The following is a 144,179-nucleotide window of genomic DNA, read 5'->3' as shown; positions in this document are numbered from 1 at the left end:
ACAATTTGTGTACAAGTATGAACACATCAAACAAGAAAAGGTATCTCTTGTCGGAGTAAAAATGAATAATTGTCATCTCTGGATCAACCAGAGACAGCCATGGCCGAAAAGCATGTTGGGTAAATGCATCATGTGAATAATAAATCTTTATTGTCCCATATTCAGGGAAATTATTCTTTGGTGACACCGTAAGTTGACCATCATTAAAACATAAAACACAAGGAATAAGAAAACAATATAAAAAGATATAAAATAAAAAATAAAAAATAAAATAAAAACCAGGCCAAAAGAAAATATGCTTGTTAGTCCCCGACCGGTGTACACCGGAGGGGACTATAGGTTTGCACGCCGTCCCTTCGTCCGTCAGTCCGTCAGTCCGTCAGTCCGTCAGTCCGTCACGCAAAGAACAGTTTTCCGGACTTTTTTTCTAAACGCTTAATGCTGATGATTTCAAACTTGGCACATGGTTTCCTCATGATAAGTTACAGGTCAAGTTCGAACTTCACGACGTTTCGATCATTTTTAACAAAGTTATGGCACTTTGAACTTTGGTAATTCTGATAATTTTGATGATCCTTAACTCAGTGCCATTTTAAGTTTTAATTTCCTTTAAAAACCAATTTCTCTGCAATAATTGGACCGATTGAGATTTTCACCATATGATGGACTCGGTCTGTAGAATATTTTAATGGTAATTATGACGTCACAGGTCACGTGGTTCGGCCGCCATATTGTTTTTCGTGAAAAAACGAAAACCCCTTTTTCTCTGCAACAGCTGAACAGATCGAGGCCAAACTTTGCAGGCAGGATCGCATACCCATGAAGAACAAAAAAGGCAGCGAGCATGACGTCATGCGTCACATGGTTTCAGAGTTATGACGTTTTAAAGCATGAACCTTTAAAACCGAGCTCCTCCCTCATTGTTGATCCAATCGAGGGGAAACTTCACAGATCTGTTCAGCACTAAAATGTCCTTTTGGAATTTTCGATGGGGCATGTAGTTTGGCAGATATCGTTAATTAAACGAAAATGTTTAAAAAATGGGTATCTCTTGTTTATTCTCGAGTTCTCTTCAAGCCGCACTGCGCGCCCACAGCCTCGTCTCGCGAACGTCAACAGCGCGACACAGCGCGCGCTTTCCGGAGGGGCGGAGCCAAGCCGAGTAACATATGTATACACATCGATCATTGATCGTGAACCGAAAAATATAATAAATTACTGATGGTTTCAGAGTTATGACGTTTTTAAGCATGAACCTTTAAAACCGAGCCCCTCCCTCATTTTTTATCCAATCGAGGGGAAACTTCACAGATCTGTTCAGCATGTCAGTCTACTAAAATGTCCTTTTGGAATTTGCGATAGGGCACGTGGTTTGGCAGATATCGTTAATTAAACGAAAATGTAAAAAAAATGGATATCTCTTGAATCGCTAGTACCTCAGACCGTGAGTTGGTAATAATTTATATAATTCACACAGTGCAATACGTGCAGGCCGCTGCACGGAGCGACCTTGCGGGCTTATCAACGAGGCGAGGCATGACACACGTGTCTCAGCATACCTCAGATCAAGTTTGAAAACCAGCATCAACCATGCATAAATTTGCATATTCGATCATTTTTGACAAAGTTATGGCACTTTGAACTTTGGTAGGGGACATGTATTGCAGTGCAATACTCAGAATGCTTGTTTGTATAGAGTTGGCTGAGAGCCATTTCACAGTTTCTGGGCAGAACTGCTTCTCTGTGCTGAGCTGGCAAAAACATGTTTTATCTGTGGTTTGACCTTGTGCAAATGTGAAGCCAAGGGTCCGTTACATCAGCTTTTGTTCTTATCTCATGCTCCAGCGTGACTTCTGCTTTCCTTTTGTGGTGAAAACAATTTAAATATATATATATTTGATGCAGTTTGAATAGAATTCAGAGATCTGCTTGCCTGAGGACAAACGTTTATCTGCATACGTATGAAATAAAGAATCCTTTATCTATCAAGTGTTGTCTGTCATATTTTGATAAAGGTGGACAGACTCCCACATCTCACTCACCTTGCAAAAATCTTCTCTGAATAGAAGATGTCATGCACCAAACCGAAACAGCAACAAATACAGACCCAACAATTGCAAAGAAGACAAAATAAAAATACAAGATGAAATACCATCAGATATATAGTAACAACTGGGAGAAAGACAAAAGTGCAGGGAAATATAAATAAAGATTTTGACAGATTGGAGATAGACAAAGAAGGATCACTGGAATGGCTAAGAAGAGGTCAGCTCTACTGAGACGGAGAATACATCATAATAAACGCCCACAACCAAGGACACTACATCAATGGCTTTAAGAAGATGGCGGGACTGAGTCAATCAGACAAGTGTAGGTTTTGCAAGCTAGAAACTTAAAGCATGAGCCACCTCCTAATGCGATGTAAAAAAAAAACAACTCATGTCAGAACAGCTGTACACACAAAGGCACAACAAGGTATGAAGAGTCATCTACTGACACCATGTGCAGAAATTTCAATATCCCAGTTTAACAAAACTCATGGAAACCTGAAGCAAATACAATCACTGAAAACTAGGGTGTCATGCTCATGTACGACCTGATGATCTCATCCATCGTGAACACAGAAAAAAAGCACTGTGACTGGAAATAGTACTCAGGTACAAAACGGAAAATAAGGCATTGCTGATTGAGATATCAGTACCCAGAAATTTTGGTCTAAATAACTCAGAAATCAAGAAAAAGACCAAATCTCAAGAATGAAGTGAAGAGGTCCTGTAAGTTGAGGAGCGCCGGAATTGTTCCAGTGATAATTGGAGCAACAGGAATGATAAACAAGAACCTCACAAACCATCCCGGGGAATATTACCACAAACGAACTACAGTTGGAGGCTTACTCTGAGAACACCAAAACTTCACAACTTAGCCCGTGAAACGCGATTCTTCACCGAAGTGAGAGCGGATACTTCCAGTCCAAGGAGGACTCTGTTCTGCCTTCTGAAACCCGAATTATGGAGATAACAACCAATGACACACACACACACACACACACACACACACACACACACACACACACACACACACACACACACACACTTCTCCTTTGATTTTAACAATAGATGCAAAAATCTAGCATACTTTCCCTTGTGGTCCCGGAATCAAACAAACAATATATTTATAACAGCCCTGTAAGCTCTTGTAACCCTGGCTCCCAAAATAATTAAGAGTAAGTGTCATAATTTTAAAGTTATCCTGTTAGTGGGGCGGCTTAGCCCAAATATTCAAAAGAATTGTGCATTTTGTGATACAAGCACCAAATTTGGCACAAATGTACATTAATATGTTGCGAACATTTTCAGATATTGGGCCACTTGAAATTCCGTAATTTTTTTTTTCAAATTTTTTCAAATTTCGTAATTTCAAATTTTTCGGGTGACACCGTCACAATTTCGGTCTTCGAGGCCGGCCGATAGGCAAAGTGTGACCGGAAGGGACGAGGTTCTCCTGACCACGTGGCCCTCGATCTGGGAAGCGAGAGGCGTTCCATTAGTGGACGCGCCCCTCACGCCCGACTTTTGGGCGGCCCCGGCAGGCCGTTTGTTTTGACGTTCCGTGACAGGCCCCGCACCCCCACCTCCGGGCCGACCGGAAGCTTGTGCTGAGTACATCATACCTGAACAACTCAGTGAGGCAGAACACAGCAGTGCACACCAGGGTGACCCCTTCAGTGCATAAACCAATTAACCTGTCCACTGCAGGGCATATAGAAATGAAGTTATTTTCTGCATATAATAATAATATAAGTTCAGTTCTATATAACAATTTCTGTTATCACCACTACCACTACAACTACCACTACTACAAGCTTTGTCTGGAATTTTGTGGACTAACAGACAAACAGACATACAGACAAGCTGGGATCAAAACATTACCTCCTTCCACCATTGAGTGTAGAGGTAAACATCATGGAAATTATATCATGCCCTAGATTTAATTCATGCTTACCCGTGTATTTGCTTCACTGGTTCACAAGGTCTTTTGCATACATGTAATTCAGACTCTCGTCTTCATTGCTGACCACACAATGTTCGCAACATATTAATGTACATTTGTGCCAAATTTGGTGCTTGTATCACAAAATGCACAATTCTTTTGAATATTTGGGCTAAGCCGCCCCACTATATCGGCCGGCCTCGAAGACCGAAATTGTGACGGTGTCACCCGAAAAATTTGAAATTACGAAATTTGAAAAAATTTGAAAAAAAAAATTACGGAATTTCAAGTGGCCCAATATCTGAAAATGTTCGCAACATATTAATGTACATTTGTGCCAAATTTGGTGCTTGTATCACAAAATGCACAACAGGTTTGCTATGCTGCTACACTATGTACATTCACAATTCCCAGATATGTCCTTCCTATCGGTGGGCAGAAGCACCTAATCCAGATACACAGTCCATTAACGTATCCTATTCCCCATGGGGAGTACTTGACAATGAGCTATATTTAATTTTTTTCCATTGAGCGGTTTCGGAGATATAGAGGTGCAACGCCTTTCCAAGATGGCGTCCGTACCACGTGACGTATGGCGTCATAATTATCACTAAAAATATGCATGAGTAGACGCATACTGGCTCTCTGTCATGTGACCAGATCCTCAGCTCTGATTGGTGGACATTTGTGGGGGACATGCATACATACATACATACACAGGACTGACACACCAAACGCTGTTCCAGATGGCATCGCCCCATGGGCTATGCCGTAAAATTATGGCTGCTGAACCACGTGACCGACGTGACCGACGACGGCTTCATTTTTTTTTTCCTCGACCAATTTATCCCGAGATCACGCTCAAGAAATTTCATACTGATGGAATTAGGCGGTCTACTTGTCGATTTATGACGTCATATTGAAGGCACCTGTAACATCGTCATTAGAGGCATCTATGAGTCCTTTACAATAAGCCACCTTTCAATGTTTTCCATGGGGCAGTTTCAGAGACATAGAGGTGCAATCTTTTTCGTTTTTTCCAAGAGGGTGCCCCACCACGTGACTTATGATGTCATAATTGTCATTATATAAATATACAGGAGACTCTCCTATGGTGAAAATTCGGTGCGAATCGGACGAACGATTGCAGAGAAAACGAATTTTAAATCGGATAAACCTGTAAAACGGCGATGGAAAGGACATACATACATACATACGGACAGACAAATGCTGTTCCTGCCGGTATTGCTCTAGAAATAATGCAGTAATCAAACCTGCAGCATCAGGTGGGCAGCGCCTCTGTGTTGTCCTTCCAGCATGGCTTTTCCCCCACAAGAGACCTTCCGCTATCTCTTCATCACACACTTCATGAGCCTCTGTCGGGCACACAGCTCACATCAGTCTCTGTTTAGTCATTACAAGTCAAAAAACTACCACTAATAACCAATACAACTACTATTATTTCAACGGGGCCCTATAACTCCTACCTTATTGTGGAATATGGCAGGAACGTGTTTTGGCCCAAGTCTTTCACGAACAGGCTGGCCAGGCCCTGCAGTTCGACTGGATGCGATTTTGGGGAGGAATTTGCAATTTGTTCAGGGTGCCGGTGATAACTCGCCGACTCTTCGTCGAAAAAAACCGTGGGTAGGTCTTTCAGGTCGACCAGCTTATGTTAGTCGATGGGATACCCGGCTTAACGTCCACCCGAGGGACGGAGCACCGTTCGATGCAACGCCTTGCCTGCGAATCAACAATCGGACAGTTTATAGTCAGGTAAGGAATCGAACCTGGACTAGAGAGTTCTCAGGTAAGTGTGCCACCTCCACACAATCCGGTCCTTCATTCTAAAGAAAGATGATAATTATTTCCTTAAAAAAAAAAACAATTTAACTTTCAAAACAAATTAATAAAAAAAATATAAAAATTCACATCGTTAACTTTCATTCATTTTCTAGCCTTTAAATCCAAGATGGGCAGGAAAGCTCAGACCTCATACTCACTTTCGAGTTACCTATGATTAATTTACTATGGAATGTGACTACAAACTGCCGTCCTGGCGCTTCATAAGCAGGGGCATGCATTATAGGATTGTCATCTTTCTTTAACAGCGACAAATATTCCCACCTTCTTGTGGGGTTGCCCAGGGGCAAGTTTTTAGCCCAAGTCTTTCACGAACGGCTGGCCAAGCCTGACGTTCAATTCAGTAGTTAGGGCAGGAATTTGTAATAATTGTTCATGGTACCGGCGATAACTCGTCTCCTCTTTGCGAAGAACACCGTCGGGTATGTAACGTCCACCAACTAATGCTGGCAGATGGGACGTCAATTTAGCGTCCATCGGAGGGACAGTACACACCTTGATGGATCACCCTGCCTGTGAAACACCAGGGTGGCAGTTAATGGCTGGGTCGGGATTCGAACCTAGGCTAGACAGCTTAGTGGCGAGAGTGCGTACCTCTAGGCCATCCGGCCAGCCCCGATTGCATTATAGGACACAACGAGGATATTAAGCAGACTGTGCCATCTACTAGCACTGACTAGTGGTTGTAAAAGTTGATATTGCATCACGGGATAAGAGTAGGCCATGGTGTGCCGGTGCTTTGCCATTATTCCATTTCCCTGCATCCTCTTTCTGGAGAAGTGCTCAGTCATCACCGCAACACCTTCACCTGAGGCCAAGTGTCCTCTTTCTGAAGAAGTGCTCAGTCATCATTGCAACACCTTCACCTGAGGCCAAGTGCCCTCTCTGGAAGAGTGCTGTCATCACCGCAACACCTTCACCCGAGGCCAACTGTCCTCTCTGGAAGAGTGCTGTCATCACCGCAACACCTTCACCCGAGGCCAACTGTCCTCTTTTGGGGGAAGTGCTCAGTCATGACCGCAACACCTTCACCTGAGGGAAAGTGTCCTTTTTTCTGGAGAAGTGCTCAGTCACCACCGCAACACCTTCACCTGAGGCCAAGTGTACTCTTTATGAAGATGTGCTCAGTCATCAGCACAACACCTTCACCTGGGGCCAAGTGTTCTCTTTCTGGAGATCTGCTCAGTCATTACCGCAACAACTTCACCTGAGGCCAAGTGTCCTCTTTTTGGAGAAGTACTCATTCATCACCGATTTGTGAACAAACAATCATCACACACAGATCACACACAGCCATGTAGTGCATCCATACACACCTGCACCTTTATAACCCAAACACCCTCACAGTCAGCACCTCACACGAACATGTCGGTGGTACTCACACACACCATGGTGATAAATCACACGCCTGGGCTATAACCCACACACACTTGTATAGAAACGTACCCGGGCATGAGGGCTGCAGACAGGTGTCCGTTTCCTCCCTAACTCCGAGGCACGACCGCCCTCCCTGATGCGGGCCAAGGCAACGGCGAATCCGACGTCGAATGCCTGGGCCACAGGTGGCCGAGCAATGGGTCCAGGGCGCCCAAGGAGACCATACTCCATGCACTGCTGGGCATGTGCGGAGTCAGTACATTTAATGACCCATCTAGCACCCTAACCTCTAATTTACTGCTTTGCTGGTTTCTAACTACCATAGTTGTGTTAGCTCCTTTATCTCTATATGAGGATGTATGTCTGCCTGACACTTCAGGTCAATCAATGACAAATAGCAGTGTTGGTACCAATTAAACAATCAAATATACGACTAAATAGGCTGGATTAAGGGCCTATTTGCCATGTCCTTCCCGGCCACATTAATGATGCATCGTGTAGGCCTCGGGATTTACTCTCTAATGAGCCTAATAAATGAGAGAGATGGGACACATGTTTGGGGTCATTTGTTTCTCGGTGCAATAATTGTCGGCTTTCCACAGGTAATTCCAAAAACATGGTATCCATGGTGCCCACAATGCCTCATTGAGATGCTGATGAGTGAACAGAAAGACTGCCCCACTGTGTGTACGTGGAGGAAGTGAACTGGAAGTAGACAAAGTGGGTGCAAGAGAGATCTGTCCAGGAAATGAACAACAACTGTGGGGAAATACCGCAACCCGCCATCTTAAACCTTCAATGTCAGGAGATATTCGCAGCGTCAGTGTCGTGGACTATGACGCCATAAAAAAGGGGTGATAGCACTCCTTGGGATGAGCTATGGAAATATAAGTCCGTTTTTTAACATTAAAGTATCAACGTTATTGGAATGATATGTGTTTTCCCCCCACAATGAGGCTGAAGCACAAGGTCTGTGGTTTTCACATCACAGACAGATCGGTGGTCTCTCTGTCATTTCCCTCCTCTTCTCTGGTCGAGTTCTCCCCAGCTCCCCCAGGAGGTACATGTTCTTCCAGTAACCCCTTCCTGGTTAAACCCCTAAAATACAGGTTGAATTTTCTTCTTTACCCCTCTTTGTGGAACTGCCTGTCAGAGACATGATACTGCCTTCCAGAGATGGTTCAATCCCCACACTTCCCTCGAGGACTTCAAGCAGGCGGTATACCCCCAGGGGTGCAGATATTTTATCCTGTCATCCCCCATCCGAACCCATAATCATTTCTACCCACATTAACCCTACTTCATTGAAACTCCTTACTCGCAGGTTACTATCGGGGATGCCTCTTCGTGGTGGTTGTACCCCCAATGCAAGCCGGGGGCCAAATCTTCCTCATTCTTCCCTGCTGCCCGGGCAGCTCGGTCACGGTTGGAGTGCCGATCGGTCCCCATGGACCGGCCCTTTCCATCTTGTGTCTCTCTGTCTCTCTGTCTCTCTGTCTCTCTCTCACACTGTCTCTGTCTCTGTCTCTGTCTCTCTCTCTGTCGCTCTCTTACTCTGTTGTGGCGCCGACTTTGTGAAGGCGGGGGTACATCAAACTACACCATCCTAGATGTGGGGGGATTTATAGGTCTCTCCTGGGACCAGCTGCCTTCGTGCCGTGGGCTTGGTAAAGAGAACTGTCCGGGGCTATAAAACAACAACTCACAGGTTACTGTGTTCGCTCCCCTCCTTTGTTATTCATTCATTCCTTTGCTTATCGTGTCTATCGAATGCCCATCGTCTGTCCTATGCCTTTTTACCCTCTGCCACCTTGCTGTTCTACTGGCCTAAACTTTTACAGAAAAAAAATAAATCATTAAGGCATTGGGGCTTCTTCATCCAAACCGGTTCATTTGCAGTTACATGTTAAGATTTTACCCTTAAATATGCATCAAACCGAAGCATTGAGACGTTACCGCGTTTCCTTGTTTAACATGTGTGGGTAATGGCCACTGCCTCCATGTTTGGGAACTTTGTTACAGCTGAACGTTTTTTTTACCGAGTTATGAAATCAGCCAAAATATATATGGGTTGTTAATAAGTGATGAGATTAGCCAATCAGTGGAAGGGTGACGAGATTAGCCAATTAACCAATTATAGAGTCTCTCATACCATAACCCATGGGCATGGACTCAATTTCCTCTTGCAAAGTTAAGTTTTACTGGTTCAATTATTGTATTTCTTTATTATGTGTCAAATGTCAGAGTTCACTGCTGCCCCAAGAGGGTGCACTGCTGCTCCCCGAGAGGGTTAAACTCTAACCTCCTCCCCCCGCCCCCCGAGAGGGTTCACCACCGCCCCAGGGACTGCCCACTGCTGACCCCTGAGATGGTCTACTGCTTACCCACCGACAGTCCACTGTTGCCCCCAAGAGAGTTCACTGCTGACCCTAAGAGAGCCCACTGCTGATGTCAAGAGTCTACCTCTGCCTTCGAGATAGTCCATTCCTGTCCCCACGGGAGTCCAATCAAGAGAGTTCAGTACTGACCCCAACAGTCCATTTCTGCCCTTGAGATAGCCCACTGCTGCCCTCAAGAGAGTCCACTGCTGCCCTCAAGCGAGTCCACTGCTGCCCTCAAGAGAGTCCACTGCTGCCCTCAAGAGAGTCCACTGCTGCCCTCAAGCAAGTCCACTGCTGCCCTCAAGAGAGTCCACTGCTGCCCTCAAGCGAGTCCACTGCTGCCCTCAAGAGAGTCCACTGCTGCCCTCAAGCGAGTCCACTGCTGCCCTCAAGCGAGTCCACTGCTGCCCTCAAGCGAGTCCACTGCTGCCCTCAAGTGAGTCCACTGCTGCCCTCAAGCGAGTCCACTGCTGCCCTCAAGCGAGTCCACTGCTGCCCTCAAGCGAGTCCACTGCTGCCCTCAAGCGAGTCCACTGCTGCCCTCAAACGAGTCTACTAGTGCCCCCAGGGGAGTCCAATTGAGAGAGTTCACTACTGACCCCAACAGTCTAATTTCTGCCTTCCAGAGTGTCTACTGCTACCCCAAGATGAGTGCACTACTGCCCTCAAGAGTGTCCACTTCTGACGCCAAGAAGCCACTTCTGCCTTTGAGAGAATCCACCTCTGCCCCTGGGGGAGTCTACTGATGTCCTCGAGAGTCCACTGCAGACCCTAAGATAGCCCACTGCTGACACCAGGGGAGTTCACTGCTGCCCTCGAGAGAGTCCACTACTGACCGACCTAAGAGTCAACTTTTGCCTTTGAGAGAGCCCACTGCTGATGCCAAGAGTCCACTTCTGCCTTTGAGAGGTTCCACTTTTGCCCATGGGGGAGTCTACTGATGTCCTCGAGAGTCCACTGCAGACCCTAAGATAGCCCACTGCTGACACCAGGGGAGTTCACTGCTGCCCTCGAGAGAGTCCACTACTGACCGACCTAAGAGTCAACTTTTGCCTTTGAGAGAGCCCACTGCTGATGCCAAGAGTCCACTTCTGCCTTTGAGAGAGTCCACTTTTGCCCATGGGGTAGTCTACTGATGTCCTCGAGAGTCCACTGCAGACCCTAAGATAGCCCACTGCTGACACCAGGGGAGTTCACTGCTGCCCTCGAGAGAGTCCACTACTGACCGACCTAAGAGTCAACTTTTGCCTTTGAGAGAGCCCACTGCTGATGCCAAGAGTCCACTTCTGCCTTTGAGAGAGTCCACTTTTGCCCATGGGGTAGTCTACTGATGTCCTCGAGAGAGTCCACTGCAGACCCTAAGATAGCCCACTGCTGACACCAGGGGAGTTCACTGCTGCCTTCGAGAGAGTCCATTGATGTCCTCGAGAGAGTCATAATGGCCCTTTATCACTATGCTTGCTATTGTAACATTTTCTCCCTCTCTGGGTAGTAAATCAGTGTAATCAAAATTATTGATCATGGAGGAACTGATTTAGGTATCCTTCAATGTTGTTGTTGTTGTTATTGTTGTATAGCCCCAGGCAGTTCTCTCGAACAAGCCCGCAACATGGAGACGGCCGATCAATCTCATAGAAGCGACCCAAAGATCTCCCACATACAGGATGGTGTACCCGGCCTTCACAAAGTCAGGGCCACGACAGAGTTAGAGAGGGAGAGAAAGGGAGAGACAAGAGGGAAAGGGAGAGACAAGAGGGAAAGGGCCGGTCCATGGGGACCGACCGGCCCTTTGACCTTGACTGTGCTGCCCTGACGAATCCGGGCAGCAGGGAGGAATGTGGGAAGATTTGGCCCCTGACTTGCGTTGGGGGAACAACCACCGCGAAGAGGCATCCCCGATAGTTGTCCTTCGATGTAAATTGTGTTGCTGTAAATACAGGTTCACCAGGTTATCCTTCCCCATAAATCCCCACCTGCTTCCTCCTGCATCTTCTCCTCTAACCCATGAGAAGCCCACAACTCCCCTGTGCACGTCTCCATCTCCACGGCCTGCACCCCCATCCCCACAACATGAGCACACATCCTCACGATCCACATCCATTTTTCACTCCAGTACCCATTCCCAAACCACCCTCCCTGCATGTCCAGCCATGCACCACCCAACCCTTTCCATCTGGTCATTCACATTAGCGGCTTATGCTCCAATCTCTTGGATCTCTCCCTATTGCTTTCTGCCTCATATCCATATGTTGTCCTTCTAACTGAAAGCTTTATCTTTAACAGGATGCCCCAGACTCATTCATTACCCTCCTTGGTTACATTTTGGACCCTTTTTTTTTTTTAACACTCAGTGTTCGTACTGGTGGCAGTGTTGAAGTCTACATCAGAAGACCCTTCGCCCGAATCTCTGCCCACCCTGTCCCACTCAAATCCACCTGTAAGACTTCTGGATCCAGTTATCTCAACATAGGTGGTCTACCCTTCGGGGCATAACAAGGGTTGGCACTACTCGAGGCCCAGGTCCTCACGGTGTTCGCACTGTTGCAGTTCTGCTCTTGAAGCACATCCTGGAGATATTACCTACCGAAAACTCCGAAGGTAAAGGTGTGCAGTGCTTACCAAGCAATACTGAACTTAAAAGCCTGCACCTCCTGTCTTATTAATCTGCTTGTAACAACGATAATATTCCATGATCTGATCGTACTTTGTGAGGTTGATTTGAGTATTTTTTTTTTTTGGGGGGGGGGTTTGGAGCCATAGATAAACTTCGAGATTTGTGCTAGAAAGCAAACCGCTTTCTCCAAGGCCAGAGATAATGCACCTGGATAAATACACTAGTCATCTGCTCCTGTTTTTTGCCCTTTTCTGCATAATTTTCCAAGGTCCACCTGTCTGCATCATGGAATTTTTTTTTACCATTGTTACCTCTATTCATAACAATGTTGACAAAACTGACCATCTTAACTATAGACCAGTTTAAACTTGTTTAAACAAGACAAAATACGTTCCAGGTGAGCTAACAATATCATTCTGGTACTTTGCAAGCCCGGAGTTCCATCAATCAGTGCGACTCTTATTAGGGGAATGTTAAGCCTGCTGTTCTGTCTGCTTGCTTGTGCAAATCACAGATGATGTCAAAAAGGGGAGTCCATCTTGTACCAAAACCTTGTCCAAGCTCCAATAGTATTGTCCTTATTTGAGGTCAGTCTCACTCTGCAATGGAATGGGTTGAAGTGGTCATGGGTTAAAGACTCGGCTCTGGAAATGTTTGTGACCATTCTCTGGTGGGTTGAGGGAGGGAGAAGGTGAGGGTTACATAAATAACAACCAGATAATAAAAGTATTTACTGTGTAGAGGTGCCTACACTGAATCTGGTGGATTTAAAAGAATGAAACATTTCCCAGCAGAAAGTCAAGGCATGAAACTTGCACCATTCCCATCACAGACCGCATGGCAGCATGGCTCGTGGCCTCGTTATACCAACATCTATGGCTATAGATCAGGTTAGTCAGACTGTCACTGCTGCCCGTCTCCCTCATGACCTGCACGTGTATTCGTTAAACACTCCACCTGTCTGCCTTTCCAATGATATGACCTTGCCTCTCCCTTGTTTTGTACATTTTCCTCTCATTTGTCATCACTTTCCTCCATGGATCTCAATTATCTAAAAAAAATTATATAAATGGTCGAGGATCATGGAAGAGTGAGGGAGGGAGGGTAAAAATCAAGCGAAATTATAGTGGAGCAAGGCATCCCAGGTCTCTCAGGGACAGTTGGGCACAATAACCGAAGGAATGAGCCAACAGGAAGAGAGAGGGAGAGGGCGAGAGGGAGAGGGCGAGAGAGAGAGGGCGAGAGAGAGAGAGGGCGAGAGAGAGAAAGAGAGAGAGGGCGAGAGGGCGAGAGAGAGAGAGAAAAAAAAACGGGGGACAGAGAGGGAGAGAGAGAAGCACAGTAACCTGTACGTAAGAGGTGTGCAGTAGGTAGGCTTCATGGGGTAGAAAAGATTAGGGGTAGAGATTGGGAAGTCACATGAAATGGTGGTGCACCGCTTGCTCCAATCCCTGGAGGGAAAAGTGGGATTGAACATCCTCAGGAAGATGGTTCCACAAACTAGAGAAAAAGAGAATAGATGGGTGGAGTAGGTCTGGATTTGGGGAGTTGTTGTTGTTGTTGTTGTTGTTGTTGTTGTTGTTGTATAGGCCTGGACAGACCTCTCAAACAAGCCCGCAGCACAGAAACAGCCGATCGTTCTCGCAGGTAGGGGCGACCCATAGATGCCCGACATCCAGGATGGTGCACCCTATCATTGATAGTTTGGATATTGGTGCTGACAAGAACATGATAGTCAGATAATGGAGCACTTGATAGACAGATCACAGAAACAAGACAGTCAGATATCGGAAACATGACAGTCCGAGATCGGAAACATGATAGTCAGATATAAGAGCACATGATAGTCAGATATAAGAGCACATGATAGTCAGATATAAGAGCACATGATAGTCAGATATAAGAGCACACGATAGTCAGATAACGGAGCACATGATAGTTAGATATCAGAACACATGATAGTCAGATATCAGAACACATGATAGTTAGATATCAGAACACATGATAGTCAGATATCAGAGAACATGATAGTCAGATAACGGAGCACAAAATAATCAGATATTGAAAACATGATAGTCAGATATTGGAAACAGGAAATAAGATAATGGAGCACATTATAGTCAGATATCAGAGCACATTATAGTCAGATATCAGAGCGCATGATAGTCCGATATCGAAAAAATGATAGTCTGATAACGGAGTACACGAGAGCCAGATATCGGAGCACATGATAGTCAGATTCAGAGAACATGATAGTCCGATAATGGAGTACACGATAGCGAGATATCGGAGCACATGATAGTCAGATATCAGAGAACATGACAGTCCGATATCGGAAACATGAGAGTCCGATAACGGAGTACACGATAGCCAGATAACGGGGCACACGATAGTCAGATATGGGAAACATGATAGTCAGATATTGCAAACAAAACGAGAACGCGACTCAGTAGAGCGCATACTCCCGCCGTGGGTTTAGTTGGAATAATACGTTTTGTTTAACATCCCCTCTCCCCAAAACAATAAATGAAAAAGAAAGTAGGCCCTAACTGTCAGGGAATTTATTTTGATATATCTCGGAATTAGAGGAGAAAAACATCATTTAAGAATAAGAATAAAAGCTTTAATGCAGTAAAACAGAAAAAATCTTTCCCAAAAAAATTCCCCAAAAAAATTCCTGGATCCGGAATAATATCCTGAGCTTCACCGAAAACTAATCAATTATTCCTTATCCCAAGGGCAATCATCCCACCAACTTTCATCCAAATCCGTACAGAACTTTTCCAGATATCTTGGACACGAACACACGAACATACGAACACACACACACACACAGACGGACACGATCGAATGCATTACTCCCTGGTGGGAGTAATAAACCTGAAAATCGCAGAGCCAGAACCAGAATTATTTATTTGGTCTGGGAAGCCCGTGTGAGGTTTCTTCTTCTTCAACCTCTCACAACCTTGGGTGAATATGCGATTTAAAAAAAAAAAGTTGGAATTTTGCCAAATCTGTTTTATTCCTTTGTTAATATACCTCAGCCATTGACAAATCTGGAATTACAATTTCATTTGAGGTTCAAATTAACCCGGGAGATTGTGTCAAACGATACCTGCAAGTCTGTACATGTGATAAATAATAATTAATCGTCCACAGTCGAAGACTCTTCTTCTTCACACAATAACAACTTCCAGCTTCCAGGCCGTACATAGAATCATCTTCAAATTTTGCAAACTTGTTACTCTTCATTACTTATACTACAGTATTAAGTTTCACGTCGATCAATGAAGTGGTTCAAGAGATATAAATGTTTTTATTATTTGCGTTTAATTAACGATATCTGCAAAACCACGTGCCCTATCGCAAATTCCAAAAGGACATTTTAGTAGATTGATATGCTGAACACATGTGGAGTTTCCCCTCGATTGGATCACAAATGAGGGAGGAGCTAGGTTTTAAAGTTTTGTGCTTAAAAACGTAATAACTCTGAAACCATGTGATGCATGACGTCATGCTCGCTGACTTTTTTGTTCGTCATGGGTATGCGATTCTGCCTGAAAAGGTTGGCCGCGATCTGTTCAGGCGTTTTGGAGAAAATTGGATTTTAGTGTTTTTCACTCAAAACAATATGGCAGCCGAAGCACGTAACATGTGACGTCATGAAGACCATTAAAATATTCTACACATCGAGTCCCTCCTATGGTGAAAATTTGCTCTCAATCGGTCTAATTATTGCAGAGAAAATGGTTTTTAAAGGAAAACAGAAAAAAGATTCCCCAAAAAATTCCCCAAAAAAATTCCTGGATCCGGAATAATATCCTGAGCTTCACTAAAAACTAATCAATTCTTCCTTATCCAAAGTGCAATCGTCCCACCAACTTTCATCCAAATCCGTTCAGAACTTTTCCAGATATCTTGTATATACACACACACACACACACACACACACACACACACACGGACGGGCACGAGCGAATGCATTACTCCCTGGCGGGAGTTATTATTGGAAACATTACTCCAAGATATTGGAAACAAAATCAGTTAACGGAAACATGATAGTCAGATAACGGAGCACACGACAGTCAGATATCAGAAACATGATTGTCCGATAACGGAGCACATGATAGTCAGATATTGGAGTAGATGAAAGTCCGACAACGGAGCACATGATCGTCAGATATCAGAGCACATGATCGTCAGATAATGAAGCACATGATAGCCAGATAATGGAGCACATGGTAGTCAGATAATGGAGCACATGGTAGTCAGATATCAGAGCACATGATCGTCAGATAATTAAGCACATGATAGTCAGATAATGGAGCACATGATAGTCAGATAATGGAGCACATGGTAGTCAGATATCAGAGCACATGATAGCCAGATAATTAAGCACATGATAGTCAGATAATGGAGCACATGGTAGTCAGATATCAGAGCACATGATCGTCAGATAATTAAGCACATGATAGTCAGATAATGGAGCACATGATAGTCAGATAATTAAGCACATGCTAGTTAGATAATGGAGCACATGATTGTCAGATAATGGAGCACATGATAGTCAGATATCAGAGCACATGATAGTGAGATAATTAAGCACATGAAAGTCAGATAATGGAGCACATGATAGTCAGATAATTTAGCACATGCTAGTCAGATAATGGAGCACATGATAGTCAGATAATTAAGCACATGATAGTCAGATAATGGAGCACATGATAGTCAGATAACGACGCACACGATTGTCAGATAACGAAGCACACGATTGTCAGATATAAGAGAACATTGTAGCGGCTACCGCTGGGTATACACAATCGCCTTGCACCTACCGAGGACGCGGAGCGATCACCATGCCGGGCTCGTCCAGGATGCCCGGGCATGCCCGCTCTCGACTTGCCAGGCCGCGTCCAGGACGCCCGGGCACGCCCCCGCTCGCCTTTCCTGGGCAAACGCTCCGGGATAATGTGTATATATATTGCTGCCCGATAAACGGGCTTTTCAGAGTACCCGAGTTGATTTGACACAATAAAGAAACTCGGGCGAATTCCAGCTTTTTGTCGCGTCCATTCTTTCGATTTACGTTGGAGCATAGCTCCTACATTGGTGACCCGACATGGACACGGCAGTTGCGCTCAAACTGCCTACTTTCTGGGAGGCTCACACGGCGGTTTGGTTCACCCAGGCGGACTCCCTGTTCGACTTGCGAGGCATCACGGCCGATGACACCCGCTTCCACCATGTGGTAGCAGCACTCGGCTCAGCCACCGCGGCCCGCGCCCTGAGCCTCCTCGAGAGCCCGCCAGCCGCTGACAAATACGACGCGATTAAAAAGCTCCTCCTCGACGCTTTCGCCCTCTCATCAGCAGAATGCGCACGGCGCCTGCTCGACCTGCCCGAGCTCGGCGACACGCGCCCGTCCGAGCGAATGGACTACATGCTTTCGCTGCTCGGCGAGCACTCTCCGGCATTCCTGTTCCGGGAGCTGTTCCTCCGTCAGCTGCCTAGCCCGGTACGTCTCGCCCTGGCAAGCACGACGATCACGGATCCCCGCACCCTCGCCAGGGAAGTCGACAAGATCTCGGGGCAGGCCAACGCATTGGAGCAGCGACCTGGAGCCCACCGCCGTCCGAAGCAACGCCCATGGCGCCCGAGCACCCGGCACGGTCGACGACTGAACTGCCGACGCAATTGGCGGCCGCTACGTCGCGCCGACCACCTCCAGCACGACGACCGGAGCCTCCACCTGACCAGGCGTGGTGTTATTATCATGCCAGGTTCGGACAGAAGGCCCGGAGCCGGACATGCTGAACCCCGTGCACCTTCGGCAAGCCGGGAAACGGCCGGGCCGGCGTTCATTACCAGTAATGAGCGCCGGCCACACGGGCAACTTACTTTTCATCATGGACAAAGTGTCCGGACGGCGCTTCCTGTGTGACACCGGCGCCCAACTGAGCGTCATACCCGCCTCCGATCAGGACAGGCAGTCCGCGGTTTGTGGCCCCTCCTTGGTTGCGGCCAATGGATCGGCCATCCGCACCTTCGGCCTGCGCAACGTCACCCTCTGCTTTGGCGGCCAACGCTTTAATTGGACTTTTGTAACCGCAAGCGTGCCCATGGCTCTGCTAGGCGCCGACTTCCTCTGCGCACACGGACTGCTGGTGGACGTCCAATGGCGTTGCATCATCAACGCCGAGACCTTCAGCTCCCTGGCATGCACATTGAGCAGCTCCGCTCCGACCGAGCTGGCATGCGCCCTCCCGGCGACGAACGAGTTTGCTCGCCTGCTCACGGAGTTCCCGGCCCTCACGCGACCGACGTTTTCGGCCGTCGCAGTACGACATGGGATCGAGCACCACATACCAACCACGGGCCCGCCGGTCTACGCCAGAGCCCACCGCCTCGACCCAGCCAAGCTCGCCATGGCCAAAGCCGAGTTCGACGCTTTGGAACACCTCGGCATCGTGCGGCGCTCCGATAGCACGTGGGCTTCGCCAATATACATCGTCCCAAAACCAGGGGGCGGCTGGCGCCCATGTGGCGACTACCGCCGCCTTAACGACGCTACCACCCCCGACAGGTATCCGATCCCGCACATCCAAGACTTCTCCGCCCATTTGGCAGGACGGGTCATTTTTTCAAAGATCGATTTAATACGGGGATATCACCAGGTACCTGTCAGGGCGGCCGACGTCCCAAAAACGGCCGTCATCACGCCGTTCGGCTTATTCGAATTTCTGCGAATGCCGTTTGGCCTCAAGAACGTGGCTCAGGCTTTCCAGCGCTTGATGGACGGCGTGCTGCGCGACCTGCCATTCCTTTTCGTTTACCTGGACGACATCCTCGTCGCCAGCGCGTCCCGGGCCGAGCACCTCCTCCACCTCCGAACACTGTTCGGGCGCCTCAGCGAGCACGGCCGCATCGTCAACCCGGGCAAATGCCACTTCGGCACGACGGCCATTGATTTTTTGGGCCACCACATCACCAAGAACGGGGCCGTGCCGCTGCCAACCAAGGTCGAGGCCATCACCACGTTTCCGCGTCCCCGCTCCATAAAGGCCCTGCAGGAATTCCTGGGAATGGTGAATTTCTATCACCGCTTCGTGCCCTGCGCTGCTCAACTCATGCGGCCCCTCTACGAAGCCCTCAGGGACAAGCCGGCCAAGCACGACGTCGTCTGGTCCGCAGCAATGGAGGCGGCCTTTAAAAGCTCAAAGCGGGCCCTCGCCGACGCAACACTGCTCGTTCACCCGGTGCTCAATGCTCCCATCGCCCTCACCACGGATGCCTCCGACTACGCGGTGGGCGCCGTACATGAGCAATGGGTGAACGGGGTTTGGCAGCCACTCGCTTTTTTCAGCCGGCAACTCCGGCCGAACGAGCTCAAATATAGCACGTTTGACCGTGAGCTCCTCGGTCTACACCTGGCCGTTCGCCATTTCCGCCACCTCCTGGAGGGCCGACCCTTCACGGCGTTCGTCGACCACAAGCCGTTGATTTACGCAATGGCCAAGGTCATGGAGCCGTGGTCGGCCCGCCAACAGCGCCACCTCTCCGCCGTGTCGGAGTTTACCACGGACATCCGGCACGTCGCCGGCAAAGACAACGCCGTGGCCGACTGTCTTTCTCGGGCCAGCGCGAACACGGTCCACCTCGGCGTGGTCTTCGCGCTTATGGCGGTGGACCAAACCACCGACACCACGGTGCAAGCCCTCCGGGCGGCGGACACGGGCCTCCGCCTGGCCGACATCCCCTTCGTGGACACTGTCCTGCTCTGCGACGTCTCCCAAGGCCAGCCTCGCCCCATCGTGCCCGTTACCTGGCAACGCCGCATCTTCGCCTCCCTCCACGGCCTTTCCCACCCGGGCCGGAAAGCGTCCCAGAAGCTGGTGTCGGCGCGATTCGTCTGGCACGGCCTTCGACGGGACGTCCGCGATTGGACCAGCACCTGCACAGCCTGCCAACAGGCCAAGGTCCACCGACACACCCAGGCCCCGCTGGCACCTTTCACCGTGCCCGAACGACGTTTCGACCACGTCAATGTGGACCTGGTGGGCCCCCTCCCCCCATCACGGGGTTTCACACACCTGCTCACCATGGTGGACAGGACCACCAGGTAGCCGGAGGCCGTTCCCCTCGTCTCCACCACCACCGCCGACGTGGCGCAGGCTTTCATCGCCACCTGGGTCGCCCGCTTCGGCGCACCGGCGGACATCTCGTCGGACCGCGGACCGCAGTTCACCTCCGAGCTGTGGGGCGGGGTCGCCCGCAACCTGGGGTTCAAGCTCCACCATACTATGGCCTACCACCCCCAAGCCAACGGGTTGTGCGAGCGATTCCACCACTCCATGAAGGCCGCGCTCATGGCCGGCCTTCAGGACGGCGGTTGGGCCGACCGGCTGCCGTGGGTCCTTTTGGGCCTCCGCACGGCCCCCAAGGAGGACCTCCGGGCGTCCACCGCCGAGCTTGTCTACGGCCAGGCGCTACGCGTCCCGGGCGAATTCGTGCCCGACGCTACCAGTCCCTGGTCCGCAGCTCACCAGCGCTCGGACCTCCAGAAGACCGCCCGACGGTTTGCCCCCGTGCCAACGTCCCACCACGGTGACCCCCAGTCCTACGTCCCCCCCCCCCCAGCGCTTCACACAGCGGAGTACGTTTTTGTGCGTCATGACGCACATCGGGGGCCACTCCGGCCGCCGTACGACGGGCCCTTCCGGGTCCTGCGACGGGACGACAAGTCGTTCGTCATCGACATCGGCGGCAGGTCGGACCGGATTGCGGTGGACCGCCACAAGCCGGCGCACGTGGACATCGACCAACCGCCACGGTTGGCCCTTCCGCCGCGGCGAGGCCGCCCCCCGTCCACGGTGCCCCCCACTCGACTGCCCACCAACACACCGGACCCCCCCCCCCATGACCCGCCAGGGGTTGCTTCGGCCGGGTCATCAGGACCCCCCTTAAATTGACCCTGCCGGTGCAAGTCGATTCTGGGGGGACGTGTGTAGTGGATACCGCTGGGTATACACAATCGCCTTGCACCTACCGAGGACGCGGAGCGATCACTATGCTGGGCTCGTCCAGGACGCCCGGGCATGCCCGCTCTCGACTTGCCAGGCCTCGTCCGGGACGCCCGGGCACGCCCCCTCTCGCCTTTCCCGGGCAAACGCTCCGGGATAATGTGTATATATATTGCTGCCCGATAAACGGGCTTTTCAGAGTACCCGAATTGATTTGACACAATAAAGAAACTCGGACGAATTCCAGCTTTTTGTCCCGTCCATTCTTTGGATTTACGTTGGAGCATAGCTCCTACAACATGATAGTTAGATATCGTAGTCCATGATAGTCAGATGTCAGAGCACATGATAGTTAGATATCGTAGTCCATGATAGTCAGATGTCAGAGCGCATGACAATCAGATATCATAGTCTATTATAGTCAGATGTCAGAGCACATGATAGTCAGATATCGTAGTCCATGATAGTCAGATGTGAGAGCACATGATTGTCAGATATCGTAGTCCATGATAGTCAGATGTCAGAGTACATGATAGTCAGATATCGTAGTCCATGATAGTCAGATGTCAGAGCACATGATTGTCAGATATCGTAGTCCATGATAGTCAGATGTCAGAGCACATGATAGTCAGATATCGTAGTCCATGATAGTCAGAAGTCAGAGCGCATGATAATCAGATATCATAGTCCATGATAGTCAGATGTCAGAGCACATGATAGTCAGATATCGTAGTCCATGATAGTCAGATATAAGAGCACATGATAGTCAGATATCCTAGTCCATGATAGTCAGATGTCAGAGCACATGATAGTCAGATATCGTAGTCCATGATAGTCAGATATCAGAGCACATGATAGTCAGATATCGTAGTCCATGATAGTCCGATGTCAGAGCACATAATAGTTAGATACTGCGGTACTTAATTCGTGAGGGAGATGGCTTGATTTTGGGATGAGTAGCAACATGATGTTCACTGTCCACAAGAGGGGCTGTTGGACAATCGCAGATGGATGTGCTGCTCAAATGCTAACAAAGTACACCTGTACACGCATCCAATAATTTTGCTTGGACCACGTAGTGAGAGGTCGGCCCTGTTTGAGGACAGTGACACATTCGATTCGGTCATTGTGTAAAATATTGATGATGTTTTCATTTCAGAACTTCATTTCGGTCTAAGAGGTTAAACTGCTTTAAGCCTGGTGTTGGCTTAGCGGTTAGGGCGCAGGCTTGGGATCCTAGGATCCCGAGTTTGAATTTTTTTTTTTTTTCTATACAGAGTCGAGGCTCGTGAAAGAGCTAACATTTATCAAACAAACAAATCAAACAAACAAGCAAACAAATTATATAAAAAGGGGAGCGGTCGACAAGATGGGGAGAGAAGGGGAGGAAGCACACAAACACAACATTTGAGAGCAGGGACATCGCGAGATGTGTGGGAGGGAGAGGGCCTGGGGGGAGGGGCGGGGGGCAGGATTGGTATAAAACGCAAGGACGCCGAGGACTTCCAGGAACGAAGTCGGCACCTCAAAAAGTGGATTTTGGGGTGAAATTAGCGGGGGTAGAAAAGTCAAGGTTTTGGATTGGGGAAGATAAGAGATGGTGGTGAACAGCCGTTTTAAAGACCTGGAGGGATGAATGGGATTGAAGAGAGTGAGGGAGTTTGTTCCAGAGGTGGGAGAAAAGAGGAATGAAGGAGTGAAGGTGAGCAGAGAGTCTTGATTTTGGCAGTTTAACCATAAGAGGGTTGCAGGCAGATCTTGTGCGACCTGTAGGAATATTTGGGGGACAGAGCCCAGAGAGAGCTGGGGGAGCAAGGCCGGAGAGGAGTCGGTAGAAGACGGAAAGACCACCAACCTGCCGGCGGTGAGTAAGTGAAAGGCCCTCGGAGATAGCGTCATCGCGGGAGATTCCAATGATTCTGAATGCTTTGGTTTCAACAGCGTGAAGACGATCCCGGTCGATCGATCGATCGCTGAATTAACGCCAGGGGGATTGAGTCAGCCTGTCATCCTTCCGAGGTCGGCAAATTGAGTACCAGCTTGCTGGAATGAATGATCCCGGTGTGTACCCCGATTTAGAATAGGTACATTGCGCATCATAAGAGGCGACTAAGGGTTGGCGTCAGGAAGGGCAGCCGGCCACAAAACATTGCCTCAAAGAGGGAACCATGATTGTCATGGGGCCCACATGTCATGTCATGGGCTAACCTAGTGGGGAAAAATGGCCTTAAAACGATCATTCATTCATTCATGTTAAACTGCTTTGCATCATTTGACCTGCCCACAATCCGTGGTGCACAAGAGCACTCTGGGCAGCAGGCAGGTGCACGTTTGGGCAAGCCAGGTGGAGCTCGAGGGAGCAAGGAGTGGAATGAGGAAGCATTCCATGGATTTGTTTTTAATCAACATCAGATTCTTGAGCTTTCGGTGTTTGAGAAAATCGAAGCCAGGTGAGGGAGATGGGTAGGTGGACGTCGTCGAGGAAGGGGTGGGGGACTCTACATTGAAATTTCAACATTGACATTGCTTTTCACATCACTCCCTTGTATCTGCACCACAAAACAGAGAATGGAACTTGGCGTTTGTAACTATGCTATTGGCTAAGGCATAATTGATTACACAGTTATGCTCAAGGAAATACAAGAGAAGGCAGTTTGGCCAATCAAGATTGTGCGAATCCACACTTATACCTCTTGTAACACTACCTCTCAGAACGCTGTTTCGCATGGCACTCCATAAAATTGGGGGAAAAAAATCCATAAAAAATCCATCAGAAACGTACATCGTACATCTCCATTTTATCATGACCTCTTTTGCGCTATTTTCGCATAACACTCACTCCTGTGGCACACATCCTGAGCATTATAAGAGGTATGCCTGGACATTTAAGGTCATCAAATAACATCCACATGCAGTTTTATAATTGTGTGAGTAATCCATCAATCTGTAAGCAAATGATTTGTCTGGAGAGGCAGCAAAACAATGGCTTACTATTGTCAACAGAGATACTGTGTATCTTTAACACCCATGACATAACTGTAGACGGGACAGCCAGCTTTACATTCCCACGTGAAGGATGGCATACTAGCAGATTCAGGACATTTTGTCAGCAACTTTAAGTGCCAAGACGACAGTTATTTGTTTACTTTAACTCCAAAAGAGAATAAATCCATGAGTAGACATCTTAGAGGTGAGCACACTACTATCCGAGCTGTCCTGCCATCCCTTAGCCAACAGCACCTGTGGGCCTTCCACAGAGCTCTCCCATCCCAGTACGAACCGGTTAAACTCGAATAGGATTCATAGGTTAACTTCCGAATCGGTGAGCAATCAGTCAGCAAACCACGCAGCCAGGCAGACAAGCAAGAGGAAGAAGAATCGGAAGAAAGCTGACCAGGGCAAGGTGATGCTGTGCAGGTCTGCGTGTCGCTCCATTGGCCCGTGCACTCCGCTCCACCGTGGACAGGTGAAACACAGTCCCGACTGTGCTGTCTGCTCCCAGATCCACAGGTCACGGAACATCGAGTCCAGGCACCCCACGCTGCCCAATGGCCATCCACTGCGACAGACGACACGCGTCCTTTATGGAGTCGTCATCACATGCAGCACTACCATGCTCGCATAGCGTAAAGTGAGGTTAAGCAATTGGTTCACTCCGTCTGTCTGATTTTCTCACAGACGTCATTCTATGATCGAGGAACGACTGAATTTTAATTGAATGTTGTATTTAGAACACTCAAAAACATGAATAGGAACACGGACCTGCAGTGCAGCAGCACAGTGTGGCCACAATGTCCTGTCACCACTTGGAAAAATTGTGACATTGCATTTGTGTGCAGATCAGTGTTAATCCATTTCCTTTTTTTCAGATTGAGTGAATGTAACCATGGGTGATACAAGCAATATTCACCATTAAACAACAACAATTACAGCATTAAACAACAATCCACCATTAAACAACAACAATTACACAATTAAACAACAATTACAGCTTTAAACAACAACAATTACAGCATTAAACAACAATTACAGCATTAAACAACAACAATTACAGCATTAAACAACAACAATTACAGCAATAAACAACAACAATTACAGCATTAAATAACAATTACACCATTTCTGTAATGACAATGATGGAGCACAAACAGCTCCCCTGGACATTTAAGGCTCGTGTCATGTAAGTAAGTACTGTACAATGTGTAATAGCCGGCGAAGCCGGTGTTGTCAATGAACGCGTACATATTATGTTGAAAAACCAGATTATGCTGGATCCCTTGGCTTGAGAATTTCGAAGCTTTGACGCACCAAATCGCTCAATGGAGGCCGCCATCTTGCGGATGCGGAAGTATGCATAACAAATTTGAAAAAGTTCCATAGGAGTTTGTTTCACCGTCTTTGTTTGATTCACAATCTTATGCACCTCTAATTTGTAATTAAAATACTTTAAGACCAACCTCGGCCCGCACGGGCCTGGTTATCTTCAACGAAAATCGTCACCAAACACCGGAACCAATGAGATTCGAGCATTTGAAAAAAATACTTTAAAAAAGCTTATTACGTGTTTCGGAGGCTGAAAACGGTGTCAAATATTCTAAAATTGACGAAGAATTATTCTTTAGAAATCTCGCGGCCGTAGGGGATATTTTCTCACGGCCGGAAATATCCGAGGTTGAGACGGAATTCACCGAATTAATCAAGAAGTACATTTTATCAATTTTAATCTCATCCAGAATGCAAATGGTGTCATTTTAGGTCTGAATTTGCGAAATTTTGTGAGCTGACCAATCAGCGATCAGCTTAGGTCAGCCAATCAGCGCCATCGACACGGTTTGATTAACGACAGTCACACATTGCCGTTGAAACGGTGCTATCGTCTGATCTGTCGGCACTGATCTTACTGCAAGCTAACTTCTTCTGGTGGAGGAAGCCGCAGTGCTGGGAGAGAACCAGTCCTGACAGCGACTGAAGGTAGAAGACTACACACATACTGTGAAAACGTATATTAAGCCCAGTTAAAATTTCTTAAAATAGGCCCAAAGCTAGCACATCGTATAGTTACTTCCTTAAGCTTCTTGTGACATTTATTGTATGTAGGTATTGGGGAGGACTGTCTGCTCTTCTCTTTTACCAAGTCTTACCAGGTACGGTACCTACTACACCCACCTACTACCAACTACCTAACCCACTGCTGCCATCGTGATGGGTAAAATAGTGGCAAGAGGCTTTGGCTTCGCTGGCTCATTGCGGCTTTGCAGTTGGGTACTATTAGCCGGCGAAGCCGGTGTTGTCAATAAACGCGTACGTATTATGTCGAAAACCAGATTATGCTTTGGCTTGAGAATTCCGAAGCTCAATGGAAGCCGCCATCTTGCGGATGCGGAAGTATGCATAACAAATTGAAAAACGTTCAATAGGAGTTTCTTTCACCCGTCTTTGTTTGATTCACAATCTTATGCACCTCTAATTTATTATTAAAATACTTTAAGACCAACCTCGGCCCGCACGGGCGTGGTTATCTTAAACGAAAAGCGTCACCAAACACCGGAACCAATGAGATTCGAGCATTTGAAAAAATATTTCTAAAACCAAATCACGCAATGGAGGCCGCCATCGACCGGATGCGGAAGTTTGCATAAAACAATTGCGAAAAAGTTCAATAGGAGTTTGTTTCACCCGTCTTTCTTTGATTCACAATCTAATGCACCTCTAATTTGTAATTAAAATACGTTAAGACCAACCTCGTTATCTTCAACGAAAATCGTCACCAAACACCGGAACCAATGAGATTCGAGCATTTGAAAAATATTTTTTTAAAGCTTATTACGCATTTCGGAGGGTGAAAATGGCGTCAAATATTCTAAAATTGACGATGAATTATTTTTTAGAAATCTCGCGGCCGTCGGGGATAGTTTTTCACGGCCGGAAATATCCGAAGTTGAGACGGAATTCACCGAATTAATCATGAAGTAAATTTTATCAATTTTAATCTCATCCAGAATGCAAATAGTACCTACTACACCTACGACACCTACTACACCTACTACACCTACAACACCTACTACACCGACAGTTACTACACCTACCTACTACCAACTACCTAACCTACTGATGTCATAGTGATGGGTAAAATAGTGGCAAGAGGCTTTGGCTTCGCCGGCTCATTGCGGCTTTGCAGTCGGGTACTAGTAGCCGGCGAAGCCGGTGTTGTGAATGAACGCGTACGTATTATGTTGAAAAGCCAGATTTTGCTGGATCCTTTGAGATTTCCAAGCTTTGACGCACCAAATCACTCAATGGAGGCCGCCATCTTGCGGATGCGGAAGTATGCATAAAAATTTGAGAAAAGGTTCAATAGGAGTTTGTTTCACCCGTCTTTGTTTGATTCACAATCTAATGCACCTCTAATTTGTAATTAAAATACTTTAAGACCAACTTCGTTCCCCAAGCCCGCACGGGCCCTGGCTATCTTCAACGAAAATCGTCACCAAACACCGGAACCAATGAGATTCGAGGATTTGAAAAAATATTTCAAAAAAGCTTACTACGTGTTTCGGAGGGTGAAAACGGCGTCAAATATTCTAAAATTGACGAAGAATTATTTTTTAGAAATCTCGCGGCCATAGGGGATAGTTTTTCACGGCCAGAAATATCCGAAGTTGAGACGGAATTCACCGAATTAATCAAGAAGGAAATTTTATAAATTTAAATCTCATCCAAAATGCAAATGGTGTCATTTTGAACGAGGTACGGTACCTACTACACCTACCTACTACCAACTACCTAACCTACTGATGCCATTGTGATGGGTAAAATAGTGGCAAGAGGCTTTGGCTTCGCCGGCTCATTGCGGCTTTGCAGCGGGTACTAGTATAGTTGGAGTACTGCAAATGTATGAGGGATAACTTATGGAAACCTTCAGTATTGTTAGCTATTTAGTGTTGTGCCGATATCGGCCATTTTACAATAATCTGTACCGACAGATTACAATCAGTGTACAGTTCCAATGACCCATTAAAGTTGTACTGTACTCAATACATCCCCTACACCTTGAGTAGCTTCCACCCTTGTTTAGAGCGAATTTCAATAAACAAATTGAAGAAAACAACGTTACACTTTTTGCTTTAGAAACAGCTGCAACTACAAAGTAAAACGCGACACCTTCCACTGCAGCATGTGAAACATGCTGGCTCTTCCAGACTTCCTGGCAGAGTACGTCTTGACGTCATACATTCCAGGCGTGCATCGACGTATCTGTTAAATGAATTGTTTTTCACATTTCAAAGGTGAACTCAGTATTCTGGCGCATTACCCTGTGGTATGAGCCCTGTGGTATTTACCCTGTGGTATTCTTACCCTGTGGTACAAGGAAAATGAGGGACATTTTGCATGCAGTTTGTAAAAGTTCCGCTTCATTCGTTATTTACACCATATGATGTGACGTTTTCTCGCGCACTCTCACGTGATTTCACCTCTTTATGGCTTCCAGTTCCCTCTTGGTTTCCCTTTGGGTATTTTTTTAATTATTTCATTGTGTCGGTATTTTCCTTCATCTGTTGTTTCATTCATTTTGCCGTATTTGCCGCCATGGTGCAACCTCCTTCACGTTCCCCATCTCTCTCCTCGCTCTCTTTAACTCTTCCCGAAAAAGGTGCCATTTCCCTACCCATCGCTTCGCCCATCTCACGTTCATTTCCCCGCTCATCGCGTCAATTCTAGTGCCCATCACTTGCATTTCGCCGCTGATTCCGTCTTCAACTCCATTCGTGATTTGAACGGTACCATAGAGATCCTCATATCGAGTGGTGCTGGTACTTTACCCTGTGGTACAAACACGTTACCCTGTGGTACCAACACGTTACCCTGTGGTACAACTACAAGTTCCATGGATGCCGAATTTTCCTTATTTTGATTCTTCTCACTCTCACCTTGTGAAATCACCAGGTGAGCACCTCCACTTGTGAGCTTATAAAACCATTTATAACACTGAGTGAACAGGTGATCGATTAATTTAATTAATTAATAATTGTTCAGCAAGGAATCCCTTTGTAACCCGGAGGGGGGAATTCCGTGTCCCTGTTCTTGTATTTTCATATTTTGTGTTAAACTTGATTTTCACACGATTAGACAAGCAGGAAAGGCCTCATTTTATATCCTTCAATAACTTATTGAATGAGCACCTGTCTTTCTTTCTTTTTTGTCGTTCTTTCTTTCCTTTCTTCCTTCCCTCCCTCCTTCCTTCCCACCCTCCTTCCTTCCCTCCCTCCTTCCTTCCCTCCTTCCCTTCCCTCCTTCCTTCCCTCCTTTCCTCCCTCCTTCCTTCCCTCCTTCCCTCGCTCCTTCCCCCCTTCCATGTGAATGCTGCTTCATAGGAATGAACATTACCTCACACGGTACCTCATTGTTCGGAAAATATTTACCCCATCTCAACCAATCAAATTAGCTGCGTGGGCTGAGGGTGGTCGTGCTCAGAAACGGACAACACAACACAACAACAACAGGCATGTTTAGCCCATTTTCCCTGCTAGAGTGGGGGTTAGCCTTGCGGGCCCCATGACAATCTTCTCCATTTTGCCCTATTTTCTGCATCTCCCCTTATTAAGATCTCCCCTTTGCCCATCCCCTGCATCCCCCTTTAGTACATGGTGTTATGTAGAATTATTATATGTAAGTGCAAAATTTGCTACACGAGTGGAACCAATGTTTTTTTGCATCTATATACCCTTGGCAACAAGACCTGAGTTGGTTCCATTTTTTTCAATGGCGTCTTCGGCGGCCATTTTTAAATTCAAAATGGCCGCCGTTTTTTGCAATTTTGTATGTATTCTAATTTCTACAGTCTTAAACTACACATAGATAACTATAATTACAATAATGAAAGAAATAGGAACATTTGCTTTATTCTTTTTTATCTTACAGGTATTCATAGACAAGTTGGATTTCAGCTTCACCGCCGCATCATGTCATCGTTTGAAGAGCCGCCTTCTAAGAAGCAATGCACAAGTTACGAACTTTGTGTATTCTGCCAAGAGAGAACTCCTGAACCTTTGGTTGACGTTGCTCATGCCAATTTCAAATGTGCAATTTCAAATTTCCAGGGAGCAGCCACCACCAAAACACAATCACGCAATGAAAAGATAAATGGAACATGTGCACTTATTGGACAGCACATCATCCAGGAGTTCAAATCTGATCGACAGGTGCAATATCAGCCAAAGTCCTCAACTTCAACCTTCAGGTTCACAACTGAAACGCCATTAGGGGTTGGACTTTCACTCCATAGCCATCATGCACACCGCAGTCACAGAGACATAGACATGTTGTACCAGAGTGGCGTTGGTGTTTCATATCAACGTGTAAAGGAGATCACTTCAAAGATTGCCACCACAGTCCAAGAGAATATGAATGAATTCAATGGCGTTTACGTGCCTCCAGGACTGTTGAAAAATCTGCCAATCAGATGCTCAGCTGACAATATAGATGCCAAGGTAGACACAGTTGATGGACGGAACACATTCCATGGGACTGCTCTTGCTGTCTATCAACGAGTTCCACCAGATGTATCAGAATACGAGACTGTAGCTGAACCACTGAAGCTGCATGACAACACCTCAACAAAACTTGAGAACATCCTGCCAACTGTGACTGAAATGTCTGACTGTACAATTACTGGTAACCCCAAGCCAAGTATAAGTCCACGCTATGAAAACTTTAAACTTGGTCAGTATCAAGATAAAGTTGTTAATGCAACACAGCAAGATTTTGCATGGCTACTTTCACGGTATTCACAGAGGCACCATGAAGAGACATCAGACGGTATACCAGTTTGGTCAGCATACAATTCTCGTATGTGCACTCCAGAAGAGAACAAGACACCCAACCTTGATCAAGATCACACAATGCCTATCATTAAGGCACCAGCTCATGAGTGGACAACACTGGTGAAAGTTCTTGAGAAGCTTTCGTACCTCAATAGTGTTGTGTGTCCAGAAAACACTGGAACGATCTTAGTTACATTTGACATGGATCTTCACAAGAGGGCCCTAAAGTTAGAATATCTTCATGACCAATATGCTGGGAAATGGATGGTATGCCCTGGTGGTTTCCACACTGTCTTGTGTGCACTAAGGTGCCTTGGGAGGACTGTTGAGCACAGCGGGCTTGATGAAGCTTGGAGCAAGGATCTGTACAGCACTGTGACAGTAAATCAGATACTCAATGGGAATCACCACAATCGTGCTGTTCAAGCTCATGAGCTCACATTAGAGGTATTCTTTGATCTCTGGCTTGCAGAATTTCTGAAAGAGAAGCCTGCAGTTGTAGAAGCTCTATCTGCCTGTATGGATAACTTGATAGAAGCAAACAAGAAAGAGGTAGGCATTCAGGAAGCCCATCACCAACTTCTAATGGAGATTGAACATCTAAACTTGGAAAAGCAGCTGAGTGATTTTGACAGGAGCCGCAGTAAATTCCCAATGTATCAATGGGCACTAATGTACATGAGGCAAGTGTTGGCGCTGATTAACTTCACACGTTCACTGAAGCAGCCAGATTTCTTCCTGTACTTGGCGTCTCTAGAAAATTTGTGCATATACTTCTTCAGCTACAACCGACTAGATTATGCTCAAAACAAGTTGTTAGCCAAAGATATTTCTCAAAAAACGTCTGTTAACTGGATATAAGTGTTCTGGTGGATTTTCTGTACAAGAAATGACAAAAATGCCAGAAAAAATGGTTAATCAAAGTGTTTTATGTGAAAAGATACACACAAAATTGCAAAAAATGGCGGCCATTTTGAAAGTCCAAATGGCCGCCAAAGACGCCATTGAAAAAAATGGAACCAACTCAGGTCTTGTTGCCTAGGGTATAAGGATTCCAAAAAACATTGGTTCCACTAGTGTAGCAAATTTTGCACTACAATGACACAACACCATGTACTACTTGCCCGCATTTCTTCTTCCACCATCTTTAGCCAAGTCTTTCTCGGTCTTCCCCGTCCTCTACTTCCTTCTACATTCATTTCAATCACTCTTCTCAACCAGTCACTTTCACCCTTCCTCAACACATGACCAAACCATCTCAACCTGTTTCTCTTCACAGCATCAATCACAGGCTCTATTCCCATCATCTTTCGCAATTCATCATTTGTCTTCCTCTCTCTCAACGATACTCCGCACATCCATTGAACGATTTACATTTCTACCCTTTCCAGCCTCCGTTGCTGCTCTACGTTCATTACCCATGTCTCACTCCCATAAATCATAACACTTCTCACACATGCAGCATACACCTTTCCCTTCAGCTTCAACGACACTCCCCTCCTCGTCAGCACGCCACTCACTTTCTGTAACTTCTTCCATGCATGTCTCATTGTCTCACTCTGGCAACCGTTGCCGATTCTGATCCACCTTCTCCATTCAGCATGTCTCCGAGGTAGCAAAATGTTTTCACACCTTCCAGCTGCACGCCGTCTCCAAGATCCAACTCAACATTTCCTCCATCTGCAGCTCCCTCTGTGCACACCTTACATTTGAATGTAGCTGCCACACTGGTTAATGACCCTCTCAGACCACTACATTTTTGATGAACCCACTCAGCGCACATTGTACACTGAATGGAGTTCACTCCGACACCCTTCCTGCACACAGCACAGGGCCACTTCCCAGTTCTTTCCACCTCACCACATGCTTTACCACTTGCCATCACCTTCGTCTTTCCGATATTCACCTTCAGACCTTTTGTCTCCATACATTCCTTCCACTTGTTCATCTTCTCCTTCAGTCCATCCATACTCTCCGCAATCAACACCAGATCATCTGCATACAACAACTCCCACGGTAAACCCTCCTTTACGTTCTGAGCCAGCACCTCCATCACAGCTACAAATAGTAGTGGACTTGGTACCGACCCCTGATGCACTCCCACCTTCACCTCAAACTCACCACTGTTCCCGTCCTTCGTCCTTACAGCTGTGCGCGCTCTTTTGTACATTGCCATCACTACTCTGATCAACCATTCCTCCACTTCTAACTTCCTCAATGCCCATGTCAATACTTCGTGTGGAACCCTATCGAATGCTTTCTCCAGATCAACAAACCCAAGAAACAACTTCCTCTTCTTCCTCATAAACAACTTCAGAAACGGACAGCGAGAGTTCCAAAAAGCCTTCACATGTCCTTATTATCAACACTGCATAGAGGAAGGTGTTCTATAACCCTATAGTTTACTGGATGATATTGGTGAGTAATGGGGTGAGGAACAGTGTTACATAAGGAATGGAGAGTGAGTTGGGGAGAAATCCGTATTGTGAGACAACACTTACACCAAAGACATTTTGATATTCAATCTGATGTGATAAATCGTGCTGTTGTGTTTCCTTTTCATCATATCAAATGTCATGGAAGGTTTCCATTTTCAAACAAGGACCTTCACTGTGAATCACACCAGGTAATCCAAGGTAAGGTGGCTGGGACATCATACCTGGGCAGAGAGCTATATTGCAGGCTTTGGTTTGAGTACCAGGACCCTCACACGGGACACCTTCAGGCTCAGGTAGGTTACAGAGCCGACGGCGCTTTCGGACTCCACGACCACAGGTGAGCGAGCACAGGCTCCACTGGGTCCACATCTCCCATGTCCCGTGTGCTTGGCAAGAGGAATGGTGATCACAGCTCCCACTCACACATTAATAAACTGCTGGTGCATTGTAAGTAAATACAGATGTTGCATTTACAGCAAGTTAATCTAACGAGATGAGATTAATCAAATGGGATAAATTAGGCTAATGAGATACGAACACACCGAGCGAATTGAATGTGGATACAAAGTAAACTGGGATGTAAATGACATGAATGATTCCATTTTCAAGCATGCAAATAGCACATTCCATCACACCTGTGATGCTTACCTGGACAGACGTGTGACAACACGCAAGGATGCCGCTCTCGGATCGCACCGACGCATGGTGGACCCTGGAGACCAGGTGAGCAGGCTCGGATTCGAACCTGAGAACCCTGCCCACAGGTAACGGAGCACACGCTCCACTCTGACCACTGCTCCCCAACCTCCTCTCCTGCATGCACATCAAGGTAATACCACTCAGTTTTGAGAAAAGCACAAGGAGAGATGATGATGAGGTTGGTGAGGAAGATTATGTAAACATTGCTCCACCTCTTAATGGCCTACAAACATCCAGCACAACTTTCATAAACCATTTGTACCTGTTCATATCTACCGAGGTGACAAAAATAATTTGTGGATAAACGATATCTGTTAAGCTTTGTTGATAGCATATTGTGGTGAGCATCATCATGTGTAGTGGTGGAGGAGGCCTGGTGCTTGGTTTTCTACATCTCTCATTGGTGAGCATCGTCATGTGTGGTGTTGGAGGAGGCCTGGTGCTTGGTTTTCTACATGTCAGTGGTGAGAGTCATCATGTGTGGTGGTGGAGGAGGCCTGGTGCTTGGTTTTATAGATCTCTCTCAATGGTGCGAATGATCATGCGTGGTGGTGGAGGAGGCCTGGTGCTTGGTTTTCTACATCTCTGAGTGGTGAGCATCCTCATGTGTAGTGGTGGAGGAGTCCTGGTGCTTGGTTTTCTGCTTCTCTCAGTGGTGAGCATCATCATGTGTGGTGGTGGAGGAGGCCTGGTGCTTGGTTTTCTGCTTCTCTCAGTGGTGAGCATCATCATGTGTGGTGGTAGAGGAGGCCTGGTGCTTGGTTTTCTGCTTCTATCAGTGGTGAGCATCATCATGTGTAGTGGTGGAGGAGGCCTGGTACTTGGTTTTCTGGATCTCCAGTGGTAAGAATAATCATGTGTGGTGGAGGAAGAGGCCTGGTGCTTGGTTTTCTACATGTCAGTGGTAAGAATCATCATGTGTGGTGGAGAAAGAGGCCTGTTGCTTAGTTTTCTACATGTCAGTGGTAAGAATAATCATGTGTGGTGGAGGAAGAGGCCTGGTGCTTGGTTTTCTCCATGTCAGTGGTGAGCATACTCATGTGTGGTGGTGGAGGAGGCCTGGTGCTTGGTTTTCTACATCTCTCAGTGGTGAGCATCCTCATGTGTAGTGGTGGAGGAGGCCTGGTGGTTGGTTTTCTACATCTCTCAGTGGTGAGCATCATCATGTGTGGTGGTGGAGGAGGCCTGGTGCTTGATTTTCTGCTTCTCTCAGAGGTGAGCATCATCATGTGTGGTGGTGGAGGAGGCATGGTGCTTGGTTTTCTGGATCTCTCAGTGGTGAGCATCATCATGTGTGGTGGTGGAGGAGGCCTGGTGCTTGGTTTTCTACATGTCAGTGGTGAGAGTCATCATGTGTGGTGGAGGAAGAGGCCTGGTGCTTGGTTTTCTCCATGTCAGTGGTGAGAGTCATCATGTGTGGTGGTGGAGGAGGCCTGGTGCTTGGTTTTCTACATCTCTCAGTGGTGAGCATCCTCATGTGTAGTGGTGGAGGAGGCCTGGTGGTTGGTTTTCTACATCTCTCAGTGTTGAGCATCATCATGTGTGGTGGTGGAGGAGGCCTGGTGCTTGGTTTTCTACATGTCAGTGGTGAGAGTCATCATGTGTGGTGGTGGAGGAGGCCTGGTGCTTGGTTTTCTACATCTCTCAGGGGTGAGCATCCTCATGTGTAGTGGTGGAGGAGGTCTGGTGGTTGGTTTTCTACATCTCTCAGTGGTGAGCATCATCATGTGTGGTGGTGGAGGAGGCCTGGTGCTTGATTTTCTGCTTCTCTCAGAGGTGAGCATCATCATGTGTGGTGGTGGAGGAGGCATGGTGCTTGGTTTTCTGGATCTCTCAATGGTGAGCATCATCATGTGTGGTGGTGGAGGAGGCCTGGTGCTTGATTTTCTGCATCTCTCAGTGGTGAGCATCATCATGTGTGGTGGTGGAGGAGGCCTGGTGCTTGGTTTTATAGATCTCTCTCAGTGCTGAGCATCATCATGTGTGGTGGTGGAGGAGGCCTGGTGCTTGGTTTTATAGATCTCTCTCAGTGCTGAGCATCATCATGTGTGGTGGTGGAGGAGGCCTGGTGCTTGGTTTTCTGCATATCTCAGTGCTGAGCATCATCATGTGTGGTGGAGGAAGAGGCCTGGTGCTTGGTTTTCTGCATCTCTCAGTGGTGAGCATCATCATGTGTGGTGGAGGAAGAGGCCTGGTGCTTGGTTTTCTGCATATCTCAGTGCTGAGCATCATCATGTGTGATGGTGGAAGAGGCCTGGTGCTTGGTTTTCTGCATCTCTCAGTGGTGAGCATCATCATGTGTGGTGGTGGAGGAGGCCTGGTGCTTGGTTTTCTGCATCTCTCAGTGGTGAGCATCATCATGTGTAGTGGTGGAGGAGGCCTGGTGCTTGGTTTTCTGCATCTCTCAGTCGTGCGCATCCTCATGTGTGATTGTGGAGGAGGCCTGGTGCTTGATTTTCTACATCTCAATGGTGCCATTGCAGCTTCACGGAAGAAAAGGCATGAAACATCAGAACCCATCGTGAACTGTTGGCAGCCATTACCATGAAAAACGACAATTTTAGAAATTTGACCTCAAGATGGCCTTTGACCTTTGACCTCAAAATCAATAGGCTTCTTCCTTATGACCAACTTTACCATTTGGTGAAGTTTTGTGAAGATCGGCTTAGACCTGTGACCTGTAGGCGATGGACAGACAGACTGACAGACAGACAGAATAACGCACAAGTCCAACTAATATACTTGAAAAAAATTCGATTTTGCAAGTAACAACAAACACGTTGTGCGGAGTACGACACTTGTGACCTCCCTAAAACAAATATGACCTTAAAATAATTGGTGGTTGAATTCAGTGGCCTCATATGCAAATTCTCTTCAACTTTCAAGTCAATGAGATGAAAATTGAGGATTTTAGAAATTTGACAAAATTATTGACCTTTGCCATTTTCACGTCAAAATCAGCTCTCCCATTTTGTGACGTTTTGTGAAGATCGGTTTAAAATTGTGACCTGTGGGCAGGCGATTGACATACAGACAAACAGCAAACAAACAGACAAAGTTCCCTCACATCCATCGTCCTCTTCTTCCTTTTATATTTTGTAATTTTTGCCTTTACGTCCTGTGAAAGTTCATTGACTTTTTCACCTTTTAGAAACCCCCCTTCCCACGCCTCCTCCCCCCAAGCCCTCTCCCTCCCACAGATCTCCCGATGTCCCTGCTCTCAAATGTTGTACTCGTGTGCTTGCCCTTCTCTCCCCATCTTGTCTCCCACTCCCTTTATTATGTCTTATGTGTCCGTTTGTTTTTAGCCGCGTCGCAGACGCTGCTCATAGAGTGCCCTCTGCTGTTGTTGTTGTTGTTCTTCTTCTTGTTCTTCTTCTTCTTCTTGATGTTCTTGCAGAGAAGACAAAACCTCAAAGCTCCACCCATTCTGGGAACCATAGCTCCACCCATTTTGGGAGGGGCTTCATATAAACAAATATCCACCATTTTATTAACTCGCATAGCTTTGAGGCCTGTTTTGTAGGCCCGTGGTGTCTTCCTCCCTCACACAGTTTTATTTCAAATCAAATTCGATATATCATTTCATTTTTCACAGTCGCTAACATAGTTTTAGACTCGGTTGAAAAAAAACGGGAAGAAAATCCGATGAAAGTTGCCCTTTATAGAACGAAATGAATTCTCAAAGGCCTGTAACTTCAAGTCCATTGAGATATTTTTTTTTTAAATCGCGGCATGGTCAGTCATACACCGCCCGAAATAACAGACGGGAAAATGCCGAGATATATATATTTTGTTTAAATCGCGGCATGCTCAGTCATACACCGCCCAAAATAACAGACGGGAAAATGCCGAGATATATATATATTTTGTTTAAATCGCGGCATGCTCAGTCATACACCGCCCGAAATAACAGACGGGAAAATGCCGAGATATATATATACTAGCGGGGTCACCCGTGGGAATCCCACGGGCATGGATGTGTGTGACATTTCGACATATTGAGATATATGCTGCACATTCATTTTTACAAAATGGTTACTGGCAAGTCATCAGATCCAGAAATGGTGTGATGAACACAATTTATTTATTTCACATAATATGTGACCCCTCACTCCTCTCCACCTGACACTCTCCTGTCTCCACCTGACACTCTCCTGTCTCCACCTGACACTCTCCTCTCTCCACCTAGCACTCCTCTCCTCTCCAAACCCTCACATCCCTCTCATGCACAGATTTATCCCATCTCGTCTCCTGGAAAGGAGACGCCTCCTTTCCAATCCCTCACCTCTCCAATCCCTCACACTCCTCTCCTCTCCAATCCTTCACACGCCTCTCCAATCGCGCCTCACACTCCTCTCCAATCGCGCCTCACACTCCTCTCCAATCGCGCCTCACACTCCTCTCCAATCGTGCCTCACACTCCTCTCCAATCGTGCCTCACACTCCCCTCCAATCACTCCTCTCCAATCGTGCCTCACACGCCTCTCCAATCACGCCTCACACTCCTCTCCAATCGTGCCTCACACTCCTCTCCAATCGCGCCTCACACTCCTCTCCAATCGCGCCTCACTCGCCTCTCCAATCGGCTTTCCCCGTCTCGTTTCTCTCCTTTTTCTCCCGTCTCGTTCTTTTTCTTGCTCCAAATCGGCCCGTCGGAATCGGAAATCGGCCCGCCTCGCCCGTCGGCCCGTCGGAATCGGAAATCGGCCCGTCTTGCTTTTGTGCTTGTGCGTAAATAAATTGTGTTCATGACACCATTTCTGGTGTTGGGCTAGCGGCTAGGGTGCCGGCTTAGGATCCTGGGTTCGAATCTCGGTCGATCGCCGAATTAATGCCAGGGGGGTTGACTCAGCCTGTCATTCCTTCCGAGGTCGGCTAATTGAGTACCAGTTCACTGGTAATTCCCTGTTTGTCGTTGAAGGCGGCAAAAAGGGTTGGCGTCAGGAAGGGCATCCGGCCGTAAAACATTGCTTCAAAAAGGGGACAAAAAAACAACAACTACCACGGTCCCCGAAAAGGCCAACCCCCGCTTTGCGGGGAAAAATGGCCTCTAAACGGTGGTTTTTACACCATTTCTGGATCTGATGACTTGCCAGTAACCATTTTGTAAAAATGAATGTGCAGCAATATGTCGAAATGTCACACACATCCATGCCCGTGGGATTCCCACGGGTGACCCCGCAAGTTTGCATTGACGTTCGTCGATGGACTCGTTCGCCCGTCTCATTCGTTTTCTTGCTGCATCCTGTTCAAGTCTGCGTTCTTCATCGATCGTCTCATTCATTTTGGAAATAGAAGTTTCCACGCAGCGCATGAATTGTCACGATCCTCAAGAGGAATGTCTCGTAATCATCAAATGATAAATGGCAAGTAAATTATATTGTGGAAAATTAAAGATTTCAAATAAACCTATTTAAAGTGTATTCGCACATAACTAATTTTAAAAAACGAAGAAATATCTCTCGGTAATTTCCTGAAACATATTTTACTTCCGGCTAATAATGTTGAATTAAATAAAAACGAAGAAATATATGTCGGCATCATTGTTGACGTTTTTGTGACGACTGTCATCAAACGAAAAAGTAATATATCTTAACGGAAAAGCAAAAGCGAATTTTTAATATATATCGACACGTTGCCGTCGGTGTCATGTTGGGCGGTGTATGATACACCATGACGCGATTTTAAAAAATATATCTCTGCATTTTCCCGCGTGTGTGGAATGTTCTCAATTATTGCTGACACAGAGTCCAAAACCATCGATAAAAATGAAATCATATGGTGAGTTAGATTGGAGATAAAGGCGTGAGAGAGACTCAATGGCCTTGAAGTTGAAGTTACAGACGTTTGAGAATTCATTTCGTTCTATAAACGGCAACTTTCATTGGATTTCCTTCCCGTTTTTTTTCAACCGAGTCGAAAACTATGTTAGCGACTGTGAAAAATGAAATGATATATCGAATTTTTAATATGTATCGACACGTTGCCGTCGGTGTCATGTTAGGCGGTGTATGATACACCATGACGCGATTTTAAAAAATATATCTGCATTTTCCCGCGTGTGTGGAATGTTCTCAATTATTGCTGACACCGACTCTAAAACCATCGATAAAAATGAAATCATATGGTGAGTTAGATTGGAGATAAAGGCGTGAGAGAGACTCAATGGCCTTGAAGTTACAGGCATTTGAGAATTCATTTCGTTCTATAAACGGCAACTTTCATCGGATTTTCTTCTCGTTTTTTTTCAACCGAGTCTAAAACTATGTTAGCGACTGTGAAAAATGAAATGATATATCGAATTTAAAATAGATATCGACACATTGCCGTCGGTGTCATGTTGGGCGGTGTATGATACACCATGACGCGATTTTAAAAAATATATCTCTGCATTTTCCCGCGTGTGTGGATTGTTCTCAATTATTGCTGACACCGAGTCTAAAAGTAAAACCATCGATAAAAATGAAATCATATGGTGAGTTAGATTGGAGATAAAGGCGTGAGAGAGACTCAATGGCCTTGAAGTTACAGGCCTTTGAGAATTCATTTCGTTCTATAAACGGCAACTTTCATCGGATTTTCTTCCCGTTTTTTTTCAACCGAGTCTAAAACTATGTTAGCGACTGTGAAAAATGAAATGATTTATCGAATTTGATTTGAAATAAAACTGGGGGAGAGCAAGACACCACGGGCCTACAAAACAGGACTCAAAGCTATGCGAGTTAATAAAATGGTGGATATTTGTTTATAGCCACTCCCAGAATGGGTGGAGCTATGGGTGGAGCTACTCTGCAAACCGAGTAAGCCACACCCCGGACGGACACCCAACAGATAGACAGACAGACAGAAGCATCTACGGCTATTATAATATAGATTTTGTTTAAATCGCGGCATGGTCAGTCATACACCGCCTGAAATAACAGACGGGAAAATGCCGAGATATATATATATATTTTGTTTAAATCGCGGCATGGTCAGTCATACACTGCCCGAAATAACAGACGGGAAAATGCCGAGATATATATATTTTTTTTAAATCGCGGCATGGTCAGTCATACACCGCCTGAAATAACAGACGGGAAAATGCCGAGATATATTAAAAATTCGTCCATTTGATGACAATCGTCACGATTAAATATTTAATTTATACGTCGTCACAATAATGTGGAGAGAGGAGCATAGCTTCGTTCACGTGTCGCCACATACGGGAAATTGCCGAGATATATATATTTTAAATCGCGGCATGGTCAGTCATACACCGCCTGAAATAACAGACGGGAAAATGCCGAGATATATTAAAAATTCGTCGCCACACACGGGAAATTGCCGAGATATATTTTCACTTTTAGTGTAGCAGCATAGCAAACCTGTTGTGCATTTTGTGATGCAAGCACCAAATTTGGCACAAATGTACATTAATATGTTGCGAACATTTTCAGATATTGGGCCACTTGAAATTCCGTAATTTTTTTTTTCAAATTTTTTCAAATTTCGTAATTTCAAATTTTTCGGGTGACACCGTCACAATTTCGGTCTTCGAGGCCGGCCGATATAGTGGGGCGGCTCAGCCCAAATATTCAAAAGAATTGTGCATTTTGTGATACAAGCACCAAATTTGGCACAAATGTACATTAATATGTTGCGAACATTGTGTGGTCAGCAACGAAGACGAGAGTCTGAATTACATGTATGCAAAAGACCTTGTGAACCAGTGAAGCAAATACACGGGTAAGCATGAATTAAATCTAGGGCATGATATAATTTCCATGATGTTTACCTCTACACTCAATGGTGGAAGGAGGTAATGTTTTGATCCCAGCTTGTCTGTATGTCTGTTTGTCTGTTAGTCCACAAAATTCCAGACAAAGCTTGTAGTAGTGGTAGTTGTAGTGGTAGTGGTGATAACAGAAATTGTTATATAGAACTGAACTTATATTATTATTATATGCAGAAAATAACTTCTTTTCTATATGCCCTGCAGTGGACAGGTTAATTGGTTTATGCACTGAAGGGGTCACCCTGGTGTGCACTGCTGTGTTCTGCCTCACTGAGTTGTTCAGGTATGATGTACTCAGCACAAGCTTCCGGTCGGCCCGGAGGTGGGGGTGCGGGGCCTGTCACGGAACGTCAAAACAAACGGCCTGCCGGGGCCGCCCAAAAGTCGGGCGTGAGGGGCGCGTCCACTAATGGAACGCCTCTCGCTTCCCAGATCGAGGGCCACGTGGTCAGGAGAACCTCGTCCCTTCCGGTCACACTTTGCCTATCGGCCGGCCTCGAAGACCGAAATTGTGACGGTGTCACCCGAAAAATTTGAAATTACGAAATTTGAAAAAAATTGAAAAAAAAAAATTACGGAATTTCAAGTGGCCCAATATCTGAAAATGTTCGCAACATATTAATGTACATTTGTGCCAAATTTGGTGCTTGTATCACAAAATGCACAATTCTTTTGAATATTTGGGCTAAGCCGCCCCACTATTTGCACAAAAATAACATCAAGTAATCGAATCAATAGGAATGTCCTGTGCCTATAACATCGACGTTATAGGCACAGCTGCATCTAGGCATTGTGTAACATCGACGCGGCTTTTGTTTTAATTAAAACTTTTTGTACTTGTTTTTATCATTAATGTTAGCTCTTACACGAGCCTCGATCTTGTAAACAAACAAACAAACAAAAAAAAGACAAACAAACAAACAGACAGACGCGGGGATGAAAATGAAAACATACCATCCGTCCAACTTCGTTGGCAGAGGGAATTATAACGTTACAAAGCAAACAAATAAATAAAACGATTCAAATGACAAACCAACCTCAAGTGACTAATGCAAATGTACATTGGAGAAAACAGAAAGCTTAATGTATCTTTGATTTATATAGATAAACAAAAGGTGAAACTACAGGAATATCAGTGAATTTAGAATGAGAAGGTTACGAGTTTGCGGTGGAAGCGAAGAAATTCCTGTTTTTCATGTTAAGTACCCAGCTTGGCGAGACTTGGGAAGGAGTCCAGGTGTGGAAATTGCAGAGACATCGCCATGCTCAACCACTTTGGTTCGCTCTGCAAAGCTACAGACAAACATGGACAAGCACCAAATAATGCAGACAGACAGACAGAGGGGGAAAGGAGAAGATTGTGAGCAGTCAGTATTCTGATTATTATTATTTATTATTATTATTATTACATACATGATACATACCTCTGTTCGTTAGATGAGAATGTGATGCAGCCAGACACCCATCCTTAGCCTCGTCACATCGAGGTGCTCCAACCTGTTTCTCCCATGCAAACCTACTTCCAAGACGTCCAACAAATCGACTCCCGGGGCAATGGCAGAGTGCCAGGCTGGCACGGCATTCCCAGAATGGTTGGCTGGCACCCTGGCAGGACTCTAACCAGCCACACAGAACCGTGCAGGCCTCTTCATTTGGCTGAGGAACATCGAGGAAAAGGAATGATAATTCAACCGAGTCTCCGACTGGCCATTCCTTGGTCCTTGCAATTCCATAAGTCTGGTTTCCTTGGAATCTTGACCACCTGCCTGGCCTGAAGCTTATGGTGATGGTAATATTACTGCCGTCCCATTGGGAGATCCACGGGCGCTTGTACACCTCTTCATTACACAGCTCTATGGTTATATTGTGCCTCCCAGAGGAGCTGTGGCTGTCTCCCAGAGTCAACCTGATGCTAAAAGCTTCGCATGAATTCTCGCCGCTCACAGTTACCTTCACAAAGGCAGAAAGACCTGCGGGTTTGGGGTTCAGCAAAATCCATTGGCAAGAGGTCACGTTCCTGGCATAAATATCTTTGGAGCCGAAGACACCATGGAAGTGGTCTTGAAGGATTATTAAGCAAGGAGGGTGATTAATGTCAATATCCAGGGCCAGGTCCAGCCTGGCGATCAGCAGGATGCACAAGCCCAACAGAGCAGCCGCTCGCATCCTCTGACATTGCACCTGCAGGAAGAGCAAGGTAATGGGGGTCAGGAACTAACGGTTGGGCAGCGGGGAAACTCTTGGACACAATAAGCAAGATATTAAACAAAAGGGAAATGTGGAGAGATGATAGGGGCAACCACAGTAACCTGCAAGTAAGAAGGTAACACAGGGAGGGGTTAATGGGGGAATAAAGATCATGGGTCATAATAGCGGTGCACCTGCACCTGGATGAACTTTGAAGTCTTCCAAGAAATAATGGGATAGCACGAGACACTGTCTCTCAACCGTGGTGAGTCAGTTTGATTGAACTGATTGGTGAGTAAGTTTCATTGAATTGATTGGTGAGTAAGTTTGATTGAATTGATTGGTGAGTCAGTTTGATTGAATAAAGTTTCGATGTTAAAACCAAAAATAGACAAAACCATTCAAGCTTGTATTAAGCAGACATTTGCATCAAATATGTGAACTGGTCTTTTAAAAATAAATAATAAAAGAGTCACCATTTCAGATATGTTAATTAATTAATTAAGCTCCTGATTATAATCCTTCTGTAGTTCAGAAACACAACTACAGTATTCGAAATGACAGTCTCACTATGATTGTAAAGTCTTATTTTTCAAAATGCTTACCTTTGGCAACCAACATGGCTGCCTAAGGGGAGTAAATATACCTGCACCATGTTAAACAAACTCCAAGCACAACAAGAAAGAGCAATCAGAGATTGCAAACCCTCACCAGAATGTATTTTCAGTGGTTTTTAAGGCTTTTGTGTTAAAATAAATATAGCGGCCGAACCACGTGACCGATGACGTCATCATTATTCTTTTTCTAAACTCATTTATTCCTAGATTATGCTCAAGAAATTTCATCTTGATTGGATGAAGTTTTGTACTTGTCGAATTATGACGTCATAATGGAGGCACCTATGACATCATAAACATATTTTATTCTCCATGGAGAGTTCTTCACAATGAGCCATGTCGCAATTTTTTCTATTCAGCGCTTTCGGAGATATAGAGGTGCAAAGTTTTTCGGTTTTTCCAAGATGGTGCCCGAACCACGTGATATATAACGTCATAATTATCATTAAAAATTGTACAGGTGGAGTTGCACCTATGGTGAAAATTTCCTGTCAATCAGACCAACGGTTGCAGAGAAAATCATATTTACTAGCCAAAACCCGTGGAACATCCACGGAGGGAGGATGTGGTGTATGGATAGAGTGTACCATTATGGATGGCATAGGGGATTTGCTTGTCCGAGTAAGAGTTAGGAAGAAAGATGAGAATGAAGAGTGCGTATATGAACAACGTATTTATTGCAATCTACTTAAATGACAACGCTACGATATACTTTTGAAAAATGAAATGGATTCGTAATAGGAATCGGCATAGCACCACTCTGGGATTGTCCACTCAGTGGACGGCTTGCTTTCGCCTTCGACTGTCCAATCAGCGGACGGCTTGCTTCGCCTTCACCCAGCAGACGCCAATACGATGGCGTCGTAAGATGGCGTCGTATCGGCAGTTAATCGGATGCTTTTGGGCCCCAACGTCGGCTAATTCAGATTTTTCGAGTATGGCTGTATGTGATAAACAAAGAGCGCGGTTCGTAGATCGTAAATCCATTAGTGCCGTGGGCATCGGGTCACTGGGTGCGGCGTAAAAGGGATAACAAAGTCGAGTCCTTACGCTATTATTATAAGAATTATATAGATTCTGTTCGGACAAACAAGCAAACAAACAAACGGACTCAAATGCAATACGGTCTCCTCTGGCGAGAGTAATTACACATGAGCAAAGGACATTTGAACCATCCTGCGTTTACCATATTCGGTCCACAGTATTCCTACTTATGTTTGACAAGAGATGGCTGTCTGGTCTTAGTTTGATTCCATATCTAACTCTAAACCGCTATCCTGGTGTAACACAGGCAGGGCGAGGTGTTACATCATCGTGTGCCGTCCCTCGGATGGACTTTAAACTGGATGCCCCGTCTTGCGGCATTGGTGGACGTAAAATATCCCACATTGTTCTTAGCGAAGAGTAGGTGAGTTATCGCCGGTACTACCCGGCCATGCACATTCCAAGTTCCTACGCTGAGTGCTGGGAAGGTAATGGAAAACTATCCAGGGAAACAGTCATGAAAATGCTTATGTAATATAAAGACAGCGACAGACTGTAAATTCTGATAAATATACAATTATCTCCGTTTGTCAAATTTGGAAGCTATCTCCACTTCATGTCCCTACTTTACGCTTTGTTCTTCCTCCTCATATCACTCACTCACTCAAATTCCCCCCCCCCCCCCTCCTCAGCCCACCTCTTCAAAGCCTGCACCTCACCCTGCCCCCAAAAAGCCTCCCCCACCACCATCCTGCACCGTGCCAACACCTACTCACCTGTCCCTAACTGTGTGGACCTCACATATCTGAGGTCTCTGATCCAACCTGACAGATCTCTCAATCAAGGCCGCTGTTGATAAATCGGACATCATCTGTTTAACTGAATCCTTTGTCTCACAGGACATCGCTGACTCAAGTGTCTGTCCGGCTATTGTATCGTCCAATTTTATAGGCCGAAATGGAGTCAAGGTGGTGGAGTTGTGCTGTACATCAAAAACTCAATTTCTCACTGACCTCCAACCCCCCAGGAATACCTTTGGCTGTGACCTCCCCTCTGCCCACCTTTTGTTTGTTTGTGTGTTGTACCGTCATCCTTACAATGACGACTCCATTTACATATCTCTCGCAAACGACATGGACCAACTTTTAATCACTCATCCCAATTCTCTCTTCCTCATATGTGGTGATTTTAATTGTCTCCATGCTAATTGGCTCGGTGCTGTTACCTCTCTCATCAGCCATGGCACTTCAACAAGAACTTCTGTGACTCTATGTGACTGACTCAATCCATTAATTTTCCTACCCGGATCTCTCCAATGGCAAATCTTCCCTTCTAAATTTGGTGATGACCAATTTCCCCGCTAATTTATCTTGCTCGACCTCTACCCCAATTGGTTCATCTGATCATGTACTTGTGAAGGTAAACATCTCTCTCGATTCTCAGAGAACAACCTTAGGGCCGGTGAGTCTGGTAGTTCACGCAGGTGAACTGGCAGGGACTGCAAGCACTGATTTCCAAAAGATACCGCCCCTGATATTAACTCAATGTGGGAATTCTTCCATTGAAACCTGCCCTCTCTCTTATCCACAGATTCGTCCCATCTCGTCTTCAGTTATCTTACCCATCCTTGGTACTCCGAATCATGTGGTGAGGCCCTTTAAAACGATTTCCGTTCTCCTCCTGGAAGGCAAATCCAACCGAAGACAACCGAAGATTATTCCACAAATCCCACAACAATGTGTGTCTACTCTCAGGAGAACAAGAAAACAACACCTGTCCAATCTCAAGAATGAACTTTCAAACTTGTCTCCCTCCTCGAAAACGTGGTGGCACCATGTCAAATCTGTCCTTGGTGCTCCCCTTCCATCCCTTCCCTCACCTCAAACAGCACCACAGCCGACTCCGCTCGTGAGAAGGCCGAATGCCTCAATTCTATATTTCCTTCAAAATCTTGTGTCCCTAACCCCTCCCCCTCTGTACCCACCGTTCCCAGTCGTACCCAACGGCTACTGGATGTTTTGTCTTTTGCACCTGAGAAAGTGGAAAGGTTTCCGGCAACCCTCGACTCTTGACTCTGCAACTGGACCAGACAGCATCAGCTCACGTGTCCTAAAACCCTGCTCCGCTGCTCTTGCACCTCCTCTATCTGCCCTTTTCACCGTGTCATTTACCTCGGTCATCTTCCATCTGCGTGGAAATCAACTAACATCACAGCATTACATAACTAGAGGTTCCAGGGAACCTGAACTCAACTGGTCTATATCAATATGGTTAGAATATGCATAATAGAACCACAAACTATATAGTTTATATGTGCGTTTAGATGTTTATATGTGCGTTTATATGTGTGTTTTCAAATATCTTTAAGTGGCAAAAGGCACAAGTTTCATCAAATTTGATCAGTATTTGTGACTTTTAGAGCTTGGACGTCGTCTAAACTGATGTTTATGGGTCAAGTCATGTCATAGGTCATGAAGAGGTCATTTTTCGGACATAGTCAAAACCCGTAATATATGTGTTGAGGTTTGTTACATACTATCTACACACCAAGTTTCAGCCTTCTTGCTACATTAGGAAGTACCAGATTGACAAAAATTGATTTTTCAATATGGCCGCCCTACCGCGCCCATTTTTGGGCGTGCAACGCCCAAATGCAATCCCAAACTAGTTTATGTCTTATAGATGCTGCATAACAAGTTTCATCAAACTTTATCAATATTTGTGACTTTTAGAGCGAAGACGTCGAATTGTTTACAGACGACAGACGGACGACGGACACTGGGTGTCGACAAAAACTCAGCTGGACATAGTCCAGTTGAGTTAAAAAGGTGCAAAAACAGATCCTCTCACCTACAGACCAATTAGCTTACTTCCACTCATCAGCAAGGTCATGGAATCCATCATCGCAGTTTACATTAAATTATTCCTTTTCCCCAACAACCTCATGTCGGATCATTAATTCAGATTCAGACCTGGTTACTCTGCCTTGGACATGCTGCTTCTACTCTCCCAACAATGGACGGAGGCCCTCATTATCAGACATGAGATCAGGGCCGGCTCTCTTGACATATATTGCGAGCTTTCGATACAGTCTGGCGTCCTCCCTTCATCTCCAAACTCTCTGCCTATGGAATCCAAGGCCAACTCCACTCTTGGATTGCTGACTTCCTCCACCCTGGCAGCCAACTCTCACAAGCTGTGTTCTAGGCCCCATCCTATTCCTAATCTTCATCAATGATCTCACTGACTCTCTGGAAAATCCTCTATCTCTTTGTTGATGACTCCACTCTCTGCCGTGACATCCCTCATCCGACAGACAGACAGGTAGCAGCCTCTTCCCTCTCCTCAGACCATGACAAAATCAAAATATGGTCAAATATTTGGGATATGTTTTTCAATCACAGGATGAGAAATCCCACACACTCATGACTCACTACCTTTCTCTCCGATAGGACCGTTCCGCAAACCCTCCTATCTACTTTCTCAACCATCTAAAAGAGGTTCAGTCACTCAAACTCTTGCATCTCATTCTCAGCCATGGTCTGAGTGTCTTCGATCACTCTCTTCGATCTCATTATTATCTGAGGGTCTTCAAGACAGCTGTTCACCACCATCTCTGGTCAACCCCATCCAAAGCCATGATCTTTTCTACACCCGTTAAACCACCCCCACCCCTCTCAAAATTTTGCTTATGTATCCATTTTGTTCACCCCTTGCGTTCTCCACGACTCCTCATTGTTACCTGCATCCCATGTTTGTCCGTCTACATTCTCGTTCTTCCTCCATCCTGCTATTGGCATTCTACTTTCTTTCTGCTGTGTCCTTTGTTGTGTTGTGTCCTGAACTGTTCTGTCTCCCAGCTCTTCCATGAGCCTAGACCATCTTATTATAATGGAGCAAACGAAAATAGTTAGGTATGTATGTATGTATGTTTATGTGTGTATGTGTGTATGTGTGTATGTGTGTATGTGTGTATGTGTGTATGTATGTATATGTGACCAAAACGACTTCTTCTTCTTCTTCAAATATAGAAAATCTGAAAAACAAGTACAGATACATTCAAAGTACACCGCCCCCATGCCAAATAATTAAATATCCTACACCGCGGCATTGCCGGGGCGCCTCCGGCGCCCTGCAAAACCTCTGTGCAGCTCATAGAAACTGCATTGGGAGGGAGAGGTGTACAATAATTGATTGAATAATTGTATAATTAATATCAATAAAAGGTTATCACAAAATATTTTCTTAATCAATTGACTAATAGCATAACTAAACCACTAGTGCTTCATCCGAAGATGTATCTTTTAGAAATGTAATTAAATAAGTCATTAATAAAAAAATAAATAATTAATTGATTAATCAATAAATAATTAATCGATTAAATGATTAATCAATAAATCAAAAATATCCTTGATAGCCACATCACTTGGTCACTGTCATGTCCAAATATAAGCTTCCAAGCTCAAAAGGTGCCTGAGATATTGGCCAAATGAGAAAGAAAATAAATAAATGATTAATAATGAAAAAAAAAAAAAATAATCATTAAAAAATTAAATTATTAATCAATTCGGTCACAGAACACATAAACCACCACCATTTCATCAGGATCTGTAACTGAATTTTTTTTTTGAGTAATTAATCGAATAATTAAATAATTAATCGATTAATTGATTAATTGATTAATCAATAAATCAAAAATATCCTTGATAGCCACATCACTTGGTGACTCATGTCCAAATATTAGCTTCCGAGCTCAAAAGGTGCCTGAGATATTGGCCAAATGAGAAAGAAAATAAATAAATGATTAATAATGAAAATAAATAAATTATAATCATAATCTTTTTTAATTATTAATCAATTCGGTCAGAGAACACATGAACCACCACCATTTCATCAGAATCTGTAACGAAAAAAAAATAAATTTTTAGTCATTAATCGAATAATTAAATAATTCATCGATTAATTGATTAATTGATTAATTAATAAATCAAAAATAGCGTTTGCAGACAAATCACCTGGTCATTGGCATGTCCAAATATCAGCTTCCAAACTCAAAAGGTGCCTGAGTTAAAATAATGGTCAGAAGAGAAAGGAAATTTGATTAATTAAATAAGTACTTAATTAATCGCTAATAATTAAATAACTCCTTAATTAATTGATTATTCAAAAAACAAAAAATACGGTTTTAGACAAAGGACTTGCTCACTATTGTGCCGAAATTTCAGCTTCCTAGCTCAAAGGATGGCTGAGATATCGTCCGGACAAACAATCAAGAAAACAACAAGTAAAGATACATTCAAAGTACACCGCCCACATGCCAAATAATTAAATATCCTACAGCGCGGCATTGCAGGGGCGCCTCCGGCGCCCGGCAATACCGCAGTGCGGCTCATTGAGGCTGCATTGGAAGGGAGAGGTGTACGCTAATTGATTGATTAATTGTATAACTAAAATCAATAAAAGATTATCACAAAATATTTTCATAATCAATTGGCTTATAGCATAACTAAACCACTAGTGCTTCATCCGAAGATGTATCTTTTAGAAATTTAATTAAATAAGTCATTAATAAAAAATTAAATAATTAATTGATTAATCAAAAAATAATTAATCGATTAATCAATAAATAATTAATCGATTAAATGATTAATCAATAAATCAAAAATATCCTTGATAGCCACATCACTTGGTCACTGTCATGTCCAAATATTAGCTTCCCAGCTCAAAAGGTGCCTGAGATATTGGCCAAATGAGAAAGAAAATAAATAAATGATTAATAATGAAAATAAATAAATAATAATAATCATTAAAAAATTAAATTATTAATCAATCCGGTCACAGAACACATAAACCACCACCATTTCATCAGAATCTGTAACTGAAATTTTTAAAATTTTGTTTTAGTAATTAATCGAATAATTAAATAATTAATCGATTAATTGATTATTCAATAAATCAAAAATATCCTTGATAGCCACATCACTTGGTCGCTGTCATGTCCAAATATTAGCTTCCAAGCTCAAAAGGTGCCTGAGATATTGGCCAAATGAGAAAGCAAATAAATAAATGATTAATAATGAAAATAAATAAATAATAATCATAAATTTTTTTAATTATTAATCAATTTGGTCAGAGAACACAAAAACAACCACCATTTCATCAGAATCTGTAACTTTAAAAAAAAAATTTTTTTTGTCATTAATCGAATAATTAAATAATTAATCGATTAATTGATTAATTAATAAATCAAAAACAGCCTTTGCAGCCAAATCACCTGGTCATTGGCATGTCCAAATATCAGCTTCCTAACTCAAAAGGTGCCTGAGTTAATGGTCAGAAGAGAAAGGAAATTTGATTAATTAAATAAGTACTTAATTAATCGCTAATAATTAAATAACTCCTCAATTAATTGATTATTCAAAAAACAAAAAATACAATTTTTGACAAAGGACTTGCTGACTACTGTGCCGAAATTTCAGCTTCCTAGCTCAAAGGATGGCTGAGATATCGCCCGGACAACCAAGAAAACAAACAAGAAAACAAACAAGAAAACAAACAAGAAAACAAACAAGAAAACAAACAAGAAAACAAACAAGAAAACAAACAAGAAAACAAACAAGTACACATACATTCAAAGTACACCGCCCCCATGCCAAATAATTAAATATCCTACACCGCGGCATTGCCGGGGCGCCTCTGGCGCCCTGCAAAACCTCTGTGCAGCTCATAGAAACTGCATTGGGAGGGAGAGGTGTGCAATAATTGATTGATTAATTGTATAATTAATATCAATAAAAGGTTATCACAAAATATTTTCTTAATCAATTGACTAATAGCATAACTAAACCACTAGTGCTTCATCCGAAGATGTATCTTTTAGAAATTTAATTAAATAAGTCATCAATAAAAAATAAATAATTAATTGATTAATCAATAAGTAATTCATCGATTAATCAATAAATAATTAATCGATTAAATGACTAATCAATAAATCAAAAATATCCTTGATAGCCACATCACTTGGTCACTGTCATGTCCAAATATTAGCTTCCAAGCTCAAAAGGTGCCTGAGATATTGGCCAAATGAGAAAGAAAATAAATAAATGATTAATAATGAAAATAAATAAATAATAATCATTAAAAAATTAAATTATTAATCAATTCGGTCACAGAACACATAAACCACCACCATTTCATCAGGATCTGTAACTGAATATTTTTTTTGAGTAATTAATCGAATAATTAAATAATTAATCGATTAATTGATTAATTGATTAATCAATAAATCAAAAATATCCTTGATAGCCACATCACTTGGTGACTCATGTCCAAATATTAGCTTCCGAGCTCAAAAGGTGCCTGAGATATTGGCCAAATGAGAAAGAAAATAAATAAATGATTAATAATGAAAAAAAAAAAATTATAATAATAAATTTTTTTAATTATTAATCAATTCGGTCAGAGAACACATGAACCACCACCATTTCATCAGAATCTGTAACGAAAAAAAAAATTTTTTTTAGTCATTAATCGAATAATTAAATAATTAATAGATTAATTGATTAATTGATTAATTAATAAATCAAAAATAGCCTTTGCAGACAAATCACCTGGTCATTGGCATGTCCAAATATCAGCTTCCAAACTCAAAAGGTGCCTGAGTTAAAATAATGGTCAGAAGAGAAAGGAAATTTGATTAATTAAATAAGTACTTAATTAATCGCTAATAATTAAATAACTCCTTAATTAATTGATTATTCAAAAAACAAAAAATGCGGTTTTGACAAAGGACTTGCTCACTATTGTGCCGAAATTTCAGCTTCCTAGCTCAAAGGATGGCTGAGATATCGTCCGGACAAACAATCAAGAAAACAAACAAGTAAAGATACATTCAAAGTACACCGCCCACATGCCAAATAATTAAATATCCTACAGCGCGGCATTGCAGGGGCGCCTCAGGCGCCCGGCAATACCGCAGTGCGGCTCATTGAGGCTGCATTGGAAGGGAGAGGTGTACGCTAATTGATTGATTAATTGTATAATTAAAATCAATAAAAGATTATCACAAAATATTTTCATAATCAATTGGCTTATAGCATAACTAAACCACTAGTGCTTCATCCGAAGATGTATCTTTTAGAAATTTAATTAAATAAGTCATTAATAAAAAATTTAATAATTAATTGATTAATCAATAAATAATTAATCGATTAATCAATAAATAATTAATCGATTAAATGATTAATCAATAAATCAAAAATATCCTTGATAGCCACATCACTTGGTCACTGTCATGTCCAAATATTAGCTTCCCAGCTCAAAAGGTGCCTGAGATATTGGCCAAATGAGAAAGAAAATAAATAAATGATTATTAATGAAAATAAATAAATAATAATCATTAAAAAATTAAATTATTAATCAATTCGGTCACAGAACACATAAACCACCACCATTTCATCAGAATCTGTAACTGAAATTTTTTAAATTTTTTTTTAGTAATTAATCGAATAATTAAATAATTAATCGATTAATTGATTCATCAATAAATCAGAAATATCCCTGATAGCCACATCACTTGGTCACTCATGTCCAAATATTAGCTTCTGAGCTCAAAAGGTGCCTGAGATATTGGCCAAATGAGAAAGAAAATAAATAAATGATTAATAATGAAAATAAATAAATAATAATCATTTAAAAAAATTAAATTATTAATCAATTCGGTCAGAGAACACATAAACCACCACCATTTCATCAGAATCTGTAACTTAAAAAAAAAATAATTTGTCATTAATCGAATAATTAAATAATTAATCGATTGATTGATTAATTTATAAATCAAAAATAGCCTTTGCAGCCAAATCACCTGGTCATTGGCATGTCCAAATATCAGCTTCCTAACTCAAAAGGTGCCTGAGTTAATGGTCAGAAGAGAAAGAAAATTTGATTAATTAAATAAGTACTTAATTAATCGCTAATAATTAAATAACTCCTCAATTAATAGATTAATCAAAAAACAAAAAATACGGTTTTAGACAAAGGACTTGCTCACTATTGTGCCGAAATTTCAGCTTCCTAGCTCAAAGGATGGCTGAGATATCGTCCGGACAAACAATCAAGAAAACAACAAGTAAAGATACATTCAAAGTACACCGCCCACATGCCAAATAATTAAATATCCTACAGCGCGGCATTGCAGGGGCGCCTCCGGCGCCCGGCAATACCGCAGTGCGGCTCATTGAGGCTGCATTGGAAGGGAGAGGTGTACGCTAATTGATTGATTAATTGTATAACTAAAATCAATAAAAGATTATCACAAAATATTTTCATAATCAATTGGCTTATAGCATAACTAAACCACTAGTGCTTCATCCGAAGATGTATCTTTTAGAAATTTAATTAAATAAGTCATTAATAAAAAATTAAATAATTAATTGATTAATCAATAAATAATTAATCGATTAATCAATAAATAATTAATCGATTAAATGATTAATCAATAAATCAAAAATATCCTTGATAGCCACATCACTTGGTCACTGTCATGTCCAAATATTAGCTTCCCAGCTCAAAAGGTGCCTGAGATATTGGCCAAATGAGAAAGAAAATAAATAAATGATTAATAATGAAAATAAATAAATAATAATAATCATTAAAAAATTAAATTATTAATCAATCCGGTCACAGAACACATAAACCACCACCATTTCATCAGAATCTGTAACTGAAATTTTTTAAATTTTGTTTTAGTAATTAATCGAATAATTAAATAATTAATCGATTAATTGATTATTCAATAAATCAAAAATATCCTTGATAGCCACATCACTTGGTCGCTGTCATGTCCAAATATTAGCTTCCAAGCTCAAAAGGTGCCTGAGATATTGGCCAAATGAGAAAGCAAATAAATAAATGATTAATAATGAAAATAAATAAATAATAATCATAAATTTTTTTAATTATTAATCAATTTGGTCAGAGAACACAAAAACAACCACCATTTCATCAGAATCTGTAACTTTAAAAAAAAATTTTTTTTTGTCATTAATCGAATAATTAAATAATTAATCGATTAATTGATTAATTAATAAATCAAAAACAGCCTTTGCAGCCAAATCACCTGGTCATTGGCATGTCCAAATATCAGCTTCCTAACTCAAAAGGTGCCTGAGTTAATGGTCAGAAGAGAAAGGAAATTTGATTAATTAAATAAGTACTTAATTAATCGCTAATAATTAAATAACTCCTCAATTAATTGATTATTCAAAAAACAAAAAATACAATTTTTGACAAAGGACTTGCTGACTACTGTGCCGAAATTTCAGCTTCCTAGCTCAAAGGATGGCTGAGATATCGCCTGGACAACCAAGAAAACAAACAAGAAAACAAACAAGAAAACAAACAAGAAAACAAACAAGAAAACAAACAAGAAAACAAACAAGAAAACAAACAAGAAAACAAACAAGTACACATACATTCAAAGTACACCGCCCCCATGCCAAATAATTAAATATCCTACACCGCGGCATTGCCGGGGCGCCTCTGGCGCCCTGCAAAACCTCTGTGCAGCTCATAGAAACTGCATTGGGAGGGAGAGGTGTGCAATAATTGATTGATTAATTGTATAATTAATATCAATAAAAGGTTATCACAAAATATTTTCTTAATCAATTGACTAATAGCATAACTAAACCACTAGTGCTTCATCCGAAGATGTATCTTTTAGAAATTTAATTAAATAAGTCATCAATAAAAAATAAATAATTAATTGATTAATCAATAAGTAATTCATCGATTAATCAATAAATAATTAATCGATTAAATGACTAATCAATAAATCAAAAATATCCTTGATAGCCACATCACTTGGTCACTGTCATGTCCAAATATTAGCTTCCAAGCTCAAAAGGTGCCTGAGATATTGGCCAAATGAGAAAGAAAATAAATAAATGATTAATAATGAAAATAAATAAATAATAATCATTAAAAAATTAAATTATTAATCAATTCGGTCACAGAACACATAAACCACCACCATTTCATCAGGATCTGTAACTGAATATTTTTTTTGAGTAATTAATCGAATAATTAAATAATTAATCGATTAATTGATTAATTGATTAATCAATAAATCAAAAATATCCTTGATAGCCACATCACTTGGTGACTCATGTCCAAATATTAGCTTCCGAGCTCAAAAGGTGCCTGAGATATTGGCCAAATGAGAAAGAAAATAAATAAATGATTAATAATGAAAAAAAAAAAATTATAATAATAAATTTTTTTAATTATTAATCAATTCGGTCAGAGAACACATGAACCACCACCATTTCATCAGAATCTGTAACGAAAAAAAAAAAATTTTTTTAGTCATTAATCGAATAATTAAATAATTAATAGATTAATTGATTAATTGATTAATTAATAAATCAAAAATAGCCTTTGCAGACAAATCACCTGGTCATTGGCATGTCCAAATATCAGCTTCCAAACTCAAAAGGTGCCTGAGTTAAAATAATGGTCAGAAGAGAAAGGAAATTTGATTAATTAAATAAGTACTTAATTAATCGCTAATAATTAAATAACTCCTTAATTAATTGATTATTCAAAAAACAAAAAATGCGGTTTTGACAAAGGACTTGCTCACTATTGTGCCGAAATTTCAGCTTCCTAGCTCAAAGGATGGCTGAGATATCGTCCGGACAAACAATCAAGAAAACAAACAAGTAAAGATACATTCAAAGTACACCGCCCACATGCCAAATAATTAAATATCCTACAGCGCGGCATTGCAGGGGCGCCTCAGGCGCCCGGCAATACCGCAGTGCGGCTCATTGAGGCTGCATTGGAAGGGAGAGGTGTACGCTAATTGATTGATTAATTGTATAATTAAAATCAATAAAAGATTATCACAAAATATTTTCATAATCAATTGGCTTATAGCATAACTAAACCACTAGTGCTTCATCCGAAGATGTATCTTTTAGAAATTTAATTAAATAAGTCATTAATAAAAAATTTAATAATTAATTGATTAATCAATAAATAATTAATCGATTAATCAATAAATAATTAATCGATTAAATGATTAATCAATAAATCAAAAATATCCTTGATAGCCACATCACTTGGTCACTGTCATGTCCAAATATTAGCTTCCCAGCTCAAAAGGTGCCTGAGATATTGGCCAAATGAGAAAGAAAATAAATAAATGATTATTAATGAAAATAAATAAATAATAATCATTAAAAAATTAAATTATTAATCAATTCGGTCACAGAACACATAAACCACCACCATTTCATCAGAATCTGTAACTGAAATTTTTTAAATTTTTTTTTAGTAATTAATCGAATAATTAAATAATTAATCGATTAATTGATTCATCAATAAATCAGAATATCCCTGATAGCCACATCACTTGGTCACTCATGTCCAAATATTAGCTTCTGAGCTCAAAAGGTGCCTGAGATATTGGCCAAATGAGAAAGAAAATAAATAAATGATTAATAATGAAAATAAATAAATAATAATCATTTAAAAAAATTAAATTATTAATCAATTCGGTCAGAGAACACATAAACCACCACCATTTCATCAGAATCTGTAACTTAAAAAAAAAAAAATTTGTCATTAATCGAATAATTAAATAATTAATCGATTGATTGATTAATTTATAAATCAAAAATAGCCTTTGCAGCCAAATCACCTGGTCATTGGCATGTCCAAATATCAGCTTCCTAACTCAAAAGGTGCCTGAGTTAATGGTCAGAAGAGAAAGAAAATTTGATTAATTAAATAAGTACTTAATTAATCGCTAATAATTAAATAACTCCTCAATTAATAGATTAATCAAAAAACAAAAAATACGGTTTTAGACAAAGGACTTGCTCACTATTGTGCCGAAATTTCAGCTTCCTAGCTCAAAGGATGGCTGAGATATCGTCCGGACAAACAATCAAGAAAACAACAAGTAAAGATACATTCAAAGTACACCGCCCACATGCCAAATAATTAAATATCCTACAGCGCGGCATTGCAGGGGCGCCTCCGGCGCCCGGCAATACCGCAGTGCGGCTCATTGAGGCTGCATTGGAAGGGAGAGGTGTACGCTAATTGATTGATTAATTGTATAACTAAAATCAATAAAAGATTATCACAAAATATTTTCATAATCAATTGGCTTATAGCATAACTAAACCACTAGTGCTTCATCCGAAGATGTATCTTTTAGAAATTTAATTAAATAAGTCATTAATAAAAAATTAAATAATTAATTGATTAATCAATAAATAATTAATCGATTAATCAATAAATAATTAATCGATTAAATGATTAATCAATAAATCAAAAATATCCTTGATAGCCACATCACTTGGTCACTGTCATGTCCAAATATTAGCTTCCCAGCTCAAAAGGTGCCTGAGATATTGGCCAAATGAGAAAGAAAATAAATAAATGATTAATAATGAAAATAAATAAATAATAATAATCATTAAAAAATTAAATTATTAATCAATCCGGTCACAGAACACATAAACCACCACCATTTCATCAGAATCTGTAACTGAAATTTTTAAAATTTTGTTTTAGTAATTAATCGAATAATTAAATAATTAATCGATTAATTGATTATTCAATAAATCAGAAATATCCTTGATAGCCACATCACTTGGTCGCTGTCATGTCCAAATATTAGCTTCCAAGCTCAAAAGGTGCCTGAGATATTGGCCAAATGAGAAAGCAAATAAATAAATGATTAATAATGAAAATAAATAAATAATAATCATAAATTTTTTTAATTATTAATCAATTTGGTCAGAGAACACAAAAACAACCACCATTTCATCAGAATCTGTAACTTTAAAAAAAAAAAATTTTTTGTCATTAATCGAATAATTAAATAATTAATCGATTAATTGATTAATTAATAAATCAAAAATAGCCTTTGCAGCCAAATCACCTGGTCATTGGCATGTCCAAATATCAGCTTCCTAACTCAAAAGGTGCCTGAGTTAATGGTCAGAAGAGAAAGGAAATTTGATTAATTAAATAAGTACTTAATTAATCGCTAATAATTAAATAACTCCTCAATTAATTGATTATTCAAAAAACAAAAAATACAATTTTTGACAAAGGACTTGCTGACTACTGTGCCGAAATTTCAGCTTCCTAGCTCAAAGGATGGCTGAGATATCGCCCGGACAACCAAGAAAACAAACAAGAAAACAAACAAGAAAACAAACAAGAAAACAAACAAGAAAACAAACAAGAAAACAAACAAGAAAACAAACAAGAAAACAAACAAGTACACATACATTCAAAGTACACCGCCCCCATGCCAAATAATTAAATATCCTACACCGCGGCATTGCCTGGGCACCTCTGGCGCCCTGCAAAACCTCTGTGCAGCTCATAGAAACTGCATTGGGAGGGAGAGGTGTGCAATAATTGATTGATTAATTGTATAATTAATATCAATAAAAGGTTATCACAAAATATTTTCTTAATCAATTGACTAATAGCATAACTAAACCACTAGTGCTTCATCCGAAGATGTATCTTTTAGAAATTTAATTAAATAAGTCATCAATAAAAAATAAATAATTAATTGATTAATCAATAAGTAATTCATCGATTAATCAATAAATAATTAATCGATTAAATGATTAATCAATAAATCAAAAATATCCTTGTTAGCCACATCACTTGGTCACTGTCATGTCCAAATATTAGCTTCCAAGCTCAAAAGGTGCCTGAGATATTGGCCAAATGAGAAAGAAAATAAATAAATGATTAATAATGAAAATAAATAAATAATAATCATTAAAAAATTAAATCATTAATCAATTCGGTCACAGAACACATAAACCACCACCATTTCATCAGGATCTGTAACTGAATTTTTTTTTGGAGTAATTAATCGAATAATTAAATAATTAATCGATTAATTGATTAATTGATTAATCAATAAATCAAAAATATCCTTGATAGCCACATCACTTGGTGACTCATGTCCAAATATTAGCTTCCGAGCTCAAAAGGTGCCTGAGATATTGGCCAAATGAGAAAGAAAATAAATAAATGATTAATAATGAAAATAAATAAATTATAATCATAATTTTTTTTAATTATTAATCAATTCGGTCAGAGAACACATGAACCACCACCATTTCATCAGAATCTGTAACGAAAAAAAATTAAATTTTTAGTCATTAATCGAATAATTAAATAATTAATCGATTAATTGATTAATTGATTAATTAATAAATCAAAAATAGCCTTTGCAGACAAATCACCTGGTCATTGGCATGTCCAAATATCAGCTTCCAAACTCAAAAGGTGCCTGAGTTAAAATAATGGTCAGAAGAGAAAGGAAATTTGATTAATTAAATAAGTACTTAATTAATCGCTAATAATTAAATAACTCCTTAATTAATTGATTATTCAAAAAACAAAAAATACGGTTTTAGACAAAGGACCTGCTCACTATTGTGCCGAAATTTCAGCTTCCTAGCTCAAAGGATGGCTGAGATATCGTCCGGACAAACAATCAAGAAAACAAACAAGTAAAGATACATTCAAAGTACACCGCCCACATGCCAAATAATTAAATATCCTACAGCGCGGCATTGCAGGGGCGCCTCCGGCGCCCGGCAATACCGCAGTGCGGCTCATTGAGGCTGCATTGGAAGGGAGAGGTGTACGCTAATTGATTGATTAATTGTATAATTAAAATCAATAAAAGATTATCACAAAATATTTTCATAATCAATTGGCTTATAGCATAACTAAACCACTAGTGCTTCATCCGAAGATGTATCTTTTAGAAATTTAATTAAATAAGTCATTAATAAAAAATTAAATAATTAATTGATTAATCAATAAATAATTAATCGATTAATCAATAAATAATTAATCGATTAATCAATAAATAATTAATCGATTAAATGATTAATCAATAAATCAAAAATATCCTTGATAGCCACATCACTTGGTCACTGTCATGTCCAAATATTAGCTTCCCAGCTCAAAAGGTGCCTGAGATATTGGCCAAATGAGAAAGAAAATAAATAAATGATTAATAATGAAAATAAATAAATAATAATCATTAAAAAATTAAATTATTAATCAATTCGGTCACAGAACACATAAACCACCACCATTTCATCAGAATCTGTAACTGAAATTTAAAAAATTTTTTTTTAGTAATTAATCGAATAATTAAATAATTAATCGATTAATTGATTCATCAATAAATCAGAAATATCCCTGATAGCCACATCACTTGGTCACTCATGTCCAAATATTAGCTTCTGAGCTCAAAAGGTGCCTGAGATATTGGCCAAATGAGAAAGAAAATAAATAAATGATTAATAATGAAAATAAATAAATAATAATCATTAAAAAAAATTAAATTATTAATCAATTCGGTCAGAGAACACATAAACCACCACCATTTCATCAGAATCTGTAACTTAAAAAAAAAAAAAATTGTCATTAATCGAATAATTAAATAATTAATCGATTCATTGATTAAATCAAAAATAGCCTCTGCAGCCAAATCACCTGGTCATTGGCATGTCCAAATATCAGCTTCCTAACTCAAAAGGTGCCTGAGTTAATGGTCAGAAGAGAAAGAAAATTTGATTAATTAAATAAGTACTTAATTAATCGCTAATAATTAAATAACTCCTCAATTAATTGATTAATCAAAAAACAAAAAATATCGTTTTTGAAAAAGGACTTTCTCACTGTTGTCCCGAAATTTCAGCTTCCTATCTCAAAGGATGGCTGAGATATCGCCCAGACAAACAAACAAACAAACAAACAAACAAGAAGCAAGAAAACAAACAACCAGAGTGAAAAGTGAGTACTCTCTTTCAGCGTGCGTCACTGCCGAGCCCCCTTCGGTGCCCAGCAATGACGATTTGCAATGCCTGGAGATGGCATAGGAAAGGAGCGGTGTACAACAAGGAAGAAAACAAGTACAGATACATTCAAAGTACACTGCCCCCATGCCAAATAATTAAATATCCGACAGCGCGGCATTGCCGGGGCACCTTAGGTGCCCGGCAATACCGCAGTGCAGCTCATATAGGCTGCATTCGGAGGGAGAGGTGTACACTAATTGATTGATTAATTGTGTAATTAAAATCAATAAAAGATTATCGCAAAACATTTTCTTAATCAATTGGCTAATAGCATAACTAAACCACTAGTGCTTCATCCGAAGATGTATCTTTTAGAAATTTAATTAAATAAGTCATTAATAAAAAATTAAATAATTAATTGATTAATCAATAAATAATTAATCAATTAATCAATAAATAATTCATCGATTAAATTATTAATCAATAAATCAAAAATATCCTTGATAGCCACATCACTTGTTCACTGTCATGTCCAAATATTAGCTTCCCAGCTCAAAAGGTGCCTGAGATATTGGCCAAATGAAAAAGAAAATAAATAAATGATTGATAATGAAAATAAATAAATAATAATCATTAAAAAATTAAATTATTAATCAATAAGGTCACAGAACGCATAAACCACCACCATTTCATCAGAATCTGTAACTGAATTTATTTATTTATTTAGTAATTAATCGAATAATTAAATAATTAATCGATTAATTGATTCATTGATTATTCAATAAATCAAAAATATCCTTGATAGCCACATCACTTGGTCGCTGTCATGTCCAAATATTAGCTTCCAAGCTCAAAAGGTGCCTGAGATATTGGCCAAATGAGAAAGCAAATAAATAAATGATTAATAATGAAAATAAATAAATAATAATCATAAATTTTTTTAATTATTAATCAATTCGGTCAGAGAACACAAAAACAACCACCATTTCATCAGAATCTGTAACTTAACAAAAAAATTTTTTTTTGTCATTAATCGAATAATTAAATAATTAATCGATTAATTGATTAATTAATAAATCAAAAATAGCCTTTGCAGCCAAATCACCTGGTCATTGGCATGTCCAAATATCAGCTTCCTAACTCAAAAGGTGCCTGAGTTAATGGTCAGAAGAGAAAGGAAATTTGATGAATTAAATAAGTACTTAATTAATCGCTAATAATTAAATAACTCCTCAATTAATTGATTATTCAAAAAACAAAAAAATACAGTTTTTGACAAAGGACTTGCTGACTACTGTGCCGAAAGTTCAGCTTCCTAGCTCAAAGGATGGCTGAGATATCGCCCGGACAACCAAGAAAACAAACAAGAAAACAAACAAGAAAACAAACAAGAAAACAAACAAGAAAACAAACAAGTACACATACATTCAAAGTACACCGCCCCCATGCCAAATAATTAAATATCCTACACCGCGGCATTGCCGGGGCGCCTCCGGTGCCCTGCAAAACCTCTGTGCAGCTCATAGAAACTGCATTGGGAGGGAGAGGTGTGCAATAATTGATTGATTAATTGTATAATTAATATCAATAAAAGGTTATCACAAAATATTTTCTTAATCAATTGACTAATAGCATAACTAAACCACTAGTGCTTCATCCGAAGATGTATCTTTTAGAAATTTAATTAAATAAGTCATCAATAAAAAATAAATAATTAATTGCTTAATCAATAAGTAATTCATCGATTAATCAATAAATAATTAATCGATTAAATGATTAATCAATAAATCAAAAATATCCTTGTTAGCCACATCACTTGGTCACTGTCATGTCCAAATATTAGCTTCCAAGCTCAAAAGGTGCCTGAGATATTGGCCAAATGAGAAAGAAAATAAATAAATGATTAATAATGAAAATAAATAAATAATAATCATTAAAAAATTAAATTATTAATCAATTCGGTCACAGAACACATAAACCACCACCATTTCATCAGGATCTGTAACTGAATTATTTTTTTTGAGTAATTAATTGAATAATTAAATAATTAATCGATTAATTGATTAATTGATTAATCAATAAATCAAAAATATCCTTGATAGCCACATCACTTGGTCACTCATGTCCAAATATTAGCTTCCCAGCTCAAAAGGTGCCTGAGATATTGGCCAAATGAGAAAGAAAATAAATAAATGATTAATAATGAAAATAAATAAATAATAATCATAAAAAAATTAAATTATTAATCAATTCGGTCAGAGAACACATAAACCACCACCATTTCATCAGAATCTGTAACTTAAAAAAAAAAAAAAATTGTCATTAATCGAATAATTAAATAATTAATCGATTAATTGATTAATTTATAAATCAAAAATAGCCTTTGCAGCCAAATCACCTGGTCATTGGCATGTCCAAATATCAGCTTCCTAACTCAAAAGGTGCCTGAGTTAATGGTCAGAAGAGAAAGGAAATTTGTTAATTAAATAAGTACTTAATTAATCGCTAATAATTAAATAACTCCTCAATTAATTGATTAATCAAAAAACAAAAAATATCGTTTTTGAAAAAGGACTTGCTCACTGTTGTCCCGAAATTTCAACTTCCTATCTCAAAGGATGGCTGAGATATCGCCTGGACAAACAAACAAACAAACAAACAAACAAACAAACAAGAAAGCAAGAAAACAAACAACCAGAGTGAAAACTGAGTACTCTCTTTCAGCGTGCGTCACTGCCGAGCCCCCTTCGGTGCCCAGCAATGACGATTTGCAATGCCTGGAGATGGCATAGGAAAGGAGCGGTGTACAATTATGATTTGTTTAAATTATGGCAACACAGCAACTCAAATTCAGTCAGGTCATTATCCACAGTTAAAACAAGCCCGTGCCTCTGCAGCGACGTGTGGTGAGGTGAGCGTAGCGAGCCGAGCATTGCTAGTATATACAAAAGATAACGCACAAGGAAGCTCCTTCCATATTAAATAACTAAGGGGGTTCCCTCTGGAGTGAATGCATAAGGGAGTTTCTTCCACATTGAATAACCAAGGGGGTTCCCTCTGCATGGAATGTTTCATCCCATTTTGAAATTTCAAATAATTCCTTCCAAATGGAATGCTAAAGCCATCTACGGAATATTCAACTCACATTGATAACTAGAACAGCATTCACGGTGAACTAGAACAGTGAAGAGTTACTTAAAAAATTCTAGTAGCCGGATCCGGAACGGGATCTTCACCAAAATTTAATCGATTCTTCCTTTTCACACACACAACTGGTCCAACAAGTTTCGTCTAAATCCGTCCACAACTTTTTGAGATATCCTGCTATGTATCGTTTTTGGTCCTATCTCCAAATTAGTCAGGTTCACTATGTTAACAAATATAATTTCGTTCAAAATTTTGGGAGATTAGCAAACCTGTACATTTTTGGAATCTTCAGAGCATGGAGAATCCGAAAATCAATGTTGGCATTTGCACAGACACCTGCATGGCTGCCATTTTGGATTTTCAAAATGGCCGCCACAAAATACATATTTTGCGCTATCTCGGCTTCTAGTCAACCTAGAAACTTCATTAAATATGCTAATCCTATGTTTTCTGGGTCAAGGAATCCAATAAAGGCCTCAAAATAGTGCTCCGGATTATAGAAAAGCAACAAACAAAGGTAATTGAAAATCATTGTCTATATTTGTGATATAACTGTATTCCATAATACTTGATATTGCAAGTCCTTTGAAGTTATCGGTATGGGTTTATAAAGCAAGAAAGCAGCCTTGTTAGTATCAGGTTGAACTATAAGTCCTATACACAGTATCTACTAGGTCTATACCGTTCAGGAATATGCTTTTACAGATCTTCATCACTGTCCTGAGTGTCATCTGGAAAGTCCTAAAAGTGAAGCAAGTGTTAGGATTAGAAGTCTAATGATCCCACCAATGGTTTTCCTGACCCAGAAAACATAGGATTAGCATATTTAAATAATATTCCAGGTTGACTAGAAGCCGAGATAGCGCAAATTATGTATTTTATGGCGGCCATTTTGAAAATCCAAAATGGCGGCCATGTAGGTGTCTACGCAAATGCCAACATTAATTTTTGGATTCCTCATGCTCTGACTATTCCAAAAATGTATAGTTTTGCTAATCTCCAAAAAATTTGAACGAAAAAACAGTGCAACCTGACTAAATGGTGAAGAATCACTTAAAACATTCTCGTAGCCGGATCCGAATTCGGATCTTCACCAAAATGTAATAATTTCGTCCTTGTCACATTCGCTACATCTCTGCCAAATTTCGTCCGAATCCGTCGACAACTTTTTGAGATATTTTGTTGACAAACGGACAGACAGACAAACGGACAAACAGACAGACAGGGGTGTAAACATAACGTCCATCGACCTTTGGTGGTGCAGGTAAAGATCTCTGTCACCATACCTAATTGAAACCTCTTCCTTCTGGGTTTCTGTCCTCTCTCCTCCTCTCCGTCTGTCCTAATCTGCCTCTCTCCTGTTGGGTTATTTCTTTGCATGTTGTGTTCACCCGTTGCCCCACTACCCCGCCATCACGACGGTGACCTTTAACCCTCCGTCACATCACCGAGCTTCCATGAGCCTCGATCTTGTATAATAAGAGGGAGTGCCTGTGTGAAGTCAAACGGAAGGGCCTTGCCGATTTGTATTACAAATCCATATCTAAAATAATTCTTCTTTTCATCATCCTTGTCATCCTTCAAAAGGAAGTGAGCGTTTAGATCAAGTCATGGGGATGGAATTTCGAGGGGAGTCCATTACGCTCTGGATCATTAACCTGAATCCTTTTTGATTCTTTTTTTGCTCCAACAGCTTGAAGACCCATCCTTAGCAGGTAATCATTAAACCCTAAAATCATCGCACATCTATGATGAAGGCATTGTTCGAGTTGCTCTTTGTTTGTTTTTTGTTTTTAAAACATTCCTGATGGTAATATCGCAGCATGCTTTAGAACAACTCACAGCGAGTCCATTATAGCCTTATGAATAGTCTCGTTAGGCTTTGTGTTCAGCTTAATGACATTTGCTAGACGGGGATGTATTATACATGGAGCATGCCTCCGCAATTTTCATTTTAACAACTTCGTGCAGATGTTTTCCATCCTCCTTACCAGGAATAATGGATATTCCCAAATATGTGGTTAAATCGCCATTAGCGCTGTGTACAAACACCAAGGGATCATTTTCACCGCGGAGATTTTCCAAACTCAAAGAGGAGTGAGGGAGGGTGAGCGAGGATGATGGTGAGGATGAGGAAGAGGGTGAGTATGATCATAAGGGTGAGGATGAGGGTTAGGATTAGGAACAGGGTGAGTACGATGGAGATGATGTGTGTGAGTGAGGACGAGGGTGAGTGAGGATGAGTGTGGGAAGAGGGTGATGGTGAGGAAGAGGATGGGGGTGAGGATGAGGGTTAGGATGAGGAACAGGGCGAGGATGAAGGTGGGGAAGTGTGTGAGTGAGGATGAGGCTGAGTGAGGAAGACGGTGATGAAGAGGATGAGGGTGAGCAAGAGGTTGAGTGTAAGCAAGAGGGTAAGGATGAGGGTGAGGGTTAGGATGAGGAACAGGGTGAGGACGATGGAGATGATGTGTGTGAGTGAGGACGAGGGTGAGTGAGGATGAGTGTGGGAAGAGGGTGATGGTGAGGAAGAGGATGGGGGTGAGGATGAGGGTTAGGATGAGGAACAGGGCGAGGATGAAGGCGAGGAAGTGTGTGAGTGAGGATGAGGCTGAGTGAGGAGGAGGGTGATGAAGAGGATGAGGGTGAGCAAGAGGTTGAGAGTAAGCAAGCGGGTGAGGGTTAGGATGAGGAACAGGGTGAGGACGATGGAGAGGAAGTGTGTGAGTGAGGTTGAGTATGAGAAGAGGGTAATGGTGAGGAAGAGGATGGGGGTGAGGATGAGGAACAGGGTGAGGATGAAGGTGAGGAAGTGTGTGAGTGAGGGTGAGTGAGGAGGAGGGTGATGAAGAGTATGAGGGTGAGCAAGAGGTTGAGCATAAGCAAGAGGGTGAGGAAGACGGCGATGAAGAGGATGAGTGAAGTAAGAAAAATAGTGAGGTAGAGGATGGGGGTGAGGATGTGGATGATGGTGAAAAAGTGTGTGAGGATGAGGCTGACTGAGGGTGAGGAGGAGAAGGATGAAGAGGCTGAGGGTGAGCAAGAGGTTGAGCATAAACAAGAGGTTGAGCATAAGCAAGAGGTTGAGCGTAAGCAAAAGGGTGAGGAGGAGGGTGATGAAGAGGCTGAGGGTGAGCAAGAGGTTGAGCGTAAGCAAGAGGTTGAGCGTAAGCAAGAGGTTGAGCATAATCAAGAGGTTGAGCGTAAGCAAGACGGTGAGGAAGAGGGTTATGAAGAGGATGACAGTGAGGCAAGGAAAATAGTGAGGAAGAGGGTGAGGAAGCGGATGTTGATGATGGTGAAAAAGTGTGTGAATGAGGATGAGGATGACTGAGGTGAGGAGGAGAGTCATGAAGAGGATGAGTGAGAATGAGTGTGAGTGAGGATGAGGATGAGGGTGAAGAATAGGTTGAGCATAAGGAAAATGATGAGGAAGAGGATGGGGTGAGGATGTGGATGATGGTGAAAAAGTGTGTGAGCGAGGATGAGGATGACTGAGGGTGAGGAGGAGAGTGATTAAGAGGATGAGGGTGAGCAAGAGGATGATGAAGAGGATAAGAGTGAGGTAAATTGTGAGGAAGAGGGTGAGGATGAGGAGGCGGAGTGCTGAAACCATATTGTAGGTAATCCGTCTCTGCGGAGGAGTGGTGTTGCCTCCTTTATTTACGAGGGGTCGATAGTGTTTCACCTCGCCCCGTATGGTGGGTGCACTCGTTGCTCCGCCGAGTGTCTGCAATGACCAATGCGATCATGTGGACTTTCCTTCTCCCTTTGTCTCTGAAATTGGGGGATTTTTTTTAAACCACTCACGAAAAGCTCTGCTCGGGTTTCGAGTGGGTCGAGATGAATCGAGGCCACAGACGTGTTCAACGACTCGCAACACGCCGTGCATGTTCGGCGGTGGCACAAATCATAGTCATGTTTAAGGCCGGACAGGAGAACCCCATTCCAGGTTGACCTATGGGCTTAGAGATGTGCAACGTGATCTCCGGAGAGCGGTCATCTGTTTATGTCCCCATTACCTCGGCAAAGAAGCGCAACGTGTCTCCTGCAACGGTTGCCATGGCCATTGAGAATGGAGCAGGCAGGTCACGTGGTCACGCGGAGCACATTTGAACCTCTTCCCATCACAGAGCAAGACCAGGGTGTGGTGGAACCCCGAGGAGGCACCGAAGCACCTGCAGGTGCATCATCGCAGAGATTCCATTATTATCATCTCATTGCAGGCCCTAATCACCACGGTATGCCGAAATACCCAGGTATCGTGCGATCACCACGGTATGCCGAAATACCCAGGTATCGTGCAATCACCGCGGTATGCCGAAATACGCAAGTATCGTGTGATCACCACGGTATGCCGAAATACCCAGGTATCGTGCAATCACCGCGGTATGCCTAAATACCCAAGTATCGTGTGATCACCACGGTATGCCGAAATACCCAAGTATCGTGTGATCACGACGGTATGCCGAAATACCCAGGTATCGTGTGATCACCACAGTATGAATAAATACCCAAGTATCGTGTGATCACCACGGTATGACTAAATATCCAAGTATCGTGTGATCACCATGGTATGCCGAAATACCCAAGTATCATGTGATCACCACGGTATGCCGAAATACCCAGGTATCGTGCAATCACCCCGGTATGCATAAATACCCAAGTATCGTGTGATCACCACGGTATGAATAAATATCCAAGTATCGTGTGATCACCACGGTATACCGAAATACCCAAGTATCGTGTGATCACCACGGTATGCCGAAATACCCAGGTATCGTGCAATCACCACGGTATGACTAAATATTCAAGTATCGTGTGATCACCACGGTATGCCGAAATACCCAGGTATTGTGTGATCACCACAGTATGCCGAAATAACCAGGTATCGTGCAATCACCACGGTATGACTAAATATCCAAGTATCGTGTGATCACCACGGTATGCCGAAATACCCAAGTATCGTGTGATCACCACGGTATGACTAAATACCCTAGTATCGTGCAATCACCCCGGTATGCCTAAATACCCAAGTATCGTGTGATCACCACGGTATGACTAAATGTCCAAGTATCGTGTGATCACCACGGTATGCCGAAATACCCAAGTATCGTGTGATCACCACGGTATGACTAAATACCCTAGTATCGTGCAATCACCCCGGTATGCCTAAATACCCAAGTATCGTGTGATCACCACGGTATGACTAAATATCCAAGTATCGTGTGATCACCACGGTATGCCGAAATACCCAAGTATCGTGTGATCACCACGGTATGACTAAATACCCTAGTATCGTGCAATCACCCCGGTATGCCTAAATACCCAAGTATCGTGTGATCACCACGGTATGACTAAATGTCCAAGTATCGTGTGATCACCACGGTATGCCTAAATACCCAAGTATCGTGCAATCACCATGGTATGCCATCATACCCAGGTATCGTGTGATCACCACGGTATGACTAAATACCCATGTATCGTGTGATCACCACGGTATGCCTAAATACCCAAGTGTCATGCGATCACCACGGTATGCCTAAATACCCAAGTATCGTGTGATCACCACGGTATGACTAAATATCCAAGTATCGTGTGATCACCACGGTATGCCGAAATACCCAAGTATCGTGTGATCACCACGGTATGACTAAATACCCTAGTATCGTGCAATCACCCCGGTATGCCTAAATACCCAAGTATCGTGTGATCACCACGGTATGACTAAATATCCAAGTATCGTGTGATCACCACGGTATGCCGAAATACCCAAGTATCGTGTGATCACCACGGTATGACTAAATACCCTAGTATCGTGCAATCACCCTGGTATGCCTAAATACCCAAGTATCGTGTGATCACCACGGTATGACTAAATGTCCAAGTATCGTGTGATCACCACGGTATGCCTAAATACCCAAGTATCGTGCAATCACCATGGTATGCCATCATACCCAGGTATCGTGTGATCACCACGGTATGACTAAATACCCATGTATCGTGTGATCACCACGGTATGCCTAAATACCCAAGTGTCATGCGATCACCACGGTATGCCTAAATACCCAAGTGCATGCGATCACCACGGTATGCCTAAATACCCAAGTGTCATGCACAGCACAATGAACCCAGTGATGGTCCATTCAAAGGATCCATAAAAACGTGTGCAACACATTCAGTGGATTGACTCTTTAATACGAACAATTATTAGTAAACCGATCACCGATCATCACAAGCTCACCATTTTTTTTTTTTTTTTTTTTTTTTGAATACAAGATCGAGGCTCGTGAAAGAGCTAACATTAATCACACAAAAAGTCAAACCGACACATAAAACACAAAATAAGGGGAGCGGTAGACAAGATGGGGAGGGAGGGGGAAGGACACAAACACAAATTTGAGAGCAGGGACGACGAGAGAAATGTGGGAGGGAGAGGGCTTGGGGGGAGGCGGGAGAGGGCTTGGGGGGAGGCGGGAGAGGGCTTTCGGGGAGGCGGGAGAGGGCTTGGGAGGAGGCGGGAGAGGTATAAAACGTATGGACACTGAAAGGACTTCCAGGAGAGAAGTTGGAGTTTCAGAAAAGTGTATCTGGGGTGAATTAGCGGGGGTAGAAAAGATCAAGGTTTTGGATGGGGGAAGATAAGAGATGGTGGTGAACAGCTGTTTTAAAGATCTGGAGGGAGGAGTGGGATTGAAGAGAGTGAGGGAGTTTGTTCCAGACACGGGAAGAAAGGGGAATGAAAGAGTGAAGGTGAGCAGACGAGCCTAGATTTTGGCAGTTTAATCATAAGAGGGTTGTTTGCAGATCTTGTGCGACCTGTAGGAATATTTGGAGGACAGAGCACAGAGAGACCTGGGGGAGCAAGGCCGGAGATGAGTCGGTCGAAGACAGAAAGACCACCAACCTGCCTGCAGTGATTGAGTGAAAGGCCCTCGGAGTTAGCTACATCGCAGGAGATTCCAATGATTCTGAAAGCTTTGGTTTCAAAAGCGTGAAACCGAGCTATGTGTGAGGCAGGAGCACCGGCCCAGAGGGGGGAACAGTATTCCATTGAGCTGCGGATGAAAGCCTTGTATGTGGTGAGGAGCTCAGTTGTGCCAAGTAAAGACTTCGCACGACGGAGGATGCCCTGTCGGCGACTGGCTTTGGAGGCCAGCTTGGAAATGTGGTTTTCCCAATAAAGATCATGGCAGATAGTGAGACCCAAATGCTTGAGCGACAGAACTTCTTGGAGAGGATTGTTGAGAAAGTAGATGGGAGGGTTGTCCAGTCGGTCTTTTTGGAGAGACATCGTAAGAGTGTGAGATTTGTCAGGATTGAAATACATGTTCCACTTGTTTGACCAGTCTGTGATTTTGTCCAGGTCTGCAGAGAGTGAGGAGGCCGCAGACTGCCGATCTGAGGGATGAGGAATGGAGCAGCAGAGAGTGGAGTCATCAGCAAAGAGATAGAGAGGATTTTCCAGAGAGTCAGAGAGATCATTGATGAAGACCAGAAAAAGCAGAGGGCCCAGAACACTACCTTGGGGAACTCCAGCCAGAACAGGTAGGGGGAGATTTTTATTTTTATTTATTTTTTTTGTATACAAGATCGAGGCTCGTGAAAGAGCTAACATTAATCACACAAAAAGACAAACCGACACACAAAACACAAAAAACAAGGGGAGCGGCAGACAAGATGGGGAGAGAGGGGGAAGGACACAAAAGAGAGGGGGAAGAGGGGGAAGGACACAAACACAACATTTGAGAGCAGGGACATCGGGAGGACTTGGGGGGAGGTGGGAGAGGATTAAAACATATGAACACTGCAAGGACTCTGGGGTGAATTACCGGGGGTAGAAAAGATCAAGGTTTTCGATGGGGGAAGATAAGAGATGATGGTGAACAGCTGTTTTAAAGACCTGGAGGGAGGAGTGGGATTGAAGGGAGTGGGGGAGTTTGTTCCAGAGGCGGGAGAAAAGGGGAATGAAAGAGTGAAGGTGAGCAGAGAGCCTAGACTTTGGCAGTTTAACCATAAGAGGGTTGCAGGCAGATCTTGTGCGACCTGAAGGAATATTGGGGGGACAGAGCACAGAGAGAGCTGGGGGAGCAAGGCCGGAGAGGAGTCGGTAGAAGACAGAAAGACCACCAACCTGCCTGCGGTGAGTGAGTGAAAGGCCCTCGGCGTTGACTACATCGCAGGAGATTCCAATGATTCTGAAAGCTTTGGCCTCAACAGCGTGAAGCCGAGCAATGTGTGAGGCAGGAGCACCAGCCCAGAGGGGGGAACAGTATTCCATTGAGCTGCGGATGAAAGCCTTGTATGTGGTGAGGAGCTCAGGTGTGCCAAGGAAGGACTTCGCACGACGGAGGATGCCCAGTCGGCGACTGGCTTTGGAGGCCAGCTGGGAAATGTGGTTTTCCCAAGAAAGATCATTGCAGATAGTGAGACCCAAAAGCTTGAGCGACAGAACTTCTTGGAGAGGATTGTTGAGAAAGTAGATGGGAGGGTTGTCCAGTCGGTCCTTTCGGAGAGACATTGTAAGAGTGTGAGATTTGTCAGGATTGAAAGACATGTTCCACTTGTTTGACCAGTCTGTGATTTTGTCCAGGTCTGCAGAGAGTGAGGAGGCTGCAGACTGCCGATCTGAGGGATGAGGAATGGAGCGACAGAGAGTAGAGTCGTCAGCAAAGAGATAGAGAGGATTTTCAACTTTTGAAATTTTCAATTTCGTGATGATATCAATGGTGAGCTTGTGATGATCGTTGATCTGATCAGTTCGTGATGATATCAATGGTTTGATATTTCTTTGCTTTTCAAACTTTCAAACTTTGATCAAACGTGGTCAAACTTTCAAAAATTTCAATTTCAAGAGATGAGAGAAATCCATTCAGGGCCACACATTGACTACGACCAGAGAGGAAGTCCGCAAACCATGCGTGGAGATTTCCATGGATACCATAGGAGGAGAGTTTGGTGAGCAGAGCTGGGTGCCAACCGGTATCGAAGGCACGTGATATCTCAAGGGAGACAGCTCTGATTTCCTGTTTGGCATTGAGGACCTCCATCCATTGTTCAGACAGCAGAAGCAACATGTCCAGAGTAGAATGACCTGGTCTGAACCCAAATTGATGATCGGAGATCAAGCCATTGGAGAAGAGGAAGGATTTGATATCCGAAGCAATGATGGATTCCATGACTTTGCTGATAATTGGGAGCAGGCTGATTGGTCTGTAGTTGCAAGGATCTGATTTTGCACCTTTTTGTGTAAAGCGGTAATGTTGGCTGATTTCCAAGATTCTGGCAGATGACCTTGAGCAAAAGAGAGGGTGAAAAGAACACAGAGAGAGTGAGACAGAGGGGCAGAGCAGGATTTTAGGACCCGTGGGCTGATGCCGTCTGGTCCAGTTGCAGAATCAGAGTCGAGGTTTGACAAAAACTTCTCCACCTTGTCAGGAGAGGAGGACACAGTGTCCAGGAGCAGTTGGGTTCGACTGAGTAAGGTGGGAACAGAGAGAGATAGGTTTGGGACACAAGATTTTGAGGCAAACACAGAGTTGAGGCATTCAGCTTTGTCACGTGTGGTGTCAACTGTGTCGCCATTTGAGGTGAGGGAGGGGATGGAGGGGGAACAAACAGCAGAAACGGATTTGACAAGACGCCACCAGCATCTGGGGGAAGGAGACAGGTTTGAGAGTTCAATCTTGAGTGTGGAGAGATAGTGCTTCCTGGCACTCCTGAGGGTAGACTCACACTTGTTCCGAGCTTGGTGGAAGGAACTGAGATTCCCTTCAGTTGGATTTGCCTTCCACGAGGCAAAGGCAAGTTGTTTAAGGTCAATTGCAAACCATTGATATCATCACGAACTGATCAGATCAACGATCATCACAAGCTCACCATTGATATCATCACGAACTGATCAGATCAACGATCATCACAAGCTCATCATTGATATCACCACGAACCGATCACTGATCATCACAAGTTCACCATCATTATCACCACTAACCGATCACTGATCATCACAAGCTCACCATCGATATCATCACGAAACGATCAACGATTGAGCCCAAGGTGAGTTGTTTGCAGCAGGGACCGGCGGGGATCGATGCCGCGGCGGTTTCACAAGGAACGCCGTGCACGATTCGTGCCGGCCCCCGCCCTGTATGGTTGGTGCCGCGTCGTGGCGGTAAAGGCGAACGGCAAGGTTCAAGGGGAGGTAGGATACTTCAGAGCCGTGCCCCCTGGCGGGTGCGGTGCTCCGACCGTGGGCGGTTGGGCCATCATGCGTGGGACCACGAGGCACCGCGCAGAGATGGGCCGCAGCACCTCGGCCCCTCAATGCCTCCTCCCCTGGAGAGAAAATGCCGGACGGACCCAACCTACAGTAGACGAACCAACCGCATGCATCGCTCGGCCTTTCAAGGTTGAGCCATGGCGATGTATTTCCGCATGGAGAGGCTCAAGTGCATTGGACGAATAGCAATAGCGTTGGGGAATGGTACCCTGCATGGGGGAATGATAGTTTTACCATTCCTCACCTCGGGCTCATGAGCATTAGATTAGGGGGATGGCAGTGACATGCACATGGAGGTGCCAGCAATGGTTACCTCCATGGGGCACCGAAGCTAGCCGAGGGCGGGCTCGGATAATTGTTAGGAAATTAGATGACAGTGGAGACAAAAGAGTTAAGTAGGACATTTGTACTGTAGAGGGGACGTAGAGAGATTAGATGGTTGATAATGATGAAGGGTGTGCTTAGTGTAAGGGATGACGGGGAAGCACGAGTTTAAGGGGAAAAGCAGTTAGTTAGATGATGCTGTGTGTGTGAGAAATTGTGTATTGGGACAAAAGGAATTGTGTTTGGAGTGTATGGAAAAAAAAAGTGTGTGAGCACAAAAGGTGTGCGAGGAAAGTAGTATGGATTGACTTGCATAGTGTGCAAGATGAAGTAGTGTGTGAGCACAAGAGGTGTACCAGAACTTAGTGGTGTGCGAGCTAAAAGGTTTGGGAGATAAATGGTGTGTGAATAAATGGTGTGGAATGCTTGGTGTGGAAATAAAAGGTGTGGAATGCATGGTGCGAAGGAGTGAATGGGGGGTGATGGACCCATTCACGAAAACCCGGGGTGGGTAGTGTAAAGCCAGGCAGAGGGCTTCGGTAAATTGTTGGATATTGACACCTGTGGTGCGGGAAGTGGCAAGTGGTGCTTTGGTTGGGTGCATGAGTCAGTGAAATGGCTGGGCGTGTGGCTTAATTGGTACGTATGGTTATTGGAGCACTCTGCCACTGGTAGTTTGTCAGCCAGGTGAGGCCGCAGGTAGGCTCTGGGAGCCAGTCAGAGTAGTTGTGAGTTGTTCAGTGGGGCCCGAGGATCCAAGGGAAGGACCCAGGTAGCCCAATGCCAAGGAGGGCATCAGAGGGGTAAAGTGCCAGGAGGGGCCTTCCCCAGTTTAGGTAGCCGCAGGAGCAGGTAAGCTTGGGTGGCGACTTCAGTGGCGGAGGTGCGCAGGTAGGTAGACCTGCTAGTGGAGCCACACAACCAAGCCCCAAAATTGTGCAAGGGCACAGTGTGAAAAATTGGGGAGTGAGACCCAAATTCGTAAGGCACCGCAGAGTGGTCAATGGGGAATTTGGTTTTTAGAACCACATAGGTTCAAGATGGCCAATTGGCAGGGTACGACCCTGGGTAGTGTAAATGAGTTAATGTAACTAGTGTAGTTAGGAAGAGAAACTCCCTTCGCGCCATCCACATCCATTCACCAAGGAGAACAAAGCTCCGCACCAGTACCAAGGCTTTGTAAACTGTTGAGTGAGTAAGACGCATCATGACGTAATGGGACATTGTGTTTGTTCCATTCCTTCCTTCCTGGGAGGGATTGGGAGACGAATTTGGTATTAGAGGGGGATATGGGAGACAAGACGTAGAGACAAATTTGAAATTGTAAATACAAGGAAGGGCAAGGGTCGTGTAAGCTGACATTGGGGGGGAGGGGGGGGAGGGGATACGAACGGTTAGGGACGAGCTTGCTCTGCTCGCTCTTCCGCGCCCCTCATGCTGCATTACCTTGTACTGCTGTGTACCTTTGTGCCCTTTCCGCTTTGCTGGTGGTGCTGTGTCTCCCCCCACCATCGAGATCATCACGAACCGATCAATGATCATCAGAAGCTCGCCATTGATATAATCACGAACTGATCAACGATCATCACAAGCTCCCCATCATCATCACAAACTGATCAATGATCATCACAAGCTCACCAATGATATCATCACGAACCGATCAATGAGTATCGCAATCTTGCCATTGATATCATCACGAACCAATCAATGATCATTACAAGCTCACCAATGATATAATCACTAACTGATCAATGATCATCACAAGCTCACCAATGATATCATCACTAACCGATCAATGATCATCACAATCTCGCCATCGATATCATCACGAAATAATCAATGATCATCACAAGCTCACCAATGATATAATCACTAACCGATCAATGATCATCACAAGCTCACAAATGATATCATCACTAACCGATCAATGATCATCACAAGCTCACCAATGATATAATCACTAAACGATCAATGATCATCACAAGCTCACCAATGATATCATCACTAACCGATCAATGAGTATCGCAATCTCGCCATCAATATCATCCCAGGCACCATTTGTGGGACAGGATGAAGAACATAACATAAATAATAAAGCAGGGTTAAGCATTAATTTGCGTTCGCGTGCAGTGTGCCGTACGTGTGCCGTGTCTGCGTCTGCATTAAAAAAATTCATTTTCTCGGCAACCGTTGGTCTTATTGACATGAAATTTTCACCAGAGGAGGGCCTCCTCCTGAAGAATATTATAATGATTATTATGACGTCATAAGTCACGTGGCACAGGCGCCATTTTGGAAAAAATTCGCACCTCTATATCTCTGAAACCACTCCATGGAAAAAATTCAGACCTGGCTCATTGTCAACTACTCCCCATGGGGAATAAGATTTGTTAATGTTGATGTCATCGGTGCCTTCGTTATGACGTCATGATTCGACAAATACAACACTTATCCATCCCATCATTATTTTTAAAATTTCAGCAACTGTTGGTCTGATGGGCACGAAATTTTCACCATAGGAGTGCCTCCTCCAGTAGAATATTTTAATGATAATCATGACGTCATAGGTCATGTGGTACAGGCGCCATCTTGGAAAAACCGAAAAATGTTGCACCTCTATATCTCCAAAACCGCTGCATGGAAAAAATTGAAACATGGCTCATTGTAAATAACTCCATATGAGGAATAGGTGTTGTTAACTATGTCGTCATTGGTGCCATAATTATGACGTCATAATTCGACAGGGACAACGCTTTGTCTGATCAGTTTGAAATGTATTGAGCGTGATCTATGCAACAATTATATTAGAGAATATAAATTTATAATGTCATTGCTCACGTGGTCTGGCAGCCATATTGGATCAAAGAATAAAATGTTCAAAAACAGAAGATTGACTCGCAACATGTTGATTGCGCAGGGTAAGTATTCTATGAATACCATCTAGTTATCATCAGTATTCATCATGTACACATCATGTTTGTCCAATATGTCTGCAATGTCAACACCTATAACTTTATGCCATGTGCAAATATGGTCCAAAAGGGATTGGTAAAATAGACTGCATTGTACGTGTGCACAATTCTTTCATCTAATCCAATTGTTGCCTCTAATGTGTACAGATATCGCGCTTGGCCAACGCTTGTCCCGAAGAATACATCACACCCAACATCTCTGCAATTGGTTGATACATAATACATACAAACTTTCTTAATTTTTTAAACAAATTAGATTTCACACACATGCACATTATCTTACGTGTTTTAGTTTTCAAGGTACACAGAAAACTTTACGTACTGATGGGTTTTAATCTATATATGTCGGGCGCCCCTTTATATGAACTTTTCTGGAGCATCACTTGGTTCCTCCTAAGAACACAAGGGTAGTCCAGCATGCACACAAGATATTTTTTGAATGTCCCTTCTTTTCTATACTTTGTCACGTGGCACATACCATATATAAAGGGGCCTTTTCTATTCCCCTGGCATTTTACTCAAGATAAATGAAGATTCTGCCAGGATTCCCCTGGAAAGCTTATCTATGGACCTGACACTGTGCATGACAGGGTGGGGAGTTTAGATGTTTGTAGATCTTGAAAAATTCGGATTAAAAAAATACAAGTACCTAAAATAGCACTCCTCCACCATGGTGAACAGTTTATATTTTTGTATCCACTGATGGATTCGGACCTGAACCTAAATCTAATCAGCTTGTTCTTGTCACTTACCCAACTCATCTGCCAAGTTTTATTACAAGTCGTCCACAGCTTTTTGAGATATTGTGCTATGTATCAGTTGGCCCTATCACTCAATGGTGAAGAATCACTTCAAATAATTTTTTTTATTTCGAATCTTCAACAAACCTTTTGGCCTTGTCACTCACCAAACCTATCCACCAAGATTCATCCGAATCTGTCCATAACCGTTTGAGATATCATGCTATATATCGGTTTTTGCCCCATCTCTCAATGGTGAAGAATCGCTAAAAGAATTCTCGAATCCGGATTGGAATCATCACCAAAATATTATCATTTCGGCTTTGTCACTCACCCAACCTCTCCACTCAATTTTGGCCACATCTGTCCATAACTATTTGAGATATCTTGTTCACAAACAGCAAACAAACAGACAAACAAACAGACAGACAAACAGACAGACAGAGAGACAGACAGACTACAACAACAACAGGCATTTTAAGGCCATTTTCCCTGCTAGAGTGGGGTTAGCCACAAACAAACAGACAGACATAAAAACAAAGATAGACAGACAAACAGATGACAAACAGACAGACAGACACACAAGCAAACAGACAGATAAGCAAACAGACAGACAAACAAATGAAAAATCGGTCAGAGACCGAGGACTTGCTGGAATGTACTTTTTATCGGCCATTTTAGATCAAAATGGTGGGAAATCTATACGTGTACATACGCTAAGCAATGGAAGGTAACTGAGTATGTGTATGCATATCTCTTGTCCTTTCAGAGTTATAGTGGTTTGAAATATATTTTCAATGAAAACTTGACCCCCTGACATTTGACCCCAAAAAATAAATTAAAACTAAGCATTTTTGACAATTTTATGCCACATGTTATTTTTCGGGAATTGAATAATGAACATTTTGTTGTTGGTTAGAAGGGAATCGGATAATGTTTGACAGAGTTATTAGTAAAAAAAAAACAATTTTTGACCTTGAGTTTGACCTTTCAAGGTCAAAGGTCATAGTGCCAAATGAAATGTCGTATGTGACTTCCTATATGTCAGTAACAGTAAGTGTATGCATAATGCATATCTCTTGTACTTTTAGAGTTATCGTGGTTTGAAATATATTTTAAATGAACACTCGACCCCCCTGATTTCACGTTTTGGGTGACCTTGAGCTTGACCTTGGGCCTAGAGAGTTAAAAATTGGGCACATTCTATTCCAGGGCAAGGCAAATATGTGTGTAAAGTATGGCGATGCTATGTGCAACGATGTAGACGTAGTACTGCGCACAAACAGACAGACAAACCAACCAACCAACATACTTGCCAGAATCTATTCCGGCAAGTAACAAACAAACAAAAAAAACCAGATAGACAGCCATGACAGACAGACAGACAAGCAAACAGACAAACAGTGGTGAAAACTTAACCTGCTTCCACCTTCGGTGGCGAAGCTGTGGAGGTCGTAATAAGAGTATGAAATGTACAATTCAATAATACTAACAGAGTACCATCCTTCTAGGTAGGCAAAGATTACATATTACTTGCTCAATAAAGACGTATAGTCTGTATTTTGCAAGAAGACTTTTTGATGTTTGTGTAGTGTGTCTTTATAGGTGTCTAAAGGGTGTAAAGATCGGGTCTACGAGGTTCAAGGGGTACAAAGGGTTTTTATGAGTCTATAAGGGTCTTAAGGGTTCTAAAGATATAAAGGGTATGTTCCAATAGTACGTAATGTTTAAGGAGTTCAAAGGGGTCTTTAAAGGGTGAAAGGGTCTATGAGGTGTAAGGGGTCTATAGTGGACCAAAGTGTCAAAGAGATCTAAAGGGTCAAACGGGCTTTCATCTCCTCTCCCTGACAATGCCTGAGTTCCCCCAATGTAGTGTTCTGGGTCCAGTCTTTTTCATGATCTTCATCAATGATTTATCTGACTCTCAGGAAAATCCCCTTTATCTATTTGCTGATGACTCCACCCTCTACCATGACATCCTTCAGCCAGTCAGGCTGACCCTCTTCCCTCTCTACAGATCTTGAAAAAAATCAAAAGTTGGTCAAACACTTTGAATATGTCTTTCAATCCTGATAAATATCACACTCTCAGTATCTCTCCGAAAGCACCGTTTGACCAACCCCCATCTACTTGTTTAACAATCATCTTGAGGACATTTAATTATATTCAAACCCCTGGGTCTCACTATCAGCAGCCATGATCTTTCTTGGGGAAACCACATTTCAAAGTTGGCCTCCAAAGCTAGCCGCCGGCTGGGCGTCCTCAGTCATTCAAAATTCTTCCTTGGTACACCTGAACTCCGATCCACCTACAGATCCTTCGTCCGCAGCTCGATGGAGTACTGCTCTCCCCTCTGGGTTGGCTCTCCTGCCCCACACCTTGCTCAGCCTGTCTCTGTGGAAAGCAAAGCCTTTAACACCATTGGAATCTCATGTGATGAAGCTGAGTCTATGGACCTATCACTTCGCCATCGAAGACAGGTCGGTGGTCTATGTCTCCTTCCACCTCCTTTCTGGTCTTGCACCCTCTGCTCTTTCTGTACGTTGTCCGCTCCCACAGGTTTCTGCAGGGCACACACCATTTACCATTAACCCCCTTCTGGTGAAGCTACCTAAATCCAGGATCACTGCACACCTCCACTCATTTGTTCCTCTTCTTTCACGCTTATAGAACTAACTTCCACCTCCTCTTTATCTCGCTCTTCCTTCCAGGTCTTCAAGACAGCTGTTCATCACCATCTCAGATCATCTTCAATCCAAATCCATGATATTTTCACCCTTGTTAACCCCATCTCTACCACCTCCCCTCCCCCCTCCCCACCCAGTTCTTTCCTCCTGAGATTTTCGTCCTTATCCAACTTGTCCTCTCCTGCCCCCCATTGCTCCGCACACTCGTTATTTGTCCAAATCTCCCTCGATCTTGTACTTCAAGTCAACTGTTGGTGCCCCCCACCCCCACTGTCTACTGTTCCTTTTGTTCTGTTTCGTCCTGATCCATTCAGTGTACCAGCTCTTCCATGAGCCTCGACTGTGTATTAAAAAAGGGGGTATCTCAAAGTCCAGAGGGGTCAATGAGGCTAAAGCATGTAAATGATTAAAGGCATCTAAAAGGATATTAAATGGTCTCAAAAGATGTACAGGGTCTAAAATTCTAAATGACTAAAGGATCCAAAGGGGTCAAAGCAGTCTAAAGGGCCTAAGGGTTTAAAAGGTAAACACCAATAGTATGTAATTAATATAAATAGTCACGGTACAATTGACGTTCTAACAGTACGTAATAAGGAGTCATAAATAACGTATGGTAACGTTTTACACACACACACACACACACACACACACACACACACACACACACACACACACACACACACACACACACACACACAGATGAATGAGTTTTTATTTATAGATTATGAATGTACATAACAGGTGTATCAGGTGTGTGAACATTTCATTGTTTGTAGGTATCGTTTTGAATCCGACTACGGCGGCCATTTTTAGAAGGTAACGAAGTTCCTCTTAATCGCTTGTTCCGCTTATCCAGTGGCCTGCACAACGGTCGATGCGGAACGACTGGCTTGGCAAGCGATAGCAAGCCGCTTGGTAACGGAGCACACACCTGATCTTGCACAGGAAACATCAAACTTGCCCTTTTCTTGAACATTCCAAACCTCATTCCCACAGGTTGGATCCCACGTTTTTGTAATCTAACCCAAGCACAATCACTCGCTCCCAAAGAGTGGCACACAATCCGGTTATGTGGACATTTGGCCCACCTATATAGACTATGTCTGTGCTATCATGTCAGGTGTTACCTGAAGAATGGTGGGATGAATGGAGTTGGATTAGAATGAATTGATGGAGACCGAGAGATGAGTATGTAAAACCTGTCCACACGCAGAACCACGTTGGGTCTCACCATCTACCTGATGGCTCACCTGCTGGCCCATCCTACCTCGACAAGGCATTCAACACCTGGCACGGGGTGAAGACCACTCCATTTTCTTTGGCTAATTTTTTTGTCCTTTTTGGCTACTTTTTGTTTTTGTCCATTGTTTTGGCTATTTTTTTGTTCTTTTTTGGCTAATTTTTGTTTTTGCCCATTTCTTTGGCAATTTTATATATTTTTGTCCAATCTTTTGGCATTCAACACCTGGCACGGGGTGAAGACCACGCCATTTTCTTTGGCTAATTTTTTTGTCCTTTTTGGCTACTTTTTGTTTTTGTCCATTGTTTTGGGTATTTTTTTGCCCTTTTTTGGCGAATTTTTGTTTTTGTCCATTTTATTTGGCTATTTTTTGTCATTTTTGGCTACTTTTTGTTTTTGTCCCCTTATTTGGCTAATTTTTGTTTTTGCCCATTTTTTGGGGAAATTTTGGGTTTTGTCCTTGTCCTTGGGCTACTGTTTGTTTTTGTCCATTTTTTGTCAAATTTTGGTTTTTGTCTATTGTTTTGGCTAATTGTTTGTCCTTTTTTTGGCTAATTTTTGTTTTTATCCATTCTTATGGCAAAAAAAAATTTGCCCATTTTTTTGGACGAATTTTTGTTTTTGTCCATTTTTGGGGCCCATTTTTTGTCCTTTTTTTGGCAAATTTTTGTTTTTGCCCATTTCTTTGGCAAATTTTTGTTTTTATAATTTTTTGGGCTAATGTTTGTTTTTGTCCATTTTTGTCATTTTTGTTTTTGCCCATTGTTTTGGCTAACTTTTTGTCCCTTTTTTGGCTAATTTTTTTTTGCCCATTTCTTTGGCAAATTTTTGTTTGTCCTTTTTTGGCTAATGTTTGTTTTTGTCCATTTTTGGCAAATTTTTGTTTTTGTCCATTTTTTTGCTCATTTATTTTGTCCATTTTTTGGATAATTTTTGTTTCGTCCATTTTTTTGGCTAACATTTGTTTTTGTCCAATTTGTTTTGTCTGATTTTTGTTTTTCCATTTTTTTGTCTGGTTTTTGTCCTTTTGTTGGTTAAGTTTTTGTTCAAATCGAATTTTCCCTATAAACCCTATGAGAGGGTTCAGAGCTAATATTTGCACATTACCGGCTGGAGAGACCATGACTCAAGATGGTTTGTGTGGGTGTAAGCCGCGTGCCCTCGAGTCCAGCCTGGCAGGGCACGACCTGGACGTGGCCACGTGGGAGATTGGAATCAATTCAGTTTGACCCAGGATGACGTTCTAATACTAATGCGTGACCCAAAATGACGTGGGCATTTTACCTGCAGAACACGTGGATGGCCATCGCAACATGTGGCTGTCCCAGACACCATTAATTGAGCCCCACTGGGAAGTTCTGGCGGATTTAATATAAAAGCCAAGGGATCCTGAGAGTCGTGTGTTGCTGGGAAACGTTGTGGAGGAACCCTGAATCGTTTATCCAACTTGTGTCACACCAACACAACACTGGGACAGACAAAACTTCAAAGAACAACTCGTACAACTTGTACAACTAACAACAATTTCTCTTAAATTAGGACAAATTTGTATAGAATTTATCTTAAAGGAAACTTGCATTTTTACCAATAATCAATCATCTATTCATCATCACCTATCAGTCTTGAGAAAAGTTTGTGAACCCTTTAGAATTTTCTGTAAATGTGATCAGATCTTTCTCTAAGTCCTAATAATAGATAAAGAGAACATGAACGTCATCCCACCTTCGCAATACTCAACTTGTCACGTCTCTTCGCCGACAGCAGGTGAATACCATAACCTACATATCTGATTATCAGACATCCATAGGCAATGGACGGAATGCTAGAAGCTCGGTGTCAGGATGACACATTTAGTAAGATGGCGTTATGTCTGGGATGTCATTACGGCGTTAAGGCCTAGCGCTAGGCTAGGACTTTCCGAAGGTTTGTTATTGATGTTTCAATGAGAATTGCCATTTGAAAAAAAAAACATGTCACGGCTGATGCCTGGCAACACAAAACAAATTCATAAAATTGTTTTTCAGCAAATACGTGCGTGCGTATTACTAAAATTAGTGCTGCGGTGTTAGCAGGAACTTGAACAAAAAGTAAACGAAATGTTTACATCCAAAACCTTGATCTTTTCTACCCCCGCTAATTTCACCCAAAATCCTACACTTTTTATTTATTTTAAATACCAACTTCTGTCTTGGAAGTCCTTGGTCCCCTTGTGTTTTATACCTCTCCGCCCCCACCCCCCTTCCCACGCCTCCTCCCCCCAAGCCCTCTCCCTCCCACACTTCTCCCTGCTCTCAAATGTTGTGTTTGTGTGCTTCCCCTTCTCTCCCCATCTTGTCTTCCGCTCCCTCTTTTTATATATTTTGTTTGTCTGGTTGATTTGTTTGTGAAATAAATGTTAGCTCTTTCACGAGCCTCGATTCAGTATAGAAAAAAACAAAAAAAACAAAAAAACATTTTTTTTGCAAATATCGACTGTTAATAAACTTTATTACTGTACTGTAACCTATACAAGTTATGTTCAACTACTGTTAGCGAAGCGACGGAATCAATACAAGTTGATTACTAAAAGGAGAAGCGTCCAGTCAGTCCGTCCTTCCTTCACGCTTAATTATTATGGGTTCCTGGTGTCTTAGAATAATAATTATTATTAATAATAATGTCATGTATTATTAATAATAATTATTATTAATATTAAAAATAATTCGTATTATTAATAATAATGTTAATAATAAATGTATTATTATTAATAATAATAATAATGTCATAGAAGACGAAACCCATTATAATGAGGCCATTGGAAAGCCAGTAATCGATTTACTTTGTTGCAAATCCAATAATCGATTTGCCTAGAACAAACATTTGTGTCCTTTTCATCCTAATGATGCCAGTTTTAAAAGCCCAGTCTTTTACAGATTAAAGAAGAAGAAGCAGAACTTCGAGCTTCAATGTAGTGGTTCCTACTGTCGTTAGTTACAGGGGGCCATGACATTGCTCTGGCCCACCAATCCGAACTACAACCTTCCAGAAACCGGTTTAGTTCCAGGGGGCCATGACATTGCTTTGGCCCACCAATCCGAACTACAACCTTCCAGAAACCGGTTTAGTTCCAGGGGGCCATGACATTGCTCTGGCCCACCAATCCGAACTACAACCTTCCAGAAACCGGTTTAGTTCCGGGGACCATGACATTGCTTTGGCCCACCAATCCGAACTACAACCTTCCAGAAACCGGTTTAGTTCCGGGGACCATGACATTGCTTTGGTCCACCAATCCGAACTACAACCTTCCAGAAACCAGTTTAGTTCCAGGGGGCCATGACATTGCTTTGGCCCACCAATCCGAACTACAACCTTCCAGAAACCGGTTTAGTTCCAGGGAGCCATGACATTGGTCTGGCCCACCAATCCGAACTACAACCTTCCAGAAACCAGTTTAGTTCCGGGGACCATGACATTGCTTTGGCCCACCAATCCGAACTACAACCTTCCAGAAACCGGTTTAGTTCCGGGGACCATGACATTGCTTTGGCCCACCAATCCGAACTACAACCTTCCAGAAACCGGTTTAGTTCCGGGGGCCATGACATTGCTCTGGCCCACCAATCCGAACTACAACTTTCCAGAAACCGGTTTAGTTCCGGGGACCATGACATTGCTTTGGCCCACCAATCCGAACGACAACCTTCCAGAAACCGGTTTAGTTCCGGGGGCCATGACATTGCTCTGGCCCACCAATCCGAACTACAACCTTCCAGAAACCGGTTTAGTTCCAGGGAGCCATGACATTGCTTTGGCCCACCAATCCGAACTACAACCTTCCAGAAATCAGTTTAGTTCCAGGGAGCCATGACATTGCTTTGGCCCACCAATGCGAACTACAACTTTCCAGAAACCGGTTTAGTTCCGGGGACCATGACATTGCTTTGGCCAACCAATCCGAACTACAACCTTCCAGAAACCGGTTTAGTTCCGGGGACCATGACATTGCTTTGGCCCACCAATCCGAACTACAACCTTCCAGAAACCGGTTTAGTTCCAGGGATCCATGACATTGCTTTGGCCCACCAATCCGAACTACAACCTTCCAGAAACCGGTTTAGTTCCAGGGAGCCATGACATTGCTTTGGCCCACCAATCCGAACTACAACCTTCCAGAAACCGGTTTAGTTCCAGGGAGCCATGACATTGCTTTGGCCCACCAATCCAAACCACAACTTTCCAGAAACCGGTTTAGTTCTGGGGACCATGACATTGTTCTGGCCCACCAATCCGAACTACAACCTTCCAGAAACCACTTTCGTTCCGGGGACCATGACATTGCTCTGGCCCACCAATCCGAACTACAACCTTCCAGAAACCAGTTTAGTTCCGGGGGCCATGACATTGCTTTGGCCCACCAATCCGAACTACAACTTTCCAGAAACCGGTTTAGTTCTGGGGACCATGACATTGCTCTGGCCCACCAATCCGAACTACAACCTTCCAGAAACCACTTTAGTTCCGGGGGCCATGACATTGCTTTGCCCCTCATTCCAAACTACAACTTTCCAGAAACCAGTTTAGTTCCGGGGACCATGACATTGCTCTGGCCCACCAATCCGAACTACAACCTTCCAGAAAACGGTTTAGTTGCGGGGACCATGACATTGCTTTGGCCCACCAATCCGAACTACAACCTTCCAGAAACCGGTTTAGTTCCGGGGACCATGACATTGCTTTGGCCCACCAATCCGAACTACAACCTTCCAGAAAACGGTTTAGTTGCGGGGACCATGACATTGGTCTGGCCCACCAAGCCGAACTACAACCTTCCAGAAACCAGTTTAGTTCCGGGGGCCATGACATTGCTTTGCCCCTCATTCCAAACTACAACTTTCCAGAAACCAGTTTAGTTCCGGGGACCATGACATTGCTCTGGCCCACCAATCCGAACTACAACCTTCCAGAAAGCGGTTTAGTTGCGGGGACCATGACATTGGTCTGGCCCACCAAGCCGAACTACAACCTTCCAGAAACCTGTTTAGTTCCGGGGACCATGACATTGCTCTGGCCCACCAAGCCGAACTACAACCTTCCAGAAACCTGTTTAGTTCCGGGGACCATGACATTGCTCTGGCCCACCAATCCGAACTACAACCTTCCGGAAACCTGTTTAGTTCCGGGGACCATGACATTGCTCTGGCCCACCAATGCGAACTACAACCTTCCAGAAAACGGTTTAGTTCCGGGGACCATGACATTGCTCTGGCCCACCAAGCCGAACTACAACTTTCCAGAAACCAGTTTAGTTCCGGGGACCATGACATTGCTCTGGCCCACCAATCCGAACTACAACCTTCCAGAAAACGGTTTAGTTGCGGGGACCATGACATTGCTCTGGCCCACCAAGCCGAACTACAACCTTCCAGAAACCTGTTTAGTTCCGGGGACCATGACATTGCTCTGGCCCACCAATCCGAACTACAACCTTCCGGAAACCGTACCCGAAATAAATTGAGAAAATCATCATGAGGCCAAAAATTGCTCTCATTGCCTAATTGTGGAGTCCATGCGTCTGTTGTTTTTAAACTTATATATATATTTATTATATTTAAATTCTGTTTATATATATTAATTATTAATAGGCTTACTCTAACACGCAGCGTCACTTTCATTGGTGGACTTTTAAATTGTGTTGAATTGTTTACATTACCGATTTTATTGCCCCAATAATTGTCCCTGCACACAGCGAATTCTAAGCGCATTCTTTACCGAAACTCTTTTTATTGCTGTTCCAATTGTCCGCTTCGTTACCAAACAAATAGTGTCATTTTTCCTATTTGGATGCATTATACTTATTAATTGCCGTACCGGTATTTAAATTGTCGTTCGGTGATGCAGGTACGGAGTTGCCACACGTCAGGTCCTCAGGACTGGGGTAGTTGACATATACACAAGGCTGTGGGGTAGCGTCATTGCCTGAGGGCGTGCCTGTGCCACTGATGCAGTGCCCCTACCTAAAGTATACATAACGAGGTGTGTCGATAAATACATTTATATATTTTGTTACTCCTTCTATATACCGACCGGTAGGCCCATATATTGAAACATTGACACGTATCAGACTATTGTGAGCATCTCGTTTGTATAACTTTTTGAAAGCCCAGTGTAGAGTGGGTAGTACTGGGACAACAATGAATACATTGTGCTGCAAAGGCGATAATAATCTCAAAAAACTAAAAAAAATTGTGCAGAGGTGATAAAAAGTACTAAACATTACGTCACAAGCGCTCCTCCAAATATTTAATGAGCCGCAGGGATAGCAGGAATTTACTAGATGGTATTCATAGAATACTTACCCTGCGCAGTCAACTTGGTACGAGCCAACTCTTTTGTTTTTGAACGTTTTTTTGCTTTCATCCAATATGGCTGCCAGATTACATGAGCAATGACATCACAAATTTATATTCTCTTGCTCTTTGGCACACCTGAGCTCCTCACCACATACAAGGCTTTCATCCGCAGCTCAATGGAATACTGCTCTCCCCTCGGGGCTGGTGCTCCTGCCTCACACCTAGCTCGTCTTCACGCTGTTGAAACCAAAGCGTTCAGAATCATTGGATTCTCCCGCGATGAAGCTAACTCCAAGGGCCTTTCACTCACTCACCGCAGGCAGGTTGGTGGTCTTTCCGTCTTCTACCGACTCCTCTCCGGCCTTGCCCCCCCAGCTCTCTCTGTGCACTGTCCCCCAAACACTCCTACAGGATGAACAAGATCTGCCTGCAACCCTCTTCTGGTGAAACTGCCAAAATCAAGACTCTCTGCTCACGTTCACTCTTTCATTCCTCATTTCTCCCGCTTCTGGAATAAACTCCCTCACTCTCTTCAATCCCACTCCTCCCTCCAGGTCTTTAAAACAGCTGTTCACCACCATCTCTTATCTTCCCTCATCCAAAACCTTGATCTTTTCTACCACCGGTAATTCACCCCAGATCCACTTTTTTGAAATACCAACTTATTTCCTGGAAGTTCTAGCAGTGCCTATGTGTTTTATACATCTCCTCCCTCCCCTGCCCTCGCCTTCCCATGCCTCCTCCTCTGAAGCCCACTCCCTCCCACAGATCTCCCGATGTCCCTGTTCTCTACTGTTGCACTTTTGTGCTTCCCTCTCACTCCCCATCTTGTCTCCCGCTCCCTTTATTGTATGTTTTGTGTGCCCGTTTTTTTTGTGATTGATGTTAGCTCTTGCACGAGCCTCGATCTTGTATACAAAAAAATAAAATAAAAAATCTCTAATATAATTGTTGCATAGATCACGCTCAATACATTTCAAACTGATCAGACTAAGCATTGTCCCTGTCGAATTATGACGTCATAATTATGGCACCCAGACGTCATCATAAACAACACCTATTCCCCATATGGAGTTCTTTACAATGAGCCACGTTTCAATTTTTTCCAGAGTTGTTTTGGAGATATAGAGGTGCAATATTTTTTCGTTTTTTCCAAGATGGCGCCTGCACCACATGACCTATGAGGTCATGCGCATCATTAAAATATACTACAGGTGGAGGAACTCCTATGGTGAAAATTTCGTGTCCATCAGACCAAGAATTGCAGAGGAAAAAAAAATTCATACTGATCGGATGAAGCATTGTACTTGTCGAATAATGACGTCATAATGAAGGCACTGATGAGATCATCATGAACATATTTTGTTCAGCATGGGGAGTACTTGAGAATGAGCTATGTTTCAATTTTGTCCATGGAGTGGGGTCGGAGATATAGAGGGGAAAAGTTTTTTGGTTTTTGCAAGATGGCGCCTTTACCTCTGAACTATGACGTCATAATTATCATGAAAATATTCTGCAGGAGGATGCGCTCCTATGGTGAAAATTTCCTGTCAATCGGTCCAAGAATTGCAGAGAAAAATATTCATACTGATCGAATCAAGCGTTGTACTTATCGAATTATGAAGTCATTATTACAGAACTGATGACATCATCATTAACATATCTTATTCCCCAAGGGGAGTGCTTGACATTGAGCTATATTTCATTTTTTTCCATGGAGTGGTTTCGGAGATATAGAGGTGCAACCTTTCTCGATTTTTCCAAGATGGCGCCTGTACCACGTGACCAATGATGGCATAGTTATCATTAGAACAATTATACAGGAGGAGCCGCTCATATTCTGAAAATTTTGTATTCATTGGACGAACAGTTGCAGAGGAAAAAAACATTTCATACTGATCAGATCAAGCATTGAACTTGTCGAATTATCACGTCATAATGGAGGCACCTATGACATCATCATTGACATATCTTATTCCCCATGGGGTGTACTTGACAATGAGGCATGTTTTAATTTTTCCATTAAGTGGTTTGGGGAGATATAGAGGTGTAAGGTTTTTCCAAAATGGCGTCCGTACCACGTGACCTATGACGTCATAGTTATCAGCCAAAAAATCTACAGGCAGAGGCACTCCTACGGTCAAATTTCATTGTCAATCGGATCAACGGTTGCTGAGAAAATGAAATTTTAAAATGTAGACAGACACGGCACACGGCACACGTACGCACTCGATTGTTTAACCCCGCTTTTCGCTTTGCGAGCGCAGGGTAATGAAAGGGAACGATTTAACCAAATAATACGTAAGTGGTTATATATTATTCAAGTCGAAGCAGTTTTAATAAATGCTGTAGCAAATGTGATGTGACATGATGACGTCATCGTTCCAACCACCCCTCCACGTTACAGCATCTTCTCACCTGCCATTGTTGGGCGGAAATGGTTTTGCTGTATTGTCGTCGAGGTCATCTATCGTTAACGAGAATGTTCCAGAAGTTTCCCACAAAGCCCTCAAACTATAGTAACTTATCCATTTATCGGGATACGATTGTCAAGAGACAAGATTCACTCAATGTTCAATGCACTTTCAAGGTAATTTCAGCTTTCAAATGAATTCTTAATGCGGCTCCATAGATGGAGTCCTCGATGGAAAGTTTGGAAGTTCCCGGCTTCCAAACAAGTTTCATGTTTGTTCAGTTTTATTCTGCGTGTCTACATCGTGGAAGATCTTACGACGGCAGAAAATGGAAGGTTCAAACGTGTGAACGAAATGTCCATTGGGAACGAAAACGGGACAATGAAAATCCACTTTGTTGGAGGAAACGTCCGGACGGTTGGGAACAGGTGGACATGCGGGAAAGAATTGACAGGTTGAAGAGGAATGCTCTCGTGAGTATCGTAAACTTTGCGGTGAATTCGTGGAATAGAGCTATCCTAAACTTGGTGGTGATTTCGTGTGATGGAGCTATCCTAAACTTGGTGGTGATTTCGTGTGATGGAGCTATCCTAAACTTGGTGGTGATTTCGTGTGATGGAGCGATCCTAAACTTGGTGGTGATTTCGTGTGATGGAGCTATCTAAAACTTGGTGGTGATTTCGTGTGATGGAGCTATCTAAAACTTGGTGGTGATTTCGTGTGATGGAGCTATCCTAAACTTGGTGGTGATTTCGTGTGATGGAGCTATCTAAAACTTGGTGGTGATTTCGTGTGATGGAGCTATCCTAAACTTGGTGGTGATTTCGTGTGATGGAGCTATCCTAAACTTGGTGGTGATTTCGTGTGATGGAGCTATCCTAAACTTGGTGGTGATTTCGTGTGATGGATCTATCCTAAACTTGGTGGTGATTTCGTGTGATGGAGCGATCCTAAACTTGGTGGTGATTTCGTGTGATGGAGCTATCCTAAACTTGGTGGTGATTTCGTGTGATGGAGCTATCCTAAACTTGGTGGTGATTTCGTGTGATGGATCTATCCTAAACTTGGTGGTGATTTCGTGTGATGGAGCGATCCTAAACTTGGTGGTGATTTCGTGTGATGGATCTATCCTAAACTTGGTGGTGATTTCGTGTGATGGAGCGATCCTAAACTTGGTGGTGATTTCGTGTGATGGAGCGATCCTAAACTTGGTGGTGATTTCGTGTGATGTATTTATCCTAAACTTGGTGGTGATTTCGTGTGATGGATCTATCCTAAACTTGGTGGTGATTTCGTGTGATGGAGCGATCCTAAACTTGGTGGTGATTTCGTGTGATGGAGCGATCCTAAACTTGGTGGTGATTTCGTGTGATGTATTTATCCTAAACTTGGTGGTGATTTCGTGTGATGGATCTATCCTAAACTTGGTGGTGATTTCGTGTGATGGAGCGATCCTAAACTTGGTGGTGATTTCGTGTGATGGAGCGATCCTAAACTTGGTGGTGATTTCGTGTGATGGAGCTATCCTAAACTTGGTGGTGATTTCGTGTGATGGAGCGATCCTAAACTTGGTGGTGATTTCGTGTGATGGAGCTATCCTAAACTTGGTGGTGATTTCGTGTGATGGAGCTATCCTAAACTTGGTGGTGATTTCGTGTGATGGAGCGATCCTAAACTTGGTGGTGATTTCGTGTGATGGAGCTATCCTAAACTTGGTGGTGATTTCGTGTGATGGAGCGATCCTAAACTTGGTGGTCATTTCGTGTGATGGAGCGATCCTAAACTTGGTGGTGATTTCGTGTGATGGAGCTATCCTAAACTTGGTGGTGATTTCGTGTGATGGATCTATCCTAAACTTGGTGGTGATTTCGTGTGATGGAGCTATCCTAAACTTGGTGGTGATTTCGTGTGATGGAGCTATCCTAAACTTGGTGGTGATTTCGTGTGATGGAGCTATCTAAAACTTGGTGGTGATTTCGTGTGATGGAGCTATCTAAAACTTGGTGGTGATTTCAAGTGATGGAGCTATCCTAAACTTGGTGGTGATTTCGTGTGATGGAGCTATCCTAAACTTGGTGGTGATTTCGTGTGATGGAGCTATCTAAAACTTGGTGGTGATTTCGTGTGATGGAGCTATCCTAAACTTGGTGGTGATTTCGTGTGATGGAGCTATCCTAAACTTGGTGGTGATTTCGTGTGATGGAGCTATCTAAAACTTGGTGGTGATTTCGTGTGATGGAGCTATCCTAAACTTGGTGGTGATTTCGTGTGATGGAGCTATCCTAAACTTGGTGGTAATTTCGTGTGATGTATCTATCCTAAACTTGGTGGTGATTTCGTGTGATGTATCTATCCTAAACTTGGTGGTAATTTCGTGTGATGGAGCTATCTAAAACTTGGTGGTGATTTCGTGTGATGGAGCTATCCTAAACTTGGTGGTGATTTCGTGTGATGTATCAATCCTAAACTTGGTGGTGATTTCGTGTGATGGAGCTATCCTAAACTTGGTGGTGATTTCGTGTGATGGAGCTATCCTAAACTTGGTGGTGATTTCGTGTGATGGAGCTATCCTAAACTTGGTGGTGATTTCGTGTGATGGAGCTATCCTAAACTTGGTGGTGATTTCGTGTGATGGAGCTATCCTAAACTTGGTGGTGATTTCGTGTAATAGAGCTATCCTAAACTTGGTGGTGATTTCGTGTAATGGATCTATCCTAAACTTTGCGGTGAATTCGTGGAATAGAGCTATCTAAAACTTGATGGTGATTTCGTGTGATGTAGCTATCCTAAACTTGGTGGTAATTTCGTGTGATGTATCTATCCTAAACTTGGTGGTAATTTCGTGTGATGGATCTATCCTAAACTTGGTGGTGATTTCGTGTGATGTATCTATCCTAAACTTGGTGGTGATTTCATGTGATGTATCTATCCTAAACATGGTGGTGATTTCGTGTGATGTATTTATCCTAAACTTGGTGGTGATTTCGTGTGATGTATTTATCCTAAACTTGGTGGTGATTTCGTGTGATGTATTTATCCTAAACATGGTGGTGATTTCGTGTGATGTATCTATCCTAAACTTGGTGGTGATTTCGTGTGATGGAGCTATCCTAAACTTGATGGTGATTTCGTGTGATGTATCTATCCTAAACTTGGTGGTGATTTCGTGTGATGGAGCTATCCTAAACTTGATGGTGATTTCGTGTGATGTATTTATCCTAAACTTGGTGGTGATTTCGTGTGATGTATTTATCCTAAACTTGGTGGTGATTTCGTGTGATGTATCAATCCTAAACTTGGTGGTGATTTCGTGTGATGTATTTATCCTAAACTTGGTGGTGATTTCGTGTGATGTATTTATCCTAAACTTGGTGGTGATTTCGTGTGATGTATCAATCCTAAACTTGGTGGTGATTTCGTGTGATGTATTTATCCTAAACTTGGTGGTGATTTCGTGTGATGTATTTATCCTAAACTTGGTGGTGATTTCGTGTGATGTATTTATCCTAAACTTGGTGGTGATTTCGTGTGATGTATTTATCCTAAACTTGGTGGTGATTTCGTGTGATGTATTTATCCTAAACTTGGTGGTGATTTCGTGTGATGTATTTATCCTAAACTTGGTGGTGATTTCGTGTGATGTATTTATCCTAAACTTGGTGATGATTTCGTGTGATGTATCTGTCCTAAACTTGGTGGTGATTTCGTGTGATGTATTTATCCTAAACTTGGTGGTGATTTCGTGTGATGTATCAATCCTAAACTTGGTGGTGATTTCGTGTGATGGAGCTATCCTAAACTTGATGGTGATTTCGTGTGATGTATCAATCCTAAACTTGGTGGTGATTTCGTGTGATGGAGCTATCCTAAACTTGGTGGTGATTTCGTGTGATGTATCTATCCTAAACTTGGTGGTGATTTCGTGTGATGTATTTATCCTAAACTTGGTGGTGATTTCGTGTGATGTATTTATCCTAAACTTGGTGGTGATTTCGTGTGATGTATTTATCCTAAACTTGGTGGTGATTTCGTGTGATGTATCTATCCTAAACTTGGTGTTGATTTCGTGTGATGTATCAACCCTAAACTTGGTGGTGATTTCGTGTGATGTATCTATCCTAAACTTGGTGGTGATTTCGTGTGATATATTTATCCTAAACTTGGTGGTGATTTCGTGTGATGTATCTATCCTAAACTTGGTGGGGATTTCGTGTGATGTATCTATCCTAAACTTGGTGGTGATTTCGTGTGATGTATTTATCCTAAACTTGGTGGTGATTTCGTGTGATGTATTTATCCTAAACTTGGTGGTGATTTCGTATGATGTATTTATCCTAAACTTGGTGGGGATTTCGTGTGATGTATCTATCCTAAACTTGGTGGTGATTTCGTGTGATGTATTTATCCTAAACTTGGTGGTGATTTCGTGTGATGTATTTATCCTAAACTTGGTGGTGATTTCGTGTGATGTATTTATCCTAAACTTGGTGGGGATTTCGTGTGATGTATCTATCCTAAACTTGGTGGTGATTTCGTGTGATGTATTTATCCTAAACTTGGTGGTGATTTCGTGTGATGTATTTATCCTAAACTTGGTGGTGATTTCGTGTGATGTATCAATCCTAAACTTGGTGGTGATTTCGTGTGATGTATCAATCCTAAACTTGGTGGTGATTTCGTGTGATGTATTTATCCTAAACTTGGTGGTGATTTCGTGTGATGTATTTATCCTAAACTTGGTGGTGATTTCGTGTGATGTATCAATCCTAAACTTGGTGGTGATTTCGTGTGATGTATTTATCCTAAACTTGGTGGTGATTTCGTGTGATGGAGCTATCCTAAACTTGGTGGTGATTTCGTGTGATGGAGCTATCCTAAACTTGGTGGTGATTTCGTGTGATGGAGCTATCTAAAACTTGGTGGTGATTTCGTGTGATGGAGCTATCCTAAACTTGGTGGTGATTTCGTGTGATGGATCTATCCTAAACTTGGTGGTGATTTCGTGTGATGGAGCTATCCTAAACTTGGTGGTGATTTCGTGTGATGGAGCTATCTAAAACTTGGTGGTGATTTCGTGTGATGGAGCTATCCTAAACTTGGTGGTGATTTCGTGTGATGTATCTATCCTAAACTTGGTGGTGATTTCGTGTGATGTATCTATCCTAAACTTGGTGGTAATTTCGTGTGATGGAGCTATCTAAAACTTGGTGGTGATTTCGTGTGATGGAGCTATCCTAAACTTGGTGGTGATTTCGTGTGATGTATCAATCCTAAACTTGGTGGTGATTTCGTGTGATGGAGCTATCCTAAACTTGGTGGTGATTTCGTGTGATGGAGCTATCCTAAACTTGGTGGTGATTTCGTGTGATGGAGCTATCCTAAACTTGGTGGTGATTTCGTGTGATGGAGCTATCCTAAACTTGGTGGTGATTTCGTGTGATGGAGCTATCCTAAACTTGGTGGTGATTTCGTGTAATAGAGCTATCCTAAACTTGGTGGTGATTTCGTGTAATGGATCTATCCTAAACTTTGCGGTGAATTCGTGGAATAGAGCTATCTAAAACTTGATGGTGATTTCGTGTGATGTATCTATCCTAAACTTGATGGTGATTTCGTGTGATGTATCTATCCTAAACTTGGTGGTAATTTCGTGTGATGTATCTATCCTAAACTTGGTGGTAATTTCGTGTGATGGATCTATCCTAAACTTGGTGGTGATTTCGTGTGATGTATCTATCCTAAACTTGGTGGTGATTTCATGTGATGTATCTATCCTAAACATGGTGGTGATTTCGTGTGATGTATTTATCCTAAACTTGGTGGTGATTTCGTGTGATGTATCAATCCTAAACTTGGTGGTGATTTCGTGTGATGGAGCTATCCTAAACTTGATGGTGATTTCGTGTGATGTATCAATCCTAAACTTGGTGGTGATTTCGTGTGATGGAGCTATCCTAAACTTGGTGGTGATTTCGTGTGATGTATCTATCCTAAACTTGGTGGTGATTTCGTGTGATGTATTTATCCTAAACTTGGTGGTGATTTCGTGTGATGTATTTATCCTAAACTTGGTGGTGATTTCGTGTGATGTATTTATCCTAAACTTGGTGGTGATTTCGTGTGATGTATCTATCCTAAACTTGGTGTTGATTTCGTGTGATGTATCAACCCTAAACTTGGTGGTGATTTCGTGTGATGTATTTATCCTAAACTTGGTGGTGATTTCGTATGATGTATTTATCCTAAACTTGGTGGTGATTTCGTGTGATGTATTTATCCTAAACTTGGTGGTGATTTCGTGTGATGTATCTATCCTAAACTTGGTGGTGATTTCGTGTGATGTATTTATCCTAAACTTGGTGGTGATTTCATGTGATGTATTTATCCTAAACTTGGTGGTGATTTCGTGTGATGTATTTATCCTAAACTTGGTGGTGATTTCGTGTGATGTATCAATCCTAAACTTGGTGGTGATTTCGTGTGATGTATCAATCCTAAACTTGGTGGTGATTTCGTGTGATGTATTTATCCTAAACTTGGTGGTGATTTCGTGTGATGTATTTATCCTAAACTTGGTGGTGATTTCGTGTGATGTATTTATCCTAAACTTGGTGGTGATTTCGTGTGATGTATTTATCCTAAACTTGGTGGTGATTTCGTGTGATGTATTTATCCTAAACTTGGTGGTGATTTCGTGTGATGTATTTATCCTAAACTTGGTGGTGATTTCGTGTGATGTATTTATCCTAAACTTGGTGGTGATTTCGTGTGATGTATCAATCCTAAACTTGGTGGTGATTTCGTATGATGTATTTATCCTAAACTTGGTGGTGATTTCGTGTGATGTATTTATCCTAAACTTGGTGGTGATTTCGTGTGATGTATTTATCCTAAACTTGGTGGTGATTTCGTGTGATGTATTTATCCTAAACTTGGTGGTGATTTCGTGTGATGTATCTATCCTAAACTTGGTGGTGATTTCGTGTGATGTATCAATCCTAAACTTGGTGGTGATTTCGTGTGATGTATTTATCCTAAACTTGGTGGTGATTTCGTGTGATGTATTTATCCTAAACTTGGTGGTGATTTCGTATGATGTATCTATCCTAAACTTGGTGGTGATTTCGTGTGATGTATTTATCCTAAACTTGGTGGTGATTTCGTGTGATGTATCTATCCTAAACTTGGTGGTGATTTCGTGTGATGTATTTATCCTAAACTTGGTGGTGATTTCGTGTGATGTATCTATCCTAAACTTGGTGGTGATTTCGTGTGATGTATTTATCCTAAACTTGGTGGTGATTTCGTGTGATGTATCTATCCTAAACTTGGTGGTGATTTCGTGTGATGTATTTATCCTAAACTTGGTGGTGATTTCGTATGATGTATCAATCCTAAACTTGGTGGTGATTTCGTGTGATGTATTTATCCTAAACTTGGTGGTGATTTCGTGTGATGTATCAATCCTAAACTTGGTGGTGATTTCGTGTGATGTATTTATCCTAAACTTGGTGGTGATTTCGTGTGATGTATCAATCCTAAACTTGGTGGTGATTTCGTGTGATGTATTTATCCTAAACTTGGTGGTGATTTCGTGTGATGTATTTATCCTAAACTTGGTGGTGATTTCGTATGATGTATCTATCCTAAACTTGGTGGTGATTTCGTGTGATGTATTTATCCTAAACTTGGTGGTGATTTCGTGTGATGTATCTATCCTAAACTTGGTGGTGATTTCGTGTGATGTATTTATCCTAAACTTGGTGGTGATTTCGTGTGATGTATCTATCCTAAACTTGGTGGTGATTTCGTGTGATGTATTTATCCTAAACTTGGTGGTGATTTCGTGTGATGTATCTATCCTAAACTTGGTGGTGATTTCGTGTGATGTATTTATCCTAAACTTGGTGGTGATTTCGTATGATGTATCAATCCTAAACTTGGTGGTGATTTCGTGTGATGTATTTATCCTAAACTTGGTGATGATTTCGTGTGATGTATCTGTCCTAAACTTGGTGGTGATTTCGTGTGATGTATTTATCCTAAACTTGGTGGTGATTTCGTGTGATGTATCAATCCTAAACTTGGTGGTGATTTCGTGTGATGGAGCTATCCTAAACTTGATGGTGATTTCGTGTGATGTATCAATCCTAAACTTGGTGGTGATTTCGTGTGATGGAGCTATCCTAAACTTGGTGGTGATTTCGTGTGATGTATCTATCCTAAACTTGGTGGTGATTTCGTGTGATGTATTTATCCTAAACTTGGTGGTGATTTCGTGTGATGTATTTATCCTAAACTTGGTGGTGATTTCGTGTGATGTATTTATCCTAAACTTGGTGGTGATTTCGTGTGATGTATCTATCCTAAACTTGGTGTTGATTTCGTGTGATGTATCAACCCTAAACTTGGTGGTGATTTCGTGTGATGTATCTATCCTAAACTTGGTGGTGATTTCGTGTGATATATTTATCCTAAACTTGGTGGTGATTTCGTGTGATGTATCTATCCTAAACTTGGTGGGGATTTCGTGTGATGTATCTATCCTAAACTTGGTGGTGATTTCGTGTGATGTATTTATCCTAAACTTGGTGGTGATTTCGTGTGATGTATTTATCCTAAACTTGGTGGTGATTTCGTATGATGTATTTATCCTAAACTTGGTGGGGATTTCGTGTGATGTATCTATCCTAAACTTGGTGGTGATTTCGTGTGATGTATTTATCCTAAACTTGGTGGTGATTTCGTGTGATGTATTTATCCTAAACTTGGTGGTGATTTCGTGTGATGTATTTATCCTAAACTTGGTGGGGATTTCGTGTGATGTATCTATCCTAAACTTGGTGGTGATTTCGTGTGATGTATTTATCCTAAACTTGGTGGTGATTTCGTGTGATGTATTTATCCTAAACTTGGTGGTGATTTCGTGTGATGTATCAATCCTAAACTTGGTGGTGATTTCGTGTGATGTATCAATCCTAAACTTGGTGGTGATTTCGTGTGATGTATTTATCCTAAACTTGGTGGTGATTTCGTGTGATGTATTTATCCTAAACTTGGTGGTGATTTCGTGTGATGTATCAATCCTAAACTTGGTGGTGATTTCGTGTGATGTATTTATCCTAAACTTGGTGGTGATTTCGTGTGATGGAGCTATCCTAAACTTGGTGGTGATTTCGTGTGATGGAGCTATCCTAAACTTGGTGGTGATTTCGTGTGATGGAGCTATCTAAAACTTGGTGGTGATTTCGTGTGATGGAGCTATCCTAAACTTGGTGGTGATTTCGTGTGATGGATCTATCCTAAACTTGGTGGTGATTTCGTGTGATGGAGCTATCCTAAACTTGGTGGTGATTTCGTGTGATGGAGCTATCTAAAACTTGGTGGTGATTTCGTGTGATGGAGCTATCCTAAACTTGGTGGTGATTTCGTGTGATGTATCTATCCTAAACTTGGTGGTGATTTCGTGTGATGTATCTATCCTAAACTTGGTGGTAATTTCGTGTGATGGAGCTATCTAAAACTTGGTGGTGATTTCGTGTGATGGAGCTATCCTAAACTTGGTGGTGATTTCGTGTGATGTATCAATCCTAAACTTGGTGGTGATTTCGTGTGATGGAGCTATCCTAAACTTGGTGGTGATTTCGTGTGATGGAGCTATCCTAAACTTGGTGGTGATTTCGTGTGATGGAGCTATCCTAAACTTGGTGGTGATTTCGTGTGATGGAGCTATCCTAAACTTGGTGGTGATTTCGTGTGATGGAGCTATCCTAAACTTGGTGGTGATTTCGTGTAATAGAGCTATCCTAAACTTGGTGGTGATTTCGTGTAATGGATCTATCCTAAACTTTGCGGTGAATTCGTGGAATAGAGCTATCTAAAACTTGATGGTGATTTCGTGTGATGTATCTATCCTAAACTTGATGGTGATTTCGTGTGATGTATCTATCCTAAACTTGGTGGTAATTTCGTGTGATGTATCTATCCTAAACTTGGTGGTAATTTCGTGTGATGGATCTATCCTAAACTTGGTGGTGATTTCGTGTGATGTATCTATCCTAAACTTGGTGGTGATTTCATGTGATGTATCTATCCTAAACATGGTGGTGATTTCGTGTGATGTATTTATCCTAAACTTGGTGGTGATTTCGTGTGATGTATCAATCCTAAACTTGGTGGTGATTTCGTGTGATGGAGCTATCCTAAACTTGATGGTGATTTCGTGTGATGTATCAATCCTAAACTTGGTGGTGATTTCGTGTGATGGAGCTATCCTAAACTTGGTGGTGATTTCGTGTGATGTATCTATCCTAAACTTGGTGGTGATTTCGTGTGATGTATTTATCCTAAACTTGGTGGTGATTTCGTGTGATGTATTTATCCTAAACTTGGTGGTGATTTCGTGTGATGTATTTATCCTAAACTTGGTGGTGATTTCGTGTGATGTATCTATCCTAAACTTGGTGTTGATTTCGTGTGATGTATCAACCCTAAACTTGGTGGTGATTTCGTGTGATGTATTTATCCTAAACTTGGTGGTGATTTCGTATGATGTATTTATCCTAAACTTGGTGGTGATTTCGTGTGATGTATTTATCCTAAACTTGGTGGTGATTTCGTGTGATGTATCTATCCTAAACTTGGTGGTGATTTCGTGTGATGTATTTATCCTAAACTTGGTGGTGATTTCATGTGATGTATTTATCCTAAACTTGGTGGTGATTTCGTGTGATGTATTTATCCTAAACTTGGTGGTGATTTCGTGTGATGTATCAATCCTAAACTTGGTGGTGATTTCGTGTGATGTATCAATCCTAAACTTGGTGGTGATTTCGTGTGATGTATTTATCCTAAACTTGGTGGTGATTTCGTGTGATGTATTTATCCTAAACTTGGTGGTGATTTCGTGTGATGTATTTATCCTAAACTTGGTGGTGATTTCGTGTGATGTATTTATCCTAAACTTGGTGGTGATTTCGTGTGATGTATTTATCCTAAACTTGGTGGTGATTTCGTGTGATGTATTTATCCTAAACTTGGTGGTGATTTCGTGTGATGTATTTATCCTAAACTTGGTGGTGATTTCGTGTGATGTATCAATCCTAAACTTGGTGGTGATTTCGTATGATGTATTTATCCTAAACTTGGTGGTGATTTCGTGTGATGTATTTATCCTAAACTTGGTGGTGATTTCGTGTGATGTATTTATCCTAAACTTGGTGGTGATTTCGTGTGATGTATTTATCCTAAACTTGGTGGTGATTTCGTGTGATGTATCTATCCTAAACTTGGTGGTGATTTCGTGTGATGTATCAATCCTAAACTTGGTGGTGATTTCGTGTGATGTATTTATCCTAAACTTGGTGGTGATTTCGTGTGATGTATTTATCCTAAACTTGGTGGTGATTTCGTATGATGTATCTATCCTAAACTTGGTGGTGATTTCGTGTGATGTATTTATCCTAAACTTGGTGGTGATTTCGTGTGATGTATCTATCCTAAACTTGGTGGTGATTTCGTGTGATGTATTTATCCTAAACTTGGTGGTGATTTCGTGTGATGTATCTATCCTAAACTTGGTGGTGATTTCGTGTGATGTATTTATCCTAAACTTGGTGGTGATTTCGTGTGATGTATCTATCCTAAACTTGGTGGTGATTTCGTGTGATGTATTTATCCTAAACTTGGTGGTGATTTCGTATGATGTATCTATCCTAAACTTGGTGGTGATTTCGTGTGATGTATTTATCCTAAACTTGGTGGTGATTTCGTGTGATGTATTTATCCTAAACTTGGTGGTGATTTCGTGTGATGTATTTATCCTAAACTTGGTGGTGATTTCATGTGATGTATCTATCCGAAACTTGGTGGTGATTTCGTGTGATGTATCTATCCTAAACTTGGTGGTGATTTCGTGTGATGTATCTATCCTAAACTTGGTGGTGATTTCGTGTGATGTATCTATCCTAAACCTGGTGGTGATTTCGTGTGATGTATCTATCCTAAACTTGGTGGTCATTTCGTGTGATGTAGCTATCCTAAACTTGGTGGTGATTTCGTGTGATGTATTTATCCTAAACTTGGTGGTGATTTCGTGTGATGTATCTATCCTAAACTTGGTGGTGATTTCATGTGATGTATCTATCCTAAACCTGGTGGTGATTTCGTGGAATAGAGCTATCCTAAACTTGGTGTTGATTTCATGTGATGTAGCTATCCTAAACTTGGTGGTGAATTCGTGTGATGTATCTATCCTAAACTTGGTGTTGATTTCGTGTGATGTATTTATCCTAAACTTGGTGGTCATTTCGTGTGATGTATCTATCCTAAACTTGGTGGTGAATTCGTGTGATGTATTTATCCTAAACTTGGTGTTGATTTCATGTGATGTATCTATCCTAAACCTGGTGGTGATTTCGTGTGATGTATCTATCCTAAACTTGGTGGTGATTTCGTGTGATGTATCTATCCTAAACTTGGTGGTGATTTCATGTGATGTATCTATCCTAAACCTGGTGGTGATTTCGTGTGATGTATTTATCCTAAACTTGGTGGTGATTTCGTGGAATAGAGCTATCCTAAACTTGGTGGTGATGTCGTGTGATGTATCTATCCTAAACTTGGTGGTGAATTCGTGTGATGTATTTATCCTAAACTTGGTGTTGATTTCATGTGATGTATCTATCCTAAACTTGGTGGTCATTTCGTGTGATGTATCTATCCTAAACTTGGTGGTGAATTCGTGTGATGTATTTATCCTAAACTTGGTGTTGATTTCATGTGATGTATCTGTCCTAAACCTGGTGGTGATTTCGTGTGATGTATCTATCCTAAACTTGGTGGTGATTTCGTGTGATGTATCTATCCTAAACTTGGTGGTGATTTCGTGTGATGTATTTATCCTAAACTTGGTGGTGATTTCGTGGAATAGAGCTATCCTAAACTTGGTGGTGATGTCGTGTGATGTATCTATCCTAAACTTGGTGGTGATTTCGTGTGATGTATCTATCCTAAACTTGGTGGTCATTTCGTGTGATGTATCTATCCTAAACTTGGTGGTGAATTCGTGTGATGTATCTATCCTAAACTTGGTGGTGATTTCATGTGATGTATCTATCCTAAACCTGGTGGTGATTTCGTGTGATGTATTTATCCTAAACTTGGTGGTGATTTCGTGGAATAGAGCTATCCTAAACTTGGTGGTGATGTCGTGTGATGTATCTATCCTAAACTTGGTGGTGATTTCGTGTGATGTATCTATCCTAAACTTGGTGGTCATTTCGTGTGATGTATCTATCCTAAACTTGGTGGTGAATTCGTGTGATGTATTTATCCTAAACTTGGTGTTGATTTCATGTGATGTATCTATCCTAAACTTGGTGGTGATTTCGTGTGATGTATCTATCCTAAACTTGGTGGTCATTTCGTGTGATGTATCTATCCTAAACTTGGTGGTGATTTCGTGTGATGTATTTATCCTAAACTTGGTGGTGATTTCGTGTGATGTATCTATCCTAAACTTGGTGGTAATTTCGTGTGATGTATCTATCCTAAACTTGGTGGTGATTTCGTGTGATGTATCTATCCTAAACTTGGTGTTGATTTCGTGTGATGTATTTATCCTAAACTTGGTGGTGATTTCGTGTGATGTATCTATCCTAAACTTGGTGGTGATTTCGTGTGATGTATCTATCCTAAACTTGGTGGTGAATTCGTGTGATGTATCTATCCTAAACTTGGTGTTGATTTCATGTGATGTATCTATCCTAAACTTGGTGTTGATTTCATGTGATGTATCTATCCTAAACTTGGTGGTGATTTCGTGTGATGTATCTATCCTAAACTTGGTGTTGATTTCATGTGATGTATCTATCCTAAACTTGGTGTTGATTTCATGTGATGTATCTATCCTAAACTTGGTGGTGATTTCGTGTGATGTATCTATCCTAAACTTGGTGGTCATTTCGTGTGATGTATCTATCCTAAACTTGGTGGTGAATTCGTGTGATGTATTTATCCTAAACTTGGTGTTGATTTCATGTGATGTATTTATCCTAAACTTGGTGGTGATTTCGTGTGATGTATCAATCCTAAACTTGGTGGTGATTTCGTGTGATGTATTTATCCTAAACTTGGTTGTGATTTCGTGTGATGTATCAATCCTAAACTTGGTGGTGATTTCGTGTGATGTATCTATCCTAAACTTGGTGTTGATTTCGTGTGATGTATCAATCCTAAACTTGGTAGTGATTTCGTGTGATGTATCAATCCTAAACTTGGTGGTGATTTCGTGTGATGTATCTATCCTAAACTTGGTTGTGATTTCGTGTGATGTATTTATCCTAAACTTGGTGGTGATTTCGTGTGATGTATCTATCCTAAACTTGGTGGTCATTTCGTGTGATGTATTTATCCTAAACTTGGTGGTCATTTCGTGTGATGTATCTATCCTAAACTTGGTAGTGATTTTGTGTGATGTATCTATCCTAAACTTGGTGGTGATTTCGTGTGATGTATCAATCCTAAACTTGGTGGTAATTTCGTGTGATGTATTTATCCTAAACTTGGTGGTGATTTCGTGTGATGTATCTATCCTAAACTTGGTGGTGATTTCGTGTGATGTATTTATCCTAAACTTGGTGGTGATTTCGTGTGATGTATCTATCCTAAACTTGGTGGTGATTTCGTGTGATGTATTTATCCTAAACTTGGTGGTGATTTCGTGTGATGTATTTATCCTAAACTTGGTGGTGATTTCGTGTGATGTATTTATTCTAAACTTGGTGGTGATTTCGTGTGATGTATCTATCCTAAACTTGGTGGTGATTTCGTGTGATGTATTTATCCTAAACTTGGTGGTGATTTCGTGTGATGTATTTATTCTAAACTTGGTGGTGATTTCGTGTGATGTATTTATCCTAAACTTGGTGGTGATTTCGTGTGATGTATTTATTCTAAACTTGGTGGTGATTTCGTGTGATGTATCTATCCTAAACTTGGTGGTGATTTCGTGTGATGTATTTATCCTAAACTTGGTGGTGATTTCGTGTGATGTATTTATTCTAAACTTGGTGGTGATTTCGTGTGATGTATTTATCCTAAACTTGGTGGTGATTTCGTGTGATGTATTTATCCTAAACTTGGTGGTGATTTCGTGTGATGTATCTAGCCTAAACTTGGTGGTCATTTCGTGTGATATATCTATCCTAAACTTGGTGGTGATTTCGTGTGATGTATCTATCCTAAACTTGGTGGTGATTTCGTGTGATGTATTTATCCTAAACTTGGTGGTGATTTCGTGTGATGTATCTATCCTAAACTTGGTAGTGATTTCGTGTGATGTATCTATCCTAAACTTGGTGGTAATTTCGTGTGATGTATCTATCCTAAACTTGGTGGTCATTTCGTGTGATGTATCTATCCTAAACTTGGTAGTGATTTCGTGTGATGTATCTATCCTAAACTTGGTGGTGATTTCGTGTGATGTATTTATCCTAAACTTGGTGGTGATTTCGTGTGATGTATTTATCCTAAACTTGGTGGTCATTTCATGTGATGTATCTATCCTAAACTTGGTGGTGATTTCATGTGATGTATCTATCCTAAACTTGGTGGTGATTTCATGTGATGTATCTATCCTAAACTTGGTGGTGATTTCGTGTGATGTATCTATCCTAAACTTGGTGGTGATTTCGTGTGATGTATTTATCCTAAACTTGGTGGTGATTTCGTGTGATGTATCTATCCTAAACTTGGTGGTGATTTCGTGTGATGTATTTATCCTAAACTTGGTGGTGATTTCGTGTGATGCATTTATCCTAAACTTGGTGGTGGTTTCGTGTGATGTATTTATCCTAAACTTGGTGGTGATTTCGTGTGATGTATCTATCCTAAACTTGGTGGTAATTTCGTGTGATGTATCTATCCTAAACTTGGTAGTGATTTCGTGTGATGTATCAATCCTAAACTTGGTGGTGATTTCGTGCGATGTATCTATCCTAAACTTGGTGGTGATTTCATGTGATGTATCTATCCTAAACTTGGTGGTGATTTCGTGTGATGTATCTATCCTAAACTTGGTGGTGATTTCGTGCGATGTATTTATCCTAAACTTGGTGGTGATTTCGTGTGATGTATTTATCCTAAACTTGGTGGTGATTTCGTGTGATGTATTTATCCTAAACTTGGTGGTGATTTCGTGTGATGTATCTATCCTAAACTTGGTGGTGATTTCGTGTGATGTATCTATCCTAAACTTGGTGGTGATTTCGTGTGATGTATCTATCCTAAACTTGGTGGTGATTTCATGTGATGTATCTATCCTAAACTTGGTAGTGATTTCGTGTGATGTATCAATCCTAAACTTGGTGGTGATTTCGTGCGATGTATTTATCCTAAACTTGGTGGTGATTTCGTGTGATGTATTTATCCTAAACTTGGTGGTGATTTCGTGTGATGTATTTATCCTAAACTTGGTGGTGATTTCGTGTGATGTATCTATCCTAAACTTGGTGGTGATTTCGTGTGATGTATCTATCCTAAACTTGGTGGTGATTTCGTGTGATGTATCTATCCTAAACTTGGTGGTGATTTCGTGTGATGTATCTTTCCTAAACTTGGTGGTGATTTCGTGTGATGTATCTATCCTAAACTTGGTGGTGATTTCGTGTGATGTATTTATCCTAAACTTGGTGGTGATTTCGTGTGATGTATCTATCCTAAACTTGGTGGTGATTTCATGTGATGTATTTATCCTAAACTTGGTGGTGATTTCGTGTGATGTATTTATCCTAAAGTTGGTGGTGATTTCGTGTGATGTATCTATCCTAAACTTGGTGGTGATTTCGTGTGATGTATCTATCCTAAACTTGGTGGTGATTTCGTGTGATGTATCTATCCTAAACTTGGTGGTCATTTCGTGTGATGTATCTATCCTAAACTTGGTGTTGATTTCGTGTGATGTATTTATCCTAAACTTGGTGGTCATTTCGTGTGATGTATCTATCCTAAACTTGGTGGTGAATTCGTGTGATGTATTTATCCTAAACTTGGTGTTGATTTCATGTGATGTATCTATCCTAAACCTGGTGGTGATTTCGTGTGATGTATCTATCCTAAACTTGGTGGTGATTTCGTGTGATGTATCTATCCTAAACTTGGTGGTGATTTCATGTGATGTATCTATCCTAAACCTGGTGGTGATTTCGTGTGATGTATTTATCCTAAACTTGGTGGTGATTTCGTGGAATAGAGCTATCCTAAACTTGGTGGTGATGTCGTGTGATGTATCTATCCTAAACTTGGTGGTGAATTCGTGTGATGTATTTATCCTAAACTTGGTGTTGATTTCATGTGATGTATCTATCCTAAACTTGGTGGTCATTTCGTGTGATGTATCTATCCTAAACTTGGTGGTGAATTCGTGTGATGTATTTATCCTAAACTTGGTGTTGATTTCATGTGATGTATCTATCCTAAACCTGGTGGTGATTTCGTGTGATGTATCTATCCTAAACTTGGTGGTGATTTCGTGTGATGTATCTATCCTAAACTTGGTGGTGATTTCATGTGATGTATCTATCCTAAACCTGGTGGTGATTTCGTGTGATGTATTTATCCTAAACTTGGTGGTGATTTCGTGGAATAGAGCTATCCTAAACTTGGTGGTGATGTCGTGTGATGTATCTATCCTAAACTTGGTGGTGATTTCGTGTGATGTATCTATCCTAAACTTGGTGGTGATTTCGTGTGATGTATCTATCCTAAACTTGGTGGTGAATTCGTGTGATGTATTTATCCTAAACTTGGTGTTGATTTCATGTGATGTATCTATCCTAAACTTGGTGGTGATTTCGTGTGATGTATCTATCCTAAACTTGGTGGTGATTTCGTGTGATGTATCAATCCTAAACTTGGTGGTGATTTCGTGTGATGTATCTATCCTAAACTTGGTTGTGATTTCGTGTGATGTATTTATCCTAAACTTGGTGGTGATTTCGTGTGATGTATCTATCCTAAACTTGGTTGTGATTTCGTGTGATGTATTTATCCTAAACTTGGTGGTGATTTCGTGTGATGTATCTATCCTAAACTTGGTGGTGATTTCGTGTGATGTATCTATCCTAAACTTGGTGGTCATTTCGTGTGATGTATTTATCCTAAACTTGGTGGTCATTTCGTGTGATGTATCTATCCTAAACTTGGTAGTGATTTTGTGTGATGTATCTATCCTAAACTTGGTGGTGATTTCGTGTGATGTATCAATCCTAAACTTGGTGGTAATTTCGTGTGATGTATTTATCCTAAACTTGGTGGTGATTTCGTGTGATGTATCTATCCTAAACTTGGTGGTGATTTCGTGTGATGTATTTATCCTAAACTTGGTGGTGATTTCGTGTGATGTATCTATCCTAAACTTGGTGGTGATTTCGTGTGATGTATTTATTCTAAACTTGGTGGTGATTTCGTGTGATGTATTTATCCTAAACTTGGTGGTGATTTCGTGTGATGTATCTAGCCTAAACTTGGTGGTCATTTCGTGTGATGTATTTATCCTAAACTTGGTGGTGATTTCGTGTGATGTATCTATCCTAAACTTGGTGGTGATTTCGTGTGATGTATTTATTCTAAACTTGGTGGTGATTTCGTGTGATGTATCTAGCCTAAACTTGGTGGTCATTTCGTGTGATGTATTTATCCTAAACTTGGTGGTGATTTCGTGTGATGTATCTATCCTAAACTTGGTGGTGATTTCGTGTGATGTATTTATCCTAAACTTGGTGGTGATTTCGTGTGATGTATCTATCCTAAACTTGGTGGTGATTTCGTGTGATGTATCTATCCTAAACTTGGTGGTGATTTCGTGTGATGTATTTATTCTAAACTTGGTGGTCATTTCGTGTGATGTATTTATCCTAAACTTGGTGGTGATTTCGTGTGATGTATCTATCCTAAACTTGGTGGTGATTTCGTGTGATGTATTTATCCTAAACTTGGTGGTGATTTCGTGTGATGTATCTATCCTAAACTTGGTGGTGATTTCGTGTGATGTATCTATCCTAAACTTGGTGGTGATTTCGTGTGATGTATCTATCCTAAACTTGGTGGTGATTTCGTGTGATGTATCTATCCTAAACTTGGTGGTGATTTCGTGTGATGTATCTATCCTAAACTTGGTGGTGATTTCGTGTGATGTATCTATCCTAAACTTGGTGGTGATTTCGTGTGATGTATTTATCCTAAACTTGGTGGTGATTTCGTGTGATGTATCTATCCTAAACTTGGTGGTGATTTCGTGTGATGTATTTATTCTAAACTTGGTGGTGATTTCGTGTGATGTATTTATCCTAAACTTGGTGGTGATTTCGTGTGATGTATTTATCCTAAAGTTGGTGGTGATTTCGTGTGATGTATTTATCCTAAACTTGGTGGTGATTTCGTGTGATGTATCTAGCCTAAACTTGGTGGTCATTTCGTGTGATATATCTATCCTAAACTTGGTGGTGATTTCGTGTGATGTATTTATCCTAAACTTGGTGGTCATTTCGTGTGATATATCTATCCTAAACTTGGTGGTGATTTCGTGTGATGTATTTATCCTAAACATGGTGGTGATTTCGTGTGATGTATCTATCCTAAACTTGGTGGTGATTTCGTGTGATGTATTTATCCTAAACATGGTGGTGATTTCGTGTGATGTATCTATCCTAAACTTGGTGGTAATTTCGTGTGATGTATCTATCCTAAACTTGGTGGTGATTTCGTGTGATGTATTTATCCTAAACTTGGTGGTGATTTCGTGTGATGTATCTATCCTAAACTTGGTGGTCATTTCGTGTGATGTATTTATCCTAAACTTGGTGGTCATTTCATGTGATGTATCTATCCTAAACTTGGTGGTGATTTCATGTGATGTATCTATCCTAAACTTGGTGGTGATTTCATGTGATGTATCTATCCTAAACTTGGTGGTGATTTCATGTGATGTATCTATCCTAAACTTGGTGGTGATTTCGTGTGATATATCTATCCTAAACTTGGTGGTGATTTCGTGTGATGTATTTATCCTAAACTTGGTGGTGATTTCGTGTGATGTATCTATCCTAAACTTGGTGGTGATTTCGTGTGATGTATTTATCCTAAACTTGGTGGTGATTTCGTGTGATGCATTTATCCTAAACTTGGTGGTGGTTTCGTGTGATGTATTTATCCTAAACTTGGTGGTGATTTCGTGTGATGTATCTATCCTAAACTTGGTGGTAATTTCGTGTGATGTATCTATCCTAAACTTGGTAGTGATTTCGTGTGATGTATCAATCCTAAACTTGGTGGTGATTTCGTGCGATGTATCTATCCTAAACTTGGTGGTGATTTCATGTGATGTATCTATCCTAAACTTGGTGGTGATTTCGTGTGATGTATCTATCCTAAACTTGGTGGTGATTTCGTGTGATGTATCTATCCTAAACTTGGTGGTGATTTCGTGTGATGTATCTATCCTAAACTTGGTGGTGATTTCGTGTGATGTATCTTTCCTAAACTTGGTGGTGATTTCGTGTGATGTATCTATCCTAAACTTGGTGGTGATTTCGTGTGATGTATTTATCCTAAACTTGGTGGTGATTTCGTGTGATGTATCTATCCTAAACTTGGTGGTGATTTCATGTGATGTATTTATCCTAAACTTGGTGGTGATTTCGTGTGATGTATTTATCCTAAAGTTGGTGGTGATTTCGTGTGATGTATTTATCCTAAAGTTGGTGGTGATTTCGTGTGATGTATCTATCCTAAACTTGGTGGTGATTTCGTGTGATGTATTTATCCTAAAGTTGGTGGTGATTTCGTGTGATGTATCTATCCTAAACTTGGTGGTGATTTCGTGTGATGTATCTATCCTAAACTTGGTGGTAATTTCGTGTGATGTATTTATCCTAAACTTGGTGGTGATTTCGTGTGATGTATTTATCCTAAACTTGGTGGTGATTTCGTGTGATGTATCTATCCTAAACTTGGTGGTAATTTCATGTGATGTATTTATCCTAAACTTGGTGGTGATTTCGTGTGATGTATCTATCCTAAACTTGGTGGTGATTTCGTGTGATGTATTTATCCTAAAGTTGGTGGTGATTTCGTGTGATGTATCTATCCTAAACTTGGTGGTGATTTCGTGTGATGTATTTATCCTAAAGTTGGTGGTGATTTCGTGTGATGTATCTATCCTAAACTTGGTGGTGATTTCGTGTGATGTATCTATCCTAAACTTGGTGGTAATTTCGTGTGATGTATTTATCCTAAAGTTGGTGGTGATTTCGTGTGATGTATCTATCCTAAACTTGGTGGTGATTTCGTGTGATGTATCTATCCTAAACTTGGTGGTAATTTCGTGTGATGTATTTATCCTAAAGTTGGTGGTGATTTCGTGTGATGTATCTTTCCTAAACTTGGTGGTAATTTCGTGTGATGTATCTATCCTAAAGTTGGTGGTGATTTCATGTGATGTATCTATCCTAAACTTGGTGGTAATTTCGTGTGATGTATTTATCCTAAACTTGGTGGTGATTTCGTGTGATGTATCTATCCTAAACTTGGTGGTAATTTCGTGTGATGTATTTATCCTAAACTTGGTGGTGATTTCGTGTGATGTATCTATCCTAAAGTTGGTGGTAATTTCGTGTGATGTATCTATCCTAAAGTTGGTGGTAATTTCGTGTGATGTATCTATCCTAAACTTGGTGGTCATTTCGTGTGATGTATCTATCCTAAACTTGGTGGTAATTTCGTGTGATGTATCTATCCTAAAGTTGGTGGTAATTTCGTGTGATGTATCTATCCTAAAGTTGGTGGTAATTTCGTGTGATGTATCTATCCTAAACTTGGTGGTCATTTCGTGTGATGTATCTATCCTAAACTTGGTGGTGATTTCATTTGATGTATCTATCCTAAACTTGGTGGTGATTTCGTGTGATGTATCTATCCTAAACTTGGTGGTGATTTCATGTGATGTCTCTATCCTAAACTTGGTGGTGATTTCGTGTGATGTATCTATCCTAAACTTGGTGGTGATTTCATGTGATGTATCTATCCGAAACTTGGTGGTGATTTCATGTGATGTATCTATCCTAAACTTGGTGGTGATTTCGTGTGATGTATCTATCCTAAACTTGGTGGTGATTTCGTGTGATGTATCTATCCTAAACTTGGTGGTGATTTCATGTGATGTATCTATCCTAAACTTGGTGGTGATTTCATGTGATGTATCTATCCTAAACTTGGTGGTGATTTCGTGTGATGTATCTATCCTAAACTTGGTGGTGATTTCATGTGATGTATCTATCCTAAACTTGGTGGTGATTTCGTGTGATGTATCTATCCTAAACTTGGTGGTGATTTCATGTGATGTATCTATCCTAAACTTGGTGGTGATTTCATGTGATGTATCTATCCTAAACTTGGTGGTGATTTCATGTGATGTATCTATCCTAAACTTGGTGGTGATTTCATGTGATGTATCTATCCTAAACTTGGTGGTGATTTCATGTGATGTGTCTATCCTAAACTTGGTGGTGATTTCATGTGATGTATCTATCCTAAACTTGGTGGTGATTTCATGTGATGTATCTATCCTAAACTTGGTGGTGATTTCATGTGATGTATCTATCCTAAACTTGGTGGTGATTTCGTGTGATGTATTTATCCTAAACTTGGTGGTGATTTCGTGTGATGTATCTATCCTAAACTTGGTGGTGATTTCATGTGATGTATCTATCCTAAACTTGGTGGTGATTTCATGTGATGTATCTATCCTAAACTTGGTGGTGATTTCATGTGATGTATCTATCCTAAACTTGGTGGTGATTTCATGTGATGTATCTATCCTAAACTTGGTGGTGATTTCGTGTGATGTATCTATCCTAAACTTGGTGGTGATTTCGTGTGATGTATCTATCCTAAACTTGGTGGTGATTTCATGTGATGTATCTATCCTAAACTTGGTGGTGATTTCGTGTGATGTATCTATCCTAAACTTGGTGGTGATTTCGTGTGATGTATCTATCCTAAACTTGGTGGTGATTTCGTGTGATGTATCTATCCTAAACTTGGTGGTGATTTCATGTGATGTATCTATCCTAAACTTGGTGGTGATTTCATGTGATGTATCTATCCTAAACTTGGTGGTGATTTCATGTGATGTATCTATCCTAAACTTGGTGGTGATTTCATGTGATGTATCTATCCTAAACTTGGTGGTGATTTCGTGTGATGTATTTATCCTAAACTTGGTGGTGATTTCGTGTGATGTATCTATCCTAAACTTGGTGGTGATTTCATGTGATGTATCTATCCTAAACTTGGTGGTGATTTCATGTGATGTATCTATCCTAAACTTGGTGGTGATTTCATGTGATGTATCTATCCTAAACTTGGTGGTGATTTCGTGTGATGTATTTATCCTAAACTTGGTGGTGATTTCGTGTGATGTATCTATCCTAAACTTGGTGGTGATTTCGTGTGATGTATCTATCCTAAACTTGGTGGTGATTTCATGTGATGTATCAATCCTAAACTTGGTGGTGATTTCATGTGATGTATCTATCCTAAACTTGGTGGTGATTTCGTGTGATGTATCTATCCTAAACTTGGTGGTGATTTCGTGTGATGTATCTATCCTAAACTTGGTGGTGATTTCGTGTGATGTATCTATCCTAAACTTGGTGGTGATTTCGTGTGATGTATCTATCCTAAACTTGGTGGTGATTTCGTGTGATGTATCTATCCTAAACTTGGTGGTGATTTCGTGTGATGTATCTATCCTAAACTTGGTGGTGATTTCGTGTGATGTATTTATCCTAAACTTGGTGGTGATTTCGTGTGATGTATTTATCCTAAACTTGGTGGTGATTTCGTGTGATGTATCTATCCTAAACTTGGTGGTGATTTCGTGTGATGTATCTATCCTAAAGTTGGTGTTGATTTCATGTGATGTATTTATCCTAAACTTGGTGGTGATTTCATTTGATGTATCTATCCTAAACTTGGTGGTGATTTCATGTGATGTATCTATCCTAAACTTTGTGGTGATTTCATGTGATGTATCTATCCTAAACTTGGTGGTGATTTCGTGTGATGTATCTATCCTAAACTTGGTGGTGATTTCGTGTGATGTATCTATCCTAAACTTGGTGGTGATTTCATGTGATGTATCTATCCTAAACTTGGTGGTGATTTCATGTGATGTATCTATCCTAAACTTGGTGGTGATTTCATGTGATGTATCTATCCTAAACTTGGTGGTGATTTCATGTGATGTATCTATCCTAAACTTGGTGGTGATTTCGTGTGATGTATTTATCCTAAACTTGGTGGTGATTTCATGTGATGTATCTATCCTAAACTTGGTGGTGATTTCATGTGATGTATCTATCCTAAACTTGGTGGTGATTTCATCTGATGTATCTATCCTAAACTTGGTGGTGATTTCATGTGATGTATCTATCCTAAACTTGGTGGTGATTTCATGTGATGTATTTATCCTAAACTTGGTGGTGATTTCGTGTGATGTATTTATCCTAAACTTGGTGGTGATTTCGTGTGATGTATGTATCCTAAACTTGGTGGTGATTTCATCTGATGTATCTATCCTAAACTTGGTGGTGATTTCATGTGATGTATCTATCCTAAACTTGGTGGTGATTTCATGTGATGTATTTATCCTAAACTTGGTGGTGATTTCATCTGATGTATCTATCCTAAACTTGGTGGTGATTTCATGTGATGTATCTATCCTAAACTTGGTGGTGATTTCATGTGATGTATTTATCCTAAACTTGGTGGTGATTTCATCTGATGTATCTATCCTAAACTTGGTGGTGATTTCATGTGATGTATCTATCCTAAACTTGGTGGTGATTTCATGTGATGTATTTATCCTAAACTTGGTGGTGATTTCGTGTGATGTATTTATCCTAAACTTGGTGGTGATTTCGTGTGATGTATCTATCCTAAACTTGGTGGTGATTTCGTGTGATGTATCTATCCTAAACTTGGTGGTAATTTCGTGTGATGTATCTATCCTAAACTTGGTGGTGATTTCATGTGATGTATCTATCCTAAACTTGGTGGTGATTTCGTGTGATGTTTCTATCCTAAACTTGGTGGTGATTTCATGTGATGTATCTATCCTAAACTTGGTGGTGATTTCATGTGATGTATCTATCCTAAACTTGGTGGTGATTTCATGTGATGTATCTATCCTAAACTTGGTGGTGATTTCATGTGATGTATCTATCCTAAACTTGGTGGTGATTTCATGTGATGTATCTATCCTAAACTTGGTGGTGATTTCGTGTGATGTATCTATCCTAAACTTGGTGGTGATTTCGTGTGATGTTTCTATCCTAAACTTGGTGGTAATTTCATGTGATGTATCTATCCTAAACTTGGTGGTGATTTCATGTGATGTATTTATCCTAAACTTGGTGGTGATTTCGTGTGATGGAGCTATCCTAAACTTGGTGGTGATTTCATGTGATGTTTCTATCCTAAACTTGGTGGTAATTTCATGTGATGTATCTATCCTAAACTTGGTGGTGATTTCATGTGATGTATTTATCCTAAACTTGGTGGTAATTTCATGTGATGTATCTATCCTAAACTTGGTGGTGATTTCATGTGATGTATTTATCCTAAACTTGGTGGTGATTTCATGTGATGGAGCTATCCTAAACTTGGTGGTGATTTCGTGTGATGTATCTATCCTAAACTTGGTGGTAATTTCGTGTGATGTATCTATCCTAAACTTGGTGGTGATTTCATGTGATGTATCTATCCTAAACTTGGTGGTGATTTCGTGTGATGGAGCTATCCTAAACTTGGTGGTGATTTCGTGACAAAGAATGATTGATTCAATTTTGGTGAAGATCCGAATCCGGATGTGAGATTTTTTTGTTTTTTGTTTTCAAAGTGATTCTTCAGCATTGAATAATAGGAGCAGCAACTATATATATCACATTATTTTAAAAAGTTATGGACGAATTGTAACAAAACTTGGTGGATGCGTTGGTGAGGTGACAATAACAAGCCGATTCGATTTTTGTTCAGGTCCGAATCCTGATCCTGTGTCACGAAACAGATCCGCCCCCGAAACGTATTCCCCCCAGGCGATTCTGTACCGGTACAGATTCGCCCCCCTCGAAATAGATACGCCCCCCTGCCACGAAATAGACTCTCCCCCTGTGACAAAATCGCCCCCTCATAATATATATGCACATGTTTCAGCAGATATTCAAACTTGGAAAAAAGTGTAACAATTGTGTGGCTCTTGGTGATTGTGGAAGAGTTCTTTTACAATTAATCTACAACTAGAGCAACTGACTATTGGTGTAAACTTGTACAACTATGGACGAAGGTGTGCTGTTCGCCCCGCCCCCATTAACTCCTTGCCATCCACCGTTTGCCCTTCACGTGACTCGTGGTGGTCCCTCTCGGCTCTCCCCCCGTTGGTATTTTTGTGCACATAAGATTGTTCACGGTTCTGTTTAAATATTATTTAAATATGTATAACCTTTCCCCTTCAGTGTTTTACTCAGTGGTATTTTACAACACGCTGTTTTTCTTCCTATTTAAAAGGCTTTTCTCAATTTCCTCTCCAACTCATTCCACCTCAAAAAAAAGAAATTCAATATCTTATACGTCTCCCTCACTACATGGTCTAAATTCACATTCATTCCATCCCTCCTCCATCATTCTGAACCGGATTGCTAACTTGAAAATCACAACAAACCCAATTTGTTTTCAATGTTCGTCTTTCATTAATCATCCACTTTCTAAACTCCCCTCTTGCCCCTCCCATCCAAATCCCTCCCCTTGCACCTACACTCCTAAACTCCCCCCTTGCCCCGCCACTCTTAAACTCCCCCCCTACCCCTCCACTCCTGAACTCCCCCCTTGCCCTTCCACTCCTGAACTCCCCCCTTGCCCTTCCCCTCCTAAACTCCTCCCTCACTCCTCCCCTTCAAAACTCCCCCCCAACCCCTCCCATTCAAATCTCCCCCCCCAACCCCTCCCATTCAAATCTCCCCCCATACCATTCCTCTCCAATTCTCCCTCCTCCCCCCTCCTCCTCAAAGCTGCCTCCTCCCCACTTCGTCTCCCTTCTATCTCATACCTCCACCCCCACCAACCTTCTTCTTTCCTCTGCCCCCCCTCAAACAACCCCTCTCTGTGCCTCATCCCTTCACCTTCAAACCTTTCATCCTCCTCATCCTTCCCTTTCTTGGAACTCTTCTGCAATCGCTGACACACTAACAACTGCTCTCCCTACCTCCCCCTCTCATCCTTCATCTTACCCTACTCCTCCCCTCCCCTGTCCTGTACCCGATGCTCCCCCTCTCTCTTCATTAACGGTATGGACCTCAAACATCCGGGGCCTTCGCTCAAACCTGACTGATCTCTCCATACAGGTTGCTTCTGACAATCCAGACTTGATCTGCTTAACGGAGACTTTCCTCCTTCAAGATGTCTCTGATTCCTTAATATCTCTTCCTGGTTACTCCCTCCTCCGGTATGATAGACCTGAGCCTCGGCCTGGTGGTGGGGTGGCTATCTTTATCAAAAACTCTCTTCCTCACTCTCCTTGCACTGCCCTCTCTCCTCCTCACCCCCAGGAGTACCTCTGGCTACGGCTTCCTCTCCGCTCCCACCTTTTGTTCATATGTGTTCTGTACCGTCCCCCAAACAGTGATGACTCCATCTACATTTCACTGTCTGACAACATGGACCAACTTCTATCAACTCATCCCAACTCTCTCTTCCTCATATGTGGTGACTTCAATTGTCATCATGCCACCTGGTTGGGTGTGGGTTCCTCTCTCACCAGTCATGGCACCTCAGCAAAGGACTTCTGTGACTCACTGGGATTGACACAATCTGTCAATTTCCCGACCCGGATCTCAGCCAATGGAGTATCTTCTCTTCTAGACTTGGCTATGACTAACTTCCCTGCTAATGTCTGCTGCTCTTCTTCTGCTCCAATCGGTTCTTCTGATCATGTGCTTGTCAAAGTGGACATCTCTCTGGCCATTCTCAGAGAGCCTCCTCAGCGTCGACGAGTCTGGCATTTCACTCAGGCCGACTGGGACGGTCTTCAAGCAGCCATCAATCGTCTGGATTGGTCTCCCATCTCCACTGCCTCTGACATCAATTCTTCCTGGGAATTCTTCCAAAGCAAACTGATCTCTCTCATGCACAGATTTATCCCATCTCGCCTTCAGTTGTCTTACCCTTCCTCCCGTCCATGGTACACTGAATCTTGTGGTGAGGTAGTTGCCCTGAAACAACTTGCCTTTGCCTCTTGGAAGGCTAATCCAACTGAAGGAAATCTCAGTTCCTTCCACCAAGCTCGGAACAAGTGTGTGTCTACCCTCAGGAGTGCCAGGAAGCACTATCTCTCCTCACTCAAGAATGAACTCTCAAACCTGTCTCCTTCCTCCAAATCCTGGTGGCGTCTGGTCAAATCCGTTTCTGGTGTTTGTTCCCCCTCCATCCCCTCCCTTACCTCAAATGGCCACACAGTTGACATCGCACGTGACAAAGCCGAATGCCTCAACTCTGTGTTTGCCTCAAAATCCTTAGTCCCAAACCCATCTCTCTCTGTTCCCACCTTTCCCAGTCGAACCAAACTGCTCCTGGACTCTGTGACCTTCTCTCCTGACAAGGTGGAGGAGTTTTTGTCAAACCTCGACTCTGATTCTGCAACTGGACCAGATGGCATCAGCCCACGGGTCCTAAAATCCTGCTCTGCCGCTCTATCTCACCCTCTCTCTGTTCTTTTCACCCTATCTTTTGCTCAAGGTCATCTGCCAGCATCCTGGAAATCAGCAAACATTACCGCTTTACACAAAAAAGGTGCAAAAACAGATCCTTGCAACTACAGACCAATCAGCCTGCTCCCAATTATCAGCAAAGTCATGGAATCCATCATTGCTTCGGATATGAAATCTTTCCTCTTCTCCAATGGCTTGATCTCTGATCATCAATTTGGTTTCAGACCAGGTCACTCTACTCTGGACATGCTGCTTCTGCTGTCTCAACAATGGATGGAGGTCCTCAATGCCAAACAGGAAATCAGAGCTGTCTCCCTTGACATATCACGTGCCTTCGATACGGTCTGGCACCCAGCTCTGCTCACCAAACTCTCCTCCTATGGTATCCATGGAAATCTCCATGCATGGCTTGCGGACTTCCTCTCTGGTCGTAGTCAACGTGTGGCCCTGAATGGATTTCTCTCATCTCCCCTTCCCGTCCAGGCTGGAGTTCCCCAAGGCAGTGTGCTGGGCCCTGTGCTTTTTCTGGTCTTTATCAATGATCTCTCCGACTCTCTGGAAAATCCTCTGTATCTCTTTGCTGATGACTCCACTCTCTGCCGCTCCATACCTCTTCCCTCAGATCGGCAGTCTGCAGCCTCCTCACTCTCTGAAGACCTGGACAAAATCACAGACTGGTCAAACATGTGGAACATGTCTTTCAATCCTGACAAATCTCACACTCTTACTATGTCTCTCCGAAAAGATCGACTGGACAACCCTCCCATCTACTTTCTCAACAATCCTCTCCAAGAAGTTCTGTCGCTCAAGCTTTTGGGTCTCACCATCTGCCATGATCTTTCTTGGGAAAACCACATTTCCAAGCTGGCCTCCAAAGCCAGTCGCCGACTGGGCATCCTCCGTCGTGCGAAGTCCTTCCTAGGCACACCTGAGCTCCTCACCACATACAAGACTTTCATCCGCAGCTCAATGGAATACTGTTCTCCCCTATGGGCTGGTGCTCCTGCCTCACACCTGGCTCGGATTCACGCTGTTGAATCCAAAGCTTTCAGAATCATTGGAATCTCCCGCGATGAAGCTATCTCTGAGGGCCTTTCACTCACTCACCGCAGGCAGGTAGGTGGTCTTTCTGTCTTCTACCGACTCCTCTCCAGCCTTGCTCCCCCAGCTCTCTCTGTGCTCTGTCCCCCAAATATTCCTACAGGTCGCACAAGATCTGCCAGCCACCCTCTGATGGTTAAACTGCCGAAATCTCGGCTCTCTGCTCACCTTCACTCTTTCATTCCTCTTTTCTCCCGCCTCTGGAACAAACTCCCACACTCACTTCAATCACACTCCTCCCTCCAGGTCTTCAAAACAGCTGTTCACCACCATCTCTTATCTTCCCCCATCCAAAACCTTGATCTTTTCTACCCCCACTAATTCACCCCAGATCCACCTTGTTTGAAATTCCAACTTCTTTCCTGGAAGTCTTGGCAGTGTCCATATGTTTTATACCTCTCCCACCCCCCCCCCCCCTTCCCATGCCTCCCCCCCCAAAGCCCTCTCCCTCCCACAGTTCTCTCGATGTCTCCATGTCTCTCGGTCCCTGCTCTCAAATGTTGTGTTTGTGTCCTTCCCCCTCTCTCCCCATCTTGTCTACCGCTCCCGATGTTGTTTGTTTTGTGTGTCTGTTTGTCTTTCTGTGTGATTAATGTTCGCTCTTTCACGAGCCTCGATCTTGTATACAAAAAAAAAAAAAAAAAAAAAAAAACTAAACAATACTAGACTCCCCTATGAATGTTATAACTTGTTAAAATATCTTGATGATGCTGGTCGGGTTGCATGGGCGACTCGTACCAAAACGATATTATATCAGTATCGATTTGGCTTTGTGCGGTTGTCACAAGAAGTTGGAGATGTCAATGTTTGTTGCAACTTTTCGACAAAGACTTATGATAATCGTTTTCGAATGTGGTCAGCATCTGTTGATAACATATCTCAGAGTTTTACTTATAAGCACTATAATTCATTATTAAATGTTGAATCTCATTTATCTATCACTGTTCCTACTTATTTTAGAAAGCATATTGCTCGTTTCAGATGTCGTAATTTTGAAGTACATGTCACGTAAGTACATTCGATATGAAGCTGGAGTGTCTCAGTATTGCCATACCACACATGATGTATTTAATACTGAAGAAGACTTCCATGTCCTTTTCAAGTGTCAGTTTCATTCTGATATCCGTGTTAAATATATTGGTGTACATACATACAACGATAAATAATGCGCGTATTGAAACGCCAAGACCTTATTTGTTGAGAAAATGCTCATCAAATATGTTTTATTTCATGGAAATGTAAACGAGAATGGGGGGCGATTCTATTCTGATGGGGGCGAGAAAAGTATCCGCCGGGGGGCGAGTTTATACCGGTACAGATTCGCCGGGGGCGAGTTTATACCGGTACAGATTCGCCAGGGGGTGAGTTTATACCGGTACAGATTCGCCGGGGGGCGAGTTTATACCGGTACAGATTCGCCGGGGGCGAGTTTATACCGGTACAGATTCGCCAGGGGGCGAGTTTATACCGGTACAGATTCGCCGGGGGGCGAGTTTATACCGGTACAGATTCGCCGGGGGTGAGTTTATACCGGTACAGATTCGCCGGGGGCGAGTTTATACCGGTACAGATTCGCCGGGGGCGAGTTTATACCAGTACAGATTCGCCGGGGGCGAGTTTATACCGGTACAGATTCGCCGGGGGCGAGTTTATACCGGTACAGATTCGCCAGGGGGCGAGTTTATACCGGTACAGATTCGCCGGGGGGCGAGTTTATACCGGTACAGATTCGCCAGGGGGCGAGTTTATACCGGTACAGATTCGCCGGGGGGCGAGTTTATACCGGTACAGATTCGCCGGGGGGCGAGTTTATACCGGTACAGATCCGCCGGGGGGCGAGTTGATACCGGTACAGATTCGCCGGGGGTGAGTTTATACCGGTACAGATTCGCCGGGGGTGAGTTTATACCGGTACAGATTCGCCGGGGGCGAGTTTATACCGGTACAGATTCGCCGGGGTCGAGTTTATACCGGTACAGATTCGCCGGGGGCGAGTTTATACCGGTACAGATTCGCCGGGGGCGAGTTTATACCGGTACAGATTCGCCGGAGGGAGAGTTTATACGGGGGCGGATTTGTTTCGCGGCACCGGCCTATCAGTGCAAAACGTAAACTGTTCAGCCTGGCGGAGGTATGCTCTCTACAAAGTACCCTTGTAGTTCCCATTGTAGTCTGGAGGCCAAATGGCTCTATTTGCTTTTTGTGTAGTCCATGCAGCACACACATTGATTCCTCGCACTGCATACAAAGTACCAGGGTGGTAGTTCATATCTGGGTAGAGATTTGAACTGAGGCTCGACAGCTCAGAAGCGAGTGCACATACCTCTGAGCTATCATACCAACTATTCAAACAGTGTGCGATAAAGGAAAAGATGGGGGCGACTGGTGCCGTGTCTCGGTTTATTATATTTGCAGGAGACAATCCTTTTAAAGAGTCAGCCTGAGACAGAACATTGCCAGAACAACAATCATTGCTGTTCCAATATAAAAACTTTTAAACATTTTATTTCTTTCCATAAAGCTTCACTCTTTCATTCCTCTTTTCTCCCGCCTCTGGAACAAACTCCCTCACTCTCTTCAATCCCACTCCTCCCTCCAGGTCTTTAAAACAGCTGTTCACCCCCATCTCTTATCTTCCCCCATCCAAAACCTTGATCTTTTCTACCCCCGTTAATTCACCCCAGATCCAGTCCTAGCAGTGTCCATGTGTTTTTTTTTTTACCTCTCCCACCCCCACCCCCCTTTCCCATTCCTCCTTCCTCCAAGCCCTCTCCCTCCCACAGATCTCCCGATGCCCCTACTGATATGCTTCCCCCTCTATCCCCATCTTGTCTCCCGCTCCCTTTATGATGTCTTGATGTGTCCGTTTGTTTTTTTGTCATTCATGTTTGCTCTTACACGAGCCTCGATCTTGTATACAAAAGAAAGAAAGAAAAATAAAAGCTAAACAATAACGTGCAATTATGGCTCCGTTTCCACACTCTTTTTCATATGTTTTGAAAACAGGTCGAAGGGTTAAAAGGGAACAAACAGGTGAAGTCGAAAATCTTGTGCTGATAAAATATTTAACAAGGAGAGATGTGACCTCACGTGACCCACAAAAAATCCTATTTACACAGTTAATAGTTTGGCTGGATATCATCTTTTTTCTTATGGAGGAGTCAGCGGAGGGGTCAATGAGTTAAAAGGAGGATAAAAAGAGCTGAAGGATGATCCTTGACAGTGAGAATCGCGTGCAGGTGTGCGTGATGAAGATGTCAAAGGGGAAAACGCTCTGTTTTTAATGGCCGCAGCTCAACTCCTCGTAACAATGCTGACACATTCAATATTTCACAAACGGAAAACATCCACAGCAAAGGATGACCGCAAAAATGGGGTCTGCAGGAAGGGTCCGAGAAAGAGCTGACGATGTACCCATCTCAAGAGCAATAACAACAAATCTCCAAAAGTGGTTGTGGAGAAGTAGGAAAAACAGTGATTGACCTCAAACGTCAGATCAATTTACAACAGCGAAGATCAAATCATTTTTGAATTTGTGTGATGTATCTATCCTAAACTTGGTGGTAATTTCGTGTGATAATAATAATAATAATTCATTTATTTTGTATAGCGCTTTTCCAGAAGCCCAAAGGCGCTTTGACAGAGTGGAAAACATAATGCATAACAATACATGAAAACAACAATTGCAAAAAGACAAGAATCAAGAAAACAAACAGCAGCGATATACGGCATATATATAAGACAAGAATCAAAAAGACAAGACAAGAATCAATAGGGAAATATTTAAAGCAAAAGGAGGGAGAAGGAGAAGAGATAGTCAGGGGTTAAATGCTGTGGGTTGAATGTTGAATGCAGCGTTGAACAGGTGGGTCTTTAGTGATGTTTTGAATGTGGTGAGTGAGGAGGAGTCTCTGATGGTGTGAGGTAGTGAGTTCCAGAGGGTGGGAGCAGCGATGGAGAAGGCCCTGTCCCCCCAGGATCTGAATTTGGTCCGGATGGAGGGGGTCAGGAGGTTGGTACCAGCAGAGCGGAGGTTGCGGGTGGGAGTGTGTCTGGAGAGGAGGTCAGCCAGGTAGGATGGGGCCAGGTTATGGAGGGCTTTGTATGTCAAGAGGAGGATTTTGTACTGGATTCTCTGGGGGATGGGGAGCCAGTGAAGCTTGTAAAGGACGGGGGTGATGTGGTCACGGGTCCGGGAATGAGTGAGTAGACGGGCAGCGGAGTTCTGAATGTATTGGAGTTTATTGGTGATTTTTTAGGGTGAACCATAGAGGAGGCTATTGCAGTAGTCCAGACGGGAGGTGATGAAGGCGTGGATGAGGGTTTCTGCAGCCGTGGAGGAGAGGGATGAGCGGAGACGGGCAATGTTTTTCAGGTGAAAGAAGGCTGACTTTGTGATCTGTTTAGTGTATTTGTCGAAGGAAAGGGTTTGGTCAAAGATGACGCCAAGATTCCGGATGTGAGGGGAGGTGGATACTGGGATACCGTCGATGTTGAGGGCAAAGTTATGGGTGGATTTTGTGAGCGTTTTTGGGCCAATGATGATTATTTCAGATTTATCACAGTTAAGCTTCAGGAAGTTGATTTGAAGCCAGGATTTTATTTCAGTGATGCAGTTTGTCAGGATAGAGTGGGTGTCGGTGGAGACGGACTTGGTGGAGATGAAAAGCTGGATGTCATCGGCGAAGCAGTGGAATTGGAGACCATGACGGCGGATTAAGTGACCGAGCGGGGACAGGTAAAGGATGAAGAGGAGGGGGCCAAGAACTGAACCTTGGGGGACACCTTGGGGGAGGGGAGCAGTGGGGGATTTGCAGTTATTGATGGAGATGAACTGGCATCTGTCAGAGAGGTATGATTTAATCCAAGAGAGGGCAGTGCCGGTGACGTTAAAGGTGGATTCAAGTCGGGTGAGGAGGATAGTGTGATCGATGGTGTCAAAGGCAGCGCTGAGGTCGAGGAGGACGAGAATGTTGAGGTTGCCAGCGTCAGAGGAGAGGAGAAGGTCGTTGGTGATTTTGAGGAGAGCAGTTTCAGTACTGTGGTTGGAGCGGAATCCGGATTGGAATGTTTCATACAAGTTATTGGCAGAGAGATGATGTTTGAGTTGAGTGGCTACAGCGCGTTCCAAAACTTTTGACAGAAAGGGTAGGTTGGAGATGGGTCTGAAGTTGTTTAGGGTGTCAGGGTTTAGACCAGGTTTTTTTAGAATGGGGGTAACAGCAGCAATTTTGAGGGAAGGTGGGACGATGCCTGTAGACAGGGAGGAGTTTATTGTTGCAATGATAAGTGGAGAGAGAGCAGGGAGGGAGGCTTTGACAAAGCTGGAGGGGATGGGGTCAAGAGTGCAGGTGGCAGTTTTCATTCCTATGAGGAGTTCAGAGAGGTCAGTAGGAGAGATTGGGGAGAACCGAGACAGGGGATGGCAGGACAAGGGGGGGCAGGTGGTTGGAGGGGGAGCGGGTGCGGCGGTGGTCAAGCTGTTGTAGATGTTGTCAATTTTGCGTTGGAAGAAAGAGAGGAAGGAGATGCAGTTGTCTACTGTGAATGACTGGGTGGTGGTGTTCAGGGGGCGGAGGAGTTTGTTTATTGTCGAGAAGAGTGCTTTTGGGTTTCCGGAGCCAGAGTGGATAATTTGAGAGTAGTAGGCAGAGCGGGCGCGGGAGAGGGCATCTTTGTAGTGTTGTATGTGGTCCTTGTAGGCTTGGGAGTGAACTGTGAGACCCGTTTTATTGCGGAGTCTTAAAATCTCCAAAAGTGGTTGTGGAGAAGTAGGAAAAACAGTGATTGACCTCAAACGTCAGATCAATTTACAACAGCGAAGATCAAATCATTTTTGAATTTGTGTGATGTATCTATCCTAAACTTGGTGGTGATTTCGTGTGATGTATCTATCCTAAACTTGGTGGTAATTTCGTGTGATGGAGCTATCCTAAACTTGGTGGTAATTTCGTGTGATGGAGCTATCCTAAACTTGGTGGTGATTTCGTGTGATGTATCTATCCTAAACTTGGTGGTGATTTCGTGTGATGTATCTATCCTAAACTTGGTGGTGATTTCGTGTGATGTATCTATCCTAAACTTGGTGGTGATTTCGTGTGATGTATCTATCCTAAACTTGGTGGTGATTTCGTGTGATGTATTTATCCTAAACTTGGTGGTGATTTCGTGTGATGTATCTATCCTAAACTTGGTGGTGATTTCGTGTAATGGAGCTATCCTAAACTTGGTGGTGATTTCGTGTGATGTATCTTTCCTAAACGTGGTAGTGATTTCGTGTGATGTATCTATCCTAAACTTGGTGGTGATTTCGTGTGATGGAGCTATCCTAAACTTGGTGGTCATTTCGTGTGATGTATCTTTCCTAAACCTGGTAGTGATTTCGTGTAATGGAGCTATCCTAAACTTGGTGGTGATTTCGTGTGATGTATCTATCCTAAACTTGGTGGTCATTTCGTGTGATGTATCTATCCTAAACTTGGTGGTGATTTCGTGTGATGTATCTATCCTAAACTTGGTGGTGATTTCGTGTGATGTATCTATCCTAAACTTGGTGGTGATTTCGTGTGATGTATCTATCCTAAACTTGGTGGTGATTTCGTGTGATGTATTTATCCTAAACTTGGTGGTGATTTCGTGTGATGTATCTATCCTAAACTTGGTGGTGATTTCGTGTGATGTATTTATCCTAAACTTGGTGGTGATTTCGTGTGATGTGTCTATCCTAAACTTGGTGGTGATTTCGTGTGATGTATCTATCCTAAACTTGATGGTGATTTCGTGTGATGTATTTATCCTAAACTTGGTGGTGATTTCGTGTGATGTATCTCTCCTAAACTTGGTGGTGATTTCGTGTGATGTATCTATCCTAAACTTGGTGGTCATTTCGTGTGATGTATCTATCCTAAACTTGGTGGTGATTTCGTGTGATGTATCTATCCTAAACTTGGTGGTGATTTCGTGTGATGTATCTATCCTAAACTTGGTGGTGATTTCGTGTGATGTATCTATCCTAAACTTGGTGGTGATTTCGTGTGATGTATTTATCCTAAACTTGGTGGTGATTTCGTGTGATGTATCTATCCTAAACTTGGTGGTGATTTCGTGTGATGTATTTATCCTCAACTTGGTGGTGATTTCGTGTGATGTATCTATCCTAAACTTGGTGGTGATTTCGTGTGATGTATCTGTCCTAAACTTGGTGGTGATTTCGTGTGATGTATTTATCCTAAACTTGGTGATGATTTCGTGTGATGTATCTGTCCTAAACTTGGTGGTGATTTCGTGTGATGTATTTATCCTAAACTTGGTGGTGATTTCGTGTGATGTATCTTTCCTAAACTTGGTGGTGATTTCGTGTGATGTATTTATCCTAAACTTGGTGGTGATTTCGTGTGATGTATCTGTCCTAAACTTGGTGGTGATTTCGTGTGATGTATTTATCCTAAACTTGGTGGTGATTTCGTGTGATGTATCTATCCTGAACTTGGTGATGATTTCGTGTGATGTATCTGTCCTAAACTTGGTGGTGATTTCGTGTGATGTATCTGTCCTAAACTTGGTGGTGATTTCGTGTGATGTATCTATCCTAAACTTGGTGGTGATTTCGTGTGATGTATCTATCCTAAACTTGGTGGTGATTTCGTGTGATGTATCTGTCCTAAACTTGGTGGTGATTTCGTGTGATGTATTTATCCTAAACTTTTGGTCATTTCGTGTGATGTATCTTTCCTAAACTTGGTGGTCATTTCGTGTGATGTATCTTTCCTAAACTTGGTGGTGATTTCGTGTGATGGAGCTATCCTAAACTTGGTGGTGATTTCGTGTGATGTATCTTTCCTAAACCTGGTAGTGATTTCGTGTGATATATCTATCCTAAACTTGGTGGTGATTTCGTGTGATGGAGCTATCCTAAACTTGGTTGGCATTTCGTGTGATGTATCTATCCTAAACTTGGTGGTGATTTCGTGTGATGTATCAATCCTAAACTTGGTGGTGATTTCGTGTGATGTATCTTTCCTAAACCTGGTAGTGATTTCGTGTAATGGAGCTATCCTAAACCTGGTAGTGATTGCGTGTAATGGAGCTATCCTAAACTTGGTGGTGATTTCGTGTGATGTATCTTTCCTAAACCTGGTAGTGATTTCGTGTGATGTATCTATCCTAAACTTGGTGGTGATTTCGTGTGATGTATCTATCCTAAACTTGGTGGTCATTTCGTGTGATGTATCTATCCTAAACTTGGTGGTCATTTCGTGTGATGTATCTATCCTAAACTTGGTGGTAATTTCGTGTGATGTATCTATCCTAAACTTGGTGGTCATTTCGTGTGATGTATCTATCCTAAACTTGGTGGTCATTTCGTGTGATGTATCTATCCTAAACTTGGTGGTAATTTCGTGTGATGTATCTATCCTAAACTTGGTAGTGATTTCGTGTGATGTATCTATCCTAAACTTGGTGGTAATTTCGTGTGATGTATCTATCCTAAACTTGGTAGTGATTTCGTGTGATGTATCTATCCTAAACTTGGTGGTAATTTCGTGTGATGTATCTATCCTAAACTTGGTGGTCATTTCGTGTGATGTATCTATCCTAAACTTGGTGGTAATTTCGTGTGATGTATCTATCCTAAACCTGGTGGTGATTTCGTGTAATGGAGCTATTCTAAACCTGGTGGTGATTTCGTGTAATGGAGCTATCCTAAACCTGGTGGTGATTTCGTGTAATGGAGCTATCCTAAACCTGGTGGTGATTTCGTGTAATGGAGCTATCCTAAACCTGGTGGTGATTTCGTGTGATATATCTATCCTAAACTTGGTGGTGATTTCGTGTGATGTATCTATCCTAAACTTGGTGGTGATTTCGTGTGATGGAGCTATCCTAAACTTGGTGGTGATTTCGTGTGATGTATCAATCCTAAACTTGGTGGTGATTTCGTGTGATATATCTATCCTAAACCTGGTAGTGATTGCGTGTAATGGAGCTATCCTAAACTTGGTGGTGATTTCGTGTGATGTATCTTTCCTAAACCTGGTAGTGATTTCGTGTGATGTATCTATCCTAAACTTGGTAGTGATTTCGTGTGATGTATCTATCCTAAACTTGGTGGTCATTTCGTGTGATGTATCTATCCTAAACTTGGTGGTGATTTCGTGTAATGTATCTATCCTAAACTTGGTGGTCATTTCGTGTGATGTATCTATCCTAAACTTGGTGGTAATTTCGTGTGATGTATCTATCCTAAACTTGGTGGTCATTTCGTGTGATGGAGCTATCCTAAACCTGGTGGTAATTTCGTGTGATGGAGCTATCCTAAACCTGGTGGTAATTTCGTGTGATGTATCTATCCTAAACTTGGTGGTCATTTCGTGTGATGTATCTATCCTAAACTTGGTGGTCATTTCGTGTGATGTATCTATCCTAAACTTGGTGGTGATTTCGTGTAATGTATCTATCCTAAACTTGGTGGTCATTTCGTGTGATGTATCTATCCTAAACTTGGTGGTAATTTCGTGTGATGTATCTATCCTAAACTTGGTGGTCATTTCGTGTGATGTATCTATCCTAAACTTGGTGGTCATTTCGTGTGATGGAGCTATCCTAAACCTGGTGGTAATTTCGTGTGATGTATCTATCCTAAACTTGGTGGTGATTTCGTGTAATGGAGCTATCCTAAACCTGGTGGTAATTTCGTGTGATGTATCTATCCTAAACTTGGTGGTCATTTCGTGTGATGTATCTATCCTAAACTTGGTGGTCATTTCGTGTGATGTATCTATCCTAAACTTGGTGGTAATTTCGTGTGATGTATCTATCCTAAACTTGGTAGTGATTTCGTGTGATGTATCTATCCTAAACTTGGTGGTAATTTCGTGTGATGTATCTATCCTAAACTTGGTAGTGATTTCGTGTGATGTATCTATCCTAAACTTGGTGGTAATTTCGTGTGATGTATCTATCCTAAACTTGGTGGTCATTTCGTGTGATGTATCTATCCTAAACTTGGTGGTAATTTCGTGTGATGTATCTATCCTAAACCTGGTGGTGATTTCGTGTAATGGAGCTATCCTAAACCTGGTGGTGATTTCGTGTAATGGAGCTATCCTAAACCTGGTGGTGATTTCGTGTAATGGAGCTATCCTAAACCTGGTGGTGATTTCGTGTAATGGAGCTATCCTAAACCTGGTGGTGATTTCGTGTAATGGAGCTATCCTAAACCTGGTGGTGATTTCGTGTGATGTATCTATCCTAAACTTGATGGTGATTTCGTGTGATGTATTTATCCTAAACTTGGTGGTGATTTCGTGTGATGTATCTATCCTAAACTTGGTGGTGATTTCGTGTGATGGAGCTATCCTAAACTTGGTGGTGATTTCGTGTGATGGAGCTATCCTAAACTTGGTGGTGATTTCGTGTGATGTATCAATCCTAAACTTGGTAGTGATTTCGTGTGATATATCTATCCTAAACTTGGTGGTGATTTCGTGTGATGTATCAATCCTAAACTTGGTGGTCATTTCGTGTGATATATCTATCCTAAACTTGGTGGTGATTTCGTGTGATGTATCTATCCTAAACTTGGTGGTGATTTCGTGTGATGTATCTATCCTAAACTTGGTAGTGATTTCGTGTGATGTATCAATCCGAAACTTGGTGGTAATTTCGTGTGATGTATCTATCCTAAACTTGGTCGTGATTTCGTGTGATGTATCTATCCTAAACTGGGTAGTGATTTCGTGTGATGTATCTATCCTAAACTTGGTGGTCATTTCGTGTGATGTATCTATCCTAAACTTGGTGGTGATTTCGTGTGATGTATCTATGCTAAACTTGGTGGTCATTTCGTGTGATGTATCTATCCTAAACTTGGTCGTGATTTCGTGTGATGTATTTATCCTAAACTTGGTGGTGATTTCGTGTGATGTATCTATCCTAAACTTGGTGGTGATTTCGTGTGATGTATCTATCCTAAACTTGGTGGTGATTTCGTGTGATGTATCTATCCTAAACTTGGTCGTGATTCGTGTGATGTATTTATCCTAAACTTGGTGGTGATTTCGTGTGATGTATTTATCCTAAACTTGGTCGTGATTCGTGTGATGTATCTCTCCTAAACTTGGTGGTCATTTCGTGTGATGTATTTATCCTAAACTTGGTCGTGATTTCGTGTGATGTATCTATGCTAAACTTGGTGGTGATTTCGTGTGATGTATCTATCCTAAACTTGGTCGTGATTCGTGTGATGTATCTCTCCTAAACTTGGTGGTCATTTCGTGTGATGTATTTATCCTAAACTTGGTCGTGATTTCGTGTGATGTATCAATCCTAAACTTGGTGGTGATTTCGTGTGATGTATTTATCCTAAACTTGGTCGTGATTTCGTGTGATGTATCAATCCTAAACTTGGTCGTGATTTCCTGTGATGTATCTATCCTGAACTTGGTCGTGATTTCGTGTGATGTATCAATCCTAAACTTGGTGGTGATTTCGTGTGATGTATCAATCCTGAACTTGGTGGTGATTTTGTGTGATGTATCTATCCTAAACTTGGTGGTCATTTCGTGTGATGTATCTATCCTAAACTTGGCGGCTCCCAACTTATAAATTATAAATGTTGAAAATACCTGAAACCTCAATCGGAATCTTCTCAATCCCCTCTATCAGACAACCCGAAGCTGCACATGAACATAAACAAATGATCTTGAATTTGGCGAAAGACCGATTTCTTCCTAGATACTGCGTACCTGGTGGCATCTGCAGGTCACCGCAATTCAATTGACACTCGAAGACCCGCGTTTTAAGTAAACCACCAACAGAGGCATCGACACGTATCAGCAGTTTCATTTTAACCAATCGTACGATTTCATTGATGTTGCGGTATCATTATTCATTAACATGATCGAGACCTTATTATGTGGTTCACATCAACGTGAATTGAACTCTGACTCAGACGTCCCCTGTGGAGGAAATCAAGGTGCCTCCTCCTCTGTTCTCGGTGACCTCATCATTTCTCCGATCATTGTGGTTACAGAGCAGCTGGTGGTGCTTTGTTCTCCCCACATCATAATTACCCAAGCATCCTCGGTATTGTGACATACACAGTACGCATCGTTTACCGAGATACAACGTGCGACATGCAGCTCAACTGACCAAATCGATTCGTAATCCGAAACTTTTATGTGTTGGTGAACGTGTTAGTGAGGGTCCCAGTAGGTTACCTCAGATGTGTGCGCACTCAGTGATGTTCCTACATGCACAGGCGACATTTCTGTCGAAAATGATTTTGTTTGGGATGCGAAGCTTTTCCAATGAGACGATTCATCCTCTGAGTGGGTGACCTGGTGGCACCTGCTGAACGATGCTCTACCATGCTGTCACTAACATCTGGCGACCTAATACCATTCCTCAGAGTGGGCGACCTGGTGGCACTGCAGAGCGATGCTCGACCATGCTGTCACTAACATCTGGCGACCTAAGACCAATCCTCAGAGTGGGCGACCGGGTGCACTGCAGAGCGATGCCCGACCATGCTGTCGCTAACATCTGGCGACCTAAGACCAATCCTCCGAGTGTGCGACCTGGTGGCACTGCAGAGCGATGCTCTACCATGCTGTCACTAACATCTGGCGACCTAAGACCAATCCTCCGAGTGGGCGACCTGGTGGCACTACAGTGCGATGCTCTACCATGCTGTCACTAACACCTGGCGACCTCAGACCAATCCTCCGAGTGGGCGACCTGGTGGCACCTGCAGAGCGAAGCTCGACTGTGCTGTCACTCGCATCTAGCGAATTAAGACCAATCCTCCAAGTGGGCGACCTGGTGGCACCTGCAGAGCGATGCCCTGCCATGCCTTCACTAACACCTGTCGACCTATGACCAATCCTCCGAGTGGGCGACCTGTTAGCACCTGCAGAGCGATCCTCTACCATGCTGTCACTAACATCCGGCGACCTAAGACCAATCCTCCGAGTGGGCGACCTTGTGGCACTGCAGAGCGATGCTTTGCCATGCTGTCACTAACACCTGGCGACCTATCACCAATCCTCCGAGTGGGCGACCTGGTGGCACTGCAGAGCGATGCCCTACCATGCTGTCACTAACATCTGGCGACCTAAGACCAATCTTTCGAGTGGGAGACCTGGTGGCACCTGCAGAGCGATGCTCCACCATGCTGTCACTAACATCTGGCGACCAATGACCAATCCTCCGAGTGGGCGACCTGTGGACACCTGCAGAGCGATGCTCTACCATGCTGTCACGAACATCTGGCGACCTAAGACCAATTCTCAGGGTGGGCGACCTGGTCGCACCTGCAGAGCGATGCTCTCCCATGCTGTCGCTAGAATCTGGCGATCTAAGACCAATCCTCAGAGTGGGCGACCGGGTGCACTGCAGAGCGATGCTCTGCTATGCTGCCGCTATCATCTGGCGACTTAAGACCAATCCTCCAAGTGGGCGACCTGGTGGAACCTGCAGAGCGATGCTCCACTATGCTGTCACTCGCATCTGGCGAATTAAGACCAATCGTCCGAGTGTGCGACCTGGAGGCACTGTAGAGCGATGCTCTACTATGCTGTCACTAACATCTGGCGACCTAAGACCAATCCTCCGAGTGTGCGACTATGTGGCACTGCAGAGCGATGCTTTGCCATGCTGTCACTAACACCTGGCGACCTAACACCAATCCTCCGAGTGTGCGACCTGGTGGCACTGCAGAGCGATGCGCTACCATGCTGTCACTAACACCTGGCGACCTAAGACCAATCCTCCGAGTGGGTGACCTGGTGGCACTGCAGAGCGATGCTCTAGCATGCTGTCACTAACATCTGGCGACCTAAGACCAATCCTCCGAATGGGCGACTTGGTGGCACTGCAGAGCGATGCCCTACCATCCTGTCACTAACATCTGGCGACCTCAGACCACTCTCCCGAGTGGGCGAACTCGTGGAACCTGCAGAGCGATGCTCTACCATGCTGTCGCTAAAATCTGGCGACCTAAGACCAATCCTCCGATACGGCGACCTGGTGGCACTGCAGAGCGATGCCCTGCCACGCTGTCCTAACCTCTGGCGACCTAAGACCAATCTTCCGAGTGGGCGACCTGGTGGCACCTGCAAAGCGATGCTCTGTCATGCTGTCACTAACATCTGGCGACCGAATACCAATCCTCCGAGTGGGCGACCTGGTGGCACTGCACAGCGATGCTCTACCATGCTGTCACTAACATCTGGCGACCTAAGACCAATCCTCCGAGTTGGCGACCTGGTGGCACTGCAGAGCGATGCCCTACCATGCTGTCACTAACATCTGGCGATCTAAGTCCAATCTTCTGAGTGGGCGACCTGGTGGCACCTGCAGAGCGATGCTCTGCCATGCTGTCACTAACATCTGGCGACCTAAGACCATTCCTTCGAGTGGGCGACCTGGTGGCACTGCAGAGCGATGCCCGACCATGCTGTCACTAACATCTGGCGACCTACGACCAATCTTCCGAGTGGGCGACCTGGTGGCACCTGCAGATCGATGCTCTACCATGCTGTCACTAACATCTGGCGACCTTAGACCAATCCTCAGAGTGGGCGACCTGGTGGCACCTGCAGAGCGATGCTCTACCATGCTGTCGCTAACATCTGGCGACTTAAGACCAATCCTCCAAGTGGGCGACCTGGTGGCACCTGCAGAGCGAAGCTCGACTGTGCTGTCACTCGCATCTAGCGAATTAAGACCAATCCTCCAAGTGGGCGACCTGGTGGCACCTGCAGAGCGATGCTCTGCCATGCCTTCACTAACACCTGGCGAGCTATGACCAATCCTCCGAGTGGGCGACCTGTTAGCACCTGCAGAGCGATCCTCTACCATGCTGTCACTAACATCTGGCGACCTAACACCAATCCTCCGAGTGGGCGACCTGGTGGCACTGTAGAGGGATGCCCTACCATGCTGTCACTAACATCTGGCGACCTAACCCCAAACAGTGGTTCGACCTTTATTTACACCTACACCAGATTAGTACATTAACCTGCATCAATGCGCACTCCCTGGTTTCGTGCGGAACGATGGAGGAGCCCAGGACAAAAGGCATTTTGCGCCAGATCAAACACGATACTTTATCGGGCACTTCCGTGGAAACTAACAAGGAACAACGATTCCATGGAAACATTCCAACGCGGATCTCAGTTTCGTAATCGAAGTGTTCGTCGTACGACGCGCGTCCGTGGGAAAGTGTCCGAGAGGGTGCGGGAAATGCGCAAAAAGGTGCGTCAGGAACAGCGAGCGCACGGCTCGTCCAACATTCCTTTGGGATTCATGTTAAGAGCGCGTAATTCCTCCCGAGGGATGTTAGAGCCTATCCCGTCGCACAGACTCACCTTCATTACCTCCATTTACGCGCTCGCTTCGGCACTCACCGGGACACGACGCGGACGGATCATACGGCTTCGAGCGAGGACAAGCGAGTCCCGAAGTGGGTACACGGGACGCTCAGAGAGCACGCACTCTCAACGAGTCGTGTCGACGTCCCGGGTGCTCCTCGGGTGCCCGTTTGCGCTGTGGAACCCGCGGGCAGCGCCTTCGCATCCCCCTGGCGCGAGCGGCGCATTCCGTGCAGAAAAGGCGCTTTTTGCGCACTCGGAGCGGCCGTGGCCCCTAAGCCGACATCAAACGGCTCGGGAAGGGGCGGGAGGAGCGGCGGGTCTCGGCGCAGCCCGTCGGGCCGGCTCCTCGCTCCGGACGCCCCGCGGGGCTAATTGATGGGACAAAGAGTCGACGCGAGAGGGTGGACAAGCAAGGCGGGGAAACAGACCGGGAATAAAAGGGAAGGGAAGAAAGTGCGGGATAAGAGACCATGAGGCTTTGGAAAGGCGCATGTTGCGCTCCTCCGCGAGGTGTCGCGATTTTCCGCGCAACCAGGACCGAGCACCACTTTATAATGAATAATTACAACAACAATCACCATGATGCTCCTTAATTAAGCGTTATATAGGCTCTTCCGGCAAAGCCCATCCCGACCGAGCGATAAAAGGTCCATCTGAGGGGGAAGCACAACGCGTCCTTTCGACCGTCTCAAACTATCGTTGCCAAGGAATGGGAGAGTGTTCCTTGTGGGAAGCACCGCGCCGATGGTCCACACTTTGTGCTAATGGAAACGGCAGTCCTAACTGCGCGCACCTGAGCCTGTGAGCCCATCGCACCTGTGCAGCAGTCTCTCGACGGGTCCCATCGTGCACAGAATATTCATGGTCTGCTGTGTTTACAAGGGTCTCGCAGGGTCGTGTCACCCGTCTTGTGTCGTTCGGCGATTCCTCAACACAAAAATCGCTTCGTTCGACCTTATTAATGACGTCTCTCACTGTGCATGACGAATACCGAAGATCATAATCGTTGCCATGACTGTGGGACAAACAGACTCGATATGAAAGCTCGAGGCGGTGTGTACACTTGATTGCGCTGCTTTGTCATATTTAAATGTGATATCCACGGTTGTGGTTACCTGGTTCCACAAATAAACAACAGGTTCATTCAAACTGCCCTGTCTATGGCATACCGACCACCCGACCACCATACATATGGGATACACTCATACCATCGGATCCAATGAACTGATCATACAAATAACATACAAGTAATTAAATTGACAATTCACAATTAAACGCACATGACATGGAGAAACCTTAAGAAGGATCTAGGCATCAATCGTGTCCAAAACATGTCAATCGAGAGCAGGAAAAAATGTCAACTTTATATTCCGTGTCAATCGGACCAACGCTTGCCGAAAGTGAATTTAAAAGGGAACAAGAAAGAGCATTCAGAGATTGCAGACCCTCACCAGGATGTGTTTTCAGTAGTTTTTAAGGCTTTTGTGTTAAAAACAAATATGGCGGCTGAACCACGTGACCAATGGCGGCATCATTATTTCTCTTCACCACCAATTTATCCCTTGATGACACTCAAGAAATTAAATCTTGATCGGATGAAATTTTGTACTTGTCGAATTATGATGTCATAATGGAGGCACCTATGACATCATCATAAGCATATTTTATTCCCCATGGAGAGTTCTTTACAATGAGCCATGTCTCAATTTTTTCCATGCAGCACTTTCAGAGATATAGAGTTGCAAGGTTTTTCGGTTTTTCCAAGATGGTGGCCAAAACCACGTGACCTGTGACGTCATGAAAAGAATTCTCCACTAATTTATCCCTCGATGACGCTCAAGAAATTTCATCTTGATCGGATGAAGTTTTGTACTTGTCGAATTATGACGTCATAATGGAGGCACCTATGACATCATCATTAACCTATTTTATTCCCCATGGAGAGTTCTTTACAATGAGCCATGTCTCAATTCTTTTCATTCAGCACTTTCGGAGATATAGAGGTGCAAAAAATTTCGGTTTTTCCAAGATGGCGAGCATACCACGTGACCTATGACGACATGATTATCAAAAAAATTATACAGGTGGAGATGCACGTATGGTGGAAAATTCCTGTCAATCAGAACAACGGTTGCAGAGAAAATAATATTTATTCTGTGTGGACAAACAAACAAACAAATATACAAATGAAAAATCACTCATCGAGCGATACTTGGCAAAACAGAACAATGTGGAATGGCACTCAGAGCATCCTTTTAACCTCAAAAATAGTTGGTAGTTGAATTGAATTGGCTGATATGAAAATCCTATTCAAATTTCAAGTCAATCGGATGAAAATTGAGGCTTTCAGAAATTTAAAAAAAGTTGTTGACCTTGTGCCTATGTTGACCTTTTGGCCGATGCTGATCTCAAAAATAGTTATTGGTGGAATTCAGTTAACTGATGTGTATATCCCATTCAAATTTCAAGTGAATAGTATGAAAATTTAGGATTTTAGAAATTTGAAATTGTTGACTTTTGGTGTATGTTGACCTTTTGGCCGATGCTGATCTTAAAAAATAGTTGGTGGTTGAATTCAGTTTGCTGATATGTAAATCCCATTCGAATTTCAAGTGAATCGGATGAAAATTGAGGATTTTAGAAATTCAAAAAAGTGGTTGACCTTTGGCCTACGTTGACCTTTTGGCCTATGCTGATCTCAAAAATAGTTGGTGGTTGAATTGAGTAAGCCAATATGTAAATCCTATTCAAATTTCAAGTCAATCGGATGAAAATTGAGGATTTTAGAAATTAGAAAAAGTGGTTGACCTTTCGCCTATGTTGACCTTTTGGCCAATCTTGATCTCAAAAATAGTTGGTGGTTGAACTCAGTTCGCCGATATGAAAATCCTCTTTAAATTTCAAGTCAATCGGATGAAAATTGAGGATTTTAGAAATTAAAAAAAGTGGTTGACCTTTGGCCTTTGTTGTCCTTTTGGCCTAAGCTGATCTCAAAAATAGTTGGTGGTTGAATTCCGTTGGCCGATATGAAAATCACATTTAAATTCCAAGTCAATCAGATGAAAAATGAGGATTTTAGAAATCTGAAATTGTTGTTGACCTTTGGTGTACCTTTTGGCCTATGATGATCTCAAAAATAGTTGTTGGTTGAATTCAGTTAACTGATATGTAAATCATATTCAAATTTCAAGTCAATCGGATGAAAATTGAGGATTTTAGAAATTTGAAATGGTTGTTGACCTTTGGCCTATGTTGACCTTTTGGCCTATGCTGATCTCAAAAATAGTTGGTTGTTGAATTCATTTTGCCGAAATGTATATCCTATTCAAATTTCAAGTCAATCGGATGAAAATTGAGGATTTTAGAAATTTGAAAAAAGTGTTGGACCTTTGGCCTATGTTGACCTTTTGACCTTTTGACCCCAAAAACATATAGGATTTTGTTGGACCACGAACTCTACCATTTGGTAAAGTTTCGTGAAGATCGGTTTGAAATTGTGTCCTGGAAGCAAGTATAGGTGAGCGGACAGACAGACACACAAATGAAAAATCACTCATAGAGCGACACTTGGCAAAAGAGAACAAAGCAGAATGGCACTCAATAGAGAATCTTTTTGACCTCACAAAAAATTGGTGGTTGAATTCAGTTTGCTGATATGTAAATCCCTTTAAAATTTCAAATCAATCAGAAGAAAATTGAGGATTTTAGAAATTTGAAATTGTTGTTGACCTTTGGCCTATGTTGACCTTTTGGCCGACGCTGATCTCAAAAATAGTTGGTGGTTGAATTCATTAAGCCGATGTGTAAATCCTCTTCAAATTTCAAGTCAATTGGATGAAAATTGAGGATTTTAGAGATTTAAAAAAAGTGGTTGACCTTTTGCCTATGTTGACCTTTTGGCCTATGTTGATCTCAAAAATAGTTGGTAGTTAAATTCAGTTCGTTGAAATGAAAATCCTCTTCAAATTTCAAGTCAATCAGATTAAAACTGAGTATTTTAGAAATTTTTTTAAAAGTGGTTGACCTTCAGCCTATGTTGACCTTTTATCCTACGCTGTCTCAAAAATTGTTGATGGTTGAATTCAGTTAGCCGATATGAAAATCACATTCAAATTCCAAGTTAATCAGATGAAAATTGAGGATTGTAGAAATCTGAAATTGTTGTTGACCTTTGGCGTACGTTGACCTTTTGGCCTATGATGATCTCAAAAATAGTTGGTGGTTGAATTCAGTTTGCCGAAATGTAAATCCTATTCAAATTTCATGTCAATCGGATGAAAATTAAGGATTTTAGAAATTTGTAATTGTTGTTGACCTTTGGCATATGTTGACCCTTTGGCCTAAGCTAATCTCAAAAATAGTTGGTGGTTGAATTCACTGAGCCGATATGAAAATCCTCTTCAAATTTCAAGTCCATCGGATGAAAATTGAGGATTTTAGAAATTCAAAAAAGTGGTTTACCTTTGGCCTATGTTGACTTTTTGGCCTAAGCTAATCTCAAAAATAGTTGGTGGTTGACTTCAGCTCGCCGAAATGTAAATCTTCTTCAAATTTCAAGTCAGTTGGATGAAAATTGAGGATTTTAGATATTTGAAATGGTTGTTGACCTTTGACATATGTTGACCCTTTGGCCTATGCTGATCTCAAAAATAGTTGGTGGTTGAATTCAATTCGCCGACATGTATATCCAATTCAAATTTCAAGTCAATCGGATGAAAATTGAGGATTTTAGAAATTTGAAAATAAGTGGTTGACCTTTGGCCTATGTTGACCTTTTGGCCTATGTTGATCTCAAAAATAGTTGGTGGTTGAATTCAGTTCGCCGATATGTAAATCCTATTCAAATTTCAAGTCAATCAGATGAAAATTGAGGATTTTAGAAATTTGAAATTGTTGTTGACTTTTGGCCTATGTTGCTCTTTTGGCCGATGGTGATCTCAAAAATAGTTGGTGGTTGAATTCAGTTTGCTGATATGTATTTCCCATTCAAATTTCAAGTGAATCGGATGAAAATTGAGGATTTTCGGAATTCCAAAAAGTGGTTGACCTTTGGCCTACGTTGACCTTTTGGCCTAGGCTGATCTCAAAAATAGCTGGTAGTTGAAATCAGTAAGCCGATATGTAAATCCTATTCAAATTTCAAGTCAATCGGATGAAAATTGAGGCTTTCAGAAATTTAAAAAAAGTTGTTGACCTTGTGCCTATGTTGACCTTTTGGCCGATGCTGATCTCAAAAATAGTTGGTAGTTAAATTCAGTTCGCTGATATGAAAAACCTCTTCAAATTTCAAGTCAATCGGATTAAAACTGAGTATTTTAGAAATTTTTAAAAAAGTGGTTGACCTTCAGCCTATGTTGACCTTTTATCCTACGCTGTCTCAAAAATTGTTGATGGTTGAATTCAGTTAGCCGATATGAAAATCACATTCAAATTCCAAGTTAATCAGATGAAAATTGAGGATTGTAGAAATCTGAAATTGTTGTTGACCTTTGGCGTACGTTGACCTTTTGGCCTATGATGATCTCAAAAATAGTTGTTGGTTGAATTCAGTGAGCCGATATGAAAATCCTCTTCAAATTTCAAGTCCATCGGATGAAAATTGAGGATTTTGGAAATTCAAAAAAGTGGTTTACCTTTGGCCTATGTTGACTTTTTGGCATAAGCTAATCTCAAAACTAGTTGGTGGTTGACTTCAGCTAGCCGAAATGTAAATCCTCTTCAAATTTCAAGTCAATTGGATGAAAATTGAGGATTTTAGATATTTGAAATGGTTGTTGACCTTTGGCATATGTTGACCCTTTGGCCTAAGCTAATCTCAAAAATAGTTGGTGGTTGAATTCAGTTCGCGGATATGTAAATCCTATTCAAATTTCATGTCAATCGGATGAAAATTAAGGATTTTAGAAATTTGTAATTGTTGTTGACCTTTGGCATATGTTGACCCTTTGGCCGAAGCTAATCTCAAAAATAGTTGGTGGTTGAATTGAGTAAGCCAATATGTAAATCCTATTCAAATTTCAAGTCAATCAGATGAAAATTGAGGATTTTAGAAATTAGAAAAAGTGGTTGACCTTTCGCCTATGTTGACCTTTTGGCCAATC

The sequence above is a fragment of the Myxine glutinosa genome, chromosome 1 (genome assembly GCF_964187855.1).
Source record: "Myxine glutinosa chromosome 1, kmMyxGlut1.1, whole genome shotgun sequence".
NCBI lineage: Eukaryota > Metazoa > Chordata > Myxini > Myxiniformes > Myxinidae > Myxine > Myxine glutinosa.
This window is presented reverse-complemented; position numbering follows the sequence as displayed.